The sequence below is a fragment of the Oncorhynchus masou genome, chromosome 28 (assembly GCF_036934945.1).
Source record: "Oncorhynchus masou masou isolate Uvic2021 chromosome 28, UVic_Omas_1.1, whole genome shotgun sequence".
In the NCBI taxonomy this organism is placed as follows: Eukaryota; Metazoa; Chordata; class Actinopteri; order Salmoniformes; family Salmonidae; genus Oncorhynchus; species Oncorhynchus masou.
The window spans coordinates 55,697,497-55,841,675 of NC_088239.1; the positions used below are offsets into that span (position 1 = coordinate 55,697,497).

Consider the following 144,179-nt stretch of genomic DNA (forward strand, 5'->3'; position numbering starts at 1 on the left):
TATCATATCTACACTGGGATGTGCACTGTGAACACTGTCAAGGTGGCCTAAACACAAAGACCTACATAACCAAATATTTACATTGTGTGGTCAGTTATGGAAGAGTACCAACCTTGAATAGATTCAATGTATCCGCATATCATTTTTAAATAATGGATCAAATATTGTCGTAATGACGTCACTGCTACTGGAAACTGGGTGACGTGCGTGCTGCAGCTGGGCCTAGAGAGCTCTGTCTGCTCAGCTTCCTTTCAGCGGTAGACCGTTGCCTCGCGCACCACTAAGCGCTTTTTGTTGTGAGACGCAGAGGGTTGCGGAGTCATGGGTAAGCTTAAGGAATTCGATATTACTTTCACCAACAACAAGGTGGTCTACAGCCCTGGCGAATCCATAAGTGGGTCTGTGAAAATTACAACCGGTACCTCACTGCAATATAAGGGTAAGATTACATATTTTTTGTATGTATCACTGGCTCAATGGAGCGCATCAGGGTTCGATTTCGGTGGACGAACTGAACGGGAGGAGAGAAACTTTTCCTCTTTACATGGCCTAAACAGAAGATAACGTCCTTAAAGTGTTCTATTGTTTGTTCTATTTGTATTTTGCCATGCCAAATAGGATTGAAGTAGCCTATATTTATGTTTGATACATATTGCGCATTGGTGCTGGGTTAAGTGGACATGCCTGTTCTTGACTGAGACAGCTGCTGATTTCAGATGTTTACGGCAGTTTTGGTAAGAGATCAAATCAGACAGTGGGCTACATACTGTAACGTTACCACATCCTTTTTAGTTCTAGTTTAGTATGACCTGTACCTTAGTGTTCACAGTTTCACATCTGTTGCTAGTTATAACGGTATGTCGTGAAGCAAAACCACGATCATAGAAAGTCAACAGGTGTGGTTGTGTAATGATTTTCTCATTTTAATCTGGTCAATTGTTACTAAAATATACCGAATATTTTAGGACTTGCATAGATATGCTATTTTTCATATGGTAGATTTGGACCAACAGTGGATGAACAGTTCTAGAGAAGGTAGGTTAGGCAAGGTGGAGGGCAGCTTGTAAGGTTTCCATGGTGTTACACAAAGAATCTATTGTTTATATTGTGTGTGTAGAAGTGATCTTAGACTGGATTCATGTCAGATAATAGGGGAATGCAATCAGTCTATAGCCAGAGACAACTTTCACATAATGTCTATGTACAGTTGAAGTCTGAAGTTTTACATACACTTAGGTTGGAGTTATTAAATCCTGTTGTTTAACCACTCCACAAATTTCTTGTTAACAAACTATAATTTTGGCAAGTGGGTTAGGACATCTACTTTGTGCATGACACAAGTAATTTTTCCAACAATTGTTTACATTGTTCACTGTATCACAATTCCAGTGGGTCAGACGTTTACATACACTAATTTGACTGTGCCTTTAAACAGCTTGGAAAATTCCAGAAAATTATGTCATGGTTTTAGAGGCTTCTGATAGGCAAATTGACATCATTTGAGTCAATTGGAGGTGTACCTGTGGATGTATTTCAAGACCTACCTTCAAACGCAGTGCCTCTTTGCTTAACATCATGGGAAAATCAAAAGAAACCCGCCAAGACATCAGAAAATAAATTGTAGACTTCCACAAGTCTGGTTTATCCTTGGGAGCAATTTCCAAATGCCTGAATGTATCACGTTCAACTGTACGCAAGTATAAACACCATGGGACCATGCAGCTGTCATTTAATGTACTTATTTTTACCTTTATTTAACTAGGCAAGTCAGTTAAGAACAAATTCTTATTTTCAATGACAGCCTAGGAACAGTGGGTTAACTGCCTGTTCAGGGGCAGAATGACAGATTTTTTACCTTGTCAGCTCAGGGATTTGAACTTGCAATCTTTTGGTTTCTAGTCCAATGCTTTAACCACTAGGCTACCCTGCCCCCCCCGAAGGAAGGAGACGCGTTCTGTCTCCTAGAGATGAACGTACTTTGGTGCGAAAAGTACAAGTCAATCCCAGACCAACAGCAAAGGACCTTGTGAAGATGCTGGACGAAAAAGGTACAAAATTATCTATATCTACAGTAAAACGAGTCCTATATCAACATAACCTGAAAGGCCGCTCAGCAAGGAAAAAGCCTATGCTCCAAATCCGCCATAAAAAAAGCCATACGGTTTGCAACTGCACATGGGGACAAATATCATACTTTTTTGGAGAAATATCCTCTGTTCTGATGAAACAAAAATAGAACTGTTTGGCCATAATGACCATCGTTATGTTTGGAGGAAAAAGGGGAATGGCTTGCAAGCCAAAGAACACCATCCCAACCGTGAAGCACAGGGGTGGCAGCATCATGTTGTGGGGGTGCTTTGCTGCAGGAGGGACTAATGCACTTCAAAAAATAGATGGCATCACAAGGAAGAAAAATTCTGTGGAAGTAACATCTCAAGACATCAGTTAAAGCTTGGTCGCAAATGGTTCTTCCAAATGGACAATGACCCCAAGCATACTTCCAAAGTTGTGGAAAAATGGCTTAAGGACAACAAAGTCAAGGTATCGGAGTGGCCATCACAAAGCCCTGACCTCAATCCCATAGAAAATGTGTGGACAGAACTGAAAAAGCCTGTGTGAGCAAGGAGGCCTACAAACCTGACTGTTACACCAGCTCTGTCAGGAGGAATGGGCCAAAATTCACCCAACTTATTGTGGGAAGCTTGTGGAAGGCTACCCTAAACGTTTTACCTAAGTTACACAATTTAAAGGCAATGCTACCAAATACTAATTGAGTGTATGTAAACTTCTGACCCACTGGGAATGTGATGAAATAAATAAAAGCTGAAATAAATTATTCGCTCCACTATTATTCTGACATTTCACATTCTTAAAATAAAGTGGTGATCCTAACTGACCTAAAACAGGGAATTTTTACTCGGATTAAATGTCAGGAATGTCAGGAAAACTGAGTTCAAATGTATTTGGCGAAGGCGTATGTAAACTTCCGACTTCAACTGTAAATGGAGAAACTGACAAATGACCCTTATTCAAAAGGTTATTGCACCTTCCTCTCTTTCACATGATATATGACCATTACCCAACATTATTAAACAGTTCCTTGCTTGCAACCAAATTCTGTATACAGTACAGAGTTTTCAGATTTGTGAGGTCACAGACTGGCACACGAGGCTAATGAGATATAAAGCATATATTAGGCACTGAGACTTTGGCCCTCCACGTTGGCAGGTATGGTTACTTGAAATGCAAACCCTTCCCAGAATCTCCATTAATGTAGTCTGACTACTGCAAAGTATTCTGCAAGCATCCATCATAGGACTTCCCAAGTTCCTCTTCAATCTATGTTTGCTTTCTTGGTGAACACTTGCAGATGGATCTGATCAAAATGTGAAATGACATTATACTACATGTGTTATTCAGGTATCTTATTATTAAGTTTGAATATGAATGTTTTCCTGTCTGAATCATGTTGTGTGACATGGTGAATTCAATCCAACATTTCTTAGTGTCCTTGACTGTTTGAGTCTGACACACCTTGACATGTCTATGTATGTATTACCGGATTAAGGACCGTCCTATTTTTGCAGACCTGTGACAGATGGTATTACAAGAGTTTTACAATATTTCCTGTGATATGTTATGTGAGGTCATATTAGACCTGACTGTGCACTTGACACCAGAGAGGCACTCACCAGGCTCCAGCCCGGCGAGCACACATCCCTATGATGACTGATGGGACTAATAAGGGCGAACTCTGATGACACAGACACTTGTGGGGTAGTGTTAGTAGGGAGGTGTTGTCATCAGCCTAGCACCCTAACACCCTCATGTCACCCAGCGTTGTTGGCCTAATGACCTACATACCAACAAGGTGAAGGTGTTTATTTATTTATTTTATTTCACTTTTATTTAACCAGGTAGGCAAGTGGAGGACAAGTTCTCATTTACAACTGCGACCTGGCCAAGATAAAGCAAAGCAGTTCGACAAAAACTACAACATAGAGTTATACATAAACAAACGTACAGTCAATAACACTATAGAAAAATGTATGTACAGTGTGTGCAAATGTAGAAGAGTAGGGAGGTAAGGCAATAAATAGGCCATAGAGGCAAAATAATTACAATTTAGCATTAACACTGGAGTGATAGCTGTGCAGATGATGATGTGCAAGTAGAGATACTGGGGTGCAAAAGAGCAAGAATATAAATAACAATAAGGGGATGAGTTAGTTGAGTGTGCTATTTACAGATTGGCTGTGTACAGGTACAGTGATCGGTAAGCTGCTCTGACAGCTGGTGCTTAAAGTTAGAGAGGGAGATATAAGACTGGATCCAGCTTCAGGGATTTTTGCAATTCATTCCAAGATACCTCATTGCTTGAGCAGTTTTAAGTAGATAGTCTATGAATACACACAAAGCACTCACATTAGACGTCTACTGTGAAACACTTGACCAGACCATGGTATCGCCTCAGTGTGATATATGGTATTTCCTTGCTGAATGAAGACTCTTTAGGTTTAGATATTCCTGCTCCATTTCAGGCTCTTTCTCAGCCAAGACACCATACTTTAATGTAAATGCTTAGTTATGTGATCAATGAAATCATCCTTTTAAATGCAATGGCTGCCCTATTTGATTTATGGCATCATCATCCGTTAAATGCCTTGGCTCTAAATCTGATCAATGACAGACTGTTTTAAATGCCCTGTCTGTGACCTGAGAAATTGTCTTAATGTAGTCATGATTTGCGAGTCATTTTTTTCTATACAGTGATTGGTGAAACATTACGACCTGATGAATAGGGTGCAGGAATACTCTGTGTTCCTATCAGAGGCTGTACATTCAGAAGAGTCATATTCCAATCCCCTCACTATCCATCTCATAACACCAGACAGATAAACCTTTTTTTAATCCAACCAAAATCCATTTAGATTAGTGAGAGAAATACATGGTGTTTTTCTGTGTCCTATCCTTAACATTGAGATTCACATTAGGAATGCCAGTGTTAAAATGTATGACACATGCATCCCATCTACTCTTGATATGGTTGCTGCTGCCCCACTCTAAAGCAATGATAATAACCCTACTGTCCATTGTGACAAATGTCAGCACTCAGTCTTATCTCTCTCTCTGAGTTTTTTTCCACCATGGATGTTGCCTATAGAAGCTCCACTCCTCAGAGTGAGAGGAGGCAAAATTGGGTGAAATTATTCTCTTTCTTCTTGCCGCACCATTGTCCGTGAGCTGCCTAGTTTCTACACAATCAGCCTAGTCTCCTCTCATTTAGTCAGTCTGCATGAAGTCTGTGAGGCCCTAGGAGACAGTCCTCAAGAGCTTTTTAAAATGATTCTGCTGAAGTGTAGCCAAGTCTATTTCGCTAGCCAGCCCAAGCAAGCCCTGAATCGTGTTGAGGAACATCAGACACTGGTTCTTGTGTTTCATTATGCCATCGTCACTATAGGCAACAGGACTGCTGTGAGGATATTTTAGTAAAGGAGATCGATCTAATTGAAGTCACATGGGTGCGTCTTTTCTGTGGGTAAATATGTGTATCTGTGTGTATCAGGCACTACAGTGTATGCTAAATGTGTACCATTATTACATGCATTACTTCATCATATGAGCTATATGGATTTGCTCCATAGCCGCCATATATTTACATTGTGATATGAGTGAGGTGTATACAGTTACCCAGTATTGTACTGCAATAAATAGATTAGTAAGTACTGTGATGTCTGCAGCCCCCGATGTGTCTGCTATGGTTAGTATGTAGAGCTGTAAAATGGATGATGAGGGAGATTAAGTGGCCAACTGTATTATTGATGAAGAGTAGACCATTAGTCTGTATTTCCATTGATTAGTTAGCAGAGGAAGACAAACACAAATAAACACACACAAATAATGCACCTGTTATTACAATTTGTTATTATTTAGTTGTTCATTTCTAGCCATATCCAAAAAAACGTTAGGTCTGATTCTTTGCAATTAATTCAGCACAAGTACACATACAGGCTAGCACGGGTACACTACAGGCTAGCACGGGTACACATACAGGCTAGCACGGGTACACTACAGGCTAGCACGGGTACGCCAAGGCTTTACATTTTTTTGTGTATTAAACTTAGCATTCATTCAGTGACAGGGAAACCCGCAGAGTCAATAATAAGAGTGTGACCTTCCCTTTATAGATCTGACGTGGTGGCTGTGAGAGTCAGTGTGTCTATTCTATTCATTGTGCTGTTCTGTGTTGACTGGAGCTTCCCCTGGGTGAGCAGCATAGTGGGCCCCAGTCTGAATATAGACATCTGATACAGTAAGGTAACACCACTGTATTGATACTCCTGCTTTTAACAGAAAACAGGTTGTTGTCAGAATATATCATTGGCTCTTGCAGCTGATCCATCTGACAAGGCCTGATTTCTGCACTTTCAATGTGATGTTAGTAGTGGGGCTCTAGCGAGAGTAATACTTAAAACACAGTTACATAATACAGAAAAGAAAGTGTCCAAAGGTGAGGCTTGAAGGAAATGAAACCTAACATTTCAGGTAAAAACGTCTCCACGGTCTATCCAATAACCTCTTGGAACTAGGCCGACATAGATAAACCAGAAACAAAACAGTGCAGGCCTATAGTAGTTACTAGCATCTGGAATGTTACTCTCCTGGCGTGAATAATAATGCCTGTTTGGGTTAACTGTACAAGCCTAAGCATACTGCAAACAGCAAGCTGGGGAAATCAGGCTTGGACCTATTCAGCCTGTTTGTTTGTAGCTGGCTGATAATGGATCTGGGTTGAGCTTGTGCAAACAGAAACAGACAAACATTTACAGTAACCCAACACTCATTAACCGTACCAGAAACCACTGCCCTCACTAAAAACACTCTACCTTTCCATGTCATGTGGTCCCGTGTGACTCAGTTGGTAGCGCATGTTGCTTGCAATGCCAGGGTTGTGGCTTTGATTCCCACAGGGGACCAGTATGAAAATGTATGGACTCACTCTGGAAGAGAGTGTCTGCTAAGTGATTCAAATGTAATGACTGACTTGCTTGTTTCAGTTTGCCCTGTAAGACCCACAAAACACAAGGCTTTCAAACACATGTTGTTGGGATGGTGAGGTCATGTAATCAGTTTGAACTTTTATGGTTCATTCCCTGGTGAAGATGAGTTGGCTAGGTAACCACTAACCAGCATTAACCTTGATGACTCCCGTCTCACACCCACTTCAGCAAACACTCCCTGTCCCTGCATTCCTGGCTGTAAATGGTTGTGAGTCACAAAGAAAGACTTCCCCACAGGGCCAGGGTCTCAGTTTCTCCCTGGTCTGTCTAGACTGAGGAGTTGAACTAGATCATGATATAATCATAGCTAGGTCTGGCACAATTACTGTATAATCATGTAACCAAAGATTATGGATGAAGACCATCATGAAAATACAATAACCTCCAATAACTGTAAATAAATAAAAACAGCCTTGCTTTCGTGCGGTTGAGTACAACGTGATGAAACTTTGTTGCGGCTGGCTGAAACAAGCAAGGTGTTGTAGCAATGCCCCCTCCCTGCAGCAGCAGCACATTCAGGGCCCATTCCTCTGCCCAGGCGTTGCTGACGCCTGCCAAATCGTACAACACCTGGATAGGTATTTTACCTATAAGCTAACCGCATCCTATGTTATAGCAATCTGGTTTCCAACGGCACAGTCGAAGATGTGGCACGCAACCATTGGTTGATGCATGCAACGTCTTTGCAGGGGAACGCAACCTATGTCATGAGCGGAGGCAATAGGAAAATGTACGTATTTTAAAAAACAAATGCTATTCTAACTATTTTAACGGTGACCACGGTCATTTGTCTAACCAATAACCTATGATCATTCTATGATCGTCACAGCCCTAATCATAGCCCTGAAGGAGTGTGGAGAGAAGGTTGTTGATGATTAATTAGCTAGATGTGTCAGACTTATGAGGCAAAAGGTCCAAGCATTGCTTTGCCTCAGACGTTGATGGGATTACTTACAATGGTTAAAAAAGCTTCATACAATGTTGTTTAATTGCTCAGTCCTGGCAGCATTAACAGCCACCACCCACTACCTCCCCTTTTGGCTCAGACATATGATTGGACCTTTTCTGACCTGCGTACCCCAACTCCCTCATAAACCTCAGAAGCCCAGAAGCCCTCAGTGGAAGCCCACCACTTCCTCAACCCCCACGCTCCTTTCCTTTCTCCTCTTCCCTTAATCTCTTCCTCTAACAGACAGCCAACAGGACTTAGTTCCCTAAAGTTATATTTGCCTGGCTAGTCTACTTGGCTGCACTGGAGACAGGGGTTTGTAGTTTATTTCCTTTCTTGACAAGTGTAAGCAATAAGCTGATGCCCATCATTTGACTGGCTTTAACTTGATCAATTGTTACAGATCAGTGCAGACAGGTAGCTAGTCTAAAGATCAGACTCTTCCTGGGTGGGGATGGATGAGCCACCTACCACTGATGCATTGTGTAAGAGGCAGGGACATTGGTATCCTGGGTGGGGATGGATGAGCCACCTACCACTGATGCATTGTGTAAGAGGCAGGAACATTGGTATCCTGGGTGGGGATGGATGAGCCACCTACCACTGATGCATTGTGTAAGAGGCAGGAACATTGGTATCCTGGGTGGGGATGGATGAGCCACCTACCACTGATGCATTGTGTAAGAGGCAGGAACATTGGTATCCTGGGTGGGGATGGATGAGCCACCTACCACTGATGCATTGTGTAAGAGGCAGGGACATTGGTATCCTGGGTGGATGAGCCATGGATGAAGAGGCAGGGACATTGGTATCCTGGGTGGGGACCACTGATGCATTGTGTAAGAGGCAGAAACATTGGTATCCTGGGTGGGGATGGATGAGCCACCTACCACTGATGCATTGTGTAAGAGGCAGAAACATTGGTATCCTGGGTGGGGATGGATGAGCCACCTACCACTGATACATTGTGTTAGAGGCAGGAGCATTGGTATCCTGCTTTGACAAACAGATTATATTTTTATTGTCATTATCTACCCACCAGCTAGAGTTTCCATTTAGTGTGTGCTGTTATCTGTTGTGACACAATGTCACAGGCGATTGTCTGTTTTATTGTTTACTGGTACTGTATAACCTCACGAAACTAACTGATTTCCTCGAATGGACTAGTTTCCTTTAACCCTCATGATGACAAGGATGCAAACATTGATCAAGCATTGGAACGATTATCTTGAAAGGCCAGGGTTCAAGTGAACCCAGCCTGGAGACAGAAGTGGTGGGCTGGAGACTAGAGAGGTTTTGTTGTGGGTAGTGTGGGGCTGGAAGCTCCTCTGGAATGTCACACATTCCACAGTACCACTCTTTACTGCTGGAAACCGAATGGAAGGTTTGATGGGTCTGAGCTGACTACCCAACACACAAGTCTACTGAGTGTACAACTTCTATTACCTGAGACAGGTCAGAAAGCCTGTGTGTGTGTGTGTGTGTGTGTGTGTGTGTGTGTGTGTGTGTGTGTGTGTGTGTGTTGGTTACCATGCCAGCAACTCTTAAGATCAGTGGCCACTGGAGAGAGGGGGTTTCTACTCTCCTTCTTCACCTCCACCTGTAATAGTCTAGGTTCCAGGTGCCCTTTCTCACTCTGCACCTCCCCTCTCCTCTCAAACAAAGGCTCCTCTGGCCACAGGAGTTTCTCCATCTCCCTCAAGTTTACATCATCTGACACAACAGTTTATGCTACTCATATTTAGTTGTTTGGTAATGGAATCATGTTGGAAATCCATCAGGTCACAGATTTCTCTATTTGACCTAGTTTGCTGTGTCAGATCAAGTGGAAAAAGTATTTAAGGATTTATGTAACGGTTTTCTTGACTTGAAGAGGCGGACCAAAGTGCAGCGTGGTTACTATTCATGGTTCTTTAATAAAGCAACTACACATGAACAAACTAACAAAACAAGAAACGTGAAGAAAAAAAAACAGCCCTATCTGGTGCAAACACAGAGACAGGAACAATCACCCACAAACACACAGTGAAACCCAGGCTACCTAAGTCTGATTCTCAATCAGACAAAACTAATGACACCTGCCTCTGATTGAGGACCATACTTGGCCGAAACATAGAAATCCCCAAATCATGGAAAACAAACATAGATTGCCCATCCCAACTCACGCCCTGACCATACTAAATAATGACAAAACAAAGGAAATAAAGGTCAGAACGTGACAATTTATCACAAAATGACCGAAACTGATTATGATTTCCTATTTGGCACAAGGGTAAGCAAGAGTAGCAACATTCATTTCACCCGTGTTTGAACTGCTCAGGATTCTATGAAATGCTCTGAAGTAGTTAAACAAATTACTTTAATGAGTCTTTAAAACCAGGCCTTAATATAGAAACACATTGATGTGCATAGATTTCACAGATTTCCACAAATTACAATCTAATCCTTCCACACTAATTCAGCAGATCCTCCAGCTCAATAATGTGTACTATAAGTCATTTCCATGTAAAAGGACCCATGAGCACCAACATGTGGAGTTCATAGGAGCATGTACAATTCGGTGTCAAATGAAAGCTAAGAGTTCATATTTTTTGAGAAATGAAGGCAAATATACATTTTCCAACCATTACATCCTAAAAATCCCAAACATTTGGAATAAGCAAAGGCTCTTATTTCTGGTCAAACAGATGGAAAAGGGAACTTAGAAACCATCTAGCAGAAAAAGTCTTAAAATGTATTAGAAATACATCAAAACACAATGCTGAAGTAAATACCCCAGCCAACTAATATCAACACTTATATTTAGTTTTGGAGACATCTGTCTGCCTTCTGTAAGTTTAAGAAATGTTGCCTTGTGCCTTCAAATTCAGTTACCAAAAACCCACATATCGTTAAGATATTTTCACATTTCTCTCCCTCATGAGGAGGGAGGATAACGAATGTTCACAGAAGTAACACGTAAAGGTAGACCTATCAATTAGTTATAGTGTTTTTACTGGTATCAATTTTGTTAATCAATTATTAAGTGATTAAAACTCGAAAACGGAACTTCTGCAATTGAATTGGCTACAATGGGAAATCATAGTGCTTCTTTCTACACCTGCATTGCTTGCTGTTTGGGGTTTTAGGCTGGGTTTCTGTACAGCACTTTGAGATATCAGCTGATGTAAGAAGGGCTATATAAATACATTTGATTTGATAGTAGTCACAAACCACAGTTGGGTTCACAAGTTGGGACAGCACAGTACAGCACAGTAGAGTGCAGTAAAGAAAGGTAAAGTACACAGTAGTTCAGTAGAGTTCAGTACAGTACACAGTAGTTCAGTAGAGTTCAGTACAGTACACAGTAGAGCACACTAGAGTTGAGTACACTATAATGTATTGTACTATACTGTACTGAACTCTACTGTACTGTACTAAACTCGACTGTACTGTACTGTACTGAACTCTACTGTTCTGTACTGTACTTTGATGTCTATGATTGGTTCAGATTTGGCCTGGTCTTGTTTGGGGGCAGAGCTCATTAAAATAATAGCCAGTGTGTAGAATAATAGCCAAATATGCAAAGGTGACTATTACATACCTTTGTGTACCTATTTTGGATACCACATCATGAAGAGAATGACATTCATATCCATAATTATGCATTCCTGTGTAGTACAGATCAGGGACCCGTGATTAAATTTCATTAACGCAATTCTATTACTGGGTGTAAATTCATTTCACTTACTGTAGTTCAGTAAGTCAATGTGTCATTTCATAGCTGACACCCCATTCTTTCTGTAGACATCGTTGAATCTTAATTCGGAGCAGATACAGTGGGGCAAAAAAGTATTTAGTCAGCCACCAATTGTGCAAGTTCTCCACTTAAAAAGATGAGAGAGGCCTGTAATTTTCATCATAGGTACACTTCAACTATGACAGACAAAATGAGAAGGAAAAAATCCAGAAAATCACATTGTAGGATTTTTAATGAATTTATTTGCAAATTATGGTGGAAAATAAGTATTTGGTCAAAAACAAAAGTTTATCTCAATACTTTGTTATATAACCTTTGTTGGCAATGACAGAGGTCAATCGTTTTCTGTAAGTCTTCACAAGGTTTTCACACACTGTTGCTGGTATTTTGGCCCATTCCTCCATGCAGATCTCCTCTAGAGCAGTGATGTATTGGGGCTGTTGCTGGGCAAGACGGACTTTCAACTCCCTCCAAAGATTTTCTATGGGGTTGAGATCTGGAGACTGGCTAGGCCACTCCAGGACCTTGAAATGCTTCTTACGAAGCCACTCCTTCGTTGCCCGGGCGGTGTGTTTGATCATTGTCATGCTGAAAGACCCAGCCACGTTTTATCTTCAATACCCTTGCTGATGAAAGGAGGTTTTCACTCAAAATCTCACGATACATGGCCCCATTCATTCTTTCCTTTACACGGATCAGTCGCCCTGGTCCCTTTGCAGAAAAACAGCCCCAAAGCATGATGTTTCCACCCCCATGCTTCACAGCAGGTATGGTGTTCTTTGGATGGAACTCAGCATTCTTTGTCCCCCAAACACGACGAGTTGAGTTTTTACCAAAAAGTTATATTTTGGTTTCATCTGACCATATGACATTCTCCCAATCTTCTTCTGGATCATCCAAATGCTCTCTAGCAAACTTCAGATGGGCCTGGACATGTACTGGCTTAAGCAGGGGGACACGTCTGGCACTGCAGGATTTGAGTCCCTGGCGGCGTAATGTGTTACTGATGGTAGGCTTTGTTACTTTGGTCCCAGCTCTCTGCAGGTCATTCACTAGGTCCCCCCGTGTGGTTCTGGGATTTTTGCTCACAATTCTTGTGATTATTTTGACCCCATTGGGTGAGATCTTGCATGGAGCACCAGATCGAGGGAGATTATCAGTGGTCTTGTATGTCTTCCATTTCCTAATAATTGCTCCCACAGTTGATTTCTTCAAACCAAGCTGCTTACCTATTGCAGATTCAGTCTTCCCAGCCTGGTGCAGGTCTACAATTCTGTTTCTGGTGTCCTTTGACAGCTCTTTGGTCTTGGCCATAGTGGAGTTTGGAGTGTGACTGTTTGAGGTTGTGGACAGGTGTCTTTTATACTGATAACAAGTTCAAACAGGTGCCATTAATACAGGTAATGAGTGGAGGACAGAGGAGCCTCTTAAAGAAAAAGTTACAGGTCTGTGAGAGCCAGAAATCTTGCTTGTTTGTAGGTGACCAAATACTTATTTTCCACCATAATTTGCAAATAAATTCATAAAAAATCCTACAATGTGATTTTCTGGATTTTTTTCTAATTTTGTCTGTCATAGTTGAAGTGTATCTATGATGACAATTACAGGTCTCTCTCATCCTTTTAAGTGGGAGAACTTGCACAGTTGGTGACTGACTAAATACTTTTTTGCCCCACTGTATTTACTTTCTGGAAAATGTGGACAAATAAATCTGAGGGAGATTTTACAGATATTCTGTAACCAAACATTGCATCTGCACAGTTCTTCCAGTAAATGTGTTTTTGTAAAATGTTCAGTGTAAATTGTTAGAAGTCGTCCTTTTGCATAGAGTTGTATGGTTTGTTAAACTTTGAAATGAATAGGTTTTGGTTAGCATACATTTGAAGTCTCTAACTTCATTCATACTAGACACAGGGACATAAAAATGGTATCCACAAGTTCATCTGACTCTGGGGAAGTAGATAAAGGGCCTCATTGCCAAAAACCTGAAGTATCTCTTTAATGTTAATGAGATAAGCAGATAATGGGAATCAGTAACAATTTTAAAAAAAGTAAAATGTGGCTGATTTTACATTAGGAATACTGAGGAGGAAAGAGATCTCAAGGCCATCACTGGGGCATATAGTCATCCTTCTGTTGGCTTATCTTTATGTACACAAAGCAAAGATACATGTATATGTATATTTCTTACAAATAGCCCCCATAAGCAGGTGTAAAAGTAAGCAGGAATAGTCGGGTACGGAGTACCGGCAAAATAAATAGTGGGGGTACGCCGTGCCGGTAAAACATGAGCCTGTAGTCTATTACACTATTTATCATTACCATATGTACTTTAAGTCACATGACAAATATGCGAATAAACTTGAAAACTTGGGGAATACACTCCAAAATGCGGTGTGGTTCAATGATAACACTGACATTTTGCCAGAGATGAGACGGAGACCCATGAGGACAGCAGTGTACACATCAATTCAATTTAAAAGACCTGTGTGGGCCAAATGAATGACAATCACCGAATGTCATTCATAACACTTTTGGGTGTTTTGTAAGTGATGTCTCTTTGCATTTATCAAATGGCACTGTATGAATGATGGAATTATTTTAGAGTGGAGTAATCTAATAGTTGGAATAGTAACTGAAGGCTGGACACGGACTGGAGCCTGTTATAATATTAACTCCTGCAGAATTAAGCGTTCCTCACAGTAAAATGACAGATCAAATGTTATGTTTGTCTTGGAAACAGGAGTGGAGAAATATGATTTATTTCTTTCTGCATTTTGAGAGAATACAAATGCGAGCTTAGGGACCTGTTGTGATGACTAAACGTGTAATTTCTTTCAGCGACATAAAAGCTGACAGTATTTCATTTTAAATCACATAAAATATGCATCCAAGACATGCTGAAATACTATCAGAAATATGTTTGATCGTTGTCACAGCTTTCATTTCCTTAAAACTGGTGAAAACTGATGTCATTTGTAGGCCTCCCGAGTGGCACAGCGGTCTAAGGCACTGCATCCCAGTGCTTTAGACATCACTACAGACCCATGTTTGATCCCAGGCTGTGTCACAACTGGCTGTGACCAGGAGTTCCATAGGGCAGCGCACAATTGGTCCAGCGCTGTCCGGGTTAGGGGGGGTTTGCCCGGGGGGTGGCTTTACTTGGCTCATCATGCTCTAGCGACTCTTTTTGGCAGGCCAGGTGCCTGCAGGCTGACTTCAGTAATCAGTTGAACGGTGTTTCCTCTGACACATTTGTCTGGCTGGCTTCCGGCTTAAGCGGTGGGTGTTAAGTGGTGCGGTTTGGTATGTCATGTTTCAGAGGACGCATGACTCGACCGTTGCCTCTACCGGGCCCATTGGGGGAGTTGCAGCGATGAGACAAGATCGGAATGGGAAATGATGTCATTTGGAAATCCTTGCTCTGTAAGAAAAGCAGAAATGAAAAGGAAAACTTTACCGATGTCAACTAGATTGTTGATGATGCATTGATCATTCTATAAATGTATGACATTATTCTGGTGATCAAGGCTTTATTTATACTGAACAAAAATATAAAAGCAAATTGATACGGTTTAAAAGATTTGACTGAGTTACAGTTCATATAAGGAAATGAGTCAATTTAAATCAATTCATAAGGCCCCAATCAATGGATTTCACATAACTGGCCAGGAGTGCAGCCATGGGTGGGCCTTGGAGGGCATAGGCCCACCCACTTGGGAGACAGACCCAGCCAATTATAATAATTTTTCCCCCACAAAAGGGCTTTATTTAGTGACAGAAATAGTCCTCAGTGTCATCAGCTGTCCGGGTGGCTGGTCTCAGACGATCCCGCAGGTGAAGAAGCCGGATATGGAGGTCCTTGGCAGGCATGGTTATACGTGGTCATTGGAGGCGGTTTATGGTAGAGAAATGAACATTCAATTATCTGTCAACAGCTCTGGTGGACATTCCTGCCGGCAACATGCCAATTGCAGGCTCTGTCAACTTGAGACATCTGTGGCAATGTGTTGTGTGACAAAATTTGACATTTTAAAGGTGTGTATTATTTTCCCCGGCACAAGGTGCACCTGTATAATGATCATGCTGTTTAATCAGCTTCTTGATATGCCACACATGTTAGGTGGGTGGATTATTTTGGCAAAGGAGAAATGCTCACTAATAGGGATGTAAACACATTTGTGCACAAAATTTGAGAGATGTAAACTTTTTGTGCGAATGGAACATTTCTGGGATTTTTTATTTCAGCTCATGAAACATGGGACCAACACTTTACATGTTGTGTTTGCATCTTTGTTCAGTGTAGTATTTTAGGCCACATAGAGATCTACTTAGGCACATAAATCTACTTTCACCCCTGCCCATAAGTATTTCTCCAGTGGTGTCTTTGCTAATAATCTCAGTGATCACTGTCCAATTAGGGATACCAAACAGATTAACACTGATTCTCATATAATTATGAAGAAACATTTTCCCCCCACAAGCTTTTCTTCATGATATGTATTACTCTGACTTCTCTATCAGCTGCATGTCTGACCCTGAATTAGCATCTATTTTTATCTCTCTGGCAAATACGCTCCCTTTAAGCGCCTTAGAGTATAAAATAGAACAAATCCTTGGTTCTCTGTAGAACTTTCAGATGTTGTTATGATGAGTAATCAGGCCTGGGCCAAGGCTAGAAAAACGGACTCTGTAGCTGATTGGCAGCTTTTCCAGATATTGAGAAATAGATGCACTTCCTCAACCAAGAAAATTAATCTAGCTACTTTCTAAGTTCTTTCTCAGACTCGGCTGATGTTAAACAGTTAATGCACTGAAGCGTGGAAATTCCTCTCCTTCTCTGACTAAGCAAGTTGTGTCAGACTCTGGCATCATTACTGAGAAAAATGTGATAAGTGATTCTTTTAATAAGCATTTTATCTCAGCTTTTTATTTGAAAGAAATTATGGTTTAATTGACCCTGGTCAGCCAGTCGCCTGCTTGCCCCTCTCCCATTTCAACAACTTTGTACTGATGTGTTAGACGCCTTGCCCAAGATTGAAAAGAAAATCCACTGATTTGCTTGATAATTTCTTGCAGCAGCTTTCTGCTCCTCTGATTGCTAACAAATATTTTGTATCTTACAATTCTTTCTGGTACCATCCCCAGGGTCAGGAAAGCGGCCCATATTTACAAAGGTGGTGGCCCGTGTGACCTAAAGAATGATCGTCCCATTTCCAAACTCTTTTGCCATAATTGTAGAATCCTTGGTAAATATCAAATAAAATTTTATTTGTCATTTTCGGTGAAACATAAGATATTACAGTTTTTACTGTCCCATTGGTAGGATAGTCTCGAACTTACATCAACCAGTTTATTTTCCAGTGATGCACGTTGGTCAAATAGAATGGATGGTAGCTCGGGTTATCCACTTGCAGACGAATTCTAACAAGGCAACCCGATCTCCACCTCCTGAAATGTCAAAAGACACACGTGTCTGTAATCATGGCCAAGAGTGGCCTAATATCATTGGTTAATAATCAAATATTAAAATGTCATACAAAGAACAGCATACAAACAACAAATGGATAGCATACGATCATAGATTCATTTGACTACACAAGTTTACAAACAATTACAATGGCAAAGTTACAATAATCACAAGAATGGCTTAAGATCAAAGTCTACGTTGAGACCATCGACGAGATGTCACATCCGTCGGGGTAAGAAGAAACGAATATCAGAGGCAGAGGAGACCGTTCACACGGTACCAGAACCCACGGGACTGAGTGTCTTTAATTTATCAAGCAAGATATTGAGCCCTGCCCATGTCTCTTTGCTTAATAAAGGGTTATCTTTTGTGCCTACAACCAATGATATAAGGCCACTCTTGGCCATGATTACAGACACCTGTGTCTTTTGACACTATATAAACAAGTCATCCCGCAGTGTTTGTGATTATACCCTGATGAAGACAGCTTGGCTGTCGAAACGTTGGTATTACATTTTTGTATCTGAGCTCCTAGAGTGTGCGGCTCTCTTTTATTTTCATATTCAATTGATTGGACATGATTTGGAAAGGCACACACCTGTCTATAGAAGGTCCCACAGTTGACAGTGCATGTCAGAGCAAAAACCAAGCCATGAAGTTGAAGGAATTGTCTGTAGAGCTCTGAGAAAAGATTGTGTCGAGGCACAGATCCAGGGAAAGGTACCAAAACATTTCTGCAGCGTTGAAGGTCCCCCAGAACACAGTAGCCTCCATCATTCTTAAAGGGAAGAAGTTTTGAACCACCAAGACTCTTCCTAAAGCTGGCCACCCAGCCAAACTGAGCAATCGGGGGAGAAGGGCCTTGGTCAGGAAGGTGAACAAGAACCCAATGGTCACTCTAACAGAGCTCCAGTGTTCCTCTGTGGAGATGGGAGAACCTTCCAGAAGGACAGACATCTCTGCAACAATCCACCAATCAGGCCTTTATGGCGTTCCCACCACCGCAGTGGACGAGCGTCCACTGCGGGCCCGTCTGGCTCAGAGTCCATGGAGGCAGGGCCGGCTGATATCCCAGGACGCCCTGCAAGGAAGTCCGGTGGAGGAGTGACGAAGTTATTTCTGGGCATAATCGGCCCAGGGAAGGAACCTGGCCCACTCCCCCTGCCGGGCCTGGCAGTGACTCCTTAGGAACCTCCCCAGCTCCTGGTTGGTCCTCTCCACCTGTTCGTTGAAGAGGGATTGGATGGTGCGGGTGATACATGGCTGTCCAGCGGCGAGGGATGTGTGTGCCCAGGTCAACAGCCAATCTCTCACCCCCGTGGGGACGTAGATGTGCTCTGGAGGGCAGGTAGCAGGAGCGGGTTCCCTCTCCAGAGCCTGGCAAATATTCACATATATGTCTCAACACACAGGGCCAACAATTCTGGAGGACAGATTGATAGACTGGAGGGGACTCACAGGACCCTCCACAAACGTGGGTGTGGGAAAGCAGGTCAGGTCCTCTGGGAATTCTGGTCCCCAGGCGGTAAGTTCAGGGAGGAGGCAAGGGCCTGGTCGATGAAGTTCCCAGCAGAACCGGAGTCCACTAGAGCTGTAGAGACAACACTTGAGGGACAGCCAGCCAGGGAACCAGAAAGGGTTTGGTGGAAAATGATGATAATAGAATACTCATGCCTACTATGGGAGATGGATGGAGAAAAATTTCAGTCTCTCGATGTGCAAAACTGATAGAGACATACCCCAAGCGACTTACAGCTGTAATCGCAGCAAAAGGTTGCGCTACAAAGTATTAACTTAAGGGGGCTGAATAATTTTGCACGCCCAATTTTTCAGTTTTTGATTTGTTAAAAAGTTTGAAATATCCAATAAATGTCGTTCCACTTCATGATTGTGTCCCACTTGTTGTTGATTCTTCACAAAAAAATACTGTTTTATATCTTTATGTTTGAATCCTGAAATGTGGCAAAAGGTCGCAAAGTTCAAGGGGGCCGAATACTTTCACAAGGCACTGTAAATAGCAGAAAACAAATCATTCAGTCAACATTCATTCTAGATATTGACTATGGCGATATAGTCTATATGAAGGCAGCTGCCACCGTATTGAAGCCTTTGAACAGAGTTTATCATAGCGAATTTGGGTAATTACAGGTTCAGTACACATCATTTCATTTTGTACCAGAAAGTAGGCCAGCCCTCCTTAAAATCTTGTAGATCGATGCATTGCGCTCTTTTTGTCTATAAAGCCCTCTTGCATACACTTCCGCCATACCTTACCTCTTTGTTAACCTTCAGACGTATAAGTTACCAGACCCGGACACAGGGGTGGCTAACCCTGGAGATCCCTTCAATCGCCACCGAGTCAGGTAAATCTGCATTTTGTTTCTTTGCGCCTTTCATCAGGAATGATCTCCAAAAGTCCTTCAAGTTGGTGGAGTTGGTGCCTCTAGGGAAATTTAGGGGGATGTTAGAGGGCCTTTTCCTGAAGAATGTGTTTGTTTCATGTGATTGTGTTTTGCTTTTTGTGTTTTGTGTTTGCTTTTCATGTATTTTCTAATAGATATGTATAGCATAATAGTTGTTTACTGATGTGTATGGCGGGCTCATCTGCAAAAGAGAACGTGGTCTCAGCATGACTCCCTGCTTAAATAAAGGTTCAATAAAATACAAATGATTCGAACTCTGCAAGATGTTTGGAGGAAATGTACAAGACACATGGTCTAAAAAGGAGGTCAAGAGTTTATGGTACATGGTATGTGCTGGCAGTAGTGGTGACTTGGTGAGATGCTCTGTGGGCTAGACTGTGGTGCAGACAGAAGATGTATGTTAGGGGAACTTCAGGCCAAACTCCTATGGTAATGTACTGTATCTGTCTGTCCTGCACTAGTGGATGTGAGACTGACTGGACAAAGGAGAAGACAGACAAAGCAGCTTTTCATAATGACTAAGCATAAACAGCCCTCTGTTGAGATTATAGTGGTCAGTAAGTGCTCTCTCTTTTGCTTCACTCCTAACTCTGACTCCTGGTCTGGGTCTGGGGCTAGGTCTGGGTCTGGGGCTAGGTCTGGGGCTAGGTCTGGGTCTCTGTCTGGGTCTCTGTCTAGGTCTGGGGCTAGGTCTGGGGCTAGGTCTGGGTCTAGGTCTGGGTCTCTGTCTGGGTCTGGGTCTAGGTCTGGGTCTGGGGCTAGGTCTAGGTCTGGGGCTAGGTCTGGGGCTAGGTCTGGGTCTAGGTCTGGGGCTAGGTCTGGGTCTAGGTCTGGGGCTAGGTCTGGGGCTAGGTCTGGGTCTCTGTCTAGGTCTGGGTCTCTGTCTAGGTCTAGGTCTGGGTCTAGGTCTGGGTCTAGGTCTGCGGCCAGGTCTGGGTCTAGGTCTAGGTCTAGGTCTGGGTCTAGGTCTGGGTCTAGGTCTGGGTCTAGGTCTGGGTCTCTGTCTAGGTCTGGGTCTCTGTCTAGGTCTGGGTCTAGGTCTAGGTCTGGGTCTCTGTCTAGGTCTTGGTCTGGGTCTAGGTCTGGGTCTAGGTCTGGGTCTAGGTCTGGGTCTAGGTCTAGGTCTGCGGCCAGGTCTGGGTCTAGGTCTAGGTCTCGGTCTAGGTCTGGGTCTAGGTCTGGATCTAGGTCTGGGTTTAGGTCTGGGTCTAGGTCTGGGTCTAGGTCTGGGTCTAGGTCTGGGTCTAGGTCTGGGTATGGTGATACAGCGGGAGCACGCAGAGAGAAAACGATAAACCTGTAGCATTCTATAACCTCCCCCAGGCTAAGCCTCTTATGCACACTAAACATGCACGCACACACGCATTCACACACATACACACGCTTTGAATGCAAACATAATGATTCGTCACCCTACTATACTAGTAGAAAATGGTGTATGCAAAATACCTTAAGACACAATCAACCATCTGGTAGTACCTATTACGCTGAATAAAGATGCTCTTGGTTACTCTAACCAAAGGCTTATCCAGGAGGAATTGAACTTTGAATTGAAATCCTAACGATTGGACTTGTCTTTTGAGAGAAACTACCCCAAGTCTTGTGGAACCTTAGCTGTAACAACAGTTCTGCAGTCCTGTCGGTGCAGAACTCGCTTACAGGCATTTTAACTTCTAGATAATTAGATAAACTGTCTGTGTGCTATTTGAGTGTTACTGAGAGACAGTGAAAGGGAGTAGGAGGGAGAGCACTAAGTGGAAAGCCAGATTCTCTCTACTTGTTTGCAGCGCTTTAAGATTTGATGGGGATAGTGAGTGTGGCATTGTATTACTGGAGTGTCTGGATGAGATGTGTTGAGAATGCCTACAGTAAGTAGTGTCTGGATGAGATGTGTTGAGAATGCCTACAGTAAGTAGTGTCTGGATGAGATGTGTTGAGAATGCCTACAGTAAGTAGTGTCTGGATGAGATGTGTTGAGAATGCCTACAGTAAGTAGTGTCTGGATGAGATGTGTTGAGAATGCCTACAGTAAGTAGTGTCTGGATGAGATGTGTTGAGAATGCCTATGAGATGTGTTGAGAATGCAGTAAGTAGTGTCTGGATGAGATGTGTTGAGAATGCCTACAGTAAGTAGTGTCTGGATGAGATGTGTTGAGAATGCCTACAGTAAGTAGTGTCTGGATGAGATGTGTTGAGAATGCCTACAGTAAGTAGTGTCTGGATGAGATGTGTTGAGAATGCCTACAGTAAGTAGTGTCTGGATGAGATGTGTTGAGAATGCCTGAGAATGCTGGATGAGATGTGTTGAGAATGCCTACAGTAAGTAGTGTCTGGATGAGATGTGTTGAGAATGCCTACAGTAAGTATGGGTGGTCTCTGCACTGCTAATAGGCCTAATTTAAAACTGGAGGCTACCAAGGTTTTCTTTGTGGTACCTTTACATGTGACATATGCTGTACATACAAACATTCAAGTCATCTCACCAGGGCTTCAGAAGCTGTCCTGTAGTATGTTAAAACCTGTTGATGCTCTGGGGGCGCTATTTCATTTTTGGATGAAAAACGTTCCCGTTTTAAACAAGATATTTTGTCACAAAAAGATGCTCGACTATGCATATAATTGATAGCTTTCGAAAGAAAACACTCTGACGTGTCCAGAACTACCAAGATATTTTCTGTGCGTGCCCTAGAACGTGAGCTTCAGGCAAAACCAAGATGAGACGGCATCCAGGAAATGAGCAGGATTTTTGAGGCTCTGTTTTCCATTGTCTCCTTATATGGCTGTGAATGCGAGAGGAATGAGCCTGCCCTTTCTGTCGTTTCCCCAAGATGTCTGCAGCATTGTGACGTATTCGTAGGCAGATCATTGGAAGATTGACCATAAGAGACCACATTTACCAGGTGTCCGCTCGGTGTCCTGCGCCGAAATTGGTGCGCAAAAGACAGCTGCCAGTATTTTTCCATGGGATACAGAGAGGAAAGCAAGCTTCCACGAACTGCATATCAATGAAGAGATATGTGAAAAAACACCTTGAGGATTGATTCCAAACAACGTTTGCCATGTTTCGGTCGATATTATGTAGTTAATCCGGAAAAAGTTTTACGTTGTAGGTGACTGAATTTTCGGTTCGTTTCGGTAGCCAGACGCAATGTAGAAAACGGAACGATTTCTCCTACACACAGACGCTTTCAGGAAAAACTGCGCATTTGGTATGTAACTGAGAGTCTCCTCATTGAAAACATCAGAAGCTCTTCAAAGGTAAATGATTTTATTTATTTGGTTATCTGGTTTTTGTGAAAATGTTGCGTGCTAAATGCTACTCAAAATGCTATGCTAGCTTTGCATACTCTTACACAAATTAGTCAATTTCTATGGTTCAAAAGCATATTTTGAAAATCTGAGATGACAGTGTTGTTAAGAAAAGGCTAAGCTTGAGAGCAGATGCATTATTTTCATTTTATTTGCGATTTTCAGAAATTGTTAACGTTGCGTTATGCTAATGAGCCTGAGGCTTTAGTCACGATCCCGGATCTGGGATGGGGAGTTCCAAGAGGTTTTTAAACTGTTATGAGCACAGCAAACACCACTATGAGTGTGGTAAACACCACTGTAGCTAAGGGGATTTCTATGGATTTGGCTCCGTGAAAGGTTCCACCCTTTTTATCTAAGGGTGCTTTATCTTAGAGGAATTTATGTGCATGTGTCTATTCACGTGTGTGCTGGTGTGTAATGCTACTGTTGACGTCAGGTTCCTCTGAGACCATCCATGGAATGTTCTTTCTGGTTTCCCAACAAATTCAGCAGACCTTCTTGATCTGCTCATTAATACTCCTGACCCAGTTGTGATGAAACCCCAGCCTCTGGACAGGCACAATCTTCCCCTTGTCTTAGCCAATTTGTCCAGCTGTCTCCCTGCTCGTTCTTTTGGCTGGGGGATAAAGAGCTACCTCTGTCTGTATTGTTCTCTTAAAAGCCGGACATTAAACAAACCCGCTGTAGCTCCTCTGATTTCAGCCCCACCAGTGAGAACCCTACTCAGGGTGCACGTAAACAAGGAAATATCGTTATCAGAGGGTTAGTCTGTCTATCTGCCTCCCTGCCAGTTCCTCCTGCCTGGCTCACATGCTGACTCATTGCTGCCATGCAGTGATGTCACTAGGAGTCATGTTCGGTAAATGCATTTCTTTATATTATATTGGTTACACAGTAAAGGCCAGGACAACCCTCTATCTGTTACCAAGGAGTTTTTCCCCCATTAAAGATGTTTGGATTGCCCTCCTAGGCATGTAACAAAAGATGAACTAGGCCTATAACATGAAGCGCATGTTTAAACAGCCATGTCCATTCACAGGGGCTATAGTATCTTATGTTAGAAATAACACAGACACATTATAAACAGTAATGCAAAATTGCATAACAGTTTCAGTGAAAGTGTCTGTTAAAGATAAACAATCCTGTGGGAAGAGAAGAAAGCTTGGAATGTCAGGTATAAATAAGCCCTTCATACATAGACAAAAAAGGCATTTCAAACCTACAGGAAGAAGTGTGAAAAAAGAAAGAGTGACAATGCAAACTATTTGAAGCTCTTGACTGAGTGGATATAGTAAAACTGTGTGTCAAAGGTCCTGCTCATATTAATAGTCCCAGTATTGTAGAGATGGAGTAGCCTATGCTGTCTGATCCTTCTGGGATCAGCTGTAATAAAAGAAACTGGTGTTCTCCACACCTACAGCCATGTTTCTCTGACACACTTATTGAACTGTGGAAGGCTGAAGAGGCCTTGGAAAGACTCCAGTGTGTTTGAGTGAACACAGACACTCAACAAAGGCACAACTCAACAAAGACACAATGCATTCAATGATCATTCTTCGTGGTTGTTTGACATGTAGAGTTTGTAATACTTCATGGGTAGTCTGGTGAGAGATGACTTAAAGCTGCTAAACTCTTGTTCACATTACTATGTGTGAGTGATCCCTGTGGGCACTGCTTGTAGGTGTGTGAAGGAATATAGTTCTGTGGAGAATAGACATGCTGTCACTCACTGTAATTTGATGACAGGAAGTCTATGATGCCTAGTATGCCACGTAGCTAGCTGCCTTATCTGAGTTCCTGTTCATTAGACACGTGTAACTTCCTGGCATTGCAAACCTTTGAGGGCAAAAGCTTGACTTGCTCTAATGCTTGAAATGCTACTGTAAATTCCACCAAAACTTTGGTTTAACAGCACTTTACTGTAACAGTAATGTACTGTTTAACCAAAGTTTCTCAGGGATTTACAGTAACATATCGTACCTTTTTACAGTAACTTACAGGTAACTAACTGGCTTCTAGTAAGTTACCGTAAAAACAACGCTTTTACAGTGTAGGTTAGTGACGGGGGAAACATTTTATACAGTTACATATCGTGATATTATTTTTGACAATATATCATATCATTTTGACAATATCATTTTTGCACTTGTTGGCTGTACCTGCACTAAGTATTTTTCCTTCTCCACTTTCTTTTTAAGTAGGGAGCCAATTTGTTTTCAGTACTTTTATTTCCATGACTGATCAAAACTTGCTTTCTCGTGCCTATCTCTTGTCCCTCTGCAGAAGACATATGGTGAGCAATATGTTTGTAACATGGAATCGCAATAAAATTACTGTATTGAATCGCAATACATATAGGATTGTGATAATATCATATTGTGAGGTCCCTGGCAATTCCCAGCCCTAGTGTAGGTCCGAATACAGTAGCTGGCTTTTGTAGTTTGTATTGAAGATGAAGATGAACAAAGAGGAGTTGGAAGCTTTATTACTCTTGAATGATCCAGAATGAAATCAAACCATGTTTTTTAAGAGCTTGGGCCTGTCTTAGGTACCCTTGACTTGGTGTTGGAATAGTGTTAGGAAGGCTTCAACACTGCTTGATGTGAATTTAGGCAGCCGGCATCTGTTACATATTAACACATATTGCGGTCTCTGCCTTAATGCCTTGTTCTCCTGTGTTATGATGCCATCAGACAGACTCACACAACAGCTCCATCTGTTTCAGACTGGCACTGTAGATACCAATCTATTGCAGCCATCCAGCTTCTCTGCCAATCTGCCCCTTCTCTTACCACAGGGTTATTCACCATTCAGCCCAACTGCTGCCTGCCAGTCTTTCTGCTGTGGTGATGGGGATAGCAGATTAGAGAAGTTAGCTAGCTAACTCTACTGTCAAGAGTGATTACCCAACCTTTTCCTGCCATTTACTATATTTGTCTCAACAAGGGTTTGTAAATACTGGCCAGCTGCTGCTGCTAGTTATGTTTGTGTACAGTGTACACATATTTAATGCCCCTCCCCTTCACAAATGTGACTGACCGGCTCAATTCGGTCCTATGTAGCAACATTTTAGATTGTATTTTTTACATAGGATAAAAGTAGAGACTCAAAGCTAGAAAACGTTATATCATACACTGCAGTTGAGGAACAATTGAAAAGTAATTCTGCTTTGAAAGTTTATAAACTTGTAACCCCAATTTTGAGAAAATGGACCTCAAATGTTTTGGTAAACCTACTGGAGAGATCTTCTTTGTCTACACCAATTCAGCATTATTCACACACTCTTAAGCCTTAGCCCCACCCATCTCTTTAAGGATTCTCATGTGTGGCCATGTGCTAAACTGAGTAAGGTAGTGTAGTAAATAACCTACGATTTCAAGACTAAAAGTGATAAAAGTAATAACAAAAATACACTTTATCTCGTCCTTGGCCTACATCCTAATCTGACTTTGGTGCAGGTCATGTTGTACTTCACATTACCGGTAAACACACACTATATCAAATAAAATCTAAGTTGCACATGCACAGGATTTCATATTTAACCAGGCAAATCAGTTAAGAATAAACTCATATTTAGAATGACGGCCTACCGGGCTTCCTTGTTCAGGGACAGAACAACAGATTTTTTTTTTTAACTCTGTTTATTAAGTTTTACACACACACACACACACACACACACACACACACACACACACACACACACACACACACACACACACACACACACACACACACACACACACACACACACACACACAAGACAAAGCAATATAAATAATATACTCAACTAGAAAAAAAATACAAATAAAAATACAAATAAAAAAATAGCTTTAAAGATACCATACTTTAGACAAGTTAAACACAGCAGGCAGAAGGCTACAGGGGTTAAAGGGCAATCTATAGTACAGAGACAGAGCAAACACCTCACCATTGTTCCTGTAAACAGTCAAGGGATAAGGGTGGAGAAATGCAACCACTCACAGACAGTCATGGCCACAGACCGACCATCCACTGGACCAAAAATAAAGTTTACAATGCTTTAAAATGTAAAAAAAAAATGAATGATTATTCATGTAGGCGTGAACAAAATGTAAAAATAACTGGGAAAAACAAGCTCACACTTCAGTCTCTGCCCGGGCAAGATGAACAAGTCATCCGCGGATCACAATCAATAAGCACATGGACCTTAATGCCCCCCCCAGCAAAAAACACAGGGAGAAGCTCCTCCAACCCTTAAGTCACAGGGGGGGTCAATTACAGATTTATTTTAGTTTTAATTGGAATGCCATCAGAGGATGGACTGTTTAAAGTAAGACCGGAATGGAGCCCAAGCCTCATTAAACAGTTTGGGCTTCCCACGTGAATTGAATTGAATTTTTTCTAGTTTCAAAGAGCACAACACATCTCTCACCCAATATTTATAAGATGGGGGAGCTGCCATCTTCCAGTTCTGTACTATTAGCCGTCTAGCTAAAAGAGTTGTATAAGCAATAGTGTCCGACTGGATTCTTGATAGGGGGGTACCCATGGGCAGTACTCCAAAAAGGGCTGTAAGGGGAGACGGATCTATAACAGTGTCATATATATCAGAGAAACATTTAAATATTAATTTCCAGAAACCTGACAGTTTATGACAGCCCCAAAACATATGCAACAGTGTGGCTGGTTCCACTTTACATCTGACACAGGTAGGATCAAAATCAGAGAATATTCTTCCAAGTTTGGCCCCCGACCAGTGGATACGGTGAACCACCTTGAATTGAATGGGGCTGTGTCTAGTGCTAAAAGAGGACGAGTGCACCCTGTGCAGCACAGATTCCCAGGCGTCTTCCCCAAGTTCCTCCCCCAAATCCTTTTCCCATCGAGTCTTTAAAGGCACCAAAGAAGGGTTCTGTAAGTCATGAATGATTGCTTATACATCTGAAATTGCGCCCCTAGAAAGCTTGTTCAACTCCAAGATACTCTCTATAGCTGTATTCTCAGGCCTATTGGGAAATCCAGGTGTGTTAGCTCTGACAAAGTTTCTAGTCTGGAGATAGCGGAAAAAGTGGGATTGGGGGAGATTGAACTTTTCCTGCAGCTGAGAAAAAGAGGCAAATGTATCATCAAATAATAATTGGGCTAGGGAGGAGAGGCCTAGTGAGTGCCAAATGCCAAAAGCCCCATCATTCAAAGATGGGGGAAATAAAATGTTCTGATTGATTGGGCCTGATAGAGAAAAGCCTCGGAGGCTAAAGGCTAAACGGAACTGATTCCACATTTTAAGAGACTGCTTTACAATTGGGTTGACACACCTTTTGCCTAGGGACACTGGGAGAGACGAGCACAACACAGAGGAAGGTGCTGCAGGTTTACATGATTCAGACTCCATCTGGACCCAGAGTGGTCTAGGGCCAGTAGGATCATTCTGCAGCCAGTACAGAACGGCTCTGAGATTTGCAGCCCAGTAGTATGCCTGAACATTTGGTAGAGCTAAACCCCCCAATGAACAAGGCTTCTGTAAATGTTTTCTACCAATCCGTGGTACCTTGCCATCCCAAATAAATTGCATGAATGTTTGATCCAGTGAAATAAAAAAGATTTTGGAATAAAAATGGGTAAACATTGAAATAAATATAAAAATTTGGGCAACACATTCATTTTAATGACATTAATCCTTCTGATAAGAGAAAGGGGTAGCGAATTCCAAAAAGTAAAAGATTGTTTCAAGCTGTCTGCTAGAGCAACAAAGTTTTCATGAAACAAATTTGAATATTTCCTTGTCACTTTTACTCCCAAGTAGGTGAATTGATCCAGGACAATCCTAAACTGAGAACTTGTAAAAAAGCACTTTAAAGCAGCCTTGTTTACCGGAAAAAGCTCACTCTTGTCTAGATTCAGCTTGTACCCTGAGATTGATCCAAACAGATAGGGCATGTGGCAATGAGGTATCGGGGTTGGAGATAAACAAAAGGAGGTCGTCAGCATATAGCGAGACTTTCTGCTCCCAGCCCGCCCTGATTATACCTTGAATGGCATCATTAGAGCGTAGTGCACTGGCGAGAGGCTCGATTGTCAAAGCAAACAACAAGGGGGAGAGTGGACAACCCTGTCTGGAGCCGCGGTGCAAGATAAAATAGTCAGAGGACAAGTTATTAGTCCGTACCGAAGCCATGGGGGAAAAATAAAGAATCTTTATCTACGCAATGAATTTGGGGCCAAAGCCAAATCTATAAAGGGCAGCTGTTAGGTAATCCCACTCAACGCGGTCAAACGCTTTTTCGGCATCAAGTGAGACCACCACCTCTGGGTCCTCCGACACTGGGGAGTACAGTATATTCATAAGGCGCCTAATATTGAAAAATAAATGCCTATTTCTCACAAAGCCAGTCTGGTCAGAGTGTATTACTTGGTGCAGCAAGCCTTCCATACGGATGGCTAAAAACTTAGCTAGGATTTTGTAATCACAGTTTAAAAGCGAGATTGGGTGATAGGATCCACATTCGAGGGGGTCTTTGTTTTTCTTTAGTAGTAATGAAATTGAAGCCTGATAAAGACTAGGAGGTAGCATTGAAGTATTAAGGCACTCTGCAAATAGTCGAGACAAGAATGGGCAAAGCAGACCAGAAAACATCCTGTAAAATTCGGTTGTAAAACCGTCCGGACCAGGTGATTTACCACTTTTTATTGCGGACACTGCTGTTGCAATCTCCTCAAGCGTAAATTCTTCTTCTAGACAGTCATGGGAGTCTGTATCAATTGAAGGCATATTCAAGCCATTAAAGAAGGAGTCAATCAGCAAAGGGTCTTGAGGGGATTCAGAGGTGTATAGCACAGAGTAAAATTGTTTAAATTGATCATTGATCTCTTTATGTATAACTGTGGTGGCACCAGACGGGGTCCTTATTTGTGGGATTAAACGTGAGGCCTCAGATTTACGGAACTGATGCGCAAGGAGTTTACTGGCCTTGTCGCCTTGTTCATAGACTTTGTATCGAGCTCGCAAGAGTAACTGTTCAGCTTGTCTGGTAGAAAGCTCATCAAATTCAGATTGGAGTAGTTGGCGCTCTTTATGCAGATCAGAGGAAGGATCTGTAGCATATTTCTCATCCAATGTGGCTATGGACTCGCTCAGGTCCCAAAGTCGCTGGGAGCGAACTGTTTTGGTTGGCTGTATAAGAAATAATTTGGCCACGTAGGTATGCTTTGAGAGACTCCCATATGGTAGAGCAGGACATACCTGGTGTGGAATTAGTTTCTAGGAATAAGGTGATTTCAGAAGAAATGAAATTGACAAACTACTTATCTGAGAGTAAAATGGGGTTGAGACGCCATTGATAACACATAGGAGGTCGCTGGGGAAACTCTAGTTCAAGCACTAATGGTGAATGGTCAGAGATAACAATACTCTCGTAAGTACACTGCAGAAGGTTAGGCAGAGGTTTTTTGTCCAAAAAGAAGTAATCAATCCGGGAGTATGTTTGATGAACATGAGAATAAAAGGAGTACTGTCTATCTGTAGGATGTAGGAAACGCCAGGCCTCAAACATAGCATATTTCTGAAGAAAAGATTGAATAAGTAGGGTACATTTAGATGGGCCTGTATTTGTTTGTGAGGACTTGTCAAGAACTGGGGACATTTTACAGTTGAAATCCCCCCCTAAAATCAACAAATGAGAATCTAAATTGGGAATAGCAGACAGAAAGGAAGAAATGAAACTTGAGTCATCCCAATTGGGAGCATAAACACTAGCCAAAACAAGATGGGTAGAAAACAGTTCACCGGTTACTATGATGTATCGTCCTTTAGGATCAGCAATAACCTCAGAAGCTACAAAGGGAGTAGCTTTATCAACCAGAATAGCAACACCTCTTGATTTACTATGAAAGTTCGAGTGGAACACTTGACCAACCCAGTCCTTACGCATCCTAAAATGCTCACCAGTCCTCAAGTGAGTCTCTTGTAGAAATGCAATATTTGCATTCAAACCCTTTAAGTGTGTCAACACCCTCTTACGCTTCACCGGGTTATTAACCCCTTAGGTGTTCCATGAAATGTACTTGATCGCATTATTTCGGCCCCTCTGGGCATTCCCGTTATTCAACCCTGTCATTAGAGCATAGAATGGAAAAGCAATGAGCGCCCAAAACCCCCAGAATAACTTGTCTCAGAGTAATAATGTATGGTGGTAAATGTTTGGAAAAAGTACAGAAAAAAAACTAAAAAGACATTAGAACTGAACAATTCAACCTGCCCCCCACCCCCTCCCCCCATCCCAGACAGTACCTCCCCAAACGAGGTACAAGCCTAAATAGAACATGTTCTCTTTGCACAGTATGTCTGTGAGAGTGCGGTCTTAAACCTAAACCCACAGTCCCGCTCTTTAAAGTCGTGTTTTGTTAGTGGATCAAGCAGCAAAAAGAAAGATTTGTATGTATTTTTTTCAAATAAAAAAAGGTGAATCCTTTGTGCAAATGGAATGACAAAAGCACCACTTGTAGATGTATATAATTGTATTCCCAGTCTTATAACAGGCATTGAGAGAGAAAATAAATAAAATGTATAAAGGCTCTCAGCCAAAAATCTAATTTGAAGTAAGGAAATCGTAGTAAGACAATCAAAAATAATAGTAATTATAATAGTAGTCTAGTTGACGCTGAGACAGCTTACAACCAATACCAAAAAACTATGTGTAGAAACACAGGAGTTAAGTAAAACCTCAATACAATTAAATTAAAATGACTGAATGCTTGTAAGGCACGCACACTAGATGATCAAAACAATAGATCACGTCAAATAAGCCTGAATAGTTTCGCCAACTATACAAGACTAGCCTGTTATATCTAAACATAATTGTACCACAGGTGGGTTACTTACTATCCACAGTTCGCAAGCAACAGTTGCTGAACTGTGAGCATGTTCAACCACTTCTTGATGTGACATTGAATGTGAGCCATAGCCTCATCCAGAGATTCAAATGTGTAGTCTTTACCCTCATGAGATATCCATAAACGGGCCGGGAATCGCAGTCCATACTTCACACTTGGATGGTCCCGAAGTACTCGTTTGGCCTGTCCGAAAGCTGCGCGCTGCCTGGAAACAGTGGGGGAGTAGTCCTGGTAGATCGAGAAGCTCCGTCCTTGAAAGCTCAGAGTGGTATTGCGGGCTCGTCGGAGGATCTCCATCTTCTCATGAAAAAAGTGCACTCGAAGAATTATGTCACGGGGCCTCTCCCCATCCCGGGGCTTTGGGCTCAGCGACCGGTGGGCTCGATCAATCAGGGGCTTTTCATCTAAGACAAGAACATCCTTCAGCAGCCCTGAAACGAAATCCGTGGCGCGATGCATTTCCGCTGACTCTGGGACCGAGTCTCAGATTATTACGGCGAGAGAATCCCTCTAAACTCACACAGCTCTCCTTCAACTTTTTCAAATCTGCAGCTAGGCGTTTAACTTCAGCCTCCAGGGATGTAGTTGAGTCGGAGACATTAGTAGCGGAGGTCTCCAGTGCTGCAATCGTTGTAGTGTGTGACGCAGTTGTTATTTTGAGTAATGTGACTGCTGGCACAGTCTCATTCCGCAGGATGGTTAAATCTGCTTTTAAAGTATCAGAAACCTCCTGTATTCTGGCCTCAATCGTAGCAACCACCTGTGTTTTCATTTCAACTATCTCAGAGCGTAGTAGTATTATGATGGCCTCGAGAATGTTCATTTCAGCGCCGCCAGGCCAAGCCGCACCCCCGGGTAAAGTGTGCGTCCCCGGGCCCTCAGACTCAGGAGAGGGCGGTGATGAGAGTGGGTCTTGTAGGCCGAGTTTTCTCAAAGTCATGCTTTTGGCCTTATGTTTAGTCGACATGCTGACATTCGGAAGCAAAGTCGTCTTGGTTTTTTACGGAAAGGGATCACCAAATTAATATTTGAAAATAAATACGGTTCTGCTGCAAAATTCACATAAACTTTAAGTATACCACGGGAGCAAACACGTAATTCGCACATGGCATCCCTCCTATCCCCGAACAACAGATTTTTACAGTTTTAGTTCGGGGAGTTGATCCAGCAACCTTTCAGTTTCTAGCCCAACACTCTAACCACTAAGGCCAACTGCTGGCCCAGAAGGTGTAAACAGTACAGTGGAATGGTTATTTGCATATTTGCATAGTAGCAATATCAAAAGTAGACAGTGTCCAGATAAATATTGTATAAATATTTTATAATTATTAGATGATTCTTACCCAGACACACTTGTCAAAATGAATGGTTCATGTGAAAGAAATGCTATAACCACCCCCAGCCACATCTAGCTAAGTGGAGAGGTCAGTATTGTCTCGACATGTACACGTGTTCTTGAAATACAATAGATTACCGTAGTCACCCACAGACACACATGGCTAACTTGATGGATCATGTAATCATCTGGCAAGTCTTTTGTTTAGACATGTAGCTTGCTAGCTAGCTAGCTAAACAATGAACCTAATGGTGCTTTCAAGACAACTGGGGAAATACGAGGTCAAATCATGATGTCAGTGATTTTCAGGTCGGAAAGTTGGGGCTCTAGAAAGAGGCCCGAGTTTGAATTCCGAGTTAGATGACTATTCAAAATGATTTTTCCCAGTAGGAGCTTATTTTTTTCCAAGTTCCCAGTTGTCTTGAACGCACTAGAGTCGGAAGTCAGAGATTTCCAAGTTCCAGAAGTTCCCAGTTGTTTTGAATGTGCCAATAATCCCAACCCATGCTGTATCACAGCCATCTGTGATTGGGAGTTCCATAGGGTGGTGCACAATATTGGCCCAGCATTGGCTGGGGTAGGCCATCTTTGTAAGTAAGAACTTGTTCTTAACTGACTTGCCTAGTTAAATAAAATAAATAAGAATGCCTAGTTTCTTAAACAAATGTGTTGATATCAAATGGGGTGAGGGTGAAGAGAGAATTGTGTAAATGCATTATGCTAAATGGGGCAGATAGCTTGAGAAACAGATTGCATGTTTTTTTTAATGCCCACATGATGGGCCGTTAGTTTGAAGGGCGCTGGTCTTTTCTGTGCACTGTGAATTTTGCTGTTTTTCTCCCAGAGCAGAACAGAAAAGCTCTGCCGGTGGAGGGGAGCCATCTGCTACTTGTGTGTGTCTCTGGTGCCAACACGGGCTTCTGCATGGGTGTGGGTGTGAGCCTGTGGTCGCTCTGTCACACAGTTCGCAACTGCACAGTGTCATATGCCACCACTTCCGTCCCCTGCACAGATCTCTCTTCTCTAATTCTGACCTCTTTCTCCCTCCCTCAATTTCTGACAATGTGATGCCATGAGGGAACATGATGCTATGGCGATGCAGGTTTCTGTAAGAGATGAGGAATGTGACCTTGTATGAACATTGTGTTCAACTGCACATTATCAAATGGTTTCAGTTCCTCTTTAGAGAGAGGAATGAGGAGGAGAGACAGATATAGATAGATACAGCAGTTAAACCATACATTTTGTTTTCCAATATGTTTTTTTCTAACCATCATTGAACACAAAATGGCCACCATTCGACACCGGTTTCACATGAATATTGGCAGCACTGATACTGTTTCTCCTATTTCCTCCTCCCTCTCCATCTGTTGATAACTACACAACACAATCAAGTGTCTGTTTTGTATGATTATTTATGACCAAGAGAGAATAGAGCCCCTTTGCCCAACTGCAGCCGCCGCCACTAATGACCAAAGTAAGGCATCATGCTTTGTGAGGGTCTGTGGTGTGCCTCGGGTAAGGTCATTATGATGCTAATAAGTCTGCGGCATTCGCTGTGTTTTTCTCTCCAACGGTATGGAACTCAACACAAAGGCCTTTAAACCACACAGACCCTCTCCATACATCACCCCACTGAGCACTGAGCACAGACATCAATTCAATGTCTTTTTCACATTGGTTCTATGTCATTTCAATGAAATTACATGGAAACAACGTTGATTTAACCAGTGTGTGCCCAGTGGGACGTCATATGTGTTGTGACCACTGTGTGCAGTCTGATCAAAATAACCCTCTGGTTCATTCTCAAAGAAGGAGATAGGAGCTTATCACAGGACATCAGATTAGTAGTGGCTGCATGTATGCTGCATCATGAAACATGATCTAATCTCCTGGTACATATCTAGGTTGACCTGTACTTATATAATGATAATATTACCCAGAAAACATCTGGTTCACCTGAAGTTTGACGTAGTTGTACAGTCTGCCTGTCCCGATGGGGCAAGGCTGGCTGGCTCGCCCCATAAAGGCTAGCTATTGGATTTGACTTGCATTAGCGTCTCAGCAACATAATCGATAGCCCCATCGAACAGGTGAGCGGCGAGGCTAATACAGTCTGTGATTCAAATAACTCTACCAACCCATCACTATTAAATGTTGAGTGCTGCTGTTTTTATAACACAGTGAACACACCAGGACTAAGGGTATTCTCTCTAAAGGGAATACTCTCTGAACATTGGGCTTCTAGTCAACAGAAAAACATTTATAATCACCATTAATTGAAAACTCTGGTATTCGGTGTTTGTAGCATCCATACCATTTATGGGCTCTGTTTTTTAATACCAGCTCATTACTTAGATAAAAAAAAAACATTGTGAGAACTACCATTTTAGAGAGTTATGGATGATAGACTAAGTTAGTAAACTGTATACGGTTGATTGACTCTTTTCTTTCTTTCCATTCCAGCCATTAAGGTGAACTGCCTGGGATCATGTGGGGTCTCCAACAAAATGAACGACATGTCATGGACACTGGAAGAGCAATACTTCAGCAGCACACTGTCTGTAGCTGACAAAGGTGAGGACTATGGAAGCCATTTTGGGGCTACTGATTCAACATGTATAGAGTATAAGGTATAGAATGAGAATCTAAATAGAGGCTCTTCAGTGGCCGTGTTGCAGCCCTCTTCATCTCTGTTGATTATAAAATGTATGATAATGTAGCTTTCTGCCTCTCGATTGGGTTTTTGTCCTCGAGCGGTTTTGCATTTATATTGGTGATCACTCTAAGGGATAATTAACATTTTCCACAGCTCTTGTGACAAAACTAGTGAAACTGCCATCAGCTAAAGTAGTAGTTCCCTGCATATGGGTGTTCCTGCACTAAATGTTCTGTCTGCCCTCTCAGATGAGAAACATGGCTGTGCCTAACAATTACTGATCAAGAGAAGAGATGTGCTGTGCTCCACAGATCCCATCTGTTTAACTGTCTGGTGGTGCTCTGTCCTAGTACTGGTCAGGGAGTTCAGTATGTGATCTGTGAAGAACGTAATTTATGCTGGTTAGATTAACGTACCACCAATATGTTGCTTAATATTTAACTCCACCACCTCTCTCACCTATAGACCAAGTGTTTTTACCAGAGAGCAGAGAGCAGGCGGTTCAACTCTGTTTTCTTTCTTCCTGTCTACATATATAGTATAATCCATAGTCTTTCCTTGTTATTTTTATATATTCTATATCCATACTGATTCATTAACCCATAACTTTGGTGTTGAAAGCACTTTGCTCCAACAACCCACTAAGCCATCTGAACCGCACAATTACAGTCAAGAGAGCTGATTTAATCTTTTTGATGTAATTTAATAATAAAATCAGGGAGGTAGAACTTCTAGGCAGAATTCCTCTGTCCAGTGTCTGTGTTCTTTTGCCCATCTTAATCTTTTCATTTTATTGGCCAGTCTGAGATATGACTTTTTCTTTGCAACTCTGCCTAGAAGGCCAGCAACCCGGAGTCGCCTCTTCACTGTTGATGTTGAGACGGGTGTTTTGCGGGTACTATTTAATGAAGCTGCCAGTTGAGGACTTGTGAGGCGTCTGTTTCTCAAACTAGACACTCTAATGTACTTGTCCTCTTTCTCAGTTGTGCACCGGGGCCTCTTTCTATTCTGGTTAGGGCCAGTTTGCGCTGTTCTGTGAAAGGAGTAGTACGCAGCGTTGTATGAGATCTTCAGTTTCTTGGCAATTTCTCACCTGGAATAGCCATAATTTCCCAGAACAAGAATAGACTGACGAGTTTCAAAAGAAAGGTCTTTGTTTCTGTCCGAAAAATGTGCTTTTCTTGAAAAACAAGGACATTTCTATGTGACCCTAACTTTTGAATGGTAGTACTGTATATATATATATATATATATATATATATATATATATAGTACCAGTCAAAAGTTTAGACACACCTACACCTTCAAGGGTTTTTCTTTATTTTGACTATTTTTTACATTGTAAGACATCAAAACTATGAAATAACACATATGGAATCATGTAGTAAGCAAAAAAGTGCATATATAAAAATATAAATATATTTTAGATTCTTCAAAGTAGCCACGCTTTGCCATGATGACAGCTTTGCACACTCTTGGCATTCTCTCAACCAGCTTCACCTGGAATGCTTTTCAAACAGTTTTGAAGGAGTTCCCACATGTGCTGAGCACTTGTTGGCTGCTTTTGCTTCACTCTGCGGTCCTCTGCGGTCCAACTCATCCCACACCATCTTAATTGGGTTAAGGTCGGGTGATTGTGGAGGCCAGGTCATCTGATGCAGCACTCCATCACTCTCCTTCTTGGTCAAATAGCCCTTACACAGCCTGGAGGTGTGTTTGGTGATTGTCCTGTTGAAAAACAAATGATAGTCCCATTAAGCGGAAGCCAGATGGGATGGCGTATCACTGCAGAATGTAGTGGTAGCCATGCTGGTTGTGTGAAAACTTACACTGGCTACTAGTTAGTCTGTCTTACTTTCTTTGTCTGTGTGTGTCTGTGTATGTCTGTCTGTCTAAATGTGATTTTGCTTGTCTATCTGACCAAGTGAAATCTCTCTTACAGGTACCCTGGCAGCTGGCGAGCACAGCTTCCCTTTTCAATTTCTCATTCCAGGTATGTTTGGAATTAGTCTGGAAAACCTGTTGAACTGCATTTCACCATGTCAACCATACTGAGGTCAATAAAAAAACAAACATCTTTACAGTATACCAGAACTGTTGTTAGTGACGTTGAAGGAAACTGGTAAAACAGCTGATAAAGTTTCTGAACAGGCACAGTGTTTGTTGCCTTTGTAGTATTGCCTAATGCCCTTGGCTCTTTGTCTAACAACGAAAGAACATTCAGTACAGTTTGTTCAGGTAAATAAAGAGATGTCTTTTCATATCACAGGTAGGGCATACTATTGACTCTGTCTCTGCCCTTGTGCTTTATGCACTTCACCTTAAAGAGGGGCTGAACTTCCTGATTTAGCCTCGGTTTCAATTCCCCTCATTAGGAAATGCGACTGAGAATGAGATTTGGGTTTTGGAGGTGTGCTTTGATGTGGGTGTCTTGTGTGTACGGTCAAACATGGGAAGTGTTTGTACTGTCACTGACAAAACAGTACACAGTTACAGTCACTCACCCTTCTCAATAACTTGAAACAGTTTAAGGTCTTGTGTCTGGAAGGAGCCTAGGCAAGCTAGCCAACTTCTTTCCCCAATTAGCTTCAGCCAGCCGGTGTGCGACTGTGGCAAAATTGGTTTGACTTTGGATAGCCTATCTCTGGAGATAGTTAGAGACCATCAATAAATTACACAATGTAAATGAGGCAATATTTTCATGTTGCCCAGATTTGAGTTGTCTCATTAAATACTTTAAATATTTGTATATGAATTTCTACAATTTATAGGTGGTTTGAGGTTAAGTCATTGAAATTTGGAGCTATTGATTTTTTAAAATATTGTCCCATGTACATTGTGTAATTTACCGGTGGTCCCTAACTAGCTCCCATAGGGATATCGAATGTCATACCAAGTTTACCATGGGCATTATGATCGGTGTGCTCTGAATTGATGATTACTTGGGTGCTGCCAGCTGTAAGCATTTGGGCAGGATTGAAATCAACCCAACTCAAGAAAGACTTTTACGGTACCCTTCATTCCATGACATATATTTTATTCCTAATTATCTCACAAATTGCCATTTTTGACGAGACTGACTTTATAAGAAAATGTATCCTATATACACTTTGTCGTCAATTTTGACTCTAGAATGTTTTTGACTCATATTGACGCCACTTTCAAAAGGAGAAGTTGTCCCGTTCGTCATAGTGATGAGACCAAGGCACAGCGTGATAGGCGTACATACTACTTTAATAAAGAACGAACACGGTGACACTATATAACTAGAGTGCTGACAGGCAACTACACGTAGACAATAACCCACAAAACCAAAATGGCAAATGGCAACCTAAATAGGATCCCCAATCAGAGACAACGATAAACAGCTGTCTCTGATTGGGAACCAATTCAGGCCACCATAGACCTCATATACCTAGACATACTAAAACCCCATAAATATACAAAAACCCTAGACAGGCCAGAAACACATAGACAATATAAAACTAAACCAACCACCCTTGTCACACCCTGACCTAACCAAGCTAATAAAGAAAATAAAGATAACTAGGTCAGGGCGTGACAGAGGTTGCTTATTACGTTAATTTATCAATATCTATCACTCCAGTGTTTAATTGCTATATCATAATTACCTTGCCACTGTGGCCTATTTATTGCCTTACCTCCCTTATGTTATCTCATTTTCACACTGTATCTCATTTTCACACTGTATATAGACTTTTCTCTACTGTATTATTGACTGTATGTTTGTTTATTCCATGTGTAACTCTGTGTTGTTTTAATGTGTCGAACTGCTTTGCTTGACCAGGTCGCAGTTGTAAATGAGAACATATTCTCAACTAGCCTACCTGGTTAAGGTGAAAAAAGGTGGAGGAAAAAATGAAAAAAATAACTAAATTTGCTCTTTAATCCTAAATGCTTCAGTCAGCCAATATCTCCTGTCTAAGTGGGTGATATATGTCGATGTCGGCCATGTAAGTCATCCCCGACCAAGTACTAACACAAAGGCAGAGTTAACAAGTGCCAGTAGCCGAGAGAGCCATATTGTGTCCTCACAGACACACCCCTGTGTGATAACACATGACATTTAGAATGCTTCTTTTGACTGGACTGTGAACTCCAGTACATGCAGGTGTGAGGTCACAGACAGTTCAGTGTCTGTCCATTAGGCTCCACTCTGTCTGGGCTCGGTGGGGTGGGATGGATGTCTATATATAGTCCTTTAGTCCTGTCCCCCCCACCCCACCCCCCTACGCTGTTCCTCCCACCCTCGTCTACAGAACAGGCAGAAGACATGATAATTCCAGAGCTGATGACGGGATCATCCAGGCAGTGACCCAGTGACATTGCCCCCTGCTTGTTGTCAGGTCAGGGGCTGACAGGGGAGGCTTTAACATCTAGGCTCGAGAGCTCCTCCAAATAGAATGCTACATTAAAACTGCTGTTCATGCTGTGAGGATTGGTGGATGTACTTAAACACTGACAAGTAAAGACTTAAAAACAGGAGCCCCTGGTTCTGCGGAGGATGCTGGAGAAGAGATAGTGGAAGAGCTTTTTGTCAGGCCCATAGACTCAGTCAGACAAGTGCCCCTGGTGCTGGGTTCCCTCTGGCCAGGAGCCTGTCTGTGTCTGTTCTGCCAAGCCTTTTACACCCAGCCTGCTGCTTCTCACTAATCCTTATTGACAGCAGGAAATTCCCATGTGCAGCACCCACTACTGACATTATCATTTAAATGAGTCGGAGTGCAGAATTAGAATGGATCATACTGAGAAGTCCAGAGACTTGTTTGTTCTGTGTACACCTTGAAAACTCTACCATATTGAATCAATCTATTTATTCCAATGATTTATAGGAATGCACAATAATGTGTTTGGTGAAAGGCCAATGGGTAAATCAGTGGACACCACGCATTCTAATTTGAATGTATCAGCACCTGTCATGCTTTAAGGCATGAGCTGAAAACAATAGATGGACATTTCTATTACACAGTATGACCTTTGTAAATGTATTCGGATTGAGGATATACTGTAGACGTATCTCTGTTTGTCCTGAACTTCATCCTGTAATTCTCCATTCCTTCTCTCCATCCAACCTCTCAGAATTGTTATTTTTGTCTTTCCCTTCTTCAGTTTCCTTTCCTCATTCCCTTCCCCTCCTCCTTTATCATCTGTCCTTTCTGGACTGTGTAAATCAACAGTGTCCTCCTCCTGTCCTCTTAGGAGGGGATTTGTACAGCTCAGACAGATGAGCACAGACACTTGGTGACAGCGCTGCTAGGAGCACTGAGTATCTGTCCCCCTGATCTGATCTATCTGCCTCCCACTGCTCAGACCAAGCACTGACTGGCATTTCTCTGATAAAGCACACACAATGACCAGACATAATTTTAGACTGCCAGTCTGTTTTAGTTAGAATCTCATATCCTTGTTTATAGGATTCATCTGCAGACAGCACAGGCTTTTTTGGTTAATGTCGATGCAGTAGCTGTAGCACTTGATGTCGTGAATTGTTTATCTCCATGAGTACATTTTTGCATACAACCTTAAACTTTCTGTGGTCAATCTTGCACTGTCTAATAGCTGTATTTCTCTCTGCCCAACCAAGTGGCTGCCCCGACCTCCTTTGAAGGGCCCTTTGGGAAGATTGTTTACCGTGTGAGAGCCGTCATAGACACACCTCGCTTCTCCAAGGACTACAAGGCCCAGAGGCCCTTCTACCTACTTAACCTGCTCAACCTCAACCAAGTGCCCAACATTGAGGTAAAGACCAGTCAACACTGTCTCAACAATATAATTCAATTGTTTTGTAATGCAGTCATTTCAATGTAATTACCTAAAAAAATAACTAGATATAGTACTTGGCTAGAGACCGTCTACTGGAACATTAAATAATGTCTTCAGAGGACAGTGGAGTAGAGTGCCCACTTATTTGATCATGCCTTATTTAGTTTGATAGTTATGGGATTTGATTTCAGCACAATGAGCGCAGCACAACCACTATCTTGTCTTTTATTAAAGATTACGGGAGGACTCCTCCTTACCCCCAGCTCTAATTTCTCTGTTTCTATGCTCTGTTCACCTGTCCGTTGGAACAGCTTGTTTTATCCTTCATATGACTGCTTCTCCCCAGCAACCCAGTTATACTGTGACCACTAAGAGGTTCAGCTACCTCCTGGTGAAGACGGGCACCCTCATGATGAAGGCTTGCAGTGACCAGAGGGGATACACACCAGGCCAGATCATCAGACTAGCCACTGAGATCCACAACAAGTCAGGCAAGGACACGGGCTGTGTGCTGGCCAGCCTCATACAGGTACCCAGGACCTATTTAATGTCTCATGTGCTCTTGTTCCTTTACCTATTTTGTCCTGCAAAACAGATAGTCTGACTGGTTTATGGTCAAATGCTGATATACCGTATATTTTGATGTGAAGTGATGTGATGCTTTGCTCTGTATTGTCTCATCTGTATGTTGGTCTGATGTGCTTCACTCTGATGAATCTCTCCTGATCAGAAAGTGACTTATAAGACCAAACGGGCTGTTTTCGACCTGCGGACCATAGCAGAGGTAGAGGGGGCGGGAGTGAAGGCGGGGAAACACGCTGAGTGGCGGGAGCAAATCATCGTACCGCCCCTCCCCCAGTCTGGCCTGGCCGGCTGTAGCCTTATAGAGATCGATTACTTCATCCAGGTTAGTAACACCCTCAATGAAATGCACTTGTTGGGATCCCCTCAATGAATAGTGTTGTTCACAAGTGGTGCTTTAGACTTGTAGCAGTTGTACAGTGTTCTTTCTATAGTTGTAGTTAAATAAAGTTGTAATATAAACCAGACACTGTTCCTCATACTGTATCATAGTGCTGTAATCCTCTCATTAACCCAATGCACCTGTGATGTAGTATGCTGTAAATCATTCATGCTCAGTCTCAGATGTCTCTTTAGTGAGTTCAGGGATTATAACTATGGTAATCTCTTGTTCCTAATACAGTATGGCAAAGCTATTTTTGTCAGTACTGTCCTTAAAGGCCCAGTGCAGTCAAAAATGTGATTTTCCTATGTTTTATATCTATTTCCAAACTATGAGGTTGGAAAAATAATGTGAAATTGGGAAAATGATGTAGGGCTGACCCCATTTAGTCGACTGTTCGATTGTTTGGTCAATAGGCTGTTGGTCGACTGAGATTTCTGTAGTCGAGCAGTAGCAAAAAAACTAAAAACATGGTGTACAAGACACCTGTCTGAGTGGACTGATCCATTCTGGAGGCTGTGGCCCAGTCCATCAGTCTTAAGACATGTGCTACTGAAATTGTATATGGTTATAATATGTAAGAACAATGGTACAACAGAAATAAAGATTTTATTATTTTATAACATTACATTTTTACATTTAAGTCATTTAGCAGACGCTCTTATCCAGAGCGACTTACAAATTGGTGAATTCACCTTCTGACATCCAGTGGAACAGCCACTTTACAATAGTGCATCTAAATCATTTAAGGGGGGGGGTGAGAAGGATTACTTATCCTATCCTAGGTATTCCTTGAAGAGGTGGGGTTTCAGGTGTCTCCGGAAGGTGGTGATTGACTCCGCTGTCCTGGCGTCGTGAGGGAGTTTGTTCCACCATTGGGGGCCAGAGCAGCGAACAGTTTTGACTGGGCTGAGCGGGAACTGTACTTCCTCAGTGGTAGGGAGGCGAGCAGGCCAGAGGTGGATGAACGCAGTGCCCTTGTTTGGGTGTAGGGCCTGATCAGAGCCTGGAGGTACTGCGGTGCCGTTCCCCTCACAGCTCCGTAGGCAAGCACCATGGTCTTGTAGCGGATGCGAGCTTCAACTGGAAGCCAGTGGAGAGAGCGGAGGAGCGGGGTGACGTGAGAGAACTTGGGAAGGTTGAACACCAGACGGGCTGCGGCGTTCTGGATGAGTTGTAGGGTTTTAATGGCACAGGCAGGGAGCCCAGCCAACAGCGAGTTGCAGTAATCCAGACGGGAGATGACAAGTGCCTGGATTAGGACCTGCGCCGCTTCCTGTGTGAGGCAGGGTCGTACTCTGCGGATGTTGTAGAGCATGAACCTACAGGAACGGGCCACCGCCATGATGTTGGTTGAGAACGACAGGGTGTTGTCCAGGATCACGCCAAGGTTCTTAGCGCTCTGGGAGGAGGACACAATGGAGTTGTCAACCGTGATGGTGAGATCATGGAACGGGCAGTCCTTCCCCGGGAGGAAGAGCAGCTCCGTCTTGCCGAGGTTCAGCTTGAGGTGGTGATCCGTCATCCACACTGATATGTCTGCCAGACATGCAGAGATGCGATTCGCCACCTGGTCATCAGAAGGGGGAAAGGAGAAGATTAATTGTGTGTCGTCTGCATAGCAATGATAGGAGAGACCATGTGAGGTTATGACAGAGCCAAGTGACTTGGTGTATAGCGAGAATAGGAGAGGGCCTAGAACAGAGCCCTGGGGGACACCAGTGGTGAGAGCGCGTGGCGAGGAGACAGATTCTCGCCACGCCACCTGGTAGGAGCGACCTGTCAGGTAGGACGCAATCCAAGCGTGGGCCGCACCGGAGATGCCCAACTCGGAGAGGGTGGAGAGGAGGATCTGATGGTTCACAGTATCGAAGGCAGCCGATAGGTCTAGAAGGATGAGAGCAGAGGAGAGAGAGTTAGCTTTAGCAGTGCGGAGCGCCTCCGTGATACAGAGAAGAGCAGTCTCAGTTGAATGACTAGTCTTGAAACCTGACTGATTTGGATCAAGAAGGTCATTCTGAGAGAGATAGCGGGAGAGCTGGCCAAGGACGGCACGTTCAAGAGTTTTGGAGAGAAAGAAAGAAGGGATACTGGTCTGTAGTTGTTGACATCGGAGGGATCGAGTGTAGGTTTTTTCAGAAGGGGTGCAACTCTCGCTCTCTTGAAGATGGAAGGGACGTAGCCAGCGGTCAGGGATGAGTTGATGAGCGAGGTGAGGTAAGGGAGAAGGTCTCCGGAAATGGTCTGGAGAAGAGAGGAGGGATAGGGTCAAGCGGGCAGGTTGTTGGGCGGCCGGCCGTCACAAGAAGCGAGATTTCATCTGGAGAGAGAGGGGAGAAAGAGGTCAGAGCACAGGGTAGGGCAGTGTGAGCAGAACCAGCGGTGTCGTTTGACTTAGCAAACGAGGATCGGATGTCGTCGACCTTCTTTTCAAAATGGTTGACGAAGTCATCTGCAGAGAGGGAGGAGGGGGGGGAGGGGGAGGAGGATTCAGGAGGGAGGAGAAGGTGGCAAAGAGCTTCCTAGGGTTAGAGGCAGATGCTTGGAATTTAGAGTGGTAGAAAGTGGCTTTAGCAGCAGAGACAGAGGAGGAAAATGTAGAGAGGAGGGAGTGAAAGGATGCCAGGTCCGCAGGGAGGCGAGTTTTCCTCCATTTCCGCTCGGCTGCCCGGAGCTCTGTTCTGTGAGCTCGCAATGAGTCGTCGAGCCACGGAGCGGGAGGGGAGGACCGAGCCGGCCTGGAGGATAGGGGACATAGAGAGTCAAAGGATGCAGAAAGGGAAGAGAGGAGGGTTGAGGAGGCAGAATCAGGAGATAGGTTGGAGAAGGTATGAGCAGAGGGAAGAGATGATAGGATGGAAGAGGAGAGAGTAGCGGGGGAGAGAGAGCGAAGGTTGGGACGGCGCGATACCATCCGAGTAGGGGCAGTGTGGGAAGTGTTGGATGAGAGCGAGAGGGAAAAGGATACAAGGTAGTGGTCGGAGACTTGGAGGGGAGTTGCAATGAGGTTAGTGGAAGAACAGCATCTAGTAAAGATGAGGTCGAGCGTATTGCCTGCCTTGTGAGTAGGGGGGGAATGTGAGAGGGTGAGATCAAAAGAGGAGAGGAGTGGAAAGAAGGAGGCAGAGAGGAATGAGTCAAAGGTAGACGTGGGGAGGTTAAAGTCGCCCAGGACTGTGAGAGGTGAGCCGTCCTCAGGAAAGGAGCTTATCAGGGCATCAAGCTCATTGATGAACTCTCCGAGGGAACCTGGAGGGCGATAAATGATAAGGATGTTAAGCTTGAAAGGGCTGGTAACTGTGACAGCATGGAATTCAAAGGAGGCGATAGACAGATGGGTAAGGGGAGAAAGAGAGAATGACCACTTGGGAGAGATGAGGATCCCGGTGCCACCACCCCGCTGACCAGAAGCTCTTGGGGTGTGCGAGAACACGTGGGCGGACGAAGAGAGAGCAGTAGGAGTAGCAGTGTTATCTGTGGTGATCCATGTTTCCGTCAGTGCCAAGAAGTCGAGGGACTGGAGGGAGGCATAGGCTGAGATGAACTCTGCCTTGTTGGCCGCAGATCGGCAGTTCCAGAGGCTACCGGAGACCTGGAACTCCACGTGGGTCGTGCGCGCTGGGACCACCAGATTAGGGTGGCCGCGGCCACGCGGTGTGGAGCGTTTGTATGGTCTGTGCAGAGAGGAGAGAACAGGGATAGATAGACACATAGTTGACAGGCTACAGAAGAGGCGACGCTAATGCAAAGAAGATTGGAATGACAAGTGGACTACACGTCTCGAATGTTCAGAAAGTTAAGCTTACGTAGCAAGAATCTTATTGACTAAAATGATTGAAATGATACAGTACTGCTGGAGTAGGCTAGCTGGCAGTGGCTACGTTGTTGACTTTGTAGCCTAGCTGGCAGTGGCTGCGATGTTGACACTACACTAATCAAGTCGTTCCGTCGAGTGTAATAGTTTCTACAGTGCTGCTATTCGGGGGCTAGCTGGCTAGCTAGCAGTGATGATTGCGTTACGTTACGTTAAAAGAACGACAATAGCTGGCTAGCTAACCTAGAAAATCGCTCTAGACTACACAATTGTCTTAGATACAAAGACGGCTATGTAGCTAGCTAGCTACGATCAAACAAATCAAACCGTTGTACTGTAATAGTTTCTACAGTGCTGCTATTCGGGGGCTAGCTGGCTAGCTAGCAGTGTTGATTGCGTTACGTTACGTTAAAAGAACGACAATAGCTGGCTAGCTAACCTAGAAAATCGCTCTAGACTACACAATTGTCTTAGATACAAAGACGGCTATGTAGCTAGCTAGCTACGATCAAACAAATCAAACCGTTGTACTGTAATGAAGCGAAATGAAAATGTGATACTACCTGTGGAGCGAAGCGGAAGTTAGTTGAAGTTCTATTCGGTAGAGGTTGGCTAGCTGTTGGCTAGCTAGCTAGCAGCATCTCCTACGTTAAGGAAGACAAATAGCTGGCTAGCTAACCTCGGTAAATTAAGATAATCACTCTAAGTCTACGCACTCTAAACTACACAATTATCTTGGATACGAAGACAGCAAAGACAACTATGTAGCTAGCTAACACTTCACTAATCGAGTCGTTCAGTTGAGTGTAATAGTTTCTACACATGCGCTTTCTCGTGTTGAATAGAGGTCGCTGTCCGCGGTTCTGGAACACATCAATATTGGTGTTGAAACCAATGCGGCGGAGGCAACAGCGGAGTTAGGAGATGAGAAAACAGCCCTTGTTTTAATTGTCTAAGAAAAGTGAGGAGAGAGGAAACGCCAAATTAATTAGGTCTATAATCAATCGCCTTATCTGTTAAACGTGCCTGGCTTTATAAATCACCCATACATATCTACAGAAATAAGACAGATCCTGCTTCTGTTGCCTGTTTAAGCGTTTGGTCGATAGCCTACCGATTCCGTGAGCATCAAGCCTCACGCAGCAATTTAACAAATTGGGCTGTTTTTAATCTTTGCTATGCTCTAATCAATTTTTTTAGACCAGCCTCTCTGGTGTTATTTGTAATTTATTTAGTGTTGTTTACACTGTTCCAAATTATCAGATATTATTATTTATAATAATAATAATAACCCTCCTTTTCCCTTAAGCTCCTTATTGTAATTATTATTATTATAATAAGTAATGTCATTATCATTAGTAGGCTTAGTATAGCAGCCTTGTATAACCACCGTAGGTCTAAGAGCACATCCTGTTTAGTCTTAATATCGTAACTTACTTAGGCCTATATTTCAATAGTTATATAGGCTACTGTATCAATCATCCATTCATTCGTTCATGTCATCACACAGCATACGAGTCATTCATGATGTGAAATGCAATCAAGCATTTTAGTTTTAAAATAAAATAAAGTGATAATTTGACTAATTAGTGTAAACAATAACCGTTCCATTTCAGAAATTGCATTCACAAATGAATGCGACTGTTTTTAGTCTTTGCTGTATGTAATAAAGGCTTAACCAAAAATAATAAAGAATTACACCAGACTCTCTGGTACGCTAATCATTTATTTAGTGTTGTTTACAATGTCACAAACGGTCAGAAAAATTATATTGTAAACTAACAGCGCCTGTTTGGCACACACAGGCCTAATATGCACACAGCGCTTGCTTCTTATCTTATTTTTCTTGATCTCCAGTATTCTCCACAACTAGTCAAATTTATTCCACACATCTTCCCCTTTACCTCCTGCGCAACCAGCAACCTGCTTCGAGTTTATTTGTCCCTTCCTCTGCATCCGTTATGCTGTCACGTGTTACGGTGTTCAGAGTTTGTTATAACCAATTTATTGATGTGATTATGATATGCTATAGGTCAGGCCCTATTGGTCACGTGCATTCGAAGCATACATGTGTCACATAAAGAGAGCAATGAGGGATTTTGGTAACAGAACTTTTCAGTCAGAAATGGGTATAATTATGTTGCAGCTTCAGCAACATGGACAGTGCAATACACACTGATGTTCTGTGGTGGTCGCTGCAGCAGGGAAGAGAGAGAGACAACGGGTGCTAGTCACACAGTCACTGCTGTCTTCTCTTTTTCTTTACACAGCGCAGCAAGTCTGAGCCAAATGGCACAATCAAATTAATTGCCGTCGGATTCCCTCTAGTCATTTGTGTCTCTTAATTATTTCATCAAACAGTTCGCTTAAAGCATTAGACAAGCTCAGTGTATATAGTTGATTTGATTAAAACACAGGATGTGTCTATATATGGAAAAATGCATGTTTAAAAATGTTGTCCAATCGATTGGTCGAAAGAACAGACAACTCTTGGTTGATTTTGTGGTTGTTGGGAACAGCCCAAACATTATGACAATGCCCTTTTACTGTAAGAGCTGTTTGAAAAGACAACTTGAAATTTACCAGCCAGTAAATTAGTTAGTAGACTGTTGCAGGAATTTAATTCCTCTGTTTTAATTCCCAATTAAAATTAAACACTCCGTCAATTCATAAGAATTTGTATGACCCTTATTTTATAGAAATGGACAGAGCCCGGTCTTAAAGTCAAGTAGCAGCCTTTATTCACGAGAGTACTGAACACGATATAGGTTACCACTGGTTATAAACTGAAAATGACGTCATTAGTTCCAGTACCAACCTGTCTCTTCTCCCACCCTGGTACAAAGGCAGTATCTCAAGCCTTCCCACATCGCCTCGCTACCAATTTAATATAATTTGTGAGCCAAGGTCTTCTTGTGTAGATAAGCATTCTAGCCAGTCTGAAGATATCATTCATTCATTTCTACCAAGGAACAGACAGTCATTGTTCTAACTCTTGACCACATTTACACACATTATATTCAGCACTGGGATCAAGAAAACTCATACGTATACAGCAACATAATAGTATTCTGATTAGTACATATACAGTAACAAAATAGTATTCGAATTAGTACATATACAGTAACATAATAGTATTCTGATTAGTCAGTCCTGATTGAAATGTATACATAATTAGTCATCATTGATAAAAAATTCCCTTAACATAGACCAATAAGAAAGAGCGTTCCAAACCGCTCTGCCAATAACAGCTAGTTTTCAGTTTTCCCCTCCCCACTCAGACCAATCCGAGACAGTCCTAGCCAAATTCTTGCTTGAGAAATTACTCTTTACTAAGAAGCTATTTTTGTTTCCTTTTTACAATTTTCATTGAAAACAATCACATTAAGGTACTTAATTGTTACCCATAAATGGTTTGATATTGAGATGAGAATAGCTGCATTGGAGTGTTGAAGGAGCATCTTGGAATTATAGGATATTTAAACACATTACATTGTATCTTGTGACCGCTGCAGGTATCACTAAAGTCCCCCGAGACAGTTGTCACTTTACCCATCTACATCGGGAACATCGCTGTCAACTTGATCCCGTCACGACCTATGCCCTCAATTCCAGCCACAACAACCATCAGCCCCAACCCCGGCCCAGAAGGGGTTACCCCGAGCGCGCCCCCGGCTGAGGAGGACTTGGAGGAGGTGTTGGGTGCAGGGGGTTTGGTTAGCGAAGAGATCCCCACAAAGAGTCACTCCCAGCAGGACCAATCCGGCCAGCCCCCCACCATGTCCCCCAGTGTATTCAGCTACGCTCCCGGTGTAGATTTCCCCCCCAGCCAGCGACGTGCCAATGACACCTCAACGCCTCTGTTCTGTGTGTCTACTGGGGCCACCATCCCCTTCTTCACAGAAGGAAATGCCACCCCAGTACCCACGTCCTGTCCTCTCATACTCCCCCCTGAGTACAGCACCTGGGACTTCACACATGGTGAGTCACCCCCCCCATCCCCAAACTGTGTCAGTATGATGATCAATGATTAGTGAACAATGCCCTACTATATAGTCTGACTATTTCTCTGGTTTGTCTGTGTATCTTACAGAACCCCCTCCCACATATGAGGAGAGCTGCAGCAGTAACAACTCCAGCTTCAACAACAGCAGACCGCAGGAGTGAGGACTGAGCATAGTGCAGCTCACAACCACAATTACACTCCCTAAAGGACCAATAGGATACTGCAACCCTTTCTCCAAGTGCACAGAACTTGCTCTCCTCCTAAATATTACTTTAAAATATATTTTTTTATAGGGATCATATCAGATTTTTGTATTATAGTTTATACCCTCTTCTCCCTGGCTTAAAGGACCTGCTGTTATATAGATGGAATGAGAGTGCAAATTCCCTGTGCATAACAGGAGGACTTCAGAGACAACTTATAGAAGGTAGGATATTCCATAATTGGAGTCTATTGGAGACTGAACGTAGTGGGTAATACAAATTGTGAATATTCTTGCATTGTTGACTTGAAATTGTTGTAGGCCTGCTACTATATCTCATTTTTCATCCTTCAAACACAACCAAAATCTGGTCTTTATTGGAGTTTCCTTCCAAATGTGCACACTACTGTAATTCCGAACCACTTCCACCGCAGTGGCTCCCTCTTTTGATGAGAGGAGTAGGGGTGACCTAGCTGGACATGAGGTTCTTAGCATGTCTACCCCCTGGTGGCCATCAACAGAAGAGAATGGAGCCTATTGGAAAAGCTTCAGATCTTCACTTAAGTTCAATGATGCCTGCTGACGAAGAACATACTCCATCAACCTCTGATCTACTGACAAGGAGCTTCTGGAATGTGCATCTTATCTTGTCACACCTCGTCATCCTGAAACAGACAAGCGGGACAATGTACTCTTGGGTATGCAGGGGAACTGACGTAGCAAGGGTTAATATGCATTTATGACATCTAATGCAAACACCAACTTTTCTTTCACCTTCTTTACCCTGAATTAATGGAGATGATCTGTTGATTTTCCCCATGTGGCCTTAACTCATTCTGTTCTAACTACATTACTATGTGCTGATGAAGAGTTGTCTTCAGGGTTGCTGTTGCTTTTGAAATGGCAGTCCATGCTGATCAAATGTGTTGGTGTGACAACCAACAGTGTTAAATGTTCAAGCACAAGACAGCACTTTTTGACAGTTTGAAAACTGTGCATGTATCTGTTTTTGTGTGTGAAAGAGTATATAGTGTACCAGTTTGTGTGTGAATGGGTATATGGTGTACCAGTTTGTGTGTGAATGGGTATATGGTGTACCAGTTTGTGTGTGAATGGGTATATAGTGTACCAGTTTGTGTGTGAATGGGTATATAATGTACCAGTTTGTGTGTGAATGGGTATATAGTGTACCAGTTTGTGTGTGAATGGGTATATAATGTACCAGTTTGTGTGTGAATGGGTATATAGTGTACCAGTTTGTGTGTGAATGGGTATATAATGTACCAGTTTGTGTGTGAATGGGTATATGGTGTACCAGTTTGTGTGTGAATGGGTATATAGTGTACCAGTTTGTGTGTGAATGGGTATATAATGTACCAGTTTGTGTGTGAATGGGTATATAGTGTACCAGTTTGTGTGTGAATGGGTATATAATGTACCAGTTTGTGTGTGAATGGGTATATGGTGTACCAGTTTGTGTGTGAATGGGTATATAGTGTACCAGTTTGTGTGTGAATGGGTATATGGTGTACCAGTTTGTGTGTGAATGGGTATATGGTGTACCAGTTTGTGTGTGAATGGGTATATAGTGTACCAGTTTGTGTGTGAATGGGTATATGGTGTACCAGTTTGTGTGTGAATGGGTATATAGTGTACCAGTTTGTGTGTGAATGGGTATATAGTGTACCAGTTTGTGTGTGAATGGGTATATGGTGTACCAGTTTGTGTGTGAATGGGTATATAGTGTACCAGTTTGTGTGTGAATGGGTATATAGTGTACCAGTTTGTGTGTGAATGGGTATATAATGTACCAGTTTGTGTGTGAATGGGTATATAGTGTACCAGTTTGTGTGTGAATGGGTATATAGTGTACCAGTTTGTGTGTGAATGGGTATATGGTGTACCAGTTTGTGTGTGAATGTGTATAAAGTGTACCAGTTTGTGTGTGAATGGGTATATAGTGTACCAGTTTGTGTGTGGCTGTGTATAAAGTGTACCAGTTTGTGTGTGGCTGATCGCCCCTCCTGTCTTTGATAGTTGATAGTGTTGGACATCTCAATTTGAAAGCCAAACATCAGGCAACATCATCCACTCTGTTTGTATGAGTGTTTGTTTTGTATGTCTGTCTTGTTTCTGTCTCAATTACAGCATCCTTTTTTATAAGCCAACCTCATTGTGGCTTATGTATTCACAGAGTTGTATGAAACAACCTTTAGCACCTGCTGTGGGAATACATGTACCGCCATCCCTCCTCAAAAGGTAGCCTATATAGTACAGTCTCAGAACAAATTCTTATTTTTAATAAGGTATCAGCTCTGAAAGAACCATAGAAATGACACCTGTATTTACCATGTGCTATTCCGTTATCTCCAAGATTACTACGGCAGCTAGGTTCTCGAGTCATTTCAGGCTGCCTTTATCAATCCTGCCCCATTGTTTGTATTTCTCTTCACGAAAGTACTATAGCTTTATAAACTCCGACATGTTTTTCATTGTCCATTCTTTTCCCCTCACAAATGGGTGTGTGGTTTTGTATTTTTCTATTTGTAAACTGTTTTCTGGTGCATATGGTAGCCATTTGAGAAAGAGAAAATATTCTGGAAAATAGTAGCATCCTGGTTAATCAATGTAATATTTCAACTTGTCCAAATTGTACAGTGTACCAATAAAATTAACTGTCATATCATTTGTACTGGCTTTGTAAAGTAAAGTGGTTTGTTGGGCCCTATATTTAAGAAACCTGTCCGAAGTACATAGATTGTTAGATTATGAAGCTATAAAAGTGGTTGCCTAAGGAGAATAAAAAGGTGACCTCAGGTGCCGTCAAGATAAATGGGTTTATCAACCGTGTGCGCTCTACCAGGGATTTTTCCCCATCCTATATGCCTCATGCTACAGAAACAGGAGACGGGCTCTTGATCCTATGAGCCATTCCGGCTTGTGCAAGGCTACTTACTCACATATCTTGGTGTGACTATTATACACTATACTTTAGCTGCCTTCCTTATAATGCTTTGACAATGGAATGATAGCCAAGATAATGTCCAGTAGCCAAGATAATGGGCGCAACAGGGAAGAGTGTGAGAGGAGCAAGGAGGAACCAGCCTGATCGTCTCAGGGCTCACCACTTCACTGTTTACTGCAGCTCCGCTCTTCCTCTGTTGCCATAGAAACTGCTTAGCCCGACTCCATCATCCTCCCTGTGTTACACAAGGACATGGACCACAGAGCTTATGTCTGTTTGCATACATGCCTTCGGATGGAGGGACTATAATCTGCAAGGGCAACATAATATCACATAATTTCCCATAATCTGTGCTCTACCACTGCATAATATTCTATGCTGGAATGAGTATACCATGCTGATTTTGTTCAGGTGTCATGATACAAAAGCTACACTGTTGGATCTTTTCTAAGGGAGGAAAATATTAGGGCCAACTTCTATACTCTGTATTGCACTGTGATGATGACACCGACCAGGTGTGTCGGACTGTAGGCCTTTATCATTATCAGGGGATAGCCAGCATGAGGGTTTGCACTCAGGCTAGAATGGAAGGCTGCCGGTGCGTAGGAGAAAAAATAGCTGTAGTTCAAAAGGTACTCGTAGTCAAAACCATGAAAAACAAACCAGGGAGGCCGAAATGCAAAAAAAAGTATTAATTTAATCCAGTCGGGAAAGAAATTGAAAGTGCAAGTGGCTATAAATAAATTACAATTGTCTGCATAGGTTTTCGCCTTTTGCCTTCATCAGCGCTGTACAAACTAATTAAGGAGACACACCTGCTGAGTAATAAATGCAACAAGTGCAAACAATTTATTAGATACTGTTGAATCTATACATCATTAACCACAGGAGGGAGATAGAGAGCCAATAGTGGTGCATTAAAGCGTTTCTCTTGTTTACTGCTAAACTATTCACCACTTTAATTCACAACATACTCATTTAATTGTATTTAAAAAATACATGTACATCAGTTTGTTAAACAAACAAATGACTGTAACAAGCTTTAAAAACATGTTTACTTGGTTTTTGTCATTGTGCAATAACTATAATGTTTAGGCCGACAACAAATATATTTGTAGATGTGTTTAAAATATTTTTGCATTAATGTAGTTTATTAAATCCAAAATTATTGTGCAACAGGCTTTAAAAATATATATTATTTAGTGTCAAGTCCTCCCTCAAATCGGCAGACCTGAAAAGATGAGTTGGAGCCAACATCTCTGTCAATAAGGCCCAAAATGATACCAGTCCTCCTCAGGTTGAGGCTGTGAAAGAAGGCAAGGGGAGGTTCAAATTCCTCCCTAGAAAGTTAAGGATTAAACTCAAGGTACACCATCAATGTTTCTATTTTCAAGCTTAGTTGTTACATCGTTTTTTGTTTTTTTTTACTTATGAATTAATTATATATGTTGATAAATTCCTCATGAGCTTAGTTCAACTGCTGTACCCCATCAGAACCCAATATATAAGCTTGTTTTAATCCAATGATGGTAAACCATGCAGATCAGCTTGTCTAGTTGTCCGGTCCTCTGAGGCAGATCAGGACCAGGGTCCTCATGAGGATGAATATGTGCAAAATACAATAAGCGTTGATGTTTCATCTGTTAGGTTCTTATTTTTCAGAGTCAATAACTCACGGACACTAAGAGAAGCTTTAGCCAAGTTTAATTCTGCCCAAAGGTTCTGTACAGCTGTAATTCAGACAGCAAAACATTTCTCACCATCACAGTTATATATATGCCACTTAAGACACTCCTCCTTCTCTCCAATATATTCTCTCCTTATATGTTATGGTTCAACAGGAAAAGGTTAGCAGGATACCTAACCCTTATTACTCCCGTAGGGGGATCTGACCTCACCTCCTGACCTTACCTAATCCACAGATGTCCATCTGTCTTTCCTGTATCAACACAGTGCTCTCCTCCCATCCCCCAGCACATTTCAAAGCCACGCCATTTATATAAACTTGGAAATGACTAATAAATGGATAATTTTTTTTTATAAAACATAAATAAAAAAAAATAGAATGATTATAAAACATGAATTAAACAAACAAATGGAACAAACAATGAACAAACATTCACCGTAAGGTTTACAAGTTCAGAGACTTATGGCCTCTTTTATTTCCATCTTTCGCACATAACAAAATTCCATTCCAGCTGAATCTGCGGTCTTGTTATATGTCATATGGAGCAGCTTTTAGATTTTCTACTTCCCCCTTCTGGTTCCTAAGAGAGTCAGAGCACAAGACTTGGAAAGCAACAAAAAGACACACAAAACATAACAGTATTAACAATGTGATAAGCTATGCATAATTATATATGCATGAAAACCAAAGTCTGAAACCCTGACAATTCCCCCTCTCTCTTCACCTGACTCTATGCCTCCCAGATACTTTCCTGCGAGTTCCACAAAAATGAAAGCTCTAAAAAGCTTCCTCATGCTTACGCCCAGTCTACCCCTTTCAGCCCCAGGTTCCGAGAGGTGTTCCCAAGTCATGTCATTTTCACTTTGTTCCCCATCTCCTCCATTTCACCTGATAGGCAAGTCACCTGATATGCAAGTGTGTATCCCTAATCAACATTACATCCTCTTGAGGTAACTCAGCACTGTATCTGCTTTCACATCAATGCCTTCAACATTTTGTTCAGAGTACAATTACCCCTCTATCATATGATGCATTAACCAATAAAACATCTAACCCAACCCAACTATGATGTGTAAAGTAGCTCCCAGACTCAACCCATCTGTATGTCTTACAGTGGAATCTAGTCTCTCTCGCTCTGCTTCCTCTGTCATGGTATTTTCACTCACCCATTATGCAATTGAACCTCACTTCACATGAGAACTATGCAGCCTCCCCAGGGAGAGACATGACAATCTTTACCACTGCAGGTACTGTACGGAGTAGTGTGTGTCCAAAACCAACGCTGTCCCAACTCCCCCGCCTGGTGTCTCTTGATGTACACTCATTCTCCAGTATTCAGTCCGTGCCCTTGGTTATATCTCTGCTTTCACCTGAGGATATACACACTGCAACACATGGATCATTTCCTGACAACATCATTTGTGATATTTGAATAACCGCATCCCCTGTCCTCCCATCGGTCCCCCAGTTACCAGTCCATGTGACATGAGTCGTCATAAACTGATATCCCAACAATGCTACTTAGTAACAATTGCTACTTCCAACATGGCCCTCGACTATAGTCTCATAATACCCCTCATTTGCGCAGTAGCCCAATTCCATGCTGTCAATATAGCATCCTTCGCTACTAATACTGCTCCTTCCGTTACTGTCCCTACAGCGCCTATCGTGAGAACATCTCCTGCATGTAATCTGTCAAATGTTCACCGGCTGTTAGAAATTGGAATTAATTAATTAATATCCAACCTAACAAAACTCTGAGTCACAGGTGTCCTGAAAGTTTACCATAGTGTCTGAAATGCCACCACTATCTCTTCTACTCTTACCATAATGTTAAACTAAATCCCCATATTGTGTACAGCTAGCTGCAATCCCTCTTCTATGAGCTTCTCCTATATCAATATTCAGTCTCTGGGAATGATACTCCTCTATCATTACATCTAACCCATAACACATTATACTCCTAATGCATTTTCTACAGTTATAAACATACTAACACATTCTCGAATCAGTTAGTCTACATCAGTCCCTCCTCTGGAAAAATTAACACCCTCATGTTTCACGAAACCTAAAAACATATTGACTTGAAAAGAAAAGAGAAACAAAGTACATGTTTAATAACTTAGCACCACTCATTGATGCAATGTAACATAACAATTCTGAATACAGGGTAAAACTAAAAAACTTTCATGGTTGTCCCAAGCTATCATCCAGTGATTCCCCCAAACAAACCCCTTCCCCTCAGGATGACACTTAGAGATACGTTTCTGGAGACCCTCTCTTCCAAATAAATGTTGGCAGAGCCCCCACCCCTCATTGTGCTTTCGCAATTCTCTCTTGCTGTATCCCAATCACAACTAAAACATCTGATAAATTATCCAACCCAAATTTAGATCGACTGACCTCAAAGCTGACTTTGAGTCTAGGGCTCAAATTCCGGTTTATCAACTTAGCACAGATCCTCTTTGTTAGAACATACATTTATAAACATCTTTTTATTGCTGGTCATAACACTTCTCAATTACAGCCCCCCCCCTTGTCCCTGTTTTCCTGTCATGATTGGCCTGGTAAAGAAAGATCAGTATCTCAATGCATTCTTAGTCTAAATAGTTAGCAGGGCATATACCACCCCCCCTCCCTTTCCTTCACCTGGCACTTATCGTTCTAGAGTGTCTTCTTTAGATATCGTTTACAGTTCATTTTCCCAACGGCACATGTAACTTTTGCCTTTCACATTTCATGGCCCTTGATAATGTCCTGATTTTAATATCCAAGTACACACCTCCCATTCTCCCATGTACAGGATTCTCTCCCCTGAGCTTGTTCTCTCTCTCCACGCTCACTCCACACGCGCTCTCAGCACCCTGGCCCTGGTTTATGGCTGGGACTCAGATAGGAGTGGTAAAAGTCACGGTCTCTGATTGCACGCCTTTGTCTTGTCGCTCTTTCTTCAGCCGGTTAGGGAGGGTTTTGAGGTCTACACACACTGTCTATGGTCAAATTATCCTACCATGCATTAAGACACGATCTGACGTCACCTTCCATGATAACCTCAAAAAAAGCACAGATCACAACAGTTAAGTTCAGTGCATTTCTGTTTCAGGAAACCAGACAAATAACATAATGTTGCTAAAACTGCTAAAACTATTTTCTAAATTACTCCATACTCCCTTATTCTACTGGTGACCTCTAGGAAGAGTTACCAGATCATGAAGATAGCACCCTAACCCCTCACAGAATTCCCACTCCAGGATCACAATCTGGTGATATTTGTATCAAAACAAAAACACAACCTGAAATCAGCAATACCTATATCACAATCCATTTGAAGTAACTGCCATCCCTTATTAACATATATTTTTCTTTCTATATGCAGCCTGAACACAGTACCACTGTATAAGTACCCAAAGACCAGGACCTCAGGGAACTGGTCATTTTCCCCTTTCAAACACGTGATTTAAAAAAACATGTTAAATCAAAAATAAAACAATTCAAATAACCAATCAACTTAGAATAATCTCCTAAAGTAATGGTACAACTTGGATAGAGAATGGTGTTTCTCATTAATTTTATAATGAAATCCCCCTGTTCCGTCAATTTCTAATGAGGGTGATCATTTCTCATTAGGATTTTTTAGTATACAGGGCTTTCTACACCATTAAAATGTTTCCTATCCCTTCCTTTCCCTTTCCTTCGGAAACCCTTTAAATACCCCCTGATTTCCATCCTCCTGCATACCCAATTTAACTGAATTGAAAAGACACCATCCAATACATCCCCCAACTCAGCGACAGTCTCTCTCCAACAATTCACTGGTCTCAATTTCCCCACGTGATTCTCCATAATCACCATACACATAAAAAATAATGTGAAGTTAATTTTAGGTTAGGTAACCCCTATTCTAATTCCTTGTGACCCCTCCCTCCTTTCATCCATTCTAGAATTCCATTCCAGAAGACGACGACATCAAACGTACATTATTTTCAAAATAAAACCATAAAATGTCTAATGGTTTAAACAAACCCTAAGGCCTTCTGCATTTGCAAGGAGTGTTTGGCCATATAATTGAAATGTGTTACCCTTTAGAATCCATTCCCCTGGCATTTCGCCTAGAATCTCCAACCCAAAATATGTTTTCCTGTGGCAAATTTAGCCAATTTCTCCTCGTAAGGAAACCGCAACATTTATACGTGGCTCTCTAACACCTTCTCCCACCAAGGCAGCCAGCCGCCTTAGCCATTTCGTCTGCTTTACGATTACCTATGGCGATTTTATCTGTACGACTAGTATGACCTTCACATTCCACCACTGCTAATTCACTGGGTAACTGACATGCTTCTAATAATTGCCTCTACCCCCAGACCATTTTTTTATTGGTGTTCCTGTCGCTGTTAACGTGTCCCGTTGTGACCACAATGTCCGAAATAATAAACTACTCCAAATGCATACCACACACAGCGTACCCCGTTACTCGATTTCCTTCTGTGTTCATGTAATTAGAGCCATCTGGATACAATACTTTTCCCAATTTCAATGCTGTCTCTTGCAAATCAGGCCTAGGTTTCGTAGTAATCTGATCTGGGTCACATGTAGGCAATTCAACAGCATTAACGACGCAGGTTTCAAAGCACCAATCTTATGAAATTGTAGATTTTCCCCATTTAACGTTAACTCCCATTTTGTCCATCTTGCACTACTAACATGTTGTGCTTTCGTGCTGTTCTGCTAATGCGTGTGAAACATACACATCTACTTTTTGACCCATTATAATGGAACCCGTGTTATGCAACACCATTTCAGTCGCCTGTACCGCCTTAAGCACGGTGGCATTCCTTTTGCCACCGAGTCTAGCTATTTACTCCAGTACATTACTGGTCTTTCTCTCCTTCCACGACTCTGCGCAACCACCGCGCCCCTCCTGTTCATGAACAAACATTTTAAAAGATCATTTTATGTTTTTGAAATCCCAATGCTGGCACTTGACACAATTGCTTCTTTAACTCGACAAACACTTCCCTCACACTCTTGATTATTGTACCATCACATAACCTACAATTGACACCCTTTAAATGATTGTTTCAATGCAAAATGATACCAAGTGGGACTTTTTGTAAATCCCATCAGTACTCTACTAAAAATTAGATTAAACGTGCTTTCTTACGTCTTGTCTTCCATCACATAGAAACTGTAATCTCTATGAACCACTTATCAATCAAACAGAGACTATACACCGCTTGGTGAAAGTTCCATTCTTGCTAATCTCAAAACGATGAGTTGTTACTCTTTTGAAAAAGATGCAAACTCTTGCCTGGCAGCATTTGCCACAACTACAGCAGGCTCCATTCCCACTTTACACTCCCTTTTCCAATGACCAAAAGCCCCACACCTAAAACAGCCAGTGTTCCTCAGTAAGGAAAGTAGAAATTGGCTGTCCTAAAAGTCGCAAAATGATGTCATAACCTAATTTGCATAATTGACCAACCCCAAGAACACCATCCCAACCGTGAAGCATGGAGGTGGAAACATCATTCTTTGGGGATGCTTTTCTGCAAAGGGGACAGGATGACTGCACCGTATTGAGAGGAGGATGGATGGGGCCATGTAACGCGAGATCTTGGCCAACAACCTCCTTCCCTCAGTAAGAGCATTGAAGATGGGTCGTGGCTGGGTCTTCCAGCATGACAACGACCCGAAACACACAGCCAGGGCAACTTAGGAGTGGCTCCGTAAGAAGCATCTCAAGGTCCTGGAGTGGCCTAGCCAGTCTCCAGACCTGAACCCAATAGAAAGTCTTTGGAGGGAGCTGAAAGTCCGTATTGCCCAGCGACAGCCCCGAAACCTGAAGGATCTGGAGAAGGTCTGTATGGAGGAGTGGGCCAAAATCCCTGCTGCAATGTGTGCAAACCTGGTCAAGAACTGCAGGAAACGTATGATCTCTGTAATAACAAACAAAGGTTTCTGTATCAAATATTAAGTTCTGCTTTTCTGATGTATCAAATACTTATGTCATGCAATAAAATCATACAATGTGATTTTCTGGATTTTTGTTTTAGATTCCGTCTCTCACAGTTGAAGTGTACCTATGATAAAAAATTACAGACCTCTACATGCTTTGTAAGTAGGAAAACCTGCAAAATCGGCAGTGTATCAAATACTTCTTCTCCCCACTATAGTTTTGATGGACGCCGTAGGAGAGAGGAATAACATTGTGGGAGAGACGAAAAGTGAACTACAAACTTTCTTCTGACGATTCTTGTTTTTTTTAAATGTCACAACTCCAACCCTCCTCCTTTATACGGGCTTGGGACGGGCAAAAGTGACCCAAAAGGGACCGGCAAAAGTGACCCAAAAGAGACTGGCAGAGTTACTTTTTAAATTTTTTTTAATTTGGTTTGGTTTTTAACCTTGTGGTCCACTTAGGAACCTACAACAAGTCACAGTAAAACTAACATGTTTAAGTATAATGTTGTCCAATTGTATCTAATTTGCTCAATCTTTCAATAGTCAATCAATAGTTATTACTCCCTACACTCCCAACAGTGTTCAGGGTATTTTAGATTTCTTCACTCCCGTCTATAATACATATCTTCTATTAACTATTTTCTAAGATAGCACTACACACTTCCCTGGATAATAGTTAATTGGTCCCGGGACCTAATACCTTGTATTAGAACCGATAACATACACGTCCGCGAATCTATTACTGGAGAATACAGACAGGACTTTATGTCCTATTCCAGTACTTCCTCAAATATAACTATTATTGCTAACCCACATCAAAATTATTCACACTTCTTCCTATTGCCACATAATCTGCCATGGTTCACCACGCCAACTTCCATTCACACACACACTTATGGCCAATACAACTAGGCTCTCACACCGTTCTAGCTATGCTGTGAACCAATCCCGCCGGATTTACCCCCTAGGATTTACCCTTTGCAGGTTCCAGTCTGGCAGGCTTACCTTCCGGGACTCACCCTATATTTATAGTAATCACAGGTATCAACCTACTGGGATTTACTATTGACTTTATAGTACTAGCAGGAACCAACCTACTAGGGAGTTACCCCCTAGAACTTACCCTACAGCCTGTATGAGTTTACCCTCCGGGCCTTATCATTTACTATAAAGCTACGACCGGTCGTTACACAATGGGCCTATAGAATTAAATTTAGGCTCTCCAGGTCCGTATCCCATAATTAGTTCAGCCAAAGATTCCCAAGATGTCAAAATGAGTGGAAACAGATATAGGAACTAGCCTACCTTGTTTGTTGCCATCTCTGCTACACTGATCTGGACTCTTTGGTTTGATTACAAATCGTGGTGAATCCTGCTCGCAGCGCCATCTGTTAGGTTCTTATTTTTCAGAGTCAATAACTCATGGACACTAGAGAAGCTTTTTAACCAAGTTTAATTCTGCCCAAAGGTTCTGTACATCACAGTTATATACATCCCACTTAAGACACTCCTCCTTCTCTCCAATCCTTACATCTTATGGTTCAACAAGAAAAGGGTAACAGGATACCAAACCCTTATTACTCCCTTAAAGGGATCTGACCTCACCTCCTGACCTTACCTAATCCACAGATGTCGGTCTTTCCTGTATCAACACGGTGCTCTCCTCCCATCCCCCAACACATTCCAAAGCCACTCCGTCTTTCTACAGATGTCACTCCTTAATATAATATGAGTCTGATCTATCATGTCTTTAATATCTCAATGTTCAAAATGTCAAATCCAACACGTTTGATGAACACAAACTATGTAGGTCTGCTGATATTCATATCACCTTTCTCTCCTGTCTCAACCACCCTGCGCAGTGCCAAAAGCTGTCACATTTACACTTGAGTAGAGTCTTCGTTCTAAACCCGAGGAGAAGCACAAGCACTATTTTTCAGGATGTCGTCTGCTATCAGCAAAGGCTTGCGGAATCCCTTCAAAACGTTCCATCAACAAGAACGTGTAAGACGTATTATTTAAAAAAAAATAATGCATTCAAATCCTTTCCATTGTTTTAATACTTTATTTCTCATATTTCACTGGGGTGTAACCCATATGGTTAAAATAAATTGGAAAATAAGTCACATATACTCTATATGTTCCCAATAATTTCATGGGTAAACCCAATAATCAATGTTTCGGGGAATGCAGTGCCTTCTAGAGAGTAGTAAATTAACACAAAATATGCTGCTTGAGTGGAAACCCTGGATCAGATCACCAACCACTGACTCATTTAATCACTAAACGGACTGTATGTTGAAGAGGAAGTAATTCACTGATCGGAGGTTCAACAAGCTGTTTAATCTATCCAAGTGCATTTTGGTCAGCCTCACCAATTTTGAGTTGTTATTGCTGGTCTCTCACCACATTTGAGTTGGCTAATAAAGCAAACGCTAATTAGGGTTAATTGAAAATCACAGTTAATTTATTAATGATTAAAATCAGTCATACTTCTGTGAAATATGAACATTATAAAAAGGGAACTTAAAAAATATTTTTTTCATGTGTAAACAGAACAAAAAGACTTGAATTTAAAAACACATTCATCAAAGTTGTCACGGTGACTCCACTGTCGGGAACTGGCAGGATCTATATCCTCATCTTCTCATGATTGAGTTCAGTTTTTCCCGCATCAGTTGAGCTTTCCTAATCTGCATGGTAACACCCAGGACCTTCTTCACTCTCGGGTCTGCACAGTACTTCCTCCCATTGGCATATAATCTACAGTACAAGAAGAGAGTGGGATGTTGAGGGTGCAGTCCAGATATAGGTACTTCTCTGATCTTTACAATGCCTGGAGAAGTATTTTGCATCTGATCAACCACATTAATATGATGATGGAACTCTAATGTGTATCTGAAATACACCCGCACCAGTCTTATGGTTATTGGCATGTGTAACAGAAGTAGGGAATAGGGAATCTTGAAAGATAAGACCAGAGGTGTCATGCCCATTGATCTGCTCAGATTTGTCCACATGTTTTTCTCCAGATGTTAAATGATTTACTAATTTTCTGGTTATAATTGTTAATTTAAAAAAAAGATATGTCATCCGTATTTTCAGGAGGGGGCACAATGACTGGACCAGGCAAAGAGTACACCCCACCCCCCCCCCCCCCCCAATTCTTCCCAGTAAGTGGTTCCTTCCTAGGTGCACCACTGAGCAAAGATATGGTAGACAGGACGCTAGACACTATAGTGTGTGCAGAAACACAGGCGGCCGGTAGCACCTTAATTGGGGAGGACGGGCTCATAGTAACAACTGGAAAGGAATATGTGGAATGGTATTGAAGACATCAAAAACATGGTTTCCATTTGTTTAATACCATTCCATTTACTCCATTCCAGTTATTATTACGAGATGTCCTCCCTTCAGCAGCCTCCTGTGGTGCAGACAGTATCATCAGTGGAGGAGGAGAAAGAGTTTGATATGATTTTAGCTGCAGGTGATGGGCAGGATTCATAGGAGGTATGTTTGTCAATTAATTCATTAGAACAAGCCATGTACAGTAGCCTATTTATTCCTTCATGATAAATACATTTAAAAAACAAATGTTTCTGTATACTACAAGCCACCGAGCAATTTTACGAAGTTGGCTTTAGCTTGTCAGGTTCTCAATCTCCCAACCTAATAACTAGCTACCAAGCCATTTCAGGATAATCAAGTTAGAGTAGCTGGTCTATCTTTTCTGGCAAGCCTATGGGGGTTGTTGTGTTAGCAAAGACAGTAGCCTGCCCTACATGCAGTGGCGTTCTACTACTTAAGTAGTATCTGTACTTTACTTTTTATATTTTTGCCAACTTTTACTTCACTGCATTCCTAAAGAAAAATAATATACTTTCCACTCCATATATTTTCCCTGACATCCAAAAGTACTCGTTACAGTACATTTTGACATGAAAATGGTCAAATTCACACACTTATCAAGAGAAAATTCCTGGTCAGCTCTACTGCCTCTAATCTGGCGGACTCACTAAACCCAAATGCTTCGTTTGTAAATGATGTCTGAGAGTTTGAGTGTGCCCCTGGCTATCGATCAATAAAAAAATTGTGTTGTCTGGTTTGCTTAATATAATGAATTTCAAAGTATTTATACTTTTGATACTTAAGTATCAAAAGTAAATGGAATTAAGTATATTTAAAACCAAATACTTTTGGACTTTTACTCGAGTAGTATTTTACTGGGTGACTGAGTCATATTCTATTAAAGGTATATCTTTACTTTTACTCAAGTATAAGAATTGAGTACTTTTTCCACCACTGCCTACATGCACTATTTTCTTTCGAGAAATTGTGACATTACAGAACAAGTGGTGAGGACTCACACAACAGCGTCGATCTCACATGCACCATGGTTGTGTTGGACATCATATCGCTCCACTCGCATTAGTATGCTCAAAGGAATGTGCCTGGATGTCCCAACACAACATTTTGGAATGGCTCCTGAAAGAGGCAGTTAATTCATTACAGTAACCAGGTCAGAACTACACAAAGATCCAGTATTCACATGATATTCCGGAGTAACAGATGAATAACCAATCCCCAAAAATGCCTAATGAAAATCCATCAATACTGAATCAATTAGAAACCAGCAAGATCACGCCCCTCAAGGACTGGAGTTGTGCACACAGTATATTAATACAATTTTTCACTGGTGCATCACATTACCTTGGATGGAGTATATGGTGACACACAGCACAAAAGCCAGAACCTTGAGATCCATCAAGGAGATTTGGAGTCCTACAGTATCTGGTTGATTCGATCTATGCCACTGTCTAATTTGGTTGATTTAGATCTATGTCACAGTGTCAGACTCCTGTTTGCCTGTTGTGATCTGTCTACTACTCTGAATGTGGTCACTGGATGGAAATATCAGTTAAAAAACAAAACCCCTCCTCTCTACAGGTCTGGGTGCCTATTGGCTGATTCTTTAACGGTAAAAAAAACTCACTGATGACTGAAGTGAAAGAGAGCCATGATGTGTTAACACCGAAGAATTTTCATGCAGATTTTATTATGATGGGGGGGGAAAAAACAAACTTGAGGACAACCAGATATCTAAAATGTAAACAAATAAAAATATTCAGTAAATCCACAGAATGTAAACATTCCCACTGCATAATTTACATTTAAATAAACATAAACAACAATACAATCAGAAACATAAAACCCCTTCACACATCAATTTAAATCGTTACAAAATAAAATACTAGTAAACAAGGAAGTATCTCCTTACAATTTGTTCATGGATAAAGCTTAGACAGAATATGGTCCAGTTAACTCATTCAGTTGGGGAAAAACAACAAATAGCATTAACTCCCTCCATCCCATGGGTTATGAATCTGCAACAGACACAAAAATAGCATAAGTCAGTGTAAACCACTGCTTGGCTAAATACTTGATTCTATTTGAAAAGGGATTGGTTATGTATATAAAATACATGCAAGAAAAAAGGCGTGCACACTCAGACTTGCACAACATTATGGTGTTTTGGGAGGCAGCGTGGGAACGTAATGAAATGTGAATGAATAGAGCTGACATTATTCCCTATTCTACTTGATCGAGACATGTCTAAAAACAATATATTGCACAATGTTATGCCCTGCATGCCAGAACTATGACATACCTGTCCTCCTCCAGGAGGGGTTGGTGGTACTGTGAGAGATAGAGGGGCTCTGATCCTGGCCATCTGGAAAATGCTGCAGAAACGATTGACCCACGTTAAACAATTTAATGGCAATGCTACCAAATACTAATTGAGTGTATGTAAACTTCTGACCCACTGGGAATGTGATGAAATAAATTAAAGCTGAAATAACAATCACTCTACTATTACTCTGACATTTCACATTCTTAAAATAAAGTGGTGATCCTAACTGACCTAAGACAGGGAATTTGTATTAGGATTAAATGTCAGGAATGTCAGGAAAACGGAGTTTATTTTTTTTTGGCTAAGGTGCATGTAAACTTCCGACATATATATATATATATATAGTTTATATATATACACACACACACACACACACACACACACACATCACGGTCGTGAACTAACAGGTTATAGAGCAAACAATGCAATTATCACAACACATAGGTTGTAATATGTTATTTTTTCCCCCCAGTGATTTTACACACACCACTATTGTTCATAAAGTAAGTGTCGTCCAAAACAGAGTTTGGTAAGTGACTGCGTTGCTTTTCATGGCACAGTACCCTGGGCAGGCGGAAACATCTCCTTAGGAGGACCAATAGAATGGTCAAAAATCAGTACACCCTGACCACATGGGGCACCGGGTCACTCAAAGCAAACTTGCCGACTGGTACCTCTTCCCCAGACAAGGCGTGTGGTTAGTACTTGCCCTTTCTTGGGAAGTAGCTACTCTAGTGAAAATGGGATTCCCATTTTGGCTGTGTGCATGGGATTCCATAAAGTTATTCAACAAACCTGGACAGATTGCCAGGATATGGATATGGGCTGTCAAACAATCAAACCTGAGACTGGTGTGTTGTTGGTAAGTAGCAGTGGTGTAGTGGCGCCTGGAGAAGTGGGTATACTCTAACTTTGCCAAAATTTCCCCAAACGGCCCGCCCACCGAAGGAAAGGCGCCCTCTTATTAATTAAAATGAGAAACCTGGACGTTTTACTTCATATTATGAGGCATGTCTTACCTTGCTTCAAAGAAGCCTATAGCCAAAATGCACCATAGAAATTTGGAGACATTTATTTTATAAAGACTTCCTCATATGAGTTCTCCTGTTCTATTGGTTCTCTCTCAACTTTCTATCCTTGTCTATCAGTCAAAGACATTATCCTAGTTATATTAGCAACCCATGATGGTTGTTGCATCTTTAGATCTCCCCTCGTTCTACATTTCCATCTCTGTCCATGAAACCGCTCGCATGAGTGGTGTGCATTTTAGAACGGTATTTTTCCACAAATTTAATTTTGGAACATTTGCGCGCAGGTCTACTGCCGTGTGCACATTGCTGCACCTAAATGTGAACGATGGAGCATTCTGAACTGCTCCATCAGCCTTATTAGGGCTCCAAGGTGTTGCAGCGGTCTAAGGCACTGCATCTCAGTGCAAGAGGCGTCACTATAGTACCTGGTTCGAATCCAGGCTTTATCACATCCGGACGTGATTGGGAGTCCCATAGGGTGGTGCACAAGTTAAATAAAGATTAAATCAAATAAATACAAATTAGAGAGGAAGATATGCATAGCTAACATTGTACCTGAAGACAGGTTTGCTCCCTGTTAGCTAGCTAGCTCATAATCATGCAAACCTATTACATATTTGATGCATGTTGCCAGCTTGCTTTCAATAATGTTTCAACTCAAACTGGTTAGCTACTGTCCTTCTGTTGTGATTGAATGGCAGAAACACCCACATCAAACCACACCCGCCAAGACAACTCTTATTTGCCTCCAGCCATGGCCACTGGCATTTCTTAATGAGCATGGATGAAAAACAAGGTCAAATCAGGAAGTGCAGATGCCCTTTAATGGTTCAACAACACCATATAATGACTGCTATCTATACGCAGATGTACCTACACCAGTTCCAGCAATAGACCAAAATGTACCCAATCAGTTCTATAGACTGACATTTCAAGGTGTGTAATTTCATTGATAAACAATGATAACCTGGATCCAGCATTAATACATAGGCCATTCAACTCAACACAATGTGTCCAATCACACATTAGTCTGCCTCTACATCTCTCGCTCCCTCCATTTATCCATCCTTTCTCCCTCTTCCCTCTCCTTATCATTGCCTCTCACCTGTTGGATCTCCCTCATAGCCAATCGGATGGAAGGATACAACCGGGGGAATGACCTGCTCTTGTGGTCAGTCTCGTCCTCCTCTTCTTCCCCCTCTCCTCTCTCCCCATTCCTCCCTCCACGGGCCTCCCCTCCTCCAGCCACGGCCCGGTGTCTTCGGTCAGATATCCGCCTGAGGACAGGTGGTCTCTGGGACTCCAGGCTGGGGCCCTGCCCCGGGGGCAGGAAGAGCTGCTGGAGCTCCAGGTGGACAGGGTCGGGGGTTGACTCACCCTCCTCCCCAGACTTGGGGCTCCCGTGGTTGGCTGTAGCCAGGAGGTCCAGGCCCTTCAAGTCCTCGTAGTCTGTGTTCTGGTCACATGTCTGAAACAGCAGATTCAAATTTGCTTACATTAAATCTGGAACAGTCCAAGCATGTAGATTTTAGATTGTAAAATACTTGCTATAAGCTTTCTGAACAGCTTATGGCTCTTCCCAGACAACATAAAATGCATACATGTTTGATGATGCATTGTTACTGTTCAGTATTGCATACAGGTCCTGGCAGAACCTGTTCAACTGTGGGTATATTCAAGACAGTATTTGACAGGAGCCAGACCCTAAAAAGGGGTTTGACCCGATGCTGACCTGTCCACAGGGCGTGCTGAGCAGCTCGTTGAAGGGCTTGATGCCCACCTGGCTGTGGTGTTGCACCAGATCAGGCAGGGAGGGGTGGGCTTTATCCTCCCCCAGGATCACATACTTCCCGTTGGACTGCATCTCAATCATAAAGTGCCTGCAGCGGTTCGCCCCCCTGACAGTGGATAGACGGAGAGACCAAGGTCAGAGGGTAAAGGGTACACATAGGTCACAAAGGATGAGGTCCAAATGGGAGGTTAGGGGTTTAATGTCTCATGTGTCTTTGGTGGATGAATCTGTGTTTAAATCCAGTTTGTCATCCTCAGTCTTACTTATATGTTAGTGTGTAGCCCTCCCGGCTCTGTCCCACACGAATCAGAAAACAGCCCACAGGCTTGTCCGTCATCAAATCCTCTGCTTGTCTGTAGAGGAGACATACACAGAGAGACTTGTTAAAACCACAATGAAATCTGAATGAAAATTTGCATACATGTGCATTTGACATCCTCTCTTACTGACCTGCGTGTAATCATGCCATGGAACCAGCAGGGGAAGGCTCCATTGTGGACCACCTTACGGGCCTGTGTCTCCTTGAACCAGCGGATGGTGTTCTTCCTTTTCTTGCTCCTCTCCCTAGCTCGCTCCTCTCCCCCTACCTGGCCCACCAGCTCAGCCAGTTCAATATGCACCTCCAGGTTGTCAAAGGGAGTGGCCTGGGAGAGACAGAGGGAACCATAAATCGTAGGGTCGTTTAAGGCTCAGTTTAGGGTCAAATTTAGTCATCAAAGACTGCGAGTGGATGTCAGGGTATAGAGTGGGACATCGATTGCCAAAGGGTACAAGATCAGTCAATAGCATGGTTCCCACCAACATGCTGTCTGTGGGCTAGCCAGTGCTGGCTAGCACCAGAGATATTTAAAACAGAGAGGCTCAACATGAGATTATTTCCTGCAAATTACTTCTTACAGTTCTCAATTAAAATCAAGGTTACCAGTGTAGACTCTTGAGTATGGCTCACCTCAAACTGTTTGCTGCGGGGCCGTGGGACAGGAGCCAGGTGGGTAGCAGTGGGCAGGATAGAGCGAGGCTGGGGCTGTGGCTTCTTTTTCCTGGGTAGGGGCACAGGTGGAGAGAATGGCCCTGAGACACACACACACACACCCCGATTAACACAGCACTCAAAGCTACACTGGCTGTACAAAACATTAAGAACACCTGCTCTTTCAATGCCATCGACTGACCAGGTGAATCCAGGTAAACACTATGATCCCTTATTGATGTCACTTTTTAAATCTACTTCAAATCAGTGTAGATGAAGGGGAGGAGACAGGTTAAAGGAGGATCTGTAAGCCTTGAGACATGGATTGTGTATGTATGCCATTCAGAGGGTGAATGGGCAAGACAAAAGATTCAAGTGCCTTTGAACGGGGTATGGTAGGTGCCAGGCAGACTGGTTTGTGTCAAGAACTGCAATGTTGCTGTGCTTTCACGCATTACAGTTTCCCATATGTATCAAGAATGGTCCACCACCCACAGGACAGGATACAACCTTGGGAAGCATTGGAGTCAACATGGGCCAGCATCCCTGTGGAACACTTTCGACACCCCTGATGAATTGAGGCTGTTCTGAGGGCAAAAGGGGGGTGTAACTGAATATTAGGACAATGTTCTTAATGTTCTGTACACTCAGTGTATTCATACAATGAGTGACAAGGATCATTACACATTCTTGAATGCTGAATTATTGATCTAAGTCAGACTGAAATGTGTTTGTCAATGTACACAGAGGGGTAGAGAGAGAGTTTGGAGAAGAGTGGAGGTAAAGAACAAACTTAGAACAGCGTTAGGGAGAAACAGAACAAGTAGGTAATGTCAGTAAGGGAGATACAGTGCATTCAGAAAGTATTCAGACCCCTTGACTTTTCCATGTTTCAGCCTTATTCTAAAATTAATGAAATAGTTATTTTTTTCTCTTCATCAATCTTTTGGCAAACGCCAAGCAGGCTATCATGTGCCTTTTACTGAGGAGTGGCTTCTGTCTGACCACTCTACCATAAAGGCCTGATTGGTGGAGTGTTGGAGAGATGGTTGTTCTTCTCAAAGGTTCACCCATCTCCACAGAGGAACTCTGGAGCTCTGTCAGAGTGACCATTGAGTTCTTGGTCACCTCCCTGACCAAGGCCCTTTTCTACCGATTACTCAGTTTGGCTGGGTGGCCAGCTCTAGGAAGAGTATTGGTGGTTCCAAATTTCTTCCAATTTAGAATGGTGTTCTTGGAGACCTTCAATGCTGCAGACATGTTTTTGGTATCCTTCCCCAGATCTGTGCCTTGACATAATCCTGTCTCGGAGCTATACCGATATTTCCGTCGACCTCAAGGCTTGGTTTTTGCTCTGACATGCACTGTCAACTGTGGGACCTTATATAGACAGGTGTGTGTCTTTCCAAATCATGTCCAATCAATTGAATTTACCACAGGTGGACTCCAAACAAGTTGTAAAAACATCTCAAGGATGATCAATGGAAACAGGATGCACCTGAGCTAAATTTCGAGTCTCATAGCAAAGGGTCTGAATACTTATGTAAATAAGGTATTTCTGTTTTCAATTTTTTTAAATACATTTGCTCATATTCCTAAAAACATTTTTTAAATACATTTTAGAATAAGGCTGTAACATAACAAAAAGTGGAAAAGGGGAAGAGGTCTGAATACTTTCCGAATGCACTGTAGGTGAGTGAGAGAGATATTCTGCTTCCATACTCTTGTTCTCCTGCTCCATGTCCAGTCGCCTCCTCATCTCCTCCTCCAGCTCCTGCTCCCTCCTCTTCTCCTCCTCCTCCTCCTCCTCCCTGGCTTCTCTCTCTGCCCTCTCTTTCTGGGCCTGCCTCTGTCTGTGCACTTCCACCAGCAAGGACAGGTACTTCCTCCTGCAGCGCAGTGAACGGTAGTCTGCAACACACAGCAACAGTGAGAATGTGAAGAGAGAGAGAGATGCAGTGACAAGAGACATAGAAAGGAGAGAGAAGTAGGGAGGAGAGAAACATTAATGAATGGTATTTGTGATAAAGGACCACATTACGATGCAAAATGATGCTACAGTAAGCACAGGCCATGAAATCAAGATACCAGACAGTATGCCAGAGAAATCATCATCTATCTTGCAGTGGGGTGAGGGGTCGCAACGCAAAGACTGAAGGTAGCCCTTAAAACTGCATGCATCTTGCTGATGGTAATGTTTGTTTAATCATGTCCCATCATGATTGATTTCAATGTTTATAACCTAGTCTACAGACCTGAAAAGAGTTTTTACCCTCAGGCCTGAGTTCAAAAGCAGCAACATCTCACAGATGGCAATTCAATTACTTTGACAGACATTTGAGAGATTACAGTTTGTGGCCCTTACCTTTCTGGATGACAAGTGCTGCCTTGCCAAGTCTCTCTAACAGCCTGGCCAACTCCTCCTGGTGCCAATACTTAAAGAACATACGAGACGAGCTGCCACAAAAAGAGGGAGACAGTTAAAACAATGTTTATAGATATTGAGTATTATTTGCACAGGGAATTGTTGCATAAAGCACTGTTAAATCAGAGAGAAAATTAGAGAAAGATTTCCAATCAGAGAAAAAATTAGAGAAAGATTTCCAATCAACTTCAGTACTGTCATTAAGCCATATTCATACACTATATTTACAAAAGTACTTGGACACCCTTTCAAATTAGTGGAATCGGATATTTCTGCCACACCTGTTGCTGGCAGGTGTATAATATCGAGCACACAGTAATGCAATCTCCATAGACAAAACAAACATTGGCTGTAGAATGGCCTTACTGAAGAGCTCAGTGAATTTTAACGTGGCTCCGTCACAGGACGGAGCTGCTAGAGCTGCCCTGGTCAACTGTAAAATTGCTGTTATTGTGAAGTGGAAACGTCTAGGAGCAACAACAGCTCATCTGTCATCTGTCCTCGGTTGCAACACTCCCTACTGAGTTCCAAACTGCCTCTGGAAGCAACGTCAGCACAAGAACTGTTTGTACGGAGCTTCATGAAATGGGTTTCCATGGCCGAGCAGCCGAACACAAGCCTGTTCACCATGCACAATGCCAAACGTTGGCTGGAGTGGTGTAAAGCTTGCTGCCAATGGACTCTGGAGCAGTGGAAATGAGTTCTCTGTAGTGATGAATCACTCTTCACCATCTGGCAGTCCGATGGACGAATCAGTTTGGCGGATGCCAGGAGAACGGTGCCTGCACCAATGCATAGTGCCAACTGTAAAGTTTGGCGGAGGAGGAATAATGGTCTGGGTCTGTTTTTCCATGGTTTGCGCTAGACCCCTTAGTTCCAGTGAAGGGAAGTCTTAACACTACAACATACAAATTGTAGACGATTCTGTGCTTCCAACTTTGAGGCAACAGTTTAGGGAAGGCCCTTTCCTGTTACAGCATGACAATGCTACCGTGCACAAAGCGAGGTCCATACAGAAAAGGTTTGTCGAGATCAGAGTGGAAGAACTTGACTGGCCTGCACACAGCCCTGACCTCAACCCCATCGAACACCTTTGGGATGAATTGGAACACCGACTGCGAGCCAAGCCTATTCGCCCAAAATCAGTGGCTGACCTCACTAATGCTCGTGGCTGAATGGAAGCAAGTACCCACAGCAATGTTCCAACATCTAGTGGAAAGCCTTCCCAGAAGAGTGGAGGCAGTTGTTGCAGTAAAGGGGGGACCAACCCCATATTAATGCCCATGATTTTGGAATGAGATGTTCAACGAGCCGGTGTCTGTCCACATACCTTTGGTCATGTAGTGTAATTGTTGGACATTTCTAAAGACCCACACAGCAGGAGAAACCAAGAGCAGGAACCGAGAAGGGTGAAAGAGTACAATTGAGATAAAGATCTTTAGTCAATATAAACCCTGAGCTGTCCTCACAAGCCAAAAACAACACAGCTGTTAACTGAAGAATGAGCTGTTTTTGACAGACTGATTCTCAGTTGACAGTTTTATAAGACCACATTTTGGACTAGGCAGGTTGGAACCTGGGAGAAGTATTAGTGATGAGTGTTCCCATGTCTCAATGGAGGCAGCAATCCAAATAAATTGAAACTGAAATCTAAATCAACTATTCACTGACTTGTTCCTTCCAGCATAAAAACCTGAATAATTTGATTGGAATACAGCCCGGACGAAATGCTTGGATGAAGTTATGAAAGATTTGTTACAGGAAGAGTCAGCAGTAAGTAAGTTAGTCTTCTCAGACTGATTGTGGCAAATCATTTTCTAAACCAATTCATTGAACACAACAAGAGCAACTAATGAAGCCTTACCCACACTTCCAGCCATGTATCTTAGTAGTGTTGAGGATGGACATGCAGCTGAAAAAGACACCAACCACACAGGTTACATTTAATAAGATGGACAAATGTCTATGAAATCACCTAACACGGTGTATGGCATCTTTTTTTAATTGCAGGAACGGGTGCAAGTGTCTTTATATATAGGCCATCATTGAAAATAAGAATTTGTTCTTAACTGACTTGTCTAGTTAAATAAAGGTAAAAAATTTTTTTTATAATAAATACATACCTTTCCTTGGTTAGTGGTAAATCTGGCTTGATCAGCAGAATGTTGAACCTGAAGAGGGGAGACAGAAGATTTTAGCTGAAAATAAAACTGCAGTGCACAGCAATATCATGCATCCAATTTTTTGTGTTGGCCAAGATTGCAGTAGCCATGTTACAATTAATGCACACACACACACACCTCTGAGCAAATTCTTTGAACGACGGTCGCCAGGAGAAGCCATCTCTTCGTATCCTGATGGTTTCTAGAAGGCCGTTGTATCTTAGCTGGAAACATTTGAATTATCCTTTGTTATCATATAATATGCACTGCTCAAAAAAATAAAGGGAACACTAAAATAACACATCCTAGATCTGAATGAATGAAATATTCTTATTAAATACTTTTTTCTTTACATAGTTGAATGTGCTGACAACAAAATCACAAAATGTATCAATGGAAATCAAATTTATCAACCCATGGAGGTCTGGATTTGGAGTCACACTCAAAATTAAAGTGGAAAACCACACTACAGATGATCCAACTTTGATTAAATGTCCTTAAAACAAGTCAAAATGAGGCTCAGTAGTGTGTGTGGCCTCCACGTGCCTGTATGACCTCCCCACAACGCCTGGGCATGCTCCTGATGAGGTGGCGGATGGTCTCCTGAGGGATCTCTTCCCAGACCTGGACTAAAGCATCCGCCAACTCCTGTACAGTCTGTGGTGCAATGTGGTGTTGGTGGATGGAGCGAGACATGATGTCCCAGATGTGCTCAATTGGATTCAGGTCTGGGGAACTGGCGGGCCAGTCCATAGCACCAGTGCCTTCCTCTTGCAGGAACTGCTGACACACTTCAGCCACATGAGGTCTAGCATTGTCTTGCATTAAGAGGAACCCAGGGCCAACCGCACCAGCATATGGTCTCACAAGGGGTCTGAGGATCTCATCTCGGTACCTAATGGCAGTCAGGCTACCTCTGGCGAGCACATGGAGGGCTGTGCGGCCCCCCAAAGAAATGCCACCCCACACCATGACTGTCCCACCGCCAAACCGGTCATGCTGGAAGATGTTGCAGGCAGCAGAACGTTCTCCACGGCGTCTCCAGACTGTCACGTCTGTCACATGTGCTCAGTGTGAACCTGTTTTCATCTGTGAAGAGCACAGGGCGCCAGTGGCAAATTTGCCAATCTTGGTGTTCTCTGGCAAATGCCAAACGTCCTGCACGGTGTTGGGCTGTAAGCACAACCCCCACCTGTGGACGTCGGGCCCTCATACCACCCTCATGGAGTCTGTTTCTGACCGTTTGAGCAGACACATGCACATTTGTGGTCTGCTGGAGGTAATTTTGCAGGGCTCTGGCAGTGCTCCTCCTGCTCCTCCTTGCACAAAGGCGGAGGTAGCAGTCCTGCTGCTGGGTTGTTGCCCTCCTACGGCCTCCTCCACGTCTCCTGATGTACTGGCCTGTCTCCTGGTAGCGCCTCCATGTTCTGGACACTACGCTGACAGACACAGCAAACCTGCTTGCCACAGCTCGCATTGATGTGCCATCCTGTATAAGCTGCACTACCTGAGCCACTTGTGTGGATTGTAGACTCCGTCTCATGCTACCACTAGAGTGAAAGCACCACCAGCATTCAAAAGTGACCAAAACATCAGCCAGGAAGCATAGGAACTGAGAAATGGTCTGTGGTCACCATCTGCAGAACCACTCCTTTATTGGGGGTGTCTTGCTAATTGCCTATAATTTCTACCTGTTGTCTATTCCATTTGCACAACAGCATGTGCAATTTATTGTCAATCAGTGTTGCTTCTTAAGTGGACAGTTTGATTTCACAGAAGTGTGATTTACTTGGAGTTACATTGTGTTGTTTAAGTGTTCCCTTTATTTTTTTGAGTAGTGTATGTTCCACATACCCCAAGCAGAATCAGGTGTAATTGATGCCCTTATCAGAGACCTACAGGACTTACTTCAACAACTAAATACAATGTCAAAGCTGAACAGCAGGTGGCGATGTAACATAAAGCACAGTTATGATGGTGATGAGGGGGAGGGATTGTTAAAAAAAAAAAACGATTTAACATAGTCTTAACCTAGTCTTGCGTATGGAGGGCAATAGAGCTACAGCAGAGAACTCAATGATGAACATTGTAAACATCATGCCATTATAACCACATACATATGCAATGAATAAGAAGTTAAATCAGCTTTAACACAGACTACCCACCACAAATTTCACAGTTATTAACCATTGTTTCAGTTAAACCAATGTCTACCCAACTGCCAATACTGGATTGTACTGTTATATCAGTTCAGGCCTAGACAATCACATTAAAAAGCATTGATTATAGATGAGAGAGGGAGGGAAGTAAGAACCCTGCTGTCAGATTAGACAGCAGTGTTCACTGACAGCAGGGTATTGACCAGCTTCATTGTTTCATCAGGGCTATACTAACCCTCCCCTGGGGCCAAATCCACATCCTATTAACACACCACCCGTCAGTCAGACACTGACACACTAGCCTAGTGCCTAGATGCTGCTGCTTAGCTAACCACGGATTACCATACTGGGGACTGTGTCTTGTTCATTAGGGCACACTGAAGCAAAACGCTTTGCAAAGTGTTTCTTATTAGTCAAGTTCAGATAGTTTCAGTCCATTTTCTTCCATTTCATGTGTACTGAACACAACCCTCTCTGGAGTTGGCCCAAACCACAATATAGACCGATACTGTGTTTATAAAACTTTTCGCATTAAACTGTGCAGTTCACATACACTACCGTTCAAAAGTTTGGAGTCACTGAGAAATGTCCTTGTTTTTGAAAGAAAAGCACATTTTTTTGTCCATTAAAATAACATAAAATTGATCAGAAATACAGTGTAGACACTGTTAATGTTGTAAATGACTATTGTAGCTGGAAATGGCTTATTTTTATGGAATATCTACATAGGCGTACAGAGGCCCATTATCAGCAACCATCACTCCTGTGTTCCAATGGCATGTTGTGTTAGCTAATCCAAGTTGATCATTTTAAAAGGCTAATTGATCATTCGAAAACCCTTTTGCAATAATGGTAGCACAGCTGAAAACTGTTTTCCTGATTAAAGAAGCAATAAAACTGTCCTTCTTTAGACTAGTTGAGTATCTGGAGCATCAGCATTTGTAGGTTCGATGACAGGCTCAAAATGGCCAGGAACAAATAACTTTCTTCTGAAACTCGTCAGTCTCTTCTTGTTCTGAGAAATGAAGGCTATTCAATGCGAGAAATTGCCAAGAAACTGAAGATCTCGTACAACGCTGTGTACTAATCCCTTCACAGAACAGCGCAAACTGGATCTAACCAGAATAGAAAGAGGAGTGGGAGGCCCCGGTGCACAACTGAGCAAAAGGACAAGTACATTAGAGTGTCTAGTTTGAGAAAGACGCCTCACAAGTCCTTAACTTGCAGCTTCATTAACTCCGGGATGCTGGCCTCCTCTGTCCAGTGTCTGTGTTCTTTAAAAAAAAAATATATATATATATATATTTCACCTGTATTTAACCAGGTAGGCTAGTTGAGAACAAGTTCTCATTTGCAACTGCAACCTGGCCAAGATAGCAAAGCATAGCAATTTGACACATACAACAACACAGAGTTACACATGGAATAAATACAACAGTCAATAATATAGCAGAACAAAAGAAAACAAAAAGTCAATACACAGTGAGTGAAAATGAGGTAAGGGGGTTAAGGCAATAAATAGGCCATGGTGGCGAAGTAATTACAATATAGTAATTAAACACTGGAATGGTAGATGTGCAGAAGATGAACGTGCAAGTAGAGATACTGGGGTGCAAAGGAGCAAGATAAATAAATAAATACTGTATGGGGATGAGGTAGGTAGATAGATGGGCTGTTTACAGATGGGCTATGTACAGGTGCAGTGATCTGTGAGCTGGTCTGACAGCTGGTGCTTAAATCTAGTGAGGGAGATATGAGTCTCCAGCTTCAAAGATTTTTGCAGTTCATTCAGTTATTAGCAGAAGAGAACTGGAAGGAAACACGACCAAAGGAGGAATTGGCTTTGGGGGTGACCAGTGAGATATACCTGCTGGAGCGCATGCTACGAGTGGGTGCTGCTATGGTGACCAGTGAGCTGAGATAAGGCAGGGCTTTACCTAGCAGAGACTTGTAGATAACCTGTAGCCAGTGGGTTTGTCGACGAGTATGAGGCGAGGGCCAACCAACGAGAGCGTACAGGTCGCAATGGTGGGTAGTGTATGGGGCTTTGGTGACAAAATAGATGGCACTGTGATAGACTGCATCCACTTTGTTGAGTAGTATTGGAGGCTATTTTATAGATGACATCACCGAAGTCGAGGATCGGTAGGATGGTCAGTTTTAATAGGGTATGTTTGGTAGCATGAGTGAAGGATGCTTTGTTGCAATATAGAAAGCCAATTCTAGATTTAATTTTGGATTGGAGATGCTTAATGCGAGTCTGGAAGGAGAGTTTACAGTCTAACCAGACACCTAGGTATTTGTAGTTGTCCACGTATTCTAAGTCAGAGCCGTCCAGAGAAGTGATGCTGGACGGGCGCGCAGGTGCGGGCAGTGATCGGTTGAAGAGCATGCATTTAGTTGTACTTGCATTTAAGAGCAGTTGGAGGCCCCGGATGGAGAGTTGTATGGCATTGAAGCTCGTCTGGAGGTTAGTTAACACAGTGTCCAAAGAGGGGCCAGAAATATACAGAATGGTGTCTTCTACGTAGAGGTGTACCAGAGAATCACCAGCAGCAAGAGAAACATCATTGATGTATACAGAGAAGAGAGTCTGCCCAAGGATTGAACCCTGTGGCAACCCCATTGCAACTGCCAGAGGTCCAGACAACAGGCCCTCCAATTTGACACACTGAACTCTATCAGAGAAGTAGTTGGGAAACCAGGCGAGGCAATCATTTGAGAAACCAAGGCTGTCGAGTCTGCCAATAAGAATGTGGTGATTGACAGAGTTGAAAGCCTTGGCCAGGTCGATGAATACGGCTGCACAGTAATGTCTCTTATCGATGAAGGTTATGATGTCATTTAGGACCTTGAGCGTGGCTGATGTGCACCCATGACCAGCTCTGAAACCAGATTGCATAGCGGAGAAGGTACGGTGGGATTCGAAATGGTCGGTGATCTGTTTGTTAACTTGGCTTTCGAAGACCTTAGAAAGACAGGGTAGGATAGATATAGGTCTGTAGCAGTTTGTGTCTAGAGTGTCACCCCCTTTGAAGAGGGGGATGAACGCGGCAGCTTTCCAATCTTTGGGAATCTCAGATGATACGAAAGAGGTTGAACAGGCTAGTAATAGTGGTTGCAATAATTTTGGTAGATAATTTTAGAAAGAGAGGGTCCAGATTGTCTAGCCCGGCAGATTTGTAGGGGTCCAAATTTTGCAGCTCTTTCAGAACATCAGCTATCTGGATTTGGGTAAAGGAGAAATGGTGGGGGCTTTGGGGGTGTGCTGTGGAGGGTGCCGGGCAGTTGACTGGGGTAAGGGTAGCCAGGTGGAAAGCATGGCCAGCCGTAGAGAAATTCTTATTGAAATTCTCAATTATAGTGGATTTATCGGTGGTGACAGTGTTTCCTAGCCTCAGAGCAGTGGGCAGCTGGGAGGAGGTGCTCTTTTTCTCCATGGACTTTACAATGTCCCAGAACCTTTTTGAGTTACTACTACAGGATGCACATTTCTGTTTGAAAAAGCTAGCCTTAGCTTTCCTAACTGCCTGTGTATATTTGTTCCTAACTTCCCTGAAAAGTTGCATATCACGGGGGCTATTCGATGCTAATGCAAAACGCCATAAGATGTTTTTGTGCTGGTCAAGGGCAGACAGGTCTAGAGTGAACCAAGGACTATATCTATTCCTAGTACTACATTTTTTGAATGGGGCATGTTTATTTAAGATGTTAGGAAGGCACTTTTAAAAGAATAGCCAGGCATCATCTACTGACGGAATGAGGTCAATGTCATTCCAGGGTACCCCGACCAGGTCGATTAGAAAGGCCTGCTCGCAGAAGTGTTTTAGGGAGTGTTTGACAGTGATGAGGGGTGTTCGTTTGGTCGCAGACCCATTACGGATGCAGGCAATGAGGCAGTAATCGCTGAGATTGAAAACAGCAGAGGTGTGTTTGGAGGGCGAGTTAGTTAGGATGACATCTATGAGGGTGCCCGTGTTTACGGATTTGGAGTTGTACCTGGAAGGTTCATTGATCATTTGTGTGAGATTGAGGGCATCAAGCTTGGATTGTAGGATGGCCGGGGTGTTAAGCATGTCCCAGTTTTTTGCCCATCTCAATATTGTATTGGCCAGTCTGAGATAAGTCTTTTTCTTTGCAACTCTACAATGTAGATATTACACACAAAAAAATCTGCCGTTTCCAGCTACAATAGTCATTTACAACATTAACAATGTCTACACTGTATGTCTGATCAATTTTATTTTCACGGACAGAAAATGTGCTTTTCTTTCAAAAACAAGAACATTTCTAAGTGGCCCCAAACTTTTTAACGGTAGAAATGTACCATTTCCTTAGCTTTTGAAAGCATGGATTATTCTGAAAAAGGGGTCAAACTGTAAATGCACAAAACGACTGGTGTTATTTCAGTCTTGTGCATCCAGCATAGGAAATAATCTAAAGGAAATGCTGCTACTGATGAAGACTGCTACCTTCATCGCCAATGTAAGATAGACATGCCTACAGTACATCTAAAATAACATATTAAATATTGGTTCTCACCTGGTCCATGACTATTTTGTTGTCCACCTGATCAGGAAGCTTGCTGCCGTTAGGTTTGATGCAGCGGACAAAGTGAGGACTGGCAACAAACATCTTCTCCATCAGCACAGCCAGAGAGTGCTGAAGGTATGACACACTAACCATTATATGTGCATATTTATATTTTACAGCAGTTCAGTCTATAGGTAGGCATTACAGGGGTGTTCATTATTGTTCATACATTATTTTGAAATATAACACTCAGAAATAGGAAATGTATAAATCCAGATGTGTAACAAAGACAACGTCCGCCTTACCTTAAACTGGGCCCCGACCGACCGACTGTTTCCTAGTTGAGTTAAAGTTGTCATCCGCCTTACCTTAAACTGGGCCCCGACCGACCGACTGTTTCCTAGTTGAGTTAAAGTTGTCATCCGCCTTACCTTAAACTGGGCCCCGACCGACCGACTGTTTCCTAGTTGAGTTAAAGTTGTCATCCGCCTTACCTTAAACTGGGCCCCGACCGGCCGACTGTTTCCTAGTTGAGTTAAAGTTGTCGTCCGCCTTACCTTAAACTGGGCCCCGACCGACTGTTTCCGAGTTGAGTTAAAGTTGTCATCTGCCTTTTGCATGAGCTAAAAGAAAAAAAATGTTAAATAATTTAAACCCACATTCTGGCTCTGACTTTTGCACTGTAAGAAAGGTCCAAATATGATCCTGGCTGTTTGGAACCAAAAGTCATTCATTCTACAGAATCTACTGTATATCATATTCTGTTACCTTTGGTGAATTTTTTTCAAACTAGACTTCTGAATATTTTATGATCTACAGTGCCTACCATGGCTTTGCGTGGCATCAAGGTGCCTGTTCTGGAGATTGTGGCTGAAAAGACATCAAATATGAATCATAAGTGAATATTAGATGCGAGATGACAGACAGACAGTGATCAATATTTTAAACTAGAACCATTTTCAAACTGAGTCTGTGAATGCTATGTTGCTGTGTTATGATAAGAGTACCCATTTATTTATTTTTTTAAATCCTACATAATTTTCTAAGAAGAGGTCAGGGGGTATATTTGTCCACAAATCCACATTGGAAACAAGCCCACGTCATTGTGTCAGCTCTGATCCATGTTACGCATCTTTACAGAACTGATTTAATAGCTACAGATCAACATTCACGGTGTACACAAACGTAGAGTACCAGTCAAAAGACACCTACTCATTCAAGGGTTTTTATTTATTTAGACTATTTTCTACATTGTAGAATAATAGTGAAGACATCAAAACTATGAATAAAACACATATGGAATTGTGTTGTAACCAAAAAAAGTGTTAAACAAATCAAAATATATTTTATATTTGAGATGTTTCAGTAATCACCCTTTGCCTTGACAGCTTTGCACACTCTTGGCATTCTCTCAACCAGCTTTATGAAGAATGCTTTTCCAAGAGACTTGAAGGAGTTCCCACATATGCTGAGTCCTTGTTGGCTGATTTTCCATTACTCTGCGGTCCAACTCATCTCAAACCATCTCAAATTGAGTTGACATCAGGTGATTGTGGAGGCCAGGTCATCTGATGCAGCACTACATCACTCTCCTTGTTGGTTAAAATGCCCTTACACAGCCTGGAGGTGTGTTTTGGGTCATTGTCCAGTTGAAAAACAAAATGATAGTGGGACTAAGCGCAAACCTGATGGGATATCGCTGCAGAATGCTGTGGTAGCCATGCTGGTTAAGTGTGCCTTGAATTCTAAATAAATCACTGACAGTGTAACCAGCAAAGCACCCCCACACTTCCTCCTCCATGCTTCACGGTGGGAACCACACATGTAGAGATCATCCGTTCACCTACTCTGCATCTCACAAAGACACAGCGTTTGGAACCAAAAATCTCAAATTTGGGCTCATCAGACCAAAGGACAGATTTCCACTGGTCTAATTTCCATGTTTCTTGGCCCAAGCAAGTCTCTTCTTCTTACTGGTGTCCTTTAGTAGTGGTTTCTTTGCAGCAATTCGACCATGAAGGCCTCATTCACGCAGTCTCCTATGAACAGTTGATGTTGAGATGTGTCTGTTACTTGAACTCTGAAGCATTTATTTGGGATCCAATTTCTGAGGCTTGTACTCTAACGAACTTTTCCTCTGCAGCAGAGGTAACTCTGGGTCTTCCTTTCCTGTGGCGGTCCTCATGAGAGCCAGTATCATCATAGCGCTTGATGGTTTTTGCGACTGCACTTGAAGAAACTTTCAAAGTACTTAAAATTTTCTGGATTGACTGACTTTCATGTCTTAAAGTAATGATGGACTAATATCTCTTTGCTAATTTGAGCAGTTCTTGACATAATATGGACTTGTTCTTTTACCAAATAGGGCTATCTTCTTAAACCACCCCTAATTTGTCACAACACAACTGATTGGCTCAAACACATTAAGGAAAGAAATTCCACAAATTAACTTAAGGCACACCTATTTGTTGATATGCATTCCAGGTGACTACCTCATGAAGCTGGTTGAGAGAATGCCAAGAGTGTGCAAAGCTGTTATTAAGGCAAAGGGTGGCTACTTTGAAGAATCTCAAATATAAAATGTTTTTGATTTGTTTAACACTTTTTTGGTTACTATATGATTCCATATGTGTTATTGCATAGTTGTGATGTCTTCACTATTATTCTACAATGTAGAAAATAGTTAAAATAAATAAAAACCCTTGAATGAGTAGGTGTGCCCAAACTTTTGACTGGTACTATACATAAATCAGAGATTGTGCAGTAATAAAAACATGGGTAATTTCTGGCAAAGTGCAGAGCTGTTGAATACAGAAACATTCAGATTCCCTCATGTACCTGCGAAGAGGAGACTGAGTAGGGGCGTGACACTGTTAATGAAGAGGCTTCTGATGCTGGCTGGGATGGTGTCTCTGTTCTTCTCTAGAAAGCCTAGTCCATTATACTGGACCTGGACATAGAAAGGAATTAGCTATGCTTCATAACCACACTCATAATGAGTTATAATGCAGTCATGATGTAGTATAGATGCAGTTATAAACACACATAACTCCTAGGCATTATACAAGTAACTGTCCAGTGAAAAGCTCACTTTAAAGAGTTCATATTATGTTAACTCATACCCAAATAATGTTGTTGACTCATCCTATACTCGTATTTGTGCCCAGAGCACAAATCCTGAGAAGGAAAAGCTGGCCAATCAGCGGTCTACTTGAATATTTGCATGAATATTTTTAAAGACCGGTGTGCGCCCACATCATTACATTGCAGAAAAGCTGCTTTTTAACATAATTAATTATAGATCAAATGTAATAGAAAACTGGAAACACTGGACAGTTAGATTAACTATTATTCTAACGTAATGTATGAATGTAACTTCACCTTCCCAGCATAGTGAACCACAGTGAAGAGGGGGCTGTGACTCCGGACCACCTCATAGTGGGGGCTGCTTTTAAATTTACTGTTCAACTTGTCCACAAAGTCTCTGTCTGACGCCTGAGGGCACAAACAGTGAAAATAAATTTGAATGAACACATATACATTAAGACAAAGATGTAGGGGAGGGTAATTTCCCCCCAAAACTGTATGGAGACCACTTAGGTACCTGGGGAAATGCACTCTGCTCATCCAGGAGAGAAAGGATTCCAATGGGTTTAGTGAGGAACAGTTCCTACGGGAGAGAAGCACATCAAATGAATTAGTTGTAGGAAAAACACCTAAAAAAATACAGTTCTTTACTGTGAAAATGCATATTTGAGTTAATCTTGCCAACTGTTAACTGATTGAAACATGGTACACAACTACATGACTTTAAAACATGCCTTCTCACAGTACAAGGATCATATATTTTAGTCCTATCCTGAAAACCTTGTTCCCCGATCTTTATTGACTATGGCCCCTGCACTGTAAAATGCTCTACAAGCTGTATAGTGCTCTGTAGGCATTAGGACTTAAGGGTGGGTACACAGAACAGGAGCTGTGGATCCAGGTTGTGCATTACTCTCCCTTCGGCCCAATCCTAACTCGAGTTAGAATCCTTCCCACAACAACTAATGTGTCCATCTTATCCCATAGCTTACAGACTGGCTGTACTCATACCTTCAGCATTGGACAGGGACACTATTCTTGGCCAAATGAAACCAGTGGCATCCATATAGACAGATGAGGATGCCACAGGCTAAAAGCAGAAGTGCCCATTAAGCTCCTGGTATGTGACTGAACACTGCCCAGTCAGCATAACCCCTTCCTGGGGTCTCGGTCACTTTGTTCTGGTCTGTCTGGCAGTCTCACACTGTGTTTAAACAACCAGTCTGTGTTATTACTGAGAGAGGTGGGAGGGAAACTGAGAGAGGGAGGTTGTAAAAGGGGGACAGAAAAAAGGTTGAGAGAAAAAGAGTACTAAGTGATGAGAAACGAGAGGAAATATCTTTTTACCAGGATAGGCTTGTTGTCTTTGAAGGAAATGGATTCCCACTCAATGCCCTCCTCCTTGTATTCATTCTGCTCCATCAGAAAGATGTGCTGCAGGACAACAAATACATACGAAGACGTATGAACGAAAAACAAAATTACAACAGGTATTCACACTTTCTTTCAGAAGTGCTTTGCCTAATAATTTCATTAGAAATTGGCACATTCAATTGTGTGTGGCCTTCAGTCACAAAATTGCCATAAGACGCCTTATGCACTTAATTACACTGAACCAAAATATAAATGCAACATGTAAAGTGTTGGTCCCATGTTTCATGAGCCAAAATAAAAATGTCCAGAAATGTTCCGTACGCACAAAAAGCTATTGCTCTATTTGTTTATATCCCTGTTAGTGAGCATTTCTCACCTGACATGTGTGGCAGATCAAGATGCTGATTAAACAGCATGGTCATTACACAGGTGCACCTTATGCTCTCGACAATAAAAGGCCACTCTAAAATGTGCAATTTGTCATACAACACAATGCCACAGATTTGTCAAGTTGAGGGAGCGCGCAATTGGCATGCTGACTGCAGGAATGTCCACCATAGCTGTTGCCAAATAATGATGTTAATTTCTCTACCATCTGAGACCAGCCACCCAGACAGCTGATTAAACTGAAGGTTTGCACAACCAAAGAATTTCTGCACAAACTGTCAGAAACCATCTCAGTGAAGCTCATCTGCGTGCTCATTGATCTCACCAGGGTCTTGACCTGACTGCAGTTCAGTGTCGTAACCAACTTCAGAGAGCAAATGCTTACCGTCGAAGGCCACTGGCACGCTGGAGAAGTGTGCTCTTCATGGATGAATCCCAGTTTCAACTGTACTGGGCAAATGTGGGCGTCATGTGGGCCAGCAGTTTGCTGATGTCAACATCGTGAACAGAGCGCCCCATGGTGGTGGTGGGGTTATGGTATGGGCAGGCATAAGCTACGGACAATGAACAAATTTGCATTTTATCGATGGTAATTTGACTGCACAGAGATACTGTGATGAGAACCTGAGGCCCATTGTGGTGCCATTCATCCTCCCCATGTCCACATGTCGCAAGGATCTGGTCACAATTTCTGGAAGCTGAAAATGTCCCAGGTCTTCCATGTCCCGCATACTCACCAGACATGTCACCAATTGAGCATGTTTAGGATGCTCTGGATCGACACGTACGACAGCGCGTTCCAGTTTCCGCCAATATCCATCAACTTCACGTCGCCATTGAAGAGAAGTGAGACAACATTCCACAGGACACAATCAACAGCCTGATCAACTCTACGCGAAGGAGATGTGTTGTGCTGCATGAGGAAAATGGTGGTCACACCAGATACTGACTATTTTTCTGATTCATGCCCCTACCTTTTTTTTAACTTCTTGGTGACAGGGGGCATTATTTTCATGTCCAGATTAAATGCATGCCCAAATTCAACTGCCTGCTACTCATCCCCAGAAGATAAGATATGCATATTATTAGTATGATATTTGGATAGAATACTCTGAAGTTTCTAAAACTGTTTGAATCATGTCTGTGAGTATAACATAACTTATGTAGCAGGCGAAACCCCGAGGAAAAACCATTCAGATGTAAAAAAAACTGAGGTCACTCTTTTCAATGGGTTTTCATTGGGAATCCAGATTTCTAAGGGATCTTCTTGCAGTTCCTGCCACTTCCACTGGATGTGTCAACAGTCTTTAGAAATTGGTTGAAGTTTTTCCTTTGTGTAGAAGTAACCCTGTTCAAAACAAGGGTCACTTCAAGTGTACTGTTTGTTAGAGGCGCGTGACCAGAAAGGTAGCATCAGTTTGTTTTCTTCCTGTATTGAACACAGATCATCCAGTCTTCAATTTTGTCAATTATTTACTTAAAAAAATACCTAAAGTTGTATTACAAAAGTAGTTTGAAATGTTTTGGCAAAGTTTACAGGTAACTTTTGAGATATTTTGTAGTCACGTTGCGCAAGTTGGAACCGGTGTTTTTCTGGATCAAACTCGCCAAATAAAATGGACATTTTGGATATATAGACAGAATTAATCGAACAAAAGGACAATTTGTGATGTTTATGGGACATATTGGAGTGCCAACAGAAGAAGCTCGTCAAAGGTAAGGCATGATTTATATTTTTATTTCTGCGTTTCGTGTCACGCCTGCAGGGTTGAAATATGTTCTCTCTCTCTTGCCATAGATGTTCAAGGTGCTTCTCTCAGATAATAGCATCGTTTGCTTTCGCCGAAAAGCCTTTTGGAAATCTGATATGTTGGCTGGATTCACAACACGAGAAGCTTTAATTTGGTATCTTACATGTGTGATTTCATGGACGTTTTATTTTTATAGTAATTTATTTGAATTTGGCGCTCTGCATTTTCTCTGGCTTTTGGCCAGGTGGGACGCACATATCCCAGAGAGGTTATTAAGGTATCTGTGACCAACAGATGCATATCTCTATTCCCAGTCATGTGAAATCCATAGATTAGGGCCTAATGAATTTGTTTCATTTGACTGATTTCCTTATATGAACTCTCAGTAAACATTTTGAAATTGATGCATGTGCAGTTTATATTTTTTGTTCAGTGTAAATAATGTAGACCACTCCAATAGAATGACAGCACAAAACATTAAGAACACCTGCTCTTTCAATGACATACAGTGCCTTGCGATAGTATTCGGCCCCCTTGAACTTTGCAACCTTTTGCCACATTTCAGGCTTCAAACATAAAGATATAAAACTGTATTTTTTTGTGAAGAATCAACAACAAGTGGGACACAATCATGAAGTGGAAGGACATTTATTGGATATTTCAAACTTTTTTAACAAATCAAAAACTGAAAAATTGGGCATGCAAAATTATTCAGCCCCTTTACTTTCAGTGCAGCAAACTCTCTCCAGAAGTTCAGTGAGGATCTCTGAATGATCCAATGTTGACCTAAATGACTAATGATAATAAATACAATCCACCTGTGTGTAATCAAGTCTCCGTATAAATGCACCTGCACTGTGATAGTCTCAGAGGTCCGTTAAAAGCGCAGAGAGCATCATGAAGAACAAGGAACACACCAGGCAGGTCCGAGATACTGTTGTGAAGAAGTTTAAAGCCGGATTTGGATACAAAAAGATTTCCCAAGCTTTAAACATCCCAAGGAGCACTGTGCAAGCGATAATATTGAAATGGAAGGAGTATCAGACCACTGCAAATCTACCAAGACCTGGCCGTCCCTCTAAACTTTCAGCTCATACAAGGAGAAGACTGATCAGAGATGCAGCCAAGAGGCCCATGATCACTCTGGATGAACTGCAGAGATCTACAGCTGAGGTGGGAGACTCTGTCTATAGGACAACAATCAGTCGTATATTGCACAAATCTGGCCTTTATGGAAGAGTGGCAAGAAGAAAGCCATTTCTTAAAGATATCCATAAAAAGTGTCGTTTAAAGTTTGCCACAAGCCACCTGGGAGACACACCAAACATGTGGAAGAAGGTCCTCTGGTCAGATGAAACCAAACTTGAACTTTTTGGCAACAATGCAAAACGTTATGTTTGGCGTAAAAGCAACACAGATCATCACTCTGAACACACCATCCCCACTGTCAAACATGGTGGTGGCAGCATCATGGTTTGGGCCTGCTTTTCTTCAGCAGGGACAGGGAAGATGGTTAAAATTGATGGGAAGATGGATGGAGCCAAATACAGGACCATTCTGGAAGAAAACCTGATGGAGTCTGCAAAATACCTGAGACTGGGACGGAGATTTGTCTTCCAACAAGACAATGATCCAAAACATAAAGCAAAATCTACAATGGAATGGTTCAAAAATAAACATATCCAGGTGTTAGAATGGCCAAGTCAAAGTCCAGACCTGAATCCAATCAAGAATCTGTGGAAAGAACTGAAAACTGCTGTTCACAAATGCTCTCCATCCAACCTCACTGAGCTCGAGCTGTTTTGCAAGGAGGAATGGGAAAAAAATTAAGTCTCTCGATGTGCAAAACTGATAGAGACATACCCCAAGCGACTTACAGCTGTAATCGCAGCAAAAGGTGGCGCTACAAAGTATTAACTTAAGGGGGCTGAATAATTTTGCACGCCCAATTTTTAAATTTTTGATTTGTTAAAAAAGTTTGAAATATCCAATAAATGTCGTTCCACTTCATGATTGTGTCCCACTTGTTATTGATTCTTCACAAAAAGTACAGTTTTATATCTTTATGTTTGAAGCCTGAAATGTGGCAAAAGGTCGCAAAGTTCAAGGGGGACGAATACTTTCGCAAGGCACTGTAGACTGACCAGATGAACCCAGTTGAAAGCTATGATCCCTTGTTGATGTAACTTTTTAAAATCCATTTAAAATCAGTGTAGATGAAGGGGAGGAGGCAGGTCAAAAAATGATTTTTAAGCCTTGAGACATGGATTGTGTATGTGTGCCATTCAGATGGTGAATAGGCAAGACAAAAGATTTAAGTGCCTTTGAACAGGGTATGCTGCTGGGTTTCTCGTGCACAACAGTTTTCTGTGTCTTAAGAACGGTCCACCACCCAAAGGACATCCAGCCAACTTTACACAACTGTGGGAAGCATTGGAGTCAACATGGGCCAGCATCCCTGTGGATCGCTTGATACCTTGTAGAGTCCATGCACCAACGAATTGAGGCTGTTCTGAGGGCAAAGGGGGATGTAACTCAATATTAGGAAATTGTTCTTAATGTTTTGTACACTCAGCGTATAATGGTGTGGTGATCCGACAATGATAAATAATCATAAGCTGATTTCTACCCCCACCCAGCGAAGTACTCAAAAGCTGTAAATGACAGTGGAATATGTGCTGCAATTTGAGAAAGAGGAACAAGAGATTAAACACAGACCCCCTTTCATTTAAACATTTTGTATGTCAAAAAGAAGAGGGGTTAAGGGAGATTTCATGGCTGGTGGTGATGAGGCCTCACATTTCAGTCCTAAGGGAGAAAGTAAAGCGTGCGCTTCCTGATCTGGTGTCATGTTTATCAATGTGCAAGTCAAGAATATCAGGAAATCTACTCAAAAAGTGGGCATTTGTTGGATTTTTTTTCTTCCTATTGCATTTGTATCAAATAATGTTTGTGGGACTTGTGGACAATACTTTTGAACCAATATACTCAGTGTTCTGAAAAAAGGCCCAACAGGTAAATTGTGTAATATTAACTAAATATATTAATTAAATATTAGTAGAGCATGGTGCTCCAAACTACAGCAGCATGACTAGTAAAAATAAGCTGTCTTTAACTCCATAATCACATGCATATGTACAGTGTCTTCAGAAAGTTTGCATACCCCTTGACTTATTTCAGAGTTTGTTGCGTTACAGCCTGAACTGAAAATGTATAAAAATGTTTTTTTCTCACCCATCTACACGCAAAACTCAATGTTTGCAAATGTATTAAAAATTAAATACAGAAAAAGGACATTTACATAAGTATTCACACCCCGGGGTCAATACTTTGTAGAAGCAGCTTTGGCAGCAATTACAGCTGTGAGTCTTTCTGGGTAAGTCTCTAAGAGCCTTCCCCACCTGAATTGTGCAACACTTGCCCATTATTATTTTCAAAATTCTTCAAGCTTTGTCAAATTGGTTGTTGATCATTGTTAGACAACCATTTTCAGGTCTTGCCATAGATGTTCAAGTGGTCACTCAGGAACATTCACTGTCATTTTGGTAAGCAAACCTAGTGTACATTTGGCCTTAGGTTATTGTCCTGCTGAAAGGTGAATTCATCTCCCAGTGTCTGGTGGAAAGCAGACAACCAGCTTTTCCTCTAGTATTTTGCCTGTGCTTAGCTCCATTCCGTTTCTTTTTATCCTGAACAACTTCCCTGTCCTTAACGATTGCAAGCATATCCTTAACATGATGCAGCCACCACTATGCTTGAAAATATGGAGACTGGTACTCAGTAATGTGTTGTGTTGGATTTGCCCCAAACATAAGGCTGTGTACGCAGGACATAAAGTACATTTCTTGGACACTTTTTTTGTAGTTTTACTTTAGTGCCTTAATGCAAACAGGAGGCATGTTTTGCAATAGTTGTATTCTTTACAGGCTCACTTCTTTTAGGTTAGTATTGTGAAGTAAACACGTTTTTGATCCATCCTCAGTTGTCTCCCATCACAGCCATTAAATCACAAATATAATTCCACTGACATTATGGGGTATTGTGTGTAGATCAGTGACACAAAATCTACATTTACTACATTTTAAATTCAGGCTATAACACAACAAAATGTGGAAAAAGTCAAGGGGTTTGAATACTTTCGGACCTAATTCATTTTTCTGAAGCCTTTCACTGAATATGCATTTATAGCCATTTCAAAAAGCAGAACCTATTGTAGACTATCTTCACAATTTTCCTGTTCCTCCACTAATACTAAATAAAGAGACAAGCTGGCCACATGTTTCTGTTAAATGTTTGGGTCTCAAGTTAACAAACCCTACAGGCTGTCATTTTATGGGACTTAAATAGAGAAACACCCTAGATTACAGGGCTACTTCCTTGTGGCAATGATATTTACACTTACATGGTTAAAGAAGTACTGCAGCTGTTCATTGGCCAGGTTGATGCAGAGCTGCTCAAAACGGTTAACAGCAAAATTCTCAAACCCGAAGATGTCGAGGATACCTGTATTATAGAACAAGAAAACAGAACAGTCTATCTGACATCGACCATCTCTACTTGCGATGAAGAAAACATATGAAGAGTTTAGCAATTTTATTACATTTGAAGCCTTAAAAAGTTTCCCCTTGAAACTCACCTATTTCACTGAGCTCAACGTCAAAGTCGACGTTGGGAGCCAGCAGTTCGTTAACTTTACTGACGATCCAGCCGAATACTCTCCCGTAAGCCACTTTGGCGATGGAGTCCCTGGCATCTGCAAATTCACAACATATTAATGGAGTCAAGCTCTCTTGAAAAGATTAATAGCATTTCCATATTGAGCTTTTGCTCCTTTTTTCCCACTCCCATTGATGCTAAAAGCTGTCTCTATTTGCACTAGTTGGTCAGCCAGGAAGTTGTGGTCAGCTTACCCTCCCTAAATCCCAGGCTTAACCATTAGGGTGAAAACGCAAAGCTGTCCAAGTACCTCAAGGACATGCCTGGTTGGCACTAGTAATAAGCGCTAAAGACACACCACATTGATTGTACGGAACCGTATCCTGTTATGTTCATACTTGTGTTCTAGCATTGTCAGGTATGTAGCTACACAAACATTGTGCTCTCCAGTTTCATGGAAAGACCCAGTGAAAGAGGAAACCGGACTCAGCATTAACCACCATGGAACAGTTTGTATCCATGGTGGTTAATACTAACTCAGGCCCTCCTTCGTAATGGCTAAGGTGATGGTGGTAGGGAAAGTTTATCCCGGACCAGTGCTCGAGTGTTTTTCTCCTTACCCTCAGCCTGCTGCTGGTTGTGCAGCCTGCGGATGGCCTCTCCTCTCATCACAGACAGAGTACAGGTCAGACTCCTCAGCAACTCCTCCTCCTGCACCCCAAACTGACCCTGAGAAGGCAAACACACACAAATATTAATCACACAAAAACATAGGTCTAAATAGAAAGTGCACAAAGCAGACAAGTTATATTTTACACACAAAAAAAATAAAAAATAAAATCACAGCTAGGTTAAAAATAAGCACTTAAACATTTAGACCACTGATACATAGTGATACACTGGTATAGTGAATGACACACAATTCAACCAAAAGCAACCTCCATGCTAGCCCCAAGGCCCATTTAACCCAGAAGTGGCCCTACTGAACATGCAAAGCTAAGATCATGGCAATGCTAGACATGCAAACTTCCTGCCAGATATCAAACAAAGGCTATCCTCAGACAACGATACTTTCAATTAATCAATGTCAAAAAGGGGAAACAGACCAAGTGCTGTAGATTTCACAATGTAGTACTACTTTATTACTAATTAGCCCTCAAAATGTATAGTTCAAACAAAATATACATTCGACTCATGTCTGTATACCCAGTAGTATTCAGCAGACCAGAGTCAGCAACCCAACATTTTGGGGTTGTCTATATTAGCAACAGTTTAGCATTAGCATCACAAAAAGAGAAACAATTACAGTGATCAGACCCTTGCTGCTCGCATGCTCCAATCACCCTTGCTGCTCGCATGCTCCAATCACCCTTGCTGCTCGCATGCTCCAATCACCCTTGCTGCTCGCATGCTCCAATCACCTTTGCTGCTCGCATGCTCCAATCACCCTTGCTGCTCGCATGCTCCAATCACCCTTGCTGCTAGCATGCTTTAATCACCATTGCTGCTCGCTGCAAAATCTGGATCCCTAAAAAACAGCTGGGATAGACAATCTGGACCCTCTCTAAAATGATCAGCCGAAATTGTTGCAACCCCTATTGCTAGCCTGTTCAACCTCTCTTCGTATTGTCTGAGATCCCCAAAGATTGGAAAGCTGCCGCGGTCATCCTCCTCTTCAAAGGGGGAGACACTAGACCCAAACCGTTAGACTTATATCCATCCTGCCCTGCCTTTCTAAAATCTTCGAAAGTTAAGGTTATTAAACAGATCACCGACCATTTCGAATCCCACCGTATCTTCTCCACTATGCAATCTGGTTTCCAAGCTGGTCATGGGTGCACCTCAGCCACAAGGTCCTAAACAATATCATAACCGCCATCGATAAAAGACAGTATTGTGCAGCCATATTCATCGACCTGGCCACGGCTTTCGACTATGTCAATCACAGCATTCTTATCGGCAGACTCAATAGCCTTGGCTTCTCAAATGACTGCCTCGCCTGGTTCACCAACTACTTCTCAGACAGAGTTCAGTGTGTCAAATCGGAGGGCCGGTTGTCCGGACCTCTGGCAGTCGCTATGGGGGTGCCATAGGGTTCAATTCTCGGGCCGACTCTTTTCTCTGTATATATCAATGATGTAGCTCTTGCTGCTGGTGATTCTCTGATCCACCTCTAAGCAGACGACACCATTCTGTATACTTCTGTCCCTTCTTTGGACACTGTGTTAACAAACCTCCAAACAAGCTTGAATGCCATACAACCCTACTTCCGTGGCCTCCAACTGCTCTTAAACGCTAGTAAAACTAAATGCATGCTCTTCAACCGATTGCTGCCCACACCCTCCTGACTAACATCACTACTCTGGACGGTTCTGACCTAGAATATGCGGACAACTACAAATACCTAGGTGTCTGGTTAGACACATTCCAGACTCACATTAAGCATCTCCAATCCAAAATTAAATCTAGAATTGGCTTCCTATATCGCAACAAAGACTCCTTCACTCATGCTGCCAAACAAACCCTATTAAAACTGACTATCCTACCGACCCTTGACTTCGGTGATGTCATTTACAAAATAGCCCCTCCCCCCAGTGGCCTGTTATTGTCCCCAGCACAAGGTGCACCTGTGATCATGCGGTTTAATCAACTTACAGCCCCCAGCACTCTACTCAGCAAACTGGATGTAGTCTATCACAGTGCCATCCGTTTTGTCACCAAAGCCCCATAATACTACCCACCACTGCAACCTGTATGCTCTCGTCCAGGTCATCTATAAGTCTTTGCTCGGGAAAGCATAGCACGCGCTCCAGCAGGTATATTGCATTCCCGAGGCCAACACTTAAAATATATATTTTTTTATGTATTTAACTAGGCAAGTCAGTTAAGAACACATTCTTATTTTCAATGACGGCCAAGGAACACTGGGTTAACTACCTTGTTCAGGGGCAGAACAACAGATTATTCTTTCTTTTTTTTAACCTTGTCAGCTCGGGGATTTGATCTTGCAACCTTTCGCTTACTAGTCCAAAGATCTAACTACTAGGCTACCTGCCGCCCCAATTACTCTGTTGCCAATTGTTACGTTCCCCAGTTTATGTGTTGTAGTTTGTATGTTTGCATGTGTTTATTTCAGGAAATGGCTTCCTGAAATCCCTCAAGCAGCTGATTGGTCGACTCCAGGGCTAATTGGAGAGCTGACCCCGCCCCCTCGTCAAGACGCAGCTGTCTCCAATTACCCATTCATTCTGAAGCTATATAAATGCCAGTGTTCTGTTTAGGAGAGAGATTTGCTGGGAGGTCATTGCAGAGATTTTGCTAGAGAGATTTTGCTAGAGAGATTTTGCTAGAGAGATTTTGCTAGAGAGATTTTGCTAGAGAGATTTTGCTAGAGAGATTTTGCTAGAGAGATTTTGCTAGAGAGATTTTGCTAGAGAGATTTTGCTAGAGAGATTTTGCTGGGCTGAGAGTTGGTATGTTTTGTGAGTTTGTTGCTCAGAGAGCTTATTTGATCTTTGTTTCTTAGTTTGTGAAATTGTTTAATATTCTGTTTCATTTGTTCCCAGGGGGGAAGGGGAAGGCACCTAGGGAGTGCTTAGGCAAGAGGCCCGCGGGCATACATATACCCGTAGCATATTCGCTGTCTAGGCACACTAGGTAAGACCTGGGCGGACCACCCCCTTGTATTTTGGTTAGGGCACCAGGTGGTGCTAAATTAGGTAAGTAGTGGGTAGGCAGGTAAGATAGGAGAGGGGGGGCTTTGAGATTTACTTTCTTTGCTTTGGTTCCGTCCAGCCCCTTTTCCCCATATTACCGTGTAAAGGAATAAAGTCCTGGTAAACGGTACCACATTCTGCCTGTTGTCATTCTTTCTTGCACCTACAGTCCATACCTTTTTCACTTCACGGAGAGTTGTAGCAGGGTGTTGTGTCCCCTCTTCATAGAGGCGTGCGTAACACCAATGACTGGAACGAATTGCAAAAATCACTGAAGCCTTATCTCCCTCTCAAACTTTGGTAAGCTGCTCTGACAGCTGATGCTTAATCACTGCACCTGTACACAGCACACCCCCATTATTACATACTGGGGTGCAAAGAGCAAGAGGGTATCTCTACTTGCACATCATCGTCTGCACATCTATCACTCCAGTATTAATGACCTATTTATTGCCTACCTCCCTACATTTGCCCACACTGCACATAGAAAATATTCAATCTATTTTATTGACTGTATGTTTATGTGCCACTCTGTTTTTGTTGCACTGCTTAGCTTTATCTTGGCCAGGACGCAGTTGTAAATGAGATGTCTCAACTGGCCTACCTGGTTAAATAAAGGTGAAATAAATACAAATAAATCACCCTTGCTGTTAGAGCTAGAATCACCTCAATAACCAGGATCTGTGAAGTTGTTTTGCTCATATTAAAACTGGGCAAAGGGCAGCTTATTCTACGTCAGTTGGAAGTACACCTAGCATTGTGAGCAATACCTCTCCATTCAACTCCAAATATAGCCCCTCGTGACCTTTTACAAGCACTGTGTCTTATCTGAGCTGGCCAGATGTCGGCTCAGCCCACCACCGCCAGCCTGCCTGCCTGGGAGGCTGCTTATGGGGGAGTTACTGTGGAGGAGGGGGCAATCATTCACCTGTTTAAATAGAAGGCACACGTATGTATGCACACACACACACGCCACTATCACCTGTGGATCTGTGCATCTTTTATGCATGTGGATCTATGCATACACAAACTAACGGACACAGTAGAACGTTTAAATATAATGCACATACACGCAAACTAGTTGAACAGCACACCAAGAAACACACCCCTTTCGCTAAAAAAAAGTGTCTACACTGTGTCTCCAGGAGCAAGCAGCTGCCCATGTTAGAACGGTCCATTGTCATTATGTGAGGACTGTAGCAATTAGCTCAACAATCCCCTTGTTTATTTTACTATGAATGCTCAGGACTGACAACACTAGTTTTTTTCCCCAACCGTAGTCCTTGGACACCTCTCTTCTGTTTAAACCACTATAATGGATCAGTGAAGCAGCCTAAGCTGAGAGCTCCTGTACATAAGTATGTAAATATACAACTTCCTGACTGTTGCCAAGTTAAAATATCTGACTGGTGGTATTGACTAATGGAGTTGCTGGGCTAGTGGCAAATCAGTTTGTTTGTTTGGATTGGCTAGCTAGCTGGCTGGCTACGCAATCATTTTAAATGATGAAACACAGCACCGGCTTTTTGTGCCATCTGCCCCAGTTTCTAGAAGGCTGTGGCCTGCAGTGTGAGGAGATGAGAGGCTCGCCTAGTCTTCTGCCGCTTTAACAATTGCCGAAGCTTCACCCAGCTGGTTGCTACAATTTCGTTAGTTAACGAACCAACCTACCTACGGAGGAGGAACAGGAGACAAGGTGCCCGATGAAGAGCTCCGGACTGGACTGATCTCCCTCCATCCCGCTACCATTGCAGCTCCCGCCACTCAAGCTAGGCCTACTGCCCTTCTGAACTCTCAACCTTTCATCTGAAGTTGTGGAAGACCATCGTCCAATAACTACCAGAACGCTATAAGTTTATTTTGTAAGGGACTTTGAGATGCCCATTGTAATGAAAGGCACTATGTAATATATATATATATATATATATATATATATATATAAAACACAACATGTTCAGTGTTGGTCCCATGTTTCATGAGCTGAAATAAAAGATCCCAGAAATGTTTCATATGCACAAAAATATTATTTTTCTCAATTGACCACAGATTTGTTTACATCCTTTAGTGAGCATTAATCATTTGCCAAGATAATCCATCCACCTGACAGGTGTGTCATATCAATAAGTTGATTAAACAGCATGATCACAGGTGCACCTTGTGCTGGGGACAATAACAGGCCACTCTAAAATGTGCAGTTTTATCCCACAACACAGATGCCTCAAGTTGAGGGAGCATGCAATTGGCATGCTGACACTGCAGGAATGTCCACCAGAGCTGTTGCTAGAGAATTTAATGTTAATTTATCTACCATAAGCTGCCTCCAACATCGTTTTTGAGAATTTGGCAGTACGTCCAAACGGCCTCACAACAGCAGACCACGTGTAACCACGCCAGCCCAGGACCTCCACATACAGCTTCGTCTGAGGGGGTGCGTCGAAGTATTTCTGTCTGTAATAAAGCCCTTTTGTGGGGAAAAACACATTCTGATTGTCTGGGCCTGGCTCCCAAGTGGCCCACCCATGGCTGCACCCCTGCCCAGTCATGTGAAATCCATAGATTAGGGTCTAATTTCTTTCTTTCAATTGACTGATTTCCTTATATGAATTGTAACTTATTAAAATCTATTATTATTAGTCCAACACATGGACTGTTCTACTGTTGGAACTGTTCTTGAAGTCTCTCTTTTGTTATGTCAATGTCAGGGATGAAACTATTAAAGGAAAACAAGCTAAATGTGAATTGCCTATTTGGAAAACACCCACAGGTCAATAAGGAAATTGTAAATGTTAACAGACAGTTGCTTCTGTAATTACTGTACTTCAGATAAAGGGAACCGTTAACAAACAAGGACAAAGGTGAATAAATTGACAAAAAGGACAAAGGTGAATTTTTGGTAATAATTGAGACAGTATCTAAACCATGGCTCTCCAACCCTGTTCGTGGAGAGCTACCATCCTGTAGGTTATCTAGCTCAACTGATTCTAGTAATTAGCTGGTTGGTAAGCTGAATCATGTTATAGTAACTGGAACGAAAACCTACAGGAGGGTAGCTCTCCAGGAAAGTTGGAAAGCCCTGATCCAAATCATTTTCTTGTTAAGTAAAATAAGACGGGATGAAAGAAAAGGAGAGGCTGTAGAGTAGACTCACGGCTGTGGCTTTGAGCCAGCCCATGGACTTGTCGGTGACCCTGAGAGTGTCGGTCTCTGTGGGCTCAAACATGATGTTTCCCAGAGAAAGGATCCCTGCTAGAATAGTCATCATGTCTACCTTCTCCTGATGACACAACATATACATATATAATCAGTCCATTTTGTCAGTCAATCAATCAATCATCAAATCAATTGGTCAATTATCTTTTGGTTAATCAGCTTATTCATCAACCCATTCGTTTATCAGTCAATCAACCAATTAGTCAAACATTAAAGTACATTCAGATGTTCATGGAGAAAATGTGAAATCCCAGCCCATGCCAATACGGACAATATGAGTTTGCTTTTATGACCGATATACTATAAGAGGATGAGAAAGATAGTTTTCCAATGAGAGGTCTTACCTGTTCTTCAAATCCCACCATGTCCATGGCGTTACACACCTCACTGTACTTCTCCCCCCATTTCCTTACTATGTCCCCCGAGCCGTACCGCCCATTCAGATACCTGACACAGAAACACATTTATACAGATCTGATGGGTGAGCACAGATAACTACACACACATAGGCTTCATATGAAGGAATGAGGGTAAATACATTATGCATCTCTGATAGACAAACACTTTGAGGCTTCTACATTGGTGCACTGTATTGTAAAGGCTGTACAACATAGTAGGGAACCCACTATTGTAGGGCACAACAACTACATTGTATGGTAGGCCTCTACAAACACCACATTGTTTGAATACCTAGCATTTCACTCCAGGCCTGTTCAACTGTCAAGAAGAAGAAGTGAAATACAAGTAGCATATTCATACTGTAGAACACTGAGAACTATGTGGTCGCTACTCGTATAAGCCATGAGAACCAAAAAATAAAGGAATATTAGACCTAAATAGCAGAGTTTCAAAACAAACACCTTGGTTTATGCCAGGAAAAAATATGAATTACTTAGACACACTTACGTACAGCTTGAAACTGTGATAAGAAAGTGACAAGAAGAAAATATGACATATTGTATCATATTATATGAGTTATTACAGGAAGATAGTCAGCTTAATCAGCTTGGGCTCCCGAGTGGCGCAGCGGTCTAAGGCACTGCATCTCAGTGCTAGAGGCGTCACTACAGACCCTGGTTCGATTCCAGGCTGTATCACAGCCGCGATTAGGAGTCCAATGGGGCGGCGCACAATTGGCCCAGCCTTGTCTGGGTTAGTGTTTGGCCGGGCTAGGCCGTCATTGTAAATAAGAATTTGTTCTTAATTGACATGTCTAGCTAAATAAAGCTTGAATAAAAAAAATTAAGTCAGTATCTCACCCTGCAGAGAACATTACAGTAAGATGACATCATGGCTATTAGTGATTATAGAGAGTGTGTGAACTATGACACCTTGATGACAGTGTGGTTTTTTGAACTGATTCCCAGACCACACTCACTGTATCCTGTTGAGGAAACGTTGCAGAGTGATTACATCACAGTCGGACCCACCTGTACTGTGTGGGGTCCAGGAGTCCATACATGTCTTTGTCCTCCGGGGAGATGCCCGCCAGCATGCAGTAGAAGATATGGAAGTTCCTCTCGCCCTCATCCTGGTGGACCACACGAGACTTCTCCAGGAGGTACTCGTTGATCTTAGCTCCTTTGACTGTTAGATCACAGCACCATACACATACAGGTTCAGTGTTACAACACATTATACGCTAAAATAAGTCGTCTTGCATCTGAATGTTTTTGTCATATCAATGTAATCATCACGTAATTCACAGGAAATACTTTCTCTCACAAGTGTATAAATAAACTCATTTTAACGTAAGCACACGCCAATAGATGATTCAAAAACCACACACACACACACACACACACACACACACACACACACACACACACACCTGAGGAGTTGTGGAAGCGCAGCTGAATGTACTTCCCGAAGCGACTGCTGTTGTCATTCATCACAGTCTGGGCATTGCCAAAGGCCTCCAGCAGAGGATTCACCTAGAAATACCATACAGTACAAGATGAGTACAGCTCCAGAACTTACATGATAGTGATCCTAAATGGGGCCAGGAGTTTGCCGTGACCAAGCCCCAATCATAAAGACATAAATAGATTCTTGACATCCATTTGCAACCTTCCATGAGGCATCAACAACACTAGAGTAATTCACTAGCCGTGTGCCTGACGACATTACATCAGAGAGAACATTGGCCAGCTGTCACATGAGGCTAGGCATCAAAACACACCGAGGGTTTATTATCTGATACACAGGGGAGAATTAAAACATTGTAGTGTGGACGCAATACAATATGAAATTCAGGACCAGTGTCTCTTGTTTCTTTACTAGAAACAAGCTTTAAGGTAAAGGCTGTGTTAATATGAAACCCCAATACCAGAGCAGCAACATCAAGAGTTCTCCACTTCTTTGGAGGAAATGAATACCCAAGACAAAGGTCATTGGATTAATTAGGAAATTAACTATATCTGATACCTCAGGAGAATAGAGGAAGTTGAAAGTCGAAGACAATACATGCTCTTATTCAGGGTCAAACAGCAGGCTCATTGTAGCTGTAAAAATAAATGGACATCTCCTTTTACTCGATCTTACAAGTCATGTCAGTGTGTTGAAATCTAACAGGCCATTGGAATTGATGTGGTGGTGAGGACTTAACCAGTGTGCAAAAGTTAACAGTAAACATACAGAAGAATGCAGTAAGAGCACTAGACTTGTTTTTTCGACAATATTGTTAAACAAATTGTAATGCAACCAATGTCCAAGTTGGCTGTCCCCACACGGAGAGGATCGCATGCTGAGATATGAGTTGTTTTTTCAAACCAGTGGCAAATCAATGACACAGGACATCCTGTCAACATACAGTATGTCACCCTTATAACTTCACATCTAAATGCTCACTTCCTCCATCCCTTCAATTACACGGCCAACTGTTGAGAACAGTCAGAGGGTAGAAACTCTACCATATTTTGGATCAGTCAAGTGAGGTTGTAAATACTATTTACTTGTTCCAGGGAGCACCTTTATAAAACATAATTGTTTGCTGTGAACAGTGAGTTATGAAAAAATAGTTTGTAGAATTTGCATTATAAGTGTTTATTTGGACTCAAAGAACCTAAGTTAGTCTCAAACTCATCAGAAGAACGCAAGAGAACAGCAGGAGGAAATTGAAGATGTAAAAGTCTGGAAAATGTGTTTTGACTGCTGGAAGTCCCTCTACGGCGCTTCCAATTCTCCCTGCTCCGCTCAGCAGACACAGACACAATTGTGTGGCATAGAGAAAGTAGTGACTTTGAACATGTTGCCATCTCTGGCAAAACATATTTCCATTCTTACTGTATGTTGTCTAGCATTGGTCAGTTAAACTACATTTCCCACTCTTCCAAAAAGGTGTAGAATACTAGAGAGAACATGCATCTGTAACACTTCCATGTAAGAGAATAAGTAGTGAATGTACATGGACCTTGTACTACAGAGTACGGACTTAAGAAAAACTGTACAAGATAATCAACTCCATATCTACTCTAAATCACATCAATACTGTATGTACCCTTGAATAACGTTAGTGTAATATAAACATTTTGTCAAACACATGCTTTCACTGAACCCTAGCTCATAGCCAAGGAGCCAGCCGATCACTCCCACCAAGTCCCAGATATACAATTCCCAAGAAAGGCCGGCAGAATTTCCCACAATTCAAGAATTTTCCTCAAGACCATCAGTCTCATCTCATCTCCTCTCGTCTCCCACAGAGAGCTTCTCGAGCGTGAGAGAGGAGAGACCAAAGAAAGACATCGGTCATGTCTGTTTGTTTGCCATTATACTCATCACAGTCGGGACGCCAAGAGGATGTAACAGGTATGATATTTTATTTGCGTTTCCAAAATGGTGGGAAGGAAGTTTCTCTTGGGTTGTGGCAGAAAACCAGAAACATGACCAATTAGTGAAAAAAATATCAGAATTGGGCAGCCTTAGGGCCAACTGAACTTGCCGAGTCTTGCCTGCGGCAAACAATAGGCAACCGGAGACTAGTTCCTACGAGAGGTGTGCAATGAACTGAGGTCTATGCTAATTGGTTAATTTCCCAAGTGTGGGTCTCTGCATAGTGCATGGTGTGCTCTGTTTGTTGGAACAGAAGTGTGAACACTGGGGCATCAGGTAATCTAACCTGTTCAAGATTATTATTCCCTATAGAACACACACATCTTTATCACTGCTACATCTTCTGACTAAACAGTGGGCAGGACTAAGATAATACAACAATCAAGGCCATTTTCTTTTATGCAAACATTACATGTCATGGTTTCTCTCCCATAAAAGCCACGTCAACCTGAAGGTGGGACCGTAAAATAACAAAGTAGGACAATAAATGGCCCATTTTCCACTGAATGACTCACAAAAATGGCTGACTCACAGATGTTGGAATGAGTGTTCTGAGCAGGTCACGAGTCCCCTGCCAACCCTATATTTATCTGCACACAGAGATGAGCATCAAGGTGGTGATGTCATCAAGGTGTGATCACACATCCTTCATGTGCCGGTGCTACGGTTGCTGTATACAAGTTGACAAACTGGATCAGTGTTTGGGGCAACCTCATCCCACGCCCATTCAGCTATGCTCGAAGCAAAAAGAAGAATGTTCCATTCCATGTTCATTTAAATTGAGGTATGAGAGCAAGCCTGAGGTGTGGTAGGAGGGTTGTGTCGAAATCAGTCTACTCTGTTAGCTGCAGTATCGGTCTCCCATATCTGCAGTACCCAACCCAATTGTTATTACTCTTATTTGTCTGATATACACTGAGCATACAAAACATTAACATGACAAATCAAAATCGTATTAGTCACATGCGCCGAATACAACAGGTGTAGACCTTAGTGAAATGCTTACTTATAAGCCCCTAACCAATAATGCAGTTAAAAAATATATGTATAATTAATAAAAGTAACAAGTAATTAAAGAGCAGCAGTAAAAAAACAATACCGAGACTATATACACAGGGGTGTACTGGTAGAGTCAATGTGCGGGGGCACCGGTTAGTTGAGGTAATATTTACAAGTGGGTAGAGTTAAAGTAACCACGCATAGATGAGAACAGAGCGTAGCAGCGGCATAAGGGAGGGGAGAGGGTCTGGGTAACCATTTGATTAGGTGTTCAGGAGTCTTATGGCTTGGGGGCAGAAGTTGTTTAGAAGCCGCTTGGTCCAACACTAGGCGCTCTGGTACCGCTTGCCGTGTGGTAGCAGAGAGAACAGTCTATCAACTAGGGTGGCTGGAGTCTTTGACCATTTTTAGGGCGATCCTCTGACACCACCTGGTATAGAGGTCCTGGATGGCTGGGAGCTTGGCCCCAGTGAAGTACTGGGCCGTTTGCACTATCCTCTGTAGTGCCTTGCAGTCGGAGGCCGAGCACTTGCCATACCAGGCAATGTTGCAACCGGTCAGGATGCTCTCGATGGTGCAGCTGTAGAACCTTTTGAGAATCTGAGGACCCATGCCAAATCTTTTCAGTCTCCTAAGGGGGAATAGGTTTTGTCGTACCCTCTTCAAGACTGTCTTGTATGCTTGGACCATGTTAGTTTGCTGGTGATGTGGACACCAAGGAACTTGAAGCTCTCAAACTGCTCCACTGCAGCCCCGTCGATGAGAATGGGGGCATGCTCGGTCCTCTTTTTCCTGTAGTCCACGATCATCTCCTTAGTCATGATCACGTTGAGGGAGAGGTTGTCCTGGCACCACACGGCCAGGTCTCTGACCTCCTCCCTATAAGCTGTCTCATCATTGTCGGTGATCAGGCCTACCACTGTTGTGTCATCGGCAAACTTAGTGATGGTGTTGGAGTTGTGCAGTTATGAGTGAACAGGGAGTACAGGAGGGGACTGAGCACGCACCCTTGAGGGGCCCCTGTGTTGTGGATCAGCATGGTGGATGTGTTGCTACCTACTCTTACTACCTGGGGGCAGCCCATCAGGAAATCCATGATCCAGTTGCAGAGGGAGGTGTTTAGTCACAGGATCCTTAGCTTATTGATGAGCTTTGAGGGCATTATGGTGTTGAACACTGAGCTGTAGTCAATGAATAGCATTCTCACATAAGAGTTCCTTTTGTCCAGGTGGGAAAGGGCAGTGTGGAGTGCAATAGAAATCGCATCATCTGTGCATCGGTTGGGTCGGTATGCAAATTGGAGTGGGTCTAGGGTTTCTGGGATAATGGTGTTAATGTGAGCCATGACCAGCTTTTCAAAGCACTTCATGGCTACAGACGTGAGTGCTACGGGACGGTAGTCATTTAGGCAGGTTGTCTTAGTGTTCTTGGGCACAGGCATAGAATGATCAGGTGAATCCAGGTAAAAGCTATGATCCCTTATTGAAGTCACTTGCTCAATCCACTTTAAATCTGTGTAGATGAAGGGGAGGAGACAGGTTAAAAAGCCTTGAGATATGGATTGTGTATGTGTGCCATTCAGAGGATGAATGGGCAAGACAAAATATTTAAGTGCCATTGAACAGGGTATGATAGTAGGTGCTAGGCGCAACGGTTTGTGTCAAGAACTGCAACGCTGCTGGGTTTCTCACACTAAATAGTTTCCCGTGTGTATCAAGTAGGGTCCACCACCCAAAGGACATCCAGCCAACTTGACAACTGTTGGAAGCATTGAAGACAACATGGGCCAGCATGCACCCTGGCTCAATATTAGGAAGTTGTTCCTAATGTTTGCTATACTCAGTGTAAGTGAGCATTATTATAGATATAATAGAGCTCTAGCTTACTGGCAATATATGTTAATCCGTGTTAGCATTAGATAATAAGATAATTACAAATGTCTTTCTTGACATATATTGGGGTAGGTATGAGGTCTTACCTGTAATATCTGTTGCTCCAGCTGAGAGTTGGCTCTGCACAGCTCCATGATCTGTCTGAGCAGCAGCTTGGTGCTCTCCGTCTTTCCTGCTCCACTCTCCCCACTACGGTCACGGTAAAAAGACTCCATTAGAAATAACTGGCAGTGTATCACTTGATTTACGTAGTACATCTGTAGTATGACATTGAATATAAACATTATCCATTTCTCAAATGTAAAGAGAAGAAAAGCAGTGTATTGCCATCATACACAGACTACCACGATACAGAGCGCACCATATGAGCAAAACGGGCAGTGATTTTTTTATATTACTGTTTAACATAATTAACATCTCTGAGTCTTCTCCTATAATGAGTAATGAGGTTGGAGAACACATGGCTAGGAATCTGAGACCATTCCTTCATACAGAATCTCTTCCGATCCTTCAAATTCTGAGATTTCCCGCTTGTGGACTCTTCTCTTCAGCTCATCCCACAGGTTTTCTATGGGGTTTAGGTCAGGGGACTGAGATGGCATGGCAAACCCTTGGTTCTGTGGTCAGTGAACAATGTGCGTTGATTTGAGGTGTGCTTTGGATCATTGTCCTGCTGGAAGATCCAACCACGGCCCAGTTTAAACTTCCTGGCAGAGGCAGTCAGGTTTTGATTTAATATCTGCTGGTCCATGATACCATGTATCCTAACAAGTTGTCCAGGTCCTTTGGAAGAAATACAGGCCTACAACAAAGATCCACCACCATACTTCACAATGAGGATGTGGTCATTTTCTGCATGGATATGTTTCTGTCTATGCCAAACCCACATCTGGTGTTTGTTTCCAAAAAGCTCTATTTTGTCCTCATCTGACCATATAATCCGGTCCCATTGAAAGTTCCAGTAACATTTGGCAAACTGTAGGCGCTTGAGTTTGTTGTTTGATGACAGCAAAGGCTTTTTTATGGCAACCATCCCAAACAACTTGTGGTTATGTAGGCGTCGTCTAATTGTCGTTTTGGATACTTTCTGACCCCAACACCCAACTAACGTCTGCAATTCTCCAGCTGTGATCCTTGGAGATTTTTTGGCCACTAACCATCCGTCCCACTGTGGTGGGGTCATATAGACACACGTCCTCTTCCTGGCCGATTGTTAACATCTCCAGTTGCTTTAAACTTCTAAATTATTGCCCTGATAGTAGAAATGGGCATTTTCAACCGTTGAGCCATTTTCTTATAGCCATTTCCTGATTTGTGCAGCTCAACAACCTTTTGCCGCACATCATTACTGTATTCTCGGGTCTTTCCCATAGTGATGGATGACTATGGGAACTTGGCCTGTCACATCTCATATATATACCCCAGTGAAACAGGAAGTCATGGCTTAACACTTAAGTATTCCTAACCACTCAGGTGAACATAAAATATGAATGGGAATATACTTCAGTTAGATTTTACTCATAAGAATGTGGCACACAGAAAATGTTCACATTTATTTTAATCATTACACTTCAATTAAAAGGTTAGATTTTTGTGAATATTTTGAATGAAAGACCAAGAGGACAAACAGCAAAGACATTTTCTTCACAGCCCGTTTTGCTCATATTTACCAAGTGTGCCAATATTAGTGGAGGGCACTATATACCTTTTGAACACTGTGACTGTAAGATTAAATTTGGCACAGATAACACAATATCACTACAATATCAGCTCAGAACGTCATCCTACCTTTTCGGGTTTCTAGTGACCAATAATTAGAAAGACATTTGGCAGCCAAATTGCAGGAGCTTGATATGTCTCTACCAAATTGATAAGCTGTACACATGAGTAGTACTTGAAAACCAGTGCAGGGTTTTGCATGAGCAATAGGACTTGCAAATGTGCATGTGCTGCTGATAGTGCCTTCACTGTATGTAGTCTTCACTCTGTTGATGCCACCATGCTGCTTCCTGCCAAGAGGAGAAAGCCAAGCATGGCCTAGGGATTTTGTGATAAGCTCTGATTGCAAATGGCATTTTACTAATAGATGTTTAGAGCGTCTGCTAAATGACTTAAATGTAAATGTAGATAGACCTTTCTTCATTTCAATGCTGGACATGTTTCCATGAAATCGTCGATGGTTGTTTTTCCAGTATCGCCTCAGTCTCAGACTTTCTGCATGATGTTTGCTTCAGAACTCTCTACATTCCCCAACTGCAAGCCCAAGAACTACATTCATAGTTCAAAATCCTGGGAGAACTGATAATGCCTGGCTGTTGAAGGAATTACTTCCTTATCCCATTTAGAGTCTAGACTCCATTGCAACTCTTTAGCATGTTTATTGGCCTCCAATGAAGCGAGATCAACACCCATGTTATAAAATAGATATATTACCTATTAGACATACATTCCCTTTGTCGGACCCTTTCTCATTGTTAAAAATAGAGGTGTTATTTAATGTGTGGGTATACCTATGCATTTAGGTGGGTGTTCTTTCCCTATCATTGCATAAGTCATGGTACAGTAAGTTGTCGCATTCTTTCCTTGTTACCACAAGCAACTATTGGCCTCATCCAGCCCCTCCCACTGGCTGACCGGCTCATTCATCAGTGACAGCGCTGTAACACGGGACGACTGGCCCCATTCAACCACTGCGGAGACTGCTGGTAGGCATGTGCTTGAAAAAACAAAACAGCCAAATACTATACAACCAACAACCGTACACAAGTCCTTCCAATCTTGCATTCATGTATTTATATAAAGCACCCCTCTTTTCAGATGGATCCACAAGCTTCCATGGATGTGAAACAGAGCAACATCTCACTTTTATTGTAGGTTCTATATGGTTTCAACAGAAGCTTAGCCATCAACCTGTCACGCTCAACAGTTTCCCGTGTATCAAGATTGGTCCACCACCCTACGGACATCCAGTCAACTTGACACAACTGTGGGAAGCATTGGCGTCAACATGGAACAGCCTCCTTGTGGAATGCTTGACACCTTGCAGAGTCCTTGTGGAATGCTTGACACCTTGCAGAGTCCTTGTGGAATGCTTGACACCTTGCAGAGTCCTTGTGGAATGCTTGACACCTTGCAGAGTCCTTGTGGAATGCTTGACACCTTGCAGAGTCCTTGTGGAATGCTTGACACCTTGCAGAGTCCTTGTGGAATGCTTGACACCTTGCAGAGTCCTTGCCCAAACGAATTGAGGCTGTACCGACGGCAAAAGAGGGTGCAACTCAATGTTAGAAAGGTGTTCCTAACGTTTTGTACACTCAGTGTATATCCTGTAAACGTCTGCAATACCAGTTCTGCAATTTCAAGAACATTTTATCTTAGAGAAAAGGGATAAGACGTGGCTTTTGACAAACATTAATGAAACATTAACATAAAGGTTGCATATGTTGTTTCACTTTCATGGAAATGACTAAGGGAAATTGCAGTATTAAAATCCCTACACCTACATTTAAAAAACAGGGAGACGCTGTAGCCTGCAGCAGTGGTGAGCAAACATCCGCAAAGTACAGTACAAAATATCCTCCACTAGAATAATTGACATGACTACATTACAGTTAAACTCCTAAACTTCTGCTAAACACTTTGAGGAGAACCTCCCTCATGTTAACCAAGTTTACTGTAGGTTTATGCCGGGGCAGACCCAGTGTAAATTAATTCCTTAGGGAGCAATCCATATTCCTGTAGTGGAAACCTCTGTAGCTTGACACCGAAGGCTGCAGTGATCTGAACATGCTCCATTGCTATAGTGTTATTGTAATTATGGATCCCAAATCTGCTCAAAAATATTTTCCAGGAGATTGTTTTGTGACAACTACAGGAATCTAGGATACCACATAGGACACCTGAAGAGAAGGGGTTATGAGGAAAAACTCAGAGGGGATTTGCAGGGAGAGAGAAAAAAAGGAGAGTGATATGAAAGACTGCGCCAGAAAGGATGGCTGACGTTTGATTGGCTCGGAACCAACCGTGCTATTTGGTTTGTTTTTTCGCATTGTTTGTAACTTATTTTGTACATAATGTTGCTGCTACCATCTCTTATGACCGAAAAGAGGTTCTGGACATCAGAACAGCAATTAATCACCTTGAATTGGACAAATAACTTTTCTTTAATGAGGAGTCGGACGGGAAGGATATACTCCAAACATCCGAACAGGCCCTCATCCCAATCATTCGCTGGAGAAAGAAACAGATTTCACAGAAGGAGATCGGGGTGAGGATCAGGCGACGAGTGGCTAATCTGCCTTTGCCATCCGTACTATTAGCTAACTAATACTATATTAGCTAATAAATGGGACGAACTGAAAATACGTATAACCTACCAACGAGACATTACAAACTGTAATATCTTATGTTTCACCGAGTCGTGGCTGAACGATGGCTATTAATATCATACAGCTGGCAGGTTATACACTCTACTGGCAGGATAGAACTGCAGCCTCTGGTAAGTCCCAGGGCGGGAACTATGTATATTTGTAAACAACGGCTGGTGCACGATATCTAAGGAAGTCTCAAGGTTTTGCTTGCCTGAGGTAGAGCATAAGCTGTAAACCACACTATCTACCTAGAGAGATTTCATCTGTATTTTTGGTAGCTATCTACATACCAACACAGACCGATGCTGGCACTAAAACCGCACTCAATGAGCTGTATACTGCCATAAGCAAACAAGAAAATGCTCACCCAGAGGCCGCGCTCCTAATGGCCGGGGACTTTAATGCAGGGAAACTTAAATCAGAGGAGGGGGAAAAAATAAAAAAAAATACTCTAGACCACCTTTACTCTACACACAGAGATGCGCACAAAGATCTCCCTTGCCCTCCAGTTGGCAAATCTGACCCTAATTTTATCCTCCTGATTCCTGCTTACAAGCAAAAATTAAAGCAGGAAGCACCAGTGACTCGGTCTATAAAAAAAAGTGGTCAGATGAAGCAGATGCTAAACTACAGGACTGTTTTGCAAGCACAGACTGAAAAACATTCCGGGATTCTTCCGATGGCATTGAAGAGCACACCACATCAGTCACTGGCTTCATCAATAAGTGCATCGATGACGTCGTCCCCAAAGTGACTGTACGTACATATCCCAACCAGAAGCAATGGATTACATGCAACATTCGCACTGAGCTAACGGGTAGAGCTTCCGCTTCCAAGGAGCGGGACTCTAACCCGGAAGCTTATAAGAAACCCCACTATGCCCTCCGACGAACCATCAAACAGGCAAAGCGTCAATACAGGACTAAGATCGAATCGCACTACACAGGCTCCAACGCTCGTCAGATGTGGCAGGGCTTGCAAACCATTACAGACAACAAAAGGGATGCACAGCCGGAAGCTGCCCAGTGATATGAGCCTTCCAGATGAGCTAAATAACTTCTATGCTCGCTTCGAGGTAAGTAACACAAAAACATGCATGAGAATATATGCTGTTCCGGACGACTGTGTGTTCACACTCTCCGCAGCCGATGTGAGTAAGACCTTTAAACAGGTCTACATTCACAAGGCTGCAGGGCCAGACGGATTACCAGGACGTGTCCTCCGAGCATGCGCTGGCCAACTGGCAAGTGTCTGCACTGTCATTTTCAACCTCTCCCTTTCGGAGTCTGTAATACCAACATGTTTCAAGCAGACCACCATAGTCCTTGTGCCCAAGAACACTAACGTAACATGCCTAAATGACTACCAACCCGTAGCACTCACATCTGTAGCCATGAAATGCTTTGAAAGGCTGGTCATGGCTCACATCAACAGCATTATCCCAGAAACCCTAAACCCAATTTGCATACTGCCCCAACAAATCCACAAATGTCGCAATCTCTATTGTACGCCACACTGCACTTTCACACCTGGACAAAAGGAACACCTATGTGAGAATGATATTCATTGACTACAGCTCAGCGTTCAACACAATAGTGCCCTCAAAGCTCATCAATAAGCTAAGGATCCTGTGACTAAACACCTCCCTCTACAACTGGATCATGGACTTCCTGATGGGCCGCCCCAGGTAGTAAGGGTAGGTAGCAACGCTGATCCTCAACACGGTTGCCCCTCAGGGGTGTGCGCTCAGTCCCCTCCTCCCCCCTGTTCACTCATGAGTGCACAGCCAGGCATGACTCCAACACCATCATTAAGTTTGCTGATGGCACAACAGTGGTAGGCCTGATCATCGACAACGATGAGATAACCTATAGGGTGGCGGTCAGAGACCTGACCTTCTGGTGCAAGGACAAAGTGATCATGACAAAAGGACATGATTGTGAAAAAGAGGACCGAGCATGCCCCCATTCTCATCGACGGGCTATAGTGGAGCAGGTTGAGGACCTCAAGTTCCTTGGCATCCACATTGCCAACAAACTAACATGGTCCATGCACACCCAAGACAGTCGTGGAACGGGCACGACAAAACCTATTCCCCCTCAGGAGACTGAAAAGATTTGGCATGGGTCCTCAGATCCTCAAAAGGTTCTACAGCTGCACCATCGAGAGGATCCTGACTGGTTGCATCACTGTCTGGTATGGCAACTTCTCAGCCTCCGAACGCTAGGCACTACAGAGTACATCACTGGGGCCAAGCTTCCTGCCATCCAGGACCTCTATACCAGACAGTGTCAGAAGAAGGCCCTAAAATTGTCAAAGACTCCAGCCAACCTAGTCATAGACTGTTCTCTCGGCTACCGCATGGCAAGCGGTACCGTAGCGCCAAGTCTAGGTCCAAGAGCCTTCTAAACAGCTTCTACCCCCAAGCCATAAGACTCCTGAACAGCAAATCAAATGGCTAAAACAGACTATTTGCATTGCCCTCACTCCCTCTTTTACACCACTGCTAATCTCTATCATCTGTGCATAGTCACTTTAATAACTCTACCTACAGTTAGAAGTCAGAAGTTGACATAAACTAGTTTTAAATGACTCCAACCTAAGTGTTTCAACCACTCCACAAATTTCTTGTTAACAAACTAGTTTTGGCAAGTCGGTTAGGACATCTACTTTGTGCATAACACAAGTCCTTTTCCCAACAATTGTTTACAGACTGATTATTTCACTGTATCACAATTCCAGTGGGTCAGAAGTTTACAAACACTAAGTTGACTGTGCCTTTAAAAGGCTTGGAAAATTCCAGAAAATTATGTCATGGCTTTAGAAACTTCTGATAGGCTAATTGACATCATTTGGGTCAATTGGAGGTGTACCTGTGGATGTATTTCAAGGCCTACCTTCAAACTCAGTGCCTCTTTGCTTGACATCATGGGATAAATCTAAATATATCAGGCAAGACCGCAGACAAATTGTAGACCTCCACAAGTCTGGTTCATCCTTGGGAACAATTTCCAAATGCCTGAACGTACCACGTTCATATGTACAAACCAGAGTATGCAAGTATAAACACCATGGGACCACCCAGCCGTCATACCGCTCAGGAAGGAGATGCCTCCTGTCTCCTAGAGATGAGCGTACTTTGCTGCAAAAAAATGCAAATCAATCACAGAACAACCACATAGGACCCTGTGAAGATGCTGGAGGAAACAGGTACAAAATTATCTATATCCACTGTAAAACGAGTCCTATAAGTCCACATAACCTGAAAGGCCGCTCAGCAAGGAAGAAGCCACTGCTCCAAAACCGCCATAAAAAAAGCCAGACAACGGTTTGCAACTGCACATGGGGACAAAGATCATACTTTTTGGAGAAATCTCCCCTGGTCTGATGAAACAAAAATAGAACTGTTTGGCCATAATGACCATTTATGTTTGGAGGACAAAGGGGGAGGCTTGCAAGCCGAAGAACACCATCCCAACAGTGAAGCACGGGGGTGGCAGCATCATGTTGTGGGGGTGCTTTGCTGCAGGAGGGACTGGTGCACTTCACAAAATAGATGGCATCATGAGGGAGGACAATTATGTGGATATATTGAAGCAACATCAAGACATCAGTCAGGAAGTTAAAGCTTGGTTGCAAATGGGTCTTTCAAATGGACAATGACCCCAAGCATACTTCATAAAGTTGTGGCAAAATGGCTTAAGGACAACAAAGTCAAGGTATTGGAGTGGTCATCACAAAGCCCTGACAATTCTATAGAAAATATGTGGGCAGAACTGAAAAAGCAAGAATGCCTACAAACCTGACTCAGTTACACCATCTCTGTCAGGAGGAAATGGGCCAAAATTCACACAACTTTTTGTGGGAAGTTTGTGTAAGGCTACCCGAAATGTTTTACCCAAGCTTAAAATTGTTTTAGGCAATGCTACCAAATTGAGTGTATGTAAACTTCTAACCCACTGGGAATGTGATGAAGGAAATAAAAGCTGAAATAAATAATTCTCTCTACTATTACTCTGACATTTCACATTCTTAAAATAAAGTGATGATCCTAACTGACCTAAGACAGGGAATTTTTACTAGGATTAAATGTCAGGAATTGTGAAAAACTGAGTTTAAATGTATTTGGCTAAGGTGTAAGTAAACTTCTGACTTCAACTGTACATGTACATATTATCTCAATTACCTTGACACCGGTGCCCCCGCACATCGACTCTGTACCGATACCCCCTGTATATAGTCCCGGTATTGTTTTTTTACTGCTGCTCTTTTTTTTTTTTTTTTTTTTTTGCATTTTCCAATTAAGAACATTCAAAACAAAAGTGAAAAGATATTAGACAACGATAGGACAAAGTGACAGTAATAGACGAACGTAACAAAAATAAATTATATAACCAAACATACAATAATAAAAAAATATATAAAAAAAAAAAATAACGAGACATTGGATCACCTGCCGTAGGCTACATATTATACATTACATGTGAAACATTGTGAGGATTATATATAGATTCAATCAATGAGATGTGGGGGGAGATTCTCCATATAGTCAATAAAAGGTTGCCAAATTCTGTAAAATGTCTTTAACTTATTCCTCAAGCAGTAAGTGATTTTCTCCAAAGGGATACAACTATTAACTTCCGAAAGCCACATTGCAACTGGCAGGGAGGAATCCAATTTCCATTTCAAGGCAATACATTTCTTGGCAATCGCTAGCAATATTTCTGTTAGCTTTATTGTATGGCTTTGCCTAAGATTGGTGTTAGTAAAGTTACCCAGTAGACAGACCTCCGGGTCTAAAGGGAATGCAACCCCGTGAATTGAGGATATGGTATCGCATACCCCCTGCCAGAAACCGTGTAGTTTTGAACACTGCCAAGTGGAATGGAGGAATGTTCCTTCATCTGAGCCACATCTAAAACATAGGGAGGAGATATCTGGGTTGAACCTGTGCAGTCTAGATGGGGTGATATAGAGCTGATGGAGGAAATTAAACTGGATCAGTCTATATCTGGAGTTCAATGTGGATGTAACCCCATCCCTGCATATGTCACTCCATAGATCCTCATCAAGATCAATACCCAGATCTTTCTCCCATCTAAGTCAGGGTTTATCTAGCCCAGGCAGTGTTAGTCCTGACATAAGAGCATTGTAAACACGGGAAATGGTCTTGAACAGTGGTTGGTCTGCATGGCAGAGTTGTTCAATAGGTGACATCTTAGGTCAGTTCCATTGTCCCTTGAGAGTCACCCTAATAAACTTTTGTAGTTGTAGGTAGCTAAAGAAGTCCCTGTTAGGCAAGTGGTATTTCTGTTTCAGATGATCAAAAGACATAAGAACTCCCTCCTCGTAACAATGTTCCAGAAGAGTGATCCCCTTATCAGACCATGGTCTAAAGTTACTATTCTGGAAAAACATAGGGATCAATCTATTGTTCCATAAAGGGGTTTTAGGGGAAAGGAATCCCCCTCGTCCGAACAGCTCATGCAGTTTGCACCATGCCAGGACAGAATGTATGATTAAAGGGTTGTCTGTGATGGTTTTTATAGATTTTCTGTCCCATTTGTAAAACAAATCTGCCCCAGTGTCATCATTTACCTCAAGCTTTTCAATGTTCAACCATGAGGGAGAGGGACCCTTGTCAAACCTCTGAGCCAGAAACCTAGACTGTGCAGCTCAGTAGTACATTCTAAAATTGGGGAGGTTTAAGCCTCCTTGACTGTAATCAAGGGTCAGTTTATCCAGGCCAACCCTAGGGGTTTTGCCGTGCCAGATAAACCGTCTGGTCAGCTTGTCGAGAGAGGAAAAAAAAATGCTGCGGGAACAGGGATAGGGAGAGATTGAAACAGATATAGAAACCTGGGCAGGACATTCATTTGAATTACATTGATTCTACCCAGTAGAGTGAGAGGTAAGTCCATCCATTTACAAAGGTCAACCTCCACCTTTTGCAACAAACTGGCCAGATTGAGTTTATAGAGGTTGTTCAGATCACCATCCACCATTATGCCCAAATATGTGAAGCCCATAGGCGACCATCTGAAAGGAAACTTGTGCTTGATGGTATGATGGTCAAAGACAGACAACGCTAAGATTTCGCTTTTATCAAGATTGACCTTATATCCAGAGAAAGAACTATAACACTGTAGTAGGATCTGCAAGTGAGAGAGGGAGTGTTCTGGGTTTGTTAGAAATAAGACAAGGTCGTCCGCAAAGAGTGATAATTTATGGGTATGGGGGCCCACCTCAAAGCCATGTATGTCAGGGCACGTTCTAATAGCCTCAGCCAACGGTTCGATGGCAAGGGCAAAGAGGTGGGGGCTAAATTGGGCAACCTTGTCTGTTCCCCCTATAAAGAGGGAAAGAGGAGGAAGTAATCCCATTGGTAGCAATCCTAGCTTTAGGAGATTTGTAGAGTGATTTTATCAAATTTACAAACACGGTACCTAAACCGAACTTTTCCAAGACGCGAAAGAGGTATGGCCATTCAACCCTATCAAAGGCCTTTTCAGCGTCGAGGGAGACTGCGACACTAGGTATTTTGTTTTTGTTAGCAAGGTGAATTATATCAAAGAACCTTCTGAGATTGTTGGAGGACAATCTATTAATTATGAAGCCAGTCTGATCTGGGTTGACCAACAGGGGAAGACATGACTCCAGTCTCTTAGATAGCATCTTGGTGACCAGTTTACAATCTGTGTTAAGGAGAGAGATTGGTCTATAGGAGGCGCACTTTAGCGGGTTTTTCCCTTTGTGGATTACAGTAATCACTGCTTGAGAGAAAGACTCTGGAAAGCAGTTGTCTTCTCTGGCTTTTTTAAGTACCTCCATAAGGTAGGGGACCAACAGCACCCTAAATTCTTTATAGAACTCTGGAGGGAAGCCATCCTCCCCAGGAGATTTATTAGAAGGTAGGGATTTAATGGCCTCCAACAATTCAGGAACTGAGAAGTGTTCACTCAGGCGGACTCTGTCTTCCCCTGACAGGCATTGGAGGTTGAGAGAGGAGAGAAAGGAGTCGATCTCTGATAGATCATCGCTTGATTGGGAAGTGGAGATCTTCATAGTATTTCTTCAAAGTATTATTAATTTCAGTAGGGTCAAGGATATCTCTTTAGTAAGAGTTTCTATGGCATTAATTGTCCTCTTACTTTCCTCTGCTTTCAGTTGCCATGCCAATACTTTGTGAGCTTTCTCTCCAAGCTCATAATAACGCTGTTTTGATTTAGTGATGGCCCTCTCAGCTTGATATGTGTTCAGAATATTATAATTAAGTTTTTTATTTACCAAAAGCCTGTATAGATCTTTAGTCGGGCCTCTTTGGTAGGTTCTCTAGCTCGGAGATTTCAGATTCAAGGGCAATCAGTTCCGCAGTGTTTTTTCTTCAGCCCTTTAGTATAGGAAATAATCTGTCCCCTCAGATAGGCCTTCAATGTGTCCCAAAGAATGAAGCTGTCAGGAGCAGAGGGTTTGTTTGTCAAAGTAAAAATATTGATCTGCTCTTTGATGAATGCACAAAATTCAGGTTGCTTTAGAAGTGTAGGATTTAGTCTCCATCTATATGCTCCATTTACCTTGGTAGGAATGGAGATTGATAATACCAGAGGAGAATGGTCACTAAGCAATCTGGGGAGATACTCGACATCTAACACTCTATGAAACAGTTGTGTCGAAAGTAAAAAGTTATCTATGCGTGTGTGTGTCTTGTGTGGGTGTGAATAAAAAGAGTAGTCCCTATCCTGTGGGTGCAACTGTCTCCAGATGTCTAGTAAATTGAGATCTTTCATGAATGACATGGTGAGCTTGCCGGCTTTGGTAAGAAGTGAGGGTTTATCAGAAGATGTATCAAGAACTGTATCTAAGCAAAAATTAAAATCTCCTCCAACCAGTAGCCATCCTGGTGGTGCTTTAGCAACTTGAAGGAAGACATTCTGAATAAACATATGGTCATCGAAGTTAGGAGCATAAATATTCAATAGGGTCCAAGACTCTGAAAACATATGCCACTGCACCAAAACAAACCTGCCAGAGGGATCAGAGATGGTGTTGTTGACGCAGAAGGGGATGTGTCTACTTATCAAAATTGCAGTTCCTCTTGCTTTGGAGTTAAAAGAGGATGCAAAAACATGTCCTACCCATTCCCTCTTCAATTTCTTGTGTTCACTGGCTGTAAGATGTGTTTCTTGTAAAAACACAATGTCAGCCTTTAATTTCTTAAGGTATTATAGACTCTTTTCCTTTTAATTGGGCTGTTAAGACCTTTTACGTTGAATGTGACATATTTTAGTGGGTTAAGCATAGGTTGGGTTTCAAATATGTAACTGAATAGAAATCTATCATATGCAGATAATTAGGAAATGTTTCAACTTTGGTTTGAGCACAAAAGTGACCTGTGTCTCTCTTAAGGAAGGAAACAATAAACATAGAAAAAAGAAAAGAAAAATCCCACCCACCCCGATTGTCAGACTAGAACAACAATCCCAACAATCAAACATGAATACACTTGTAGCGATACGTTGCTGCTCGCTTTCCATCTTGCTCTTACTAGCTAAACCTTGGCGTAAACTAAAACCTGCGAGCTCTCTAAATTGAAAACAAACATTGTGAATAGATATTTATGTCTGAATATTTACTGCCCACGGTAAGGGATGCTTGAGTCTCTTTACGAAAGATTAACAACATAAATGAGGGGGAAAGCAGTGGGCCTAAGCCCACTTATTGCGTCGCCCAGTAGATATGGACTAAACCAAAATATACTCTCCTGTAAATGTAATAGAACTCACCCCGGGAAGATACAGTTAGTTGAAAATGTACAAATCAATTAAAGCGACCGGGAGATACCAGCAGTTCAAACCGGATAAGAGAAAACAAACGAACTGCGTTTTATCCCCCAGAGAGACCGTCCTGGCTCAGACATTGCTCAGTTCTTTGAGAAAAGTGTGCACTTCTCCCGGTGTGTTGAAGAGATGGCTTCGGCCTTTGTACTGAACTTTCATCCGCGCAGGGTGGATGAGGTAGCCGGTGAAGTTCTTCTCCTTCAGTGCTTTGGCGGCAGATCTGAACTGCTTGCGGCGTCTGGCGAGATCCGCGCTCATATCTGGGAAAAGGCTGACCCTCTTTCCATCGATGGTGATGTCCCCTTTGGGTCTTGCGAGTTGCAGTATCTTCTCTCTGTCTTGGAAACGGAGGAACCTGATCAGGACGGCTCGTGGGGGCTCATCTGGCCGGGGTTTCGGCGCTGATGTTCTGTGGGCGCGTTCGATTTCCAGCGGTTTGGTAAAGTTGATTATGCCTAGGACCTCCGGGATCCATTGAGTGAAGAAACGGACCGGGTCACGGCCCTCGCTGTCCTCATTCAATCCCACCACACGGATATTACTACGTCTACTCTGGTTTTCCATCTGATCTACTTTGTTTTTGAGTTAGGCATTGTCCTTTTGCAGTTGTGTCAAGACCTGGTCATGTCTAGCGATGGTATCTTCAACTGTGCTAATGCGCAACTCTGCCTCAGTCGTTCTGAAAAGGAGATCATTCATAGAGGATTTCAGGTCGTCAATGGAGGAATGGAGTTCAGCCGATTTCTTATCGATTTTCAGAGAAAGACCTCTGTTACCATCCTGAATTTCCCGGAGGAGAGTAGCCAGCATGTCGGCAGGCTCGCAAGAGGCTGCTGAGAGCAACAGTCTGGAACTGTCGTCTGAGTTATGAGGGCTAATGCTAATCTTGCTAGCTGTAGCGTTATCGTTATCTTGGGAATCAACGACGTTTTGGTCGTCCTTCTTGCCTCTCGATCGGAGGTCCATGGCTCTTTGGGAAGGTAAGTACTTGACAATTTATCAGCCAATGTTAGAATATTGTTTCAACGTTGTTATTTAGGTAAAAATATAATAACTTTGAAGAGCTCGGTTTGTCAACGTCTGCTCAGCGGCATCACGTGCTCTTACTGCTGCTCTTTAATGATTTGTTATTCTCATCTCACTTTTTTTCTTGTATTTTCTTAAAACTGCATTGTTGGTTAAGGGCTTGTAAGTGTTTCACTTCAAGGTCTACACCTGTTGTATTCGGCGCATTTGCCAAATAAAATTTAATTTGAATATAACAGAAATACAATATAGATACAAAAGTATGTGGACACCCATTCAAATTTGTGGATTCGGCCGTTTCAGCCACACCCGTTGCTGGTCGGTGTATAAAATCGAGCACACAACCATGCAGTCTCCATAGAGAAACAGTGGCAGTAGAATAGTCTTACTAGGGTTGAATATTTTCACAAATGTTCCATCCAAAGAATAAATACATTTTCTCCCAGGTAACCCTGTATTTCCCGCCAAAACCGAATGTTTCATTCAAAAGCATTATAAACCATATAAATAGGGATTTGATTAGAGCTTTGATTGAAAATTCAAGTCTGATGCCACATAAGCCATATATTAAATACATTATGAGTCCTACATTAAAATACATTTATGGAGCCCAAGCCCAAATAAGACCAAATGATTGTGCCTTTATCCAATACATATATGATATAGGCTACTGCACATTACAGAAAAACATTAAAGCCCATAGATGTAGCTAGTTACAGTATATGTTCTCTTGGGTAAATAAATTAAATAAATGTGAATTACGCACATCGTTCAAACCATGATAAAGCAGAAGAGAACATGTGATTCTGGTGCAGCACATACGGCCTACAAAGTTACAAGTATAGTCTAGCGATTTTGAAAATATAATAGGGCCCGTTTGTATAATTAGTAGGCTGACGCATATATACACACCTTTCATAATATTTCCCTTAATGTTATTAGCCGACCTCTCTCCATTGTTGCTTCATGCCTTCAACAGTTAAATGAAATAAGTTATGTTGTCTTCACTAAGATGCAGAAGGCTTTGACTTCTCTTCACGAAGATTGAATGGTTATGGGTTTGAATAAAAGACTTTAAGCCTACCGTCATTGCGCGTTCACTCTTTCATACTACCTGTGAGTTCTATTGGCTGCTGTATTTAACATTTAGCAAACAAGAGCTTGCGTCCCTCTTCGAATAGTCTATTGGTATAAGAAATGATAAAAAAACATTATGTCCAGCAAGTGAATGTAGCTTTTCCTGCATGGGACTCCAAGAGCCTAGGAGCATTTAAAGGGAGCGGCCAGCGGAGCACAGGTGCGTGCCTACTGCGCAAAAGACAAGAGGCTAAAATTAGAAGATTATTACGCATAACCCATCATTAATTAGCTAAATATAAGCTAAATACTGCATTGAATGTATTACCTGAAAAGAAGTAGGCTAGGACATTTATATATAGGGCTATATTTCAATCTGGAACCATTTTAGATGCAATTTGATGGAGAGAAAAAGACAGCGAGAGAGTGCTACGATATTCAAGTGACAGGCTCTTTTAATTTATTTATTTAGAGTTATTTGGGGAGCTTTTCAAAGCAGAGGAACAGACCAAGCCCTTTTCCAAATTGATTTAGGAGGTGGTCACCTCATACAAGGCAGCAGATTGCCTTCATGTGGATGCTGATCCTTTTGTGTGGTGGAAAACAAACCAGTCAAAGTTCCCCCATGTTGCAAGACTTGCCTGAGTGTCCTGGAAACCTCTGTTGCAAGTGAAAGTTCTCTCCACCGCAGGGGACATTGTCAGTGCAGTCGTTCTCGTCTTGCTTCAGAGAATGTTGACATGCTTATCTTTTTACAGAAGAACCTCAACATAAAGTAATAGATACCTCATATAGGGTACCAACTTAATGTTGCACTTTGTTATTTTGACATTTAATATGGCCTATACAAGTATGTACCCTGTTTATTTAGAAGGCAAAGCACCTACAGGTCGTCAAAGCTAAGAAGCACTTTTAATTTGAATGTTTTTCTCCCCTTGATTACCTACAGTAGAGACAGAAACCAGGCCTAGTGCTGCCATTTTTCGTAATGGAAAGTTTAGTTGTCTACAGGCAAAATAAAGAGTTCATTGTTTAAAGGGTGATGTTTTTATTTTTTTCTTAAATATAAAGACACCGAAACTGTACCGTTACCGTGGCCCACAAACCGTGATACATACCGAATTGTGGGCCCACTGTACTGTTGCATCCCTATTGTGATGTGGAAATCTCTAGAAGCAACAACTTCTCAGTCGCGAAGTGGTCGGCCACACAAGCTCACAGAACGGGACTGCCGAGTGCCGAAGTGTACAGCTCATAAAAATCTTCTGTCCTCGGTTGCGACACGCACTACAGAGTTCCAAAATGCCTCTGGAAGCAACGTCAGCACAATAACGGTTTGTCGGGATCTTCATGAAATGGGTTTCCATGGCCGAGCAGACGCACAAAAGCCTAAGATCACCAAGCGGCAGCTAGAGTTGTGTAAAGCTCGCCACCATTGGACTCTGGAACAGTGGAAGCCCATTCTCTGGAGGGATGAATCACGCTTCACCATCTGGTAGTCCAACAGACCAATCTGGGTTTGGAAGATGCCAGGAGAACGATACCTGCCCAAATGCATAGTGCCAACTGGAAAGTTTGGTGGAGGAGGAATACTGGTCTGGGGCTCTTTTTCATGGTTCAGGATAGGCTCCTTAGTTCCAGTGAAGGGAAATATTAATGCTACAGCATACAATAATGTAACAATCTGACGTTCTGCCCCTGATGTGTATGTCGATTAAGGCAGCCCCCCGCACCTCTCTGATTCAGACGGGTTGGTTAAATGCGGAAGATATTTGAATGCATTCAGTTGTACAACTGACTAGGTATCCTTCCCAGAAGAGTTCATATTAATGCCCATGATTTTGGAATGAGATGTTCGACGAGCAAGTGTCAACATACACTACATGGCCAGAAGTATGTTTTTCTTCCCTCTGCATTTAAAGGGTTCCATATTTCACGCTAGATGAAGGTCACCAGAGGCAGACAAGGAAATCTGTGTTCTCAACAGGAGGCTACACAAGATCCATTTACTGCTACAGTGTAGAGCAGCAAGGTCATGTTGACATGACTCAAGCCTGGGCCTGCTGGTCTGCAGGCACAACAAACACAGGCTAACACAGCTAAGCAGCTGCTGTACTGGAAGTGGCATGTCAATGTGAGAGAAAAAAAATAACCGCTGACCTGAGCAAAGCAGACACACCTGCGACTGGTGTCTGTTGCCATTTGTTAGGGTGGTGTTCAGGAAACCTTATACATCTTTTAGACAATCGTGGCAACCCAAACTAAACTGTGCCGGCATGTATATTTTTGGTTCACATTATCCTTTATAACAGGTTTCCAGCAACTATTATAGTGGATGTGTGACAGGCTGGTGCAGTACAGCTTGGCTCAGTAAAGTACTACTGTAGACTGTTAATGGACCCACCTGATCACAATGCATTGGTTTCGGGGTCCTGTGGCCAACCGTCCCAGCATGGACTGGTAGGCCCTGTCTGCCACAGCAAATATGTGAGGAGGTAGCTTGGTCTTCTCATGGTACTTATAGCTCTCTGATACCTGAACAGATAGAAGGAGGAACATCTCTAAAGCCACTGTCTACAAACAGTTTAGTCAATTTTTCTAAAGATTACTGGTCAGTTATGTTGGTTAAATCCATAAGACAAGCTTAAGTGTAAAATGCTTTGAAAAGATTTGGTGGAACTTCTGCTTTCCAGGTCATAGGGAGTCATTGGACAGCTAGGGCAGCTTTTATGATTAAATCTGCCAGCACATCTGAATGCTTATTTGTCTTGTAGGAGTACTTACCTCTTTCTCATACAGAGGAAGGTATTTAAATGGATTTATGGCCACCAAGATGTCCCCAATGTAGGTCTGGTATAGATAGGCAGTGGAAGAAAGAGAGCAAGAAATATTTTACCATCAATGACAAGGTTAAACTGGTTTTCAAGTGTTTCCCTTTCAAACTGAAGTCAGCTCAGGTTGTTAGCCTCCGCTGTTAACGAAACCTCCCTTACACATTAGCAGAGTAAACCTGTTTCCCTTACTTGAAAAATGGAAACACCTTCAAAGAAATCAGGCCATATATATATATATACTAATCTATTTTATGTTTCACAGAGTCGTGGCTGAACTACGACATTAAGAACATGCAGCTGGCGGGTCATTAATGTGTACTGTACATTCAAAGACAAACACCACTCGTGTCACTGCACAAAAGTTCTTTGTTCTGTCAGCCAACAATGACATGAAATAAAATGGCATGTTGATATATGACTGCATCAGTGCAGGCTGCTGAGGGGAGGACGGCTCATAATAATGTCTGGAATGGTGTTTGATACCATTCCATCTACTCCATTCCCGGCCATTATTACAAGGCAGCCTCCCTTCAGCAGTCTCCACTAGACTGCCTATTTGTGTTATTCATCGATCCCCACACTTCAACACTGTTGAGTTTACTGCCGTGTCAAGTAATAAAATACATTGAAACAGATTTAGATAATCTAGCTGTTCTGTCAGTATGTTGAGGGTTGAGGTATTTGATTGGTTGGGATTTGTTGCAGACTAAAATACATCAAAGTACAGGGATTTTTACAGAGTGCAGAGTCCTGTGTACACATGGGTGACGTGGTAGAACATGGGGGGGAATCGTGTCCAGGGATTGTACTGTAGTGTCAAAGTGATATAACCTGAAGCACAGTAATGGTCTCATCACAATTACATAACAGTATCAGTGTTAACATTTAATCATTGGTCAGATACAAAATATCCTCGTAATGGGGGAACAAATTGTATATTTTTCACAGCAGTCACATGCACATAAATCTGAACTTGTAAAGTTACTTACATAGATGCGATCTTGTCTAAACCGTTGACTCAGGGATTCCAACAAACTTTGTTCATCCAAATCTGACAAAGCTGCCAAATCCTCGTGGAGGAGCACCTCCATTTCTTTCAAAATCGTATCTATTCAATAAAACGTGGGTGCAATATTACATGTACTGGACAATATTGAAGCTTGATTAAAAAAACAAACAATTGACTTCCTTGTTTGTCTGGCGTTTAAATCCAACCTATACTAAAAACGACAAGGTTGTGCCGTAATTAAAATAAAATAAATGTAAACACTGTGACAGCAGCGCACACAGCGTATGTGAGCTGAGTTTACTCTATTCTCAGGGGAGTACTGAATTTAAAAGGCTTGCAAAGCAAGGGTTCTCTCTCCCCTCCCCTTTCTTAGAGACGAGAAGTTAACTCTTGCCTCTCCACACCCATGCTCGGCATGCGTCAGTCATCAGAATTAAAAGTGACTTCTTTCTTTTTTAGAGGTTAGAGATTTACTCAAATGCAGTCATGTAGTTTATATGCGATACCATACTGCAAGGCAGTAGAGATAACATGTTAGAATATCTGGATATCTTTCCAGATTAAATGTTTACAGATGATATTCATGTATGACCAAAGCTGCTTACACCATTATATAACAACATTATATAAAATCTCTATTCTCTCATATGACTAAAAGGTCTGTCATCTCCATTTTGTAAATACTAATTACCATCCTGTGCACGATACTAAGGGCAAAGCAGTGAAATTATCGACTGAGGCAGAATGAACCATGTACAGTTGGAGTCGGAAGTTTACATGCACCTTAGCCAAATACATTTAAACTCAGTTTTTCACAATTCCTGACATTTAATCCTAGTAAAAATTCCCTGTCTTAGGTCAGTTAGGATCAACACTTTAGTTTAAGAATATGAAACATCAGAATAATAGGAGAGAAATTTAAGCTTTTATTTCATCACATTCCCAATGGGTCAGAAGTTTACATACACTCAATTAGTATTTGGTAGCATTGACTGTAAATTGTTTAACTTGGGTCAAACATTTCAGGTACCCTTCCACAAGCTTCCCACAATAAGTTGGGTGAATTTCAGGTCTGCCCACAAATGTTCTATAGGATTAAGGTCAGGGCTTTGTGATAGCCACTCCAGTACCTTGACTGTGTTGTCCTTAAGCCATTTTGCCACAACTTTGGAAGTATGCTTGGGGTCATTGTCCATTTGGAAGACCCATTTGCGACCAAGATTTAACTTCCTGACTGATGTCTTGAGATGTTGCTTCAATATATCCACATCATTTTCCTCCTCATGATGCCATCTATTTTGTGAAGTGCACCAGTTCCTCCTGCAGCAAAGCACCCCACAGCATGATGCTGCCACCCCCGTGCTTCACGGTTGGGATGGTGATCTACGGCTTGCAAGCCTCCCTGTTTTTCCTCCTAACATAATAATGGTCATTATGGCCAAATAGTTCTATTTTTGTTTCATCAAACCAGAGGAGATTTCTCCAAAAAGTACGATCTTTGTCCCCATGTGCAGTTGCAAACCATAGTCTGGATTTTTTATGGCAGTTTTGGATCAGTGGCTTCTTCCTTGCTGAGCAGCCTTTCAGGTTATGTCGATATAGGACTCATTTTACTGTGGATATAGATACTTTTGTACCTGTTTCCTCCAGCATCTTCATGAGGACCTTTGCGGTTGTTCTGTGATTGATTTGCATTTTTTGCAGCAAAGTACGCTCATCTCTAGGAGACAGAATGCGTCTACTTCCTGAGCAGTATGACAGCTGGGTGGTCCCATGGTGTTTATACTTACGTACTATTGTTTGTACAGATGAACGTGGTACCTTCAGGTGTTTGGACATTGCTCCCAAGGATAAACCAGACTTGTGGAGGTCTACACTTTTTTTCTGAGGTCTTGGCTGATTTCTTTTGATTTTCCCATGATGTCTTAATTGCATTGTTGGTTGAGGGCTTGTAAAATAAGCATTTCACTGTCAGGTCTACACCTGCTGTATTTATGACAAATACAATTTGATATGATGTGATTTTAATTTACCATGGCTTTTAACCCCCTTACGCTTCAGAATCACACAAAAGCTTGTCAATGCAGATATCCTCCTCTTCCTCAGAAGAGGTGAAACAAGGATCGGACCAATACGCAGCGTGGTAGGTGTCCATGGTTTTTAATAAGAAAAACTAAACATGAACACAATTACAAAATAACAAAGTGAACTGGCAACGAAACACTCCCGTGTGGCACAAACACTGACACAGGAAACAATCACCCACAAAATACCCAAAGAAAATGACTGCCTAAATATGGTTCCCAATCAGAGACAACGATAGACAGCTGCCTCTTTTATTTTTTTAATTTTCATTTCACCTTTATTTAACCAGGTAGGCTAGTTGAGAACAAATTCTCATTTGCAACTGCGACCTGGCCAAGATAAAGCATAGCAGTGTGAACAGACAACACATGGAGTAAACAATTAACAAGTCAATAACACAATATACATTGTGTGCAAAAGGCATGAGGAGGTAGGCGAATAATTCCAATTTTGCAGATTAACACTGGAGTGATAAATGATCAGATGGTCATGTACAGGTAGAGATATTGGTGTGCAAAAGAGCAGAAAAGTAAATAAATATAAACAGTATGGGGATGAGGTAGGTAAAATTGGGTGGGCTATTTACCGATAGACTATGTATAGCTGCAGCGATCGGTTAGCTGCTCAGATAGCAGATGTTTGAAGTTGGTGAGCGAGATAAAAGTCTCCAACTTCAGCGATTTTTGCAATTCGTTCCAGTCACAGGCAGAGGACTGGAACGAAAGGCGGCCAAATGTTGGCTTTAGGGATGATCAGTGAGATGCACCTGCTGGAGCGCGTGCTACGGGTGGGTGTTGCCATCGTGACCAGTGAACTGAGATAAGGCGAAGCTTTACCTATCATGGACTTGTAGATGACCTGGAGCCAGTGGGTCTGGCGACGAATATGTAGCGAGGGCCAGCCGACTAGAGCATACAGGTCGCAGTGGTGGGTGGTATAAGGTGCTTTAGTAACAAAACGGATGGCACTGTGATAAACTGCATCCAGTTTGCTGAGTAGAGTATTGGAAGCTATTTTGTAGATTACATTGCCGAAGTTGAGGATCGGTAGGATAGTCAGTTTTACTAGGGTAAGTTTAGCGGCGTGAGTGAAGGAGGCTTGTTGCGGAATAGAAAGCCGACTCTAGATTTGATTTTAGATTGGAGATGTTTGATATGACTCTGGAAGGAGAGTTTACAGTCTAGCCAGACACCTAGGTACTTATAGATGTACACATATTCTAGGTCGGAACCATCCAGGGTGGTGATGCTAGTCGGGCGTGCGGGTGCAGGCAGCGAACGGTTGAAAAGCATGCATTTGGTTTTACTAGCGTTTAAGAGCAGTTAGAGGCCACGGAAGGAGTGTTGTATGGCATTGAAGCTCGTTTGGAGGTTAGATAGCACAGTGTCCAAGGACGGGCCAGAAGTATACAGAATGGTGACGTCTGCGTAGAGGTGGATCAGGGAATCGCCCGCAGCAAGAGCAACATCATTAATATATACAGAGAAAAGAGTCAGCCCGAGAATTGAAACCTGTGGCACCCCCATAGAGACTGCCAGAGGACCGGACAGCATGCCCTCCGATTTGACACACTGAACTCTGTCTGCAAAGTAGTTGGTGAACCAGGCAAGGCAGTCGTTAGAAAACCGAGGCTACTGAGTCTGCCGATAAGAATATGGTGATTGACAGAGTCGAAAGCCTTGGCAAGGTCAATGAAGACGGCTGCACAGTACTGTCTTTTATCTATGGCGGTTATGACATCGTTTAGTACCTTGAGCGTGGCTGAGGTGCACCCGTGACCGGCTCGGAAACCAGATTGCACAGCGGAGAAGGTACGGTGGGATTCGAGATGGTCAGTGACCTGTTTGTTGACTTTGCTGGATGGATATAGGTCTGTAACAGTTTGGGTCCAGGGTGTCTCCCCCTTTGAAGAGGGGGATGACTGCAGTAGCTTTCCAATCCTTGGGGATCTCAGACGATATGAAAGAGAGGTTGAACAGGCTGGTAATAGGGGTTGCAACAATGGCGGCGGATAGTTTCAGAAATAGAGGGTCCAGATTGTCAAGCCCAGCTGATTTGTAGGGTCCAGGTTTTGCAGCTCTTTCAGAACATCTGCTATCTGGATTTGGGTAAAGGAGAACCTGGAGAGGCTTGGACGAGTAGCTGCGGGGGGAGCGGAGCTGTTGGCCAAGGTTGGAGTAGCCAGGAGGAAGGCATGGCCAGCCGTTGAGAAATGCTTGTTGAAGTTTTCGATAATCATGGATTTATCGGTGGTGACCGTGTTACCTCGCCTCAGTGCAGTGGGCAGCTGGGAGGAGGTGCTCTTGTTCTCCATGGACTTTACAGTGTCCCAGAACTTTTTGGAGTTAGAGCTACAGGATGCAAATTTCTGCCTGAAGAAGCTGGCCTTTGCTTTCCTGACTGACTGCATGTATTGGTTCCTGACTTCCCTGAACAGTTGCATATCGCGGGGACTATTCGATGCTATTGCAGTCCGCCACAGGATGTTTTTGTGCTGGTTGAGGGCAGTCAGGTCTGGAGTGAACCAAGGACTATATCTGTTCTTAGTTCTGCATTTTTTGAACGGAGCATGCTTATCTAAAATGGTGAGGAAGTTACTTTTAAAGAATGACCAGGCATCCTCAACTGACAGGATGAGGTCGATATCCTTCCAGGATACCCGGGCCAGGTCGATTAGAAAGGCCTGCTCACAGAAGTGTTTTAGGGAGCGTTGACAGTGATGAGGGGTGGTCGTTTGACTGCGGATCCGTAGAGGATACAGGCAATGAACCCTGTTAAACCCTGCTGCCGCAGTCATCCCCCTCTTCAGGTGCACCCGTGACCAGCTCGGAAACCAGATTGCACAGCGGAGAAGGTACGGTGGGATTCGAGATGGTCAGTGACCTGTTTGTTGACTTGGCTTTCGAAGACCTTAGATAGGCAGGGCAGGATGGATGTAGGTCTGTAACAGTTTGGGTCTAGGCAACCATAGACATACAATTTACAATTTACCTAGACAGGAAACAGCCCCATAAACATACAAACCCCTAGACAAGGAAAAACACATAAATCCCCCATGTCACACCCCCAAAGGTGCGGACTCCCGGCCGCAAACCTATACCCAAAGGGGAGGGTCTGGGTGGGTGTCTGTCCACGGTGGCGGCTCTGGCGCGGGACGTGGACCCCACTCCACCATAGTCTTAGTCCGCTTTTGTTGCATTCTAGGAACGGCGACCCTCGCCACCGACCTAGTATTGGCAACCCTACTAAATGGCCCCACTGGACTGAGTGGCAGCTCCGGACTGAGGGTCTGCTCAGGACTGAAGGGCAGCTCCGGACTGAAGGTCAGCTCCGGGCTGAAGGGCAGCTGCGGACTGGCTGACGACTCTGGCAGATCCTGGCTGACTGGAGGCTCTGGCGGATCCTGGCTGACTGGCGGCTCTGGCGGATCCTGGCTGACTGGCGGCTCTGGCGGACCCTGGCTGACTGGCGGCTCTGGCGGATCCTGGCTGACTGGCGGTTCTGGCGGATCCTGGCTGAATGGCGTCTCTGGCGGATGCTAGCTGAATGGCGGCTCTGGCGAATTCTGGCTGAATGGCGTCTCTGGCGGATCCTGGCTGAATGGCGGCTCTGGCGGATCCTGGCTGAATGGCGGCTCTGGCGGATCCTGGCTGAATGGCGGCTCTGGCGGATCCTGGCTGAATGGCGGTTCTGGCAGATCCTGACTGAATGGCGGATCCTGGCTGACTGGCAGACTGGGGGCTCTGGCGGCTCCTTGCAGCTCTGGACAGGCGGGAGACTCTAGTAGCTCTGGACAGGCGGGAGACTCTAGCAGCTCTGGACAGGCGGGAGAGACTAGCAGCTCTGGATAGGCGAGGCCTGGTGCGTGGTGCCGGCACTGGTGGTACTGGGCCGAGGACACGCACCTCAGGGGCGGCAGGGTAGCCTAGTGGTTAGAGCGTTGGACTAGTAACCGGAAGGTTGCAAGTTCAAACCCCCGAGCTGACAAGGTACAAATCTGTCGTTCTGCCCCTGAACAGGCAGTTAACCCACTGTTCCCAGGCCGTCATTGAAAATAAGAATGTGTTCTTAACTGACTTGCCTGGTTAAATAAAGGTCAAATTAAAATTAAAAAGGGCTAGTGCGGTGAGGAGGAACAGGGAGTACTGGGCTCTGGACACGCACAGGAAGCCTGGTGCTGGGGTCTGGTGCACTGGATAGACCGGACCGTGGAGGCGCACTGGAGCTCTTGAGCACCGAGCCTGCCCAACCTTACCTGGTTGAAAGCTCCCGGTTGCCCTGCTATTTGACAAAGAAGGAGAGTGATGGAGTGCTGCATCAGATGACCTGGCATCCACAATCACCCAATCTCAACCCAATTCATATGGCTTGGGACGAGTTGGATCACAGAGCAAAGGAAAAGCAGTCAACAAGTGCCCAACATATGTAGGAACTCCTTCAAGACTGTTGGAAAAGCATTCCAGGTGAAGCTGGTTGAGAGAATGCCAAGAGTGTGTAAAGCTGTCATCAAGGCAAAGGGTGGCTATTTTGAAGAATCTCAAATTTAAAATATATTTTGATTTGTTTAACACTTTTTTGGTTACTACAATATGTTATTTCATAGTTTTGATGTCTTCACTATTATTCTGCAATGTAGAAAATAGTGAAAATAAAGAAAAACCCTTGAATGAGTAGGTGTTCTAAAACTTTGGACCAATAGTATATACATATACAGTATATAAGTCTGAGGCCAGTTTGAGAGTTGATCAATGCTTTTGATCAGATCACAGTTGATCAGATCAGTCCTGTTACAACATTCAACCTGCAGTTTTGTATTATTTACAGGTTGGTTAATGTTCATTACCTACTGTACTAACTATGTCAACAGCAAATACAAGGGGGATAGTGTCTAGCCATTGTTTAAAATGTATCCAATGTCAAAAACATTCCACAGTAAAAAAAACTAAAATATATAGATAAAACATGGCATACATTTTCCTTTTTTATTCAACCTAAATAGAGTACAACCTTTTAATTCCTAACAAATGTAAATGAAATCCTAAACAAAAAAGGAATTTGAAAATGGTGTCGAGGGTAATACATCTCTAGGACATCTCAATAGGTAGTTCCTGCTCTCTCCCATCTTTGCTTGATGTCCCTTTCCTGTGAATTTGAAAAAGAATGTTATAAAATGTCAGAATGTAACACACTTATTGATATTACCATGACATTTAAATATTGTTCTCATCCCTTTCCTTAAAAAAAGGTTACTGTATTGACTTTGTAAGAATACCCACTACCTTTGGACAACAAAGAGAACAATAGCAGAGATCACTGCCACGGTGAACACAACTCCTCCTAAAATACCCACGATCAGTCCTGAGAGGGAAAACACAACAGACAGTTAAAAATAAATCTTTCATAATGACAATATAGGTCCATTACCAAGATAATCATCAAGATACTACCTAATTTGTTAGGGTCAACATGATCTCAAACTCTAGATAATCAACTCTACAAAAATGGCACAAGAGATATTGATGTACCTGCATTAGTGGAACTCTCATCTGGGTTAGCTCCAGGCTCTGCAGCAGCACCACCCCTGGCTCCTTTGGCTGCAGAAGAAGAACAGCTCACATGAACAGGATGAACAAGCATCAGTAATATACTGTAGTTGTAATGAAGTGGTGGAGGAGGACCTCTAGTGGACTCAAGAAAAACAGTCAAGACAGTGGAAGTCAGCTGAGTGTCTGTTGTGCAGTGTAAGTAGGAAATGCACCTCAATGTCTAAAATGCCCTTTAGTGTCTACAGACTATTTTCATACACATTTCATACATAAACATGCATTTACATATAGCAGTAGAGAGAAAGAGAAATATGTATGTTCTTTATATTGAAAATGGGGTGTTGTTATCTTTGGGTGCATATTATCATTACCTCAGATGTAGAGGGAGAGATAAGAAATAGTGGTATCACAAAAATAGATCGTGAACTGACCCATGCATGTCTGTTGACAGTGCTCTCTGGTCTCGAAACGGTTGCCATTGCCCTGACAGCCCCCGTAGTGGAAGATACGGCAGGTTCCCTCTACTGCGTTGTAGTAGTACATCAACAACATGGCAAAGCAACTGCCATGGTCTAATCGAAGGTCACACACGGCACCTGAGAGAGCAGAGAGAACATATGAGGGGAAATGATGGGTTTGATGAACTTCTAGGAATAGCTCAACAATTCTTCCTTAATAAATGGATGGATCATTTTGAGAGAGTAGCGTAGCATAATAATCGGATTATAGAATTGCTGTGTATGCTATGTCTATTTGCTTATTATATGGTTTGGACAATATCTTGTCCATTATGAGTTCATCAATCACTAACCATTATTATAAAATCCAATACACCAATGCAACACTGTACCGTTGGTATCTGTCATATAGACTTCCTGTTTGTTAGTCCTCTTTGAATCTACACCTAAAAAAATGGCCACCATACAGCAGCCACTCTCTCTCCCCAATCTCTGTAGCAGCCTACCTGCAGCTGGGTAGAGCTCGTCAAACTTGGCAGAGCAGGCCTCCATGCACATCCTGTCTGTGTTGAAGCGGTTCTCATTCCCTTCCTGTCCTTTGTAGATGAAAGGAAAGCAGATGCCTGCCCCCTCATTGTAGTAATACTGCAGTTTAGTGAGATCTTCCTTTCCCTCTGCTGGCTTTCCCTCGTCCATCTTGCTACTGCAAAACGGTTCTGAGAGAAGAAGATCAGCGTTGGGGAGTAGTGAGCTACATTTAGTTCAACTAGTAATTTAATTACATTTTGCAGTAGCTTGGTGGTAGTTTAACTAAATTCAAGTTGCAATTTTCATTAGTTATTTGCTTTTTTTGCCATGTAGTGGTGTAGCGAATTACTGGAACTACACATCTTTTTTAGCAAAAATAAAATATGGGTGAAGTATGCAATGCCTAATTCTCACTTTTTGTTTTTAATAGTCTAAATTGCACATTCTGTTAACATCTGACTTCAGAGTGATCTTTTCTTGCAATTTGTAGTCTATGACATTTCAGATTTAGATATAATTTTTCACAAAGTAGTTTGGATGTAGAACTACTTTTTCTAAGTCACTTTAGTTAAATAAGCTATGTTTTTCTTAATGGTAGCTTTAGTATCTCTTGAAGTAATTGTTAACAATTGAAACTATATTTTCAGAGTAAATTCCCCAACACCGAAGAAGTAACTGACTAGTGACAGCCCATGTTCTCTTGACAGTTTTGACTGAGTTCTTTAACAGTAAAAACAGTGTGGATTTATGATTTGCAAGTGCATTCTCAATCTAGTTTGAGCCATCTCAGTTGTGTGTTTTCTTCTTTATTTCTGACACACCTCAAAAAAATGTCAATATGCATCTGAATAATATTGAGAAAGGACCCCATTCATAATGTAAACCCAGCCTTACATGTAAGATGGGATGGAATACATGATATCATCAGTCATTCATTTCCAAGGGAAAAAAATACATTATTTCCACTACTAGATTTAGTAACGATGTTGGCCTTACTTGATTTTGCTTTGATATAACTGGCATAAAGGAATTATGACAAAGTAGGAGTGCAGGTACTTCTTACAGTAGCACACATGCTGTAGTTAAAGCAAGGTGATAAAGCAAAGAAGGGTTCATTGAGAGAATGCAGAAATGTAAAGAATTATAGAATATACTCACCAATGGAAAAAGCTATAGGAAGCATAACTCCTAGGAAAAAGATATTCAACAGTGGATTTGCCATAATTTTGTCGCTGGTAGGCTAAGACCGTAAATTTCCCCCAACACAAAGATGTTGATTTCTTTTCAAATCCTGTTCTATAAGCTTCTGTCCACAGGTATGTAACATTATTTGTAGCCCTTATCAATACTTAGGTTTTTATGACCTAGGAGTGTCTTTCTCTCTCATTCGGTCACAGATCCCATGGTCATAAAATAGGTAAATGACTGGCAGTATCTGGCCAAACTTTTTCAGTGTTCATGTTTTTATTGTAGTTGAGTAATCAAGCATTTCACACACATAAATTAATAAATAATGCAAACATATCCCCAACTACAAGACCTTATGGTAACCTTTCTTTTCTCTTCAAAGAAACGTCCACATTGAGTGGAGCTACCCAGAGCGGAGCTACCCAGAGCTGAGCTACTGCACTTTGGGTCAAAGAGTAGAAGAAGGATAAAAGTATTAAAGTATTAATCCTAACCCTAGAATGGAATACATTTTACTTACAGCAGTAACCCTAGCCATAACCCTAAACTTAGCTTCATGTCCACCTCCTGGTGCCACCCTAAACCTCAGCCACAACGCTAACCCTAGACTAAACCAGGGCCAGCCCTAGCCTTTTGGGGGCCCTAGTTGAGATTTGGCAAAACATTTTAGTGGCCCACCTCTAGATGGCAAGAATAAATAAATAAATAATAATTTCCTGTAGTTCTACACATTTTGCCATGGGGCGGAGAGAACATTTCTACATTTTTCTTCTAATTTCATGACGTTTTGCTATGGTGCGGAGAGAAACATTCGCAGTTTTACAGATTATTTCCTGAAATTCTACACATTTTGACATGAGATGGAGAAACATTTTTGCCATTTTTAAGCAAATTTCCTGAAATTCTACACATTTTGCCATGACTTATGCCATGTTAATATGATATCTGAGTGACTAACAAAATCAATGGGGGCACCTTCGAGGTCAGGGCCCCTGGGCACGTGCCCTTCGTGCCCAGGCAGTAATTTGACCATGATTTCTATAAGTTTAGATAGCTGGGTAGACCACTTTACCAATCTAAAAACATAAGAGGAAAACTACTAATGTACAACCAAATTTTGAAATAGCACCTTGTGCATTCTATTCTAACACTCAACAGTAAGTTGAGATCCTGACTGAGTTCTTACATTATTATTTATTTTTGGGTGGTTGGGTCCCCTGGCGGCTGGGGGCCCTAGGTGACCGTCTATGTCACTTATGTCCAGGACCGCCCCTGGCCTCAACCACAACCCTAGCTTCATATCCGCATCCTGATTCAACCCTAACCCTCAACCACAACCCTAACCCTAGCTTCATATCCACATCCCGGTACAAACCTTATTCTAGCCTCATCTACAACCCTAACCCTAATATTGGCATAACCCTAGCCTTTTGTTCAACCTTGGATCAACCCTTACCTTAACTCCTCTAAATCAGGCTCCTCCAAATTCTCAATTTTTAATCCATGGTCCTGACTCATTGGATAAGAATACCTTATGCTATTACATAAGAATGGATTTGAAGTAGATTTATTTATAGCCACAGCCAAATACATATTATTAATCATACACCAACTCAACAAAAACCCATCTGTGAGTAAACAATATACTTTTCTATTTCTCATTCTCTCGATACAAAAACATAATATATCACATAATATCTGACATATCTACTTCCTATTTCATAGGGTCTTCCAAAATGAACCAGCATAATATGAACAGCCAAGTCTGATATGCAGAAGCAAAGAGGAAATTGCACAGACACACCAATCAGAAAGCTAAACCTGGTTTCCTCCATCCAAATGGTTTATTGGGCCAATAAATAGGCTATTATGTTTACTTATTATATAATTTTAGGAAATGCATACGATTGCTGAACAATGCTATACTTAGTCTCAATAGTCTAAAGGAGATTCCTGTTTGTCTGCTTCCCCTCGTCTGCACTGATATAAAAGATCCTGAAAGGTAATAAATGTCACATTTCTGAAATCCCCCGTACTGCTATCTCTAACTCTTTGTTTTCAGATTACTGCAGATGAAGCACAGAACACTAGGAAAGGAAGCCACTAGACTATTGTGATTAAACCTCCATACAGGTAGTCAAAGCTGAGTTCAAATACATGCGTTTTTTAGTTATTTTTTCTGTGGATTTGAGTATTTGAGTTTCAAATAACACAGCCCAAAACAAGTACTTTTATTTAAGTAAAAGATTATTTGTAAAAAAGAAATAGTCTGTGTAATTGAAAGTATTTTCAAATACCTATTTCAAATACTGTTTTCAAATAGCTAGGATAAATGTATGGGAGTGTATTTGAGTTAGTGCATTTCAGTGTATTTCCACATACATTCCAATATCCAACTACGTGTTTTTTCTGAATACGTACTTCAGAATGTATGTGAAAGTAATTTAATTATTTTTAAATGTTATTTGAACCCATTGGCCTTAAGCCTATTGGACTAAATTATTTTGGATGAAGTCAACTAGGAGTCATCAAGTATTGAGTTTTGAGTCTCACTCTCACCTATAAAACATGACATGTATCAGTTTACAGTAGGTAATATAACATGCCTGAGAGCTACATCAGAGAGGCTGGCCTAGTTATTATGACAGAGTCAACAGAGCCATTTCGATGACCAGCAATGAGAATGATGGTACTGAGATATTACATGTATTTCATTTAATCTTAAATATACTGTATGTATTCAATATTGTATGTTAAATTGGAATGGACATTAAGTATACAATACAAGTGTGTCTTTTAGAAAAAAACATAGTTACACCCTGATCTGTTTCACCTGTCTTTGCTTGTCTCCACCCCCCTCCAGGTGTCGCCCATCTTCCCATTATCCCCTGTGTATTTATACCTGTGTTCTCTGTTTGAGAACACAGGTCCAAATCTCTCCGAGTGCTTATTAACTCTGGGGATGACGAGAGCTTGATGGACACTACCCTGGTGTCTGTGCTGGGCATCTCCACACAACCACTCTCCATTCCCATGGACGCCAGACCATTGGACGGACGCTTTATTGGCAGTCACCCACACTACGTTTCCCATTAACGTGAGAGTGTCGGGCAATCACAATAGGAGTATGCAGTTCCTGCCCATTGAATCCCCTCATGCACCTATGATTTTGGTCAGCACCTCAGGAGTAAATGTCAGTTGGCTTTTCATAGCCGATCATTCAGAGTTAGAGACAGCAGGTGCGGTAGAGAGAAAGTCCAAAACAGCAGGTCCGTGACAAGGCAGCACATCCAGGGAACAGGTCAGGGTTCCATAGCCACAGGCAGAACAGTTGAAACTGGAGAAGCAGCATGACCAGATGGACTGGGGACAGCAAGGAGTCATCAGGCCAGGTAGTCCTGAGGCATGGTCCTAGGGGTCAGGTCCCCCGAGAGAAGAGAGAGAGTAAGAGAAAGAGAGAAAAAGAGAGAATTAGAGGGAGCATACTTAAATTCACACAGGACACCAGATAAGACAGGAGAAATACTCCAGATATAACAGACTGACTCTAGCCCCCCGACACAAACTGTTGCAGCATAAATACTGGAGGGTGAGACAGGAGTGTTCGGGAGACACTGTGGCCCTGTCCGACGATACCACAGGACAGGGCCAAACAGGCAGGATATAACCCCACACACTTTGCCAAAGCCCAGCCCCCACACCACTAGAGGGATATCTTCAAACACAAACCTACTACCCTGAGACAAGACTGAGCATAGCACACGAAGATCTCCCCCACGTCACAAACCTGGACAGGAAGATCACGTCAGTGACTCAACCCACTCAAGTGACGCACCCCTCCTAGGGACGGCAAGGAAGAGCACCAGTAAGCCAGTGACTCAGCCCCTGTAATAGGGTTAGAGGCAGAGAATCCCAGTGGAGAGAGGGGAACTGGCCAGGCAGACAGCAAGGGCGGTTCGTCGCTCCAGTGCCTTTCTGTTCGCCTTCTCACCCTTGGGCCAGACGACACTCAATTATAGGACCTACTGAACTACTTTTCGGCCCTTTCCCCATCTCCAAGATCCTTAGCCCCTCTGCTGTTTGTCTTCCGTTGCCCCGTACCCTCCGTATACATCCCATTTTTCATGTGTCCAGAATTAAACCTACGTCTCACAGCCCTCTGTCTCCTGTTTTTAAACCTGTGTTCTCTGTTGCCAGTTCGTCTTGTCTCGTCAAGTCTACCAGTGTGTTTTTCCATACTCCTGTTTTCCAGTCCCTGTTTTCTAGTCCTCCCGGTTCTTGCCTTCTCTGCCTGCCCTGACTCTGAGCCCGCCTGCCATACCATTCTGCCTGCCCTGACCTCGAGCCTGTCTGCCATCCAGTTCCCATCTGAATTGGTTTACGAACTTCTGCCTGTCCTCGTCCTGCCTCTTGTCTATCATTAAATATCAGAGACTCTAACCATCTGCCTCCTGTGTCTGCATTTGGGTCTCATCCTGGGTCGTGATACTATATGGAGGAACAATGGGTACATTTTGAAGATGCACATGCTCTCCCCAGAATCTTTGTACGTGTCTATTTTAAAAGGATAAAGCTAAGGACATTAACAAATTCATAGTTAAGAACACTATAACAATATGGAAGAAAATTAAATGTATTCTACAAGAACCAATATCACTCACTAATTCAGAATTCACCAATAAATTGACCAAGATGGAAAACTAAAGGCATAGAAACTGTGAATGACTTGGTAACAGGAAATACATTTATTTCCATGACCAAATTAAAAAGTAATTTTGGACTGACCAAAAGTTACACGTCACAAAATGTTTATTTGACATCTTTTAGACATCAGAGCAACCTTGAGGGAACCATATTTGAGTCAGAAAATGATGTTCATATGATAGGTAAGATATACAAAACCTTGCAGAGAGTCTATCCAACTGACAATCTCTTAGAAAAAAATTAACTATTGGAATCAACACTAAAAAATAACTGATATCAGCACAAGATGGAGGAATGTTGGAACATAAATAACAAAATTCAAGTTAATGAAAATTGATGCTTAATCCAGTATAAACTAAAGTATAGAATTAATTATACAAGAGACAAAATTCTGAAAATTAACAATGAGTCAACTAACAATGACTCAATAATCCATACTTTCTGGGAATACTATAAAGTCCGGAAGTTATGGGTGGAGCTAGAAAGTTGGCTGTCAGAAGAATTACAATGTAAACATACTTTTAATCTGTATGTTTTAATTATTTATTATTGAAATATTGAAATAGCATGGGCGACCGAGAAAAACGAATTGGCACAATTTAAGGCCATGTGGCAAACAATAATGGAGGCACTAGGGATGGAGGTGTGAGTATGCGGGTCTGGGTAGATGAGATGTAGACATTGTTTGTGTGTGTCTGTAAGTTGTTGTTCATTTGTACCTGGCTTGTGTATTTTTTTGTAAATACTTTTTTGTAAACAAAATGGATAATAAGCAGTAATGTGCATGTCATTAGTTTAAAGTTGATTCCAGACCCCCCCCCCCCCCTTCCCCTCTTGAATGATGATGATTAAACAGCCTTTCTTGTGCTGTCTGACAAGGCACAGGTGTCCTTCAATCTGCCTGTTAAAACAGCATTTCTCAGGGTGGGGACCTCTGCAAAAGGCATGTATGCGTCACCTGTTGAAACCAAGCAGAGGGAAATGTCAGTTTGTTGCTTTAAACATTTTGACTGCAAAAAAAGACAACCTGGAACATCACCAATATCTAATTCTATAGGACCAAGAGGAATCAGTTGCAACCCACCAGTGGGCCACAACCATTAGAAATCCTGCAGGGGAGAGTGAGGTAAGTTGAGCCAATGTCAAGTTGAGCAAATGTATGTTTTCTTCCCAAGCGTGATACAAGGCATTATCGCTAGGATACGAGGTAACAACAGGGGCAGGCCTAAATACTTATTTTCCACCACAATTTGCAAATAAATTCATTAAAAATCCTACAATGTGATTTTCTGGATTTTTTTTCTTCTCATTTTGTCTGTCATAGTTGATGTGTACCTATGATGAAAATTTCAGGCCTCTCTCATCTTTTTAAGTGGGAGGACTTGCACAATTGGTGGCTGACTAAATACTTTTTTGCCCCACTGTATTTCCCTTGACGGAGTGATGCTAAATGTAAAAAATGGCTCCACTTACCCCACTCTCCCCTACAGATATTCCTATTCAAACAACGTTTTTTAGTGGCTGGGTGGACCATTTGGTATGATGTTCCAGGACTTCTCCTAGCTCACTGTATGGCAGGCCCTGCTTTCTTCTGGACTGCTCAGTTTCGAAGAATGTCACATGCTTCTCCCAGTGCTGGTCACATGAAGAACACAGGAAGCTGGACTGGAAGATAACACAGCGACATCCTGGGGGCCATAAGACACCATTGCACACAGGAGTAAACATGGCGCCGGAGAAAAAGGCAGACTTTTTACATGCCCCAGCCGATTGTGTTTTTTTGTTTGTTTATTTGCGTTGTTTGCAACGTATTTTTTATTTATTTTGTACATAATGTTGCCGCTACCGTCTCTTATGACCGAAAATAACTTCCTGACATCAGGACTGCGATTACTCACCACGGACTAGCAGAATCCTTTTTTTAATTTCAAGACTCTGACGAGCCCGACACAAAGGATATACTGCTTCCTCGGGAACAGTTCCCGGACCCCGTGATCTGCGTGAAGAGGAGACGGAGAAAGAGGGGCCGAAGGGCGGGCTGCCTTCTGAGAATTCGTAGGTGATCGAAGAAACCCCCACTTCCCTCTATTCTACTAGCAAACGTGCAATCTTTGGAAAAATCTATGAGTTACGAAGAAGATTAAACTACCAACGGGACATTAAAAACTATAACATCTTGTGCTTCACCGAGTCATGGCTGAACGACGACAATATCAACATACAGCTGGCTGGTTATACAATGTACCGGTAGGATAGAACAGCGGGGTCTGGTAAGACAAGGGCGGCGGACTATGTATTTTCGAAAACAACAGCTGGTGCATGATATCAAAGAAAGTCTCGAGCTATTGCTCGCATGAGGTAGAGTGTCTCATGATAAGCTGTAGACCACACTACCTACCGAGAGAGTTTTCATCTGTATTCCTTGCAGCTGTTTACATACCACCACAGTCAGAGGCTGGCACTAAGACAGCATTGAATGAGCTGTATTCCGCCATAAGCAAACAAGAAAATGCTCCCCCAGAGATGGCGCTCCTAGTAGCCGGGGACTTTAATGCAGGTAAACTTAAATCTGTATTATCAAATTTCTATCAGCATGTTAAATGTGCAACCAGAGGAAAATGAACTCTGGACCACCTATACTCCACACACAAAGACGCATACAAAGCTTTCCCTCGCCCTCTATTTGGCAAATCTGACCATAATTTTATCCTCCTGATTCCTGCTTACAAGCAACAGTTAAAGCAGGAAGCACCCATGACTAGATCAATAAAAAAGTGGTCAGATGAAGCAGATGCTAAGCTGCAGGACTGTTTTGCTAGCAGAGACTGGAATATGTTCAGAGATTCCTCCGATGGCATTACATCAGTCACTGGCTTATCAATAAGTGCATTGATGACATCATCCACACAGTGACCGTATGTATATACCCCAACCAGAAGCCATGGATTACAGGCAGCATCCGCACTGAGCTAAAGGCTAGAGCTTCCACTTTCAAGGAGCGGGACTCTAACCCGGAAGCTTATATGAAATTCCGCTATGCCCTCTGACGAACCATCAAACAGGCAAAGCATCTATAGTGCCTGTGCCAAAGAACACAAAGATAACCTGCCTAAATGACTACGACCCGTAGCACTCACGTCTGTAGCCATGAAGTGCTTTGAAAGGCTGGTTATGGCTCACATCAACACCATCATCCCAGAAACCCTAGACCCACTCCAATATGCATACCGCTCCAACAGATCCACAGATGATGCAATCTCTATTGCACTCCACACTGCCCTTTCCCACCTGGACAAAAGGAACACCGACAGTTGAAGTTGGAAGTTTGCATGCACCTTGCCAAATATATTTAAACTCAGTTTTTCACAATTCCTGTCATTCTTAAAATAAAGTGGTGATCCTAACTGACCTAAGGTCAGTCTTAGGTCAGTTAGGATCACCACTTTATTTTAAGAATGTGAAATGTCAGAAAAATAGTAGAGAGAATGATTTATTTAAGCTTTTATTTCCTTCATCACATTCCCAGTGGATTAGAAGTTTACATACAATCAATTAGTATTTGGAAACATTGCCTTTAAATTGTTTAACTTGGGTGAAACGTTTCGGGAAGCCTTCCACAAGCTTTCTATGGGTGAATTTTGGCCTATTAC

General features: G+C 42.4%; 3 protein-coding genes across 4 annotated transcripts; 1 reads left to right on the forward strand and 2 right to left on the reverse strand.

Annotated features, from left to right (window-relative positions):
* Positions 1-238: 238 nt before the first annotated feature.
* LOC135517935 (arrestin domain-containing protein 1-like) lies at positions 239-53,273 on the forward strand. The gene is made up of 8 exons (XM_064942667.1): positions 239-439; positions 35,625-35,735; positions 37,760-37,810; positions 41,423-41,577; positions 41,948-42,130; positions 42,332-42,508; positions 49,895-50,360; positions 50,473-53,273. Exons 1-8 carry the CDS (start codon positions 322-324, stop codon positions 50,544-50,546), a joined length of 1,335 nt encoding a protein of 444 aa, XP_064798739.1. The 5' UTR covers positions 239-321; the 3' UTR covers positions 50,547-53,273.
* A 12,963-nt stretch (positions 53,274-66,236) lies between these two features.
* Positions 66,237-126,320, reverse strand: LOC135517936 (myosin-IIIb). Of its 2 annotated transcripts, XR_010452090.1 has the most exons (31): positions 126,001-126,320; positions 124,962-125,027; positions 124,582-124,712; positions 106,954-107,056; positions 101,977-102,079; positions 101,576-101,732; positions 100,490-100,592; positions 100,084-100,209; positions 93,840-93,948; positions 93,200-93,316; positions 92,966-93,066; positions 86,399-86,485; positions 85,569-85,634; positions 85,346-85,459; positions 84,803-84,914; positions 82,791-82,834; positions 82,522-82,587; positions 81,974-82,093; positions 75,411-75,496; positions 75,234-75,281; positions 74,975-75,022; positions 73,051-73,142; positions 72,408-72,596; positions 70,665-70,786; positions 70,166-70,359; positions 69,979-70,068; positions 69,656-69,821; positions 69,029-69,391; positions 66,869-66,941; positions 66,479-66,584; positions 66,237-66,300 (listed from the first exon to the last, which is right to left on the reverse strand). XR_010452090.1 is itself a non-coding variant. In XM_064942668.1 (30 exons), the coding sequence occupies exons 1-30, from the start codon at positions 126,100-126,102 to the stop codon at positions 66,577-66,579; spliced, it is 3,306 nt and encodes a 1,101-aa protein (XP_064798740.1). In that variant the 5' UTR covers positions 126,103-126,320; the 3' UTR covers positions 66,237-66,576. The 2 variants fall into 2 exon arrangements, 1 of the variants encoding a protein (XP_064798740.1); XM_064942668.1 differs by having other exon boundaries at positions 66,237-66,584.
* A 6,753-nt stretch (positions 126,321-133,073) lies between these two features.
* LOC135517937 (tissue factor pathway inhibitor-like) lies at positions 133,074-135,966 on the reverse strand. Its single transcript, XM_064942669.1, has 6 exons — positions 135,796-135,966; positions 134,616-134,825; positions 134,083-134,247; positions 133,631-133,699; positions 133,385-133,463; positions 133,074-133,247 (listed from the first exon to the last, which is right to left on the reverse strand). Exons 1-6 carry the CDS (start codon positions 135,857-135,859, stop codon positions 133,190-133,192), a joined length of 645 nt encoding a protein of 214 aa, XP_064798741.1. The 5' UTR covers positions 135,860-135,966; the 3' UTR covers positions 133,074-133,189.
* Positions 135,967-144,179: the final 8,213 nt, after the last annotated feature.

What these genes read in the sequence shown, in the direction of transcription:
- LOC135517935 (XM_064942667.1), top strand. Translation starts at nt 322, where the DNA reads ATGGGTAAGCTTAAGGAATTCGATATTACTTTCACCAACAACAAGGTG. An exon ending in ACTGTCTGTAGCTGACAAAG is followed by an intron (nt 35,736 to 37,759) that starts GTGAGGACTATG and finishes TCTCTCTTACAG; the next exon opens with GTACCCTGGCAGCTGGCGAG. An exon ending in TGCTGGCCAGCCTCATACAG is followed by an intron (nt 42,131 to 42,331) that starts GTACCCAGGACC and finishes TCTCCTGATCAG; the next exon opens with AAAGTGACTTATAAGACCAA.
- LOC135517936 (XM_064942668.1), bottom strand. Translation starts at nt 126,102, where the DNA reads ATGGAGGTGCTCCTCCACGAGGATTTGGCAGCTTTGTCAGATTTGGAT. An exon ending in CGTTGAGCTCAGTGAAATAG is followed by an intron (nt 93,067 to 93,199) that starts GTGAGTTTCAAG and finishes TCTATAATACAG; the next exon opens with GTATCCTCGACATCTTCGGG. An exon ending in TTCAAAGAATTTGCTCAGAG is followed by an intron (nt 75,282 to 75,410) that starts GTGTGTGTGTGT and finishes TCCCCTCTTCAG; the next exon opens with GTTCAACATTCTGCTGATCA.
- LOC135517937 (XM_064942669.1), bottom strand. Translation starts at nt 135,859, where the DNA reads ATGGCAAATCCACTGTTGAATATCTTTTTCCTAGGAGTTATGCTTCCT. An exon ending in TCCTATAGCTTTTTCCATTG is followed by an intron (nt 134,826 to 135,795) that starts GTGAGTATATTC and finishes TTCTTCTCTCAG; the next exon opens with AACCGTTTTGCAGTAGCAAG. An exon ending in CTGTCAACAGACATGCATGG is followed by an intron (nt 133,700 to 134,082) that starts GTCAGTTCACGA and finishes CTTCTTCTGCAG; the next exon opens with CCAAAGGAGCCAGGGGTGGT.